General features: G+C 40.7%; 1 protein-coding gene across 2 annotated transcripts; it reads left to right on the plus strand.

Moving 5' to 3' along the window:
• The first annotated feature begins 21,240 nt into the window (after positions 1–21,240).
• Positions 21,241–116,704, plus strand: CDC42SE2 (CDC42 small effector 2). 2 transcript variants are annotated; one of them, XM_074812033.1, is made up of 6 exons: positions 21,241–21,687; positions 36,460–36,532; positions 71,783–72,101; positions 103,455–103,556; positions 114,214–114,331; positions 114,750–116,704. In XM_074812033.1, the coding sequence occupies exons 3-5, from the start codon at positions 72,048–72,050 to the stop codon at positions 114,310–114,312; spliced, it is 255 nt and encodes an 84-aa protein (XP_074668134.1). In that variant the 5' UTR covers positions 21,241–21,687; positions 36,460–36,532; positions 71,783–72,047; the 3' UTR covers positions 114,313–114,331; positions 114,750–116,704. The 2 variants fall into 2 exon arrangements, with proteins under 2 accessions (XP_074668134.1, XP_074668135.1); XM_074812034.1 differs by lacking the exon at positions 36,460–36,532.
• The last annotated feature ends 27,475 nt before the right edge of the window (positions 116,705–144,179 follow it).

Consider the following 144,179-nt stretch of genomic DNA (forward strand, 5'->3'; position numbering starts at 1 on the left):
CACTATCCAGAGTGAAGTTAGGGAGAATTTGCTGGTGCCCACAACAGGACAGCAATGATTATACAAAAAATTTCATACTAGAAGTTTATAAATCACTTTAATAGTTGCCGGGTATGCTGTTTGATGTTGTACACTTCTACAACAGAGACATAAAGAAAAAACCCAGTATGTTTGCATTTATTTATCCTATAAGAAGCTTTGAAAGTTATGGTTATGTTGTTAATAAAAATTACTAGATTATGGTATGTGCTGTGTGTGTGCTTGCATATTCATATACAGGTAAGTCTTGAATGTCTTGAGCCACCAGGTGATACTTAGAGGAGCTGATCACAAATAATAGCTCATGAAGCTCTGACACTGTGTAGCTGCACTTGTGAGCATGGAGCACAACTCAGGGTCTGAACTGTATGTCCATGGGCTTCTTGCTCCACAGCACAAGTTAGCCCTTACCTCAGCTGTGTATGGTTAGTGCACTCAGTGGGACATAAGGACAGACCCAAAGGCTTCCTGCTGCTACATGCAGGTTTCTCATGTAAGTGTAATGGCTGTGTTTGAAGTTGGCTTAACCAGATGCTGACACTATCAGGCTGTGTTTGAGAAAAATATGTTTTGACAAACACTAGTGAAAGTTACACAAAGGAACACTGAAGACATAAACCAACGTGGTTCTGGTGGAGCAAAGCATGTGTTCAAGACACTTTTTCAGCATAGTGTCATTGTTGGGTTAAGGTGCTCCAAGATGAAGTTGCCACTGAAAAGGGTGATTATGCCTTGCTCCCAGGTACATGTCCTTGCTACTTCTTTCCTACTGAAACAAGGAATTGTTTGGCAAGTCAGATCAGCTTGTTGATCTGGTTGAAAACTATGCCTTCAAGAAAGAAATACAAGCCTTCAGTAAGATCAGAGGACTGACATGTCTCATGGTTGAGGGATCACTACAACCAGTGCAAGCATGGCAAGTTTGACCAGCTGGATGTCACGGGAGGAGCAGGACTGCTCCTTTTAACACCAATATGGCCTAAGATCAGCTCAGGGTGACACTGAAACCATACCCTCACTTAGGATCCCCTGTTGGTTCAGCAAAGTGTTGCTCCTGTCTCTTGGGGGGATAACAGAGCTCCTGGCAAAAGCAGCTCCTGACTTCTCTCAGGAGGAATCTCTTTTGGAATGCAAAAGTCTTAAGAAGCCACAGGTACAATTTACGCCTCTGCATTTCCTAAGTGAATTGATGTGACTCTCACTAATTGAATGCTTTTTTTCTTTCAGCTACAGCTGGGAACATTTGCAGGCTGGCTCCAAGTCCTCTGAAGGTGCTAGTAGTCTTTATGGAAATTTTAGCTAAACTGGTATAGCTACAGACAGAGTTAAATCCTTATTATTGAGGGAAAATAAATAAGAGAAAATAAACAAACATTAGATCTACCCCCTCCTAGCAGCCCTCGCAGCCTACACCTCCACTTAAAATTATCTTAGCACCTATTTTTGTGGGGCTGGTGTCTTGCTCTGTGATCTCTGCCTACCTGGTCCCAAAGAGTTATTATGGACATGTCTCACATAAAGATTTCTTTGCTTACCCCCTGGTGAAGTAAACACCATCAGACAAAAATAACTCTATCTCTGCCTTGATTGCAGTATGAAGCAGTTTATCTTTGTTCCCTATAGCCAAGCTTGTAGAAAATATTAAATTTCATATTATTACCTTTTCTTTGGGCCTGAAATACCTTGAGAAAGAAGGGTTTTCATGGCCTTCTAATAGTATGCTAATAATAAACTCAGAATAGTTGTCAGAAGTAAACTGATTCATAATCGATATTGCCAGGAAGGCACGCTTAATGCAAAAGAAGTATGTGGGCAGAGGAGTGAAATAAGCCCATTAAAGGAACTAATGTGACCCTCTATATATAGAAGTTAATGGCAATAAATACCAATAAAATAAAATTTATATAGATGATAAAAATGAAATATATGATTCTGGTGGCTGATACGTGATACGTGATTCTTTTTCTTTTCCTTTCTTACATCTCTTCCCTTACCATAAGGTACCTAAATAAGTCCTAGATTGTATGATGGGAATATTCCAGAGAAAAGTCACATGAGAAAAGACTAGAGGCATCTCCACAGAAGGACAAAGCCATTGCACTGCTGAATGTTGTATCCCCTATAGTTTTTATGTCTAATTTAGTAGTGGAATGGAGTTTGTACCCTCAGCTTTCTCTTCAGCACTTGAGATGAGCTATGTGCTAAGGAGTGGGGCTCATAAAGGCCATCATTAGTAAGTTCTTAGTATGGGACTGTATAAATGAGAAATGGGAAGAAACAAGTACCAAGGTTAGTCTGTTCCTTTCAGGTAGGTAGCTTTCTGTCTTTCACTGGACTTCTAAGGAACTGTCTGCCTTTCCTGACTCCTTTTCATAAAACAGCCCTGATGTAAATAAACGTTTCTTTTATTTAAAGAAAAATGGTGAAATTTAAAATTATCCTTTATTCAACCAGCTGTTACCCCTTAGTGTTACAGTACAGTGGTATGATACAGCACATAAATAAATGAAACCCATTCTCTGCTAGTATCAGGAAGACTGGCAATGCTTTAGCAGAAGCATGGGAACTGAAACATCAGTTGGATGGCTCTTGGGAAAGAGGTTGGGGAAGGAAAGGGAAAGCTAAGAAAAGAGAAGAGTGAGTCAAGTAAGTCAGAGGGACAGGGGAGATTGGCAAAGTGATAAGTATCTCTTCTCATTCTCCACTTTTAATCCTAAACTGTCCACAAACCCTCTGTATGTTTCTCAACTCCAGATAATATTCAAATTGAGAGTCAAATTGCATATATCCTAAAATATCATTTTCAAGATGCACCAAAAAAATGAGCCTAAGACAATTTTAATAGACTAAATCCTGGGGGGGGGGGGAAAAAGAAAAGCTTGTATTTTTACTTCGGGGTTTTCAACTATTCTCTGCCGGGTTAGTATATGATGTCTGCCAACAAAAATATCTTTTAAATAACCTCCAGACCTACAAACCTATGAACCAAGTTCTGCAATAAAGTGACTGTAGGCCTCCACTAGTATCAACATGCAAAGGAGTCATGGCCAGCCAGCTGCATAACTCCCCAGGTCAGACCAGGGCTGTGTCCATCCCTCGTACTGTGCTGAGTTCATCAAGTCCTGGACAGTAATGCCTGGCTCTTGCAAGATGTTCTGTCCTCACAAGTTGCAAAGGTACTTTGTAAAATTTTAATCAGTGAGCTCAGTAAGTATTGCCATTCTCATTTTACAGGTGGATAAACAGATGCACAGATGTTAAGTGGTTTATCGAAGGTCTTAGAGGAAGTAGGTGGCAGAGCTGAGAGTGTTAAGTCAGAAGTCTTCAGGAAGACTAACTCTCATGACCTTGATCTAAGTGACACTTTCATTGGAAGGCATCTCATTATTCACATCTGCTTTTTTGTATAATAGAGATATTTATTTCCCATTACAGGAAAGGGGAACTATAAGAAATGGTCAATTACGAGAACAAGGCTAAAATCACCAATAAGACAAGGGAGGATGTTTACTGCTGAGAGGAGTACAGTGTTGAGTAAGTTGGGAGCATGAACATTGTTAGTTCTGACTTCTGCAAACAGACTTTGTTAAACTGGCAACTGTCAATATCTGCTGCATTTCCAGATATGGGCTTAGTTTCCCCAGGGCTGTCTTCCATGCATTCATGTTTTAAACCATATAAACTATGACTTCCTGAAAATAAAAATAGCCTTGTTAAACTTAGACTTTCAATAAACTATGTCAGATTACATGAGGCAGGAAAAGTATTTCTTTGCCTAATAAAAGTTTGCAGCTAGTAACAAGACATTTTAAGACTTAAAATATATGCAATGTCCTGAGTCTCCTCTCATGTTCACCAGTTTAACTCTGAATGGAATGAATTCTACTACTCACCATACTTAACTTTCTTCTCGCACTGAAGCTTTTAACAACAATAAAAGCCCAAACCCTACATCTGAATTCTTCTATCAGACAGAGAAGTGAACAGCAGGACTTCAATCTACATGCAACTTTGTGAACAGTCTCACTGAAAGCAATAGAACTGTTCCCATACAAGGGGATAAAAAGGAAAGAAGAGTCTGTCTTTTTTACTTGTGAGGCAGATTGCTATTCTAGAGATATCCACAGGTCACATTTTTGGTGAAATTGCAGCTCTGGAGGCTCACTGCCAAGTCATGTAGGCAGGGTTTAACTGCTGGGCTACCTGCACTCCCTTCAGAACAGGCACTCGGTGAGGGCAGGCAGTACAAGGTAGAGCACTGTGACAAGCATCGTCAGATACAAGTAGCTTTGCATTTTCAAACATGCTAAATGAATAAGACAACTTGTATGTGTGATGTTTGACATAGGTGTGTGAAAGACTAAGTCTTATTAATGTATTAGAGTTATTGCAATGATGTTTTCAGAGGAAAATTAAAAAGGAAAGCTAAATCCTTCAGAAATCTCCTGAGATCCAAGCATAAGCAAAGTGCTATACCATCTTCCTGAGTTTATCTGCAGGCCTGAATCACAGGGTTTGGAGTGCCTTTTGTCTGTCCGCCACAACATGTGTGTCAAGCGAGTTAGAGAATGTGGGTTTTATTCCCTTTTTGTGGTTAAAAAGGGACCCTTTGCATTGTCAAAGAACAGACATTCATTCAGTCTAGCCCAGTCAAAAGCACAAGTCAAGGACATTATTTCCTTGCTGGAAGAGGACACTGAAGATGGGTCCCCTTCTTCCATAGGTATTTTCACTCATCCCCGTCAGTAGCTCTTTTCCTTTCACTTCTGTATTGCTGCAGGAGATCTATAACTGTTCGTGATTACAAACCCACTTCACCATTGACAGCAGAGCAAAGAGACAACTAGGAAAGATATGTAGGAGAAGCAGCAGCTAAGAACATAGCTTTCTGCAGCACCTTGCTGCCAGCCAGAGGAGAAATTATAGAGCTATGTACAATATTTTCTGCAACAGTTATTTTATCTGGGTTAATAGAAGCATGAAATGAGAGAAAGCCAGCTTGCAGAATTAGCAGCCTTGCAGTATTAGCATCTTGTGGCCATATAAAGACAGCAATCTCTAAAGTTGATTCAGTTGTTTCTCTCCAGATAGCACTATTGGCAATGACTCAAGGATACAAAACGAATTACAGCAGAACCACTGATACAAATGGGAATAAAGAAAAACAATGGGGATGTTTTTAATGAACCACTTGCCCTGTTATAGACAGTTTTCAAAAGTTATTTTTACGATTAGTTTATATTTATACACTGTTATTTGCAAATCTGCTCTTGCTAGTATGTACCAGTGACTCGGTTTGTAAGTCACTTCTCCATTTTTTATGCCCTCATAGGAGTTTGTGGTTGTTGGAGCATCATGAAACTGGTTCTCTCTCTCTGTCAACCATGCATGCATGCACATGTATTTGACGTAAATACTTATTAATTCTCAGTAGAGGATACAACTACAACAATCAAACAGTCCTTAAATGGCCAGGGGCCAACAGTCTGATTTTTGAACAATATGGAAGTGAAACATTCTATGCCCAGCTGTTCTATTTACATCTTTTGTTGTACATCGGTGACTTCAGAAGGCCTAAGTTAATTTTTACGGCACTTCTACATTTTGCAGTCTTTCTGTCACAATAGGTTTATCTGAAACCATGATGTCCCTTCACAATAGATTCAAGGCCCTGGAACTTTTGAGTGAAAAAGAGAAGGAGGAAGAGAATGAGACAAACAAGGAGGAAGACTAAGGTCCACCAAGGCCAGGTCATTCTGGACCAGGTATTAAAACCAGTTCTAAAAAGAACCCCAGAAGAGTCATTGTAGTGGGTGACTCCATTCTGAGGGCTGTCGAAGGCCTCATATGCAGACCAGATGCACTTCATAGGGAAGTCTGCTGCCTCCCTGGGGCCTGTGTCAAGGACCTCACGGCAAAACTCCCCGCTCTAGTGAGACCCAAGAACTACTACCCTCTCCTGGTTTTTCAGGTAGATAACGACGACATTAGCAGGAGAAGGCCTAAAGCAATGAAGAGAGATTTCAGGTCCTTGGGGAAAATGATTAAGGGGTCGGGGGCAAAAATTGTGTTCTCCTCCATCCCTTCAGTTGGGGGGATGGATGAAGAAGAATACGGGAGATCTCAACAGATGAACTTGTGGCTCCAAGACTGGTGTTACCGTCACGGCTTCTGATTGTTCAATCATGGATTGGTATACAGGACGCCAGAATTTTTGGCATCAGATGGATGCACCTGTCCCAGAGGGGAAAAAGGATCTTGGGGCAGGAGGTAGGTGGGCTCATTGAGAGAGCTGTAAACTAGATTTGAAGGGGGAAGGGGGCAAAACATCAGCCCATCTGCAGTGCATGTATACCAATGCACACAGCATGGGTAACAAACAGGAGGAGCCTGAAGCCATGATGAAACAGGAAAATTATGACGTAGTGGCTCTCACAGAAACATGGTGGCATGTCTCCCATGACTGGAGTGTGCCAGTTGATGGCTACAAGCTCTTTAGGAGGGATAGACAAGGAAGGAGAGGTGGTGGGGTGGTGCTGTATGTTAGGGACTGTTATGATTGCTTTGTGTAAAAGTGTAGTGAAGACAGGGTGGAGTGTCTTGGTGTTAGAATCAGGGGGAAGGCCAACAGGGCAGATGTTGTAGTAGGAGTCCACTATACGCCACCCAGCCAGGACAGAGAGGTGGGTGAAATATTCTATAGGCACTTAGGAGAAATCTCACAATCGCTTGCCCTTCTTCTTGTGGGAGACTTTAACTTCCCAGACATCTGCTGGAAATACAACACAGCAGAGCGGGACCAGTCCCGGACATTCCTGGAAAGTGTGGGAGATAACTTCCTGACGCAGCTGGTGAGTAAACCGACCAGAGAAGGTGCCCTGCTGGACCTCCTCTTTGTGAACAGAGAAGGACTGGTGGAAGATGTGGCAGTTGGAGGATGACTAGGGCACAGCGATCATGAAACAATTGAGTTCTCTGTTCTTAGAGAGGCCAGGAGATGGGGCAGCAGAACTGACATCCTGGACTTCCAAAGGGCTGACTTTGTCTTGTTTAGGCACCTGCTTCACAGGATCCTTTGGGAGATGGTCCTGGAGGGTATAGGGGTTCAGGAAGGCACTTAATGGCTCAGGAGCAGGCAGTCCCCAGGTGCTGTAAGAGAAGCCGGCGACAGAAAAGACCACCCTGGCTAAACAGGGAGCTTTGTCTGCAACTCAGGGAGAAAAGGAGAGTTTTCCGCTTTTGGAAGAAGGGGCTAGTGACTCACAATGATTACAAAGATGCTGTGAGGCTATGCAGGGTGGAAATCAGGAGGTCTAAAGCCCAGCTAGAAATTAATCTGGCTTCAGCAGTCAAGGACAAGAAATGTTTCTATAAGTATGTGAGCAGCAAAAGAAAGACCAGGGAGAGCCTCCATCCCCTGCTAGATGCAGTAGGAAACATGTGCTTAATGCCTTCTTTGCCTCAGTTTTAAGTAGAAAGACTAGTTGTATTGAAGGAATCCAACCTTCTCAGCCAGAAGACAGAGACTGGGAGAACGACCCCCCTGCAATCCAGGAGACAGTCAGTGACCTACTGCATCACACAGACACACACAAGTCTATGGGACCAGATGGGATACACCCGAGGGTGCTGAAGGAGCTGGCTGGGGTGCTCGCCAAGCCGCTTTCCATCATTTACCAGCAGTCCTGGCTGACCGGGGAGGTCCTGACAGATTGGAAATTGGCCAATGTGACGTCCATCTATAAGAAGGGTCAGAAGGATGATCCGGGAAATTACAGACCTGTCAACTTGACTTTGGTGCCCGGGAAGCTGATGGAGCAGCTCATCCTGAGTACCAACCCACAACACATGCGGGACAACCAGATGATCAGGCCCAGTCAGCATGGGTTTATGAAAGGCAGGTCCTGCTTGACAAACCTGATCTCCTTCTACGACAGGGCGACCTGCTTATTGGATGAGGGAAAGGCTGTGGATGTTGTCTACCTTGACTTCAGTAAGGACTTTGACACCGTTTCCCACAGCATTCTCCTGGCAAAACTGGCTGCTCGTGGCTTGGATGGGCACACGCTTCGCTGGGTAAAAGTCTGGCTGGATGGCCGGGCCCAAAGAGTTGTGGTGAATGGAGTTAAATCCAGTTGACGGCCGGTCACAAGTGGTGTCCCCCAGGGCTTGGTTTTGGGGCCACTCCTGTTCAACATCTTTATTGATGATCTAGACGAGGGGATCGAGTGCACCCTCAGTAAGTTTGCAGATGACACCAAGTTGGGTGGGAGTGTTGATCTGCTCGAGGGTAGGCAGGCTCTGCAGAGAGATCTGGACAGGCTGGAGCAATGGGCTAAGGCCAACTGGAGGAGTTTCAATAAGGCCAAATGCCGGGTTCTGCACTTTGGCCACAACAACCCCCAGCAGCGCTACAGGCTTGGGGAGGAGTGGCTGGAGAGCTGCCAGTCAGAGAGGGACCTGGGGGTGTTGATTGACAGCCGGCTGAACATGAGCCAGCAGTGTGCCCAGGTGGCCAAGAAGGCCAATGGCATCCTGGTTTGTATCAGAAATAGCGTGGCCAGCAGGGACAGGGAAGTGATCTTCCCCCTGTACTCGGCACTGGTGAGGCCGCACCTCGATTCCTGGGTTCAGTTTTGGGCCCCTCACTACAAAAAGGACATTGAATTGCTCGAGCGTGTCCAGAGAAGGGCAACGAAGCTGGTGAAGGGTCTGGAGCACAGGTCGTACGAGGAGTGGCTGAGGGAACTGGGGTTGTTTAGTCTGGAGAAAAGGAGGCTGAGGGGAGACCTCATCGCCCTCTACAACTCCCTGACAGGAGGTTGCAGAGAGCGGGGGATGAGTCTTTTTAACCAAGTAATAAGTGACAGGACAAGAGGGAATGGCCTCAAGCTGTGCCAGGGCAGGTTTAGACTGGATATTAGGAAGTATTTCTTTACAGAACGGGTTGTTGGGCATTGGAATGGGCTGCCCAGGGAGGTGGTGGAGTCCCCATCCCTGGAGGTGTTTAAGAGTCAGGTCAACATAGCGCTGAGGGATCTGGTGTAGTTGGGAACTGTCAGTGTGGGGTTGATGGTTGGACTGGATGATCTTCAAGGTCTTTTCCAACCTAGACAATTCTGTGGTTCTGTGAAACATAAACAAGTATATATGAATGCAGTTTTCTTTTCTGTATTGACAAATGAGGATCCAGCAGTTATCTTTTTCAAACGAGTAAAATAGAAAATAAATAAATATCATATGTGCAGGGTGGGACTGTAACATGTTCTGAGTATAGGTTGGGAAGCCAACAGTCCCAAATTCTGAGCCAGATTAGAAGCCACTTTCAAACTTCGATGACAAAGATACATATGTAAATGTACACTTAAGCATTATAATAGGGTACACAGTATGTCAGGGCTACTTAGAACAGACAGAAAGCCTAACACACTCCAACCAAGTTTTTTCCATGGGTTGCTACAATCAGCTGTGTGAAATAGTTCAGAAAGACAGTTTCTACACAAGCAAGTAGCATGGTGCAACAACAGCAGTGCAGTAGAGCAAAGCACTCAGTGCAGAGGTCTACAGTACTCATGTCTACACTACACACGTTCTGGAGGTTTTGGAAGACAAATGCAGGTGTGAACAAATTGAAAATTCCTGAATCCTCAGTACTTTAAAGGAAAAAATATTATAAGCAAAAGAGACAATTGGAAAAAAGAAACTGCTGCAAAATGTGCCTGTGGCCAAATTTTCTTTTTTTTTTTTTTTTTTCCTTTGGATTATAGTTCTGTATGAACTGAGCAGCAGCAAAGACATTTTTTTCAGCATCAATCTGGGTTGAAACAAACCATTTTGATAAAAACCTGGGGAGAAAGTTTTGTATTTCAGTGGGTAGCCTGGAACCATCAGAGTGGTACCAAGACCTCCCAACTTGGTCATTTAACCATCCTCACCTCCTCCTTCATGATAGCTTCTTACTTTTGCTTGTTCCATCATGTTCTTCATCTTGACTGTGGGCTCCTCAAGGCAGGATCTATTTCTACATATGTGAGAACTCTCTTGTTCTGGTTTTAAATATGACATAGTGGGGTTTTGGATGCTGCCCCAAGTTAAACAGTAAACAACAACAAAATTAACAATAATGATATTTAATATCCTGAGCTTCCATTACATTTCTAGACTGCTCCTGCTCCCTGTTTTCAAAGCAGTTGACCACCTTGGGAAGTGAATGAATACATAGCCATTTCCTGCTTCTGTAGGTTCAATTTGTTGTGCTTGTAAAAATTGTATATGCAGTGGTCATATATGGGTGAACTCCCAATGGACAGAAGAGCCAGAGAAACTGGTATCTTATTCATTAGTTATAAATTTGAACTGAAATTTGACAGTTGTGAGATTTTCTAACATTAGTATGGGACAAATAGGCTGTGTCTGCACTATGGGATAGTGTGCTTTGTGGCACATCCCATGTTCTGGTCCACCAACATGCTGAACATAGGACCTGCTGCAGCACACTGCAAGTCCTCAACAGGCTGCTAATCCTGGTTAGCTCTGTATAAGAAGCAAGGTACAGCCAGGAACAAGAGGCAGGTACAGTGTGTTCCCATATCCCTGGCTGTATCCCAGCTCTATCGTGGCATAAGTGTGCACTCCTAGACTGAGTCACTGGAAAGACAATCACAACCCAATTAATAATAAAAAGCAAAATGCATGTAACTGGTGGTGGCAGGTAAACATGAAATTCTCAGAAAAGCTGAGGCACTTTCTGAATCAGAATCTGGCCAGTTCCTGGGTTATAAATTTGTGTGTGTGGAAGAACTGTTTGATACAGAGTGAGTTTTGGGGAGGGAAGGAGGAATTTTATAGGTTCAAGAGGAGGGTTTAGGTTTTGTGTGTGTGTGTGTTTGTGTGTTCAAGTCTCATTTGAGAGACTTAGGAGGAGGAAATTTATAAAGGAAGACCAGAGCATATTTAATTGTTCTGTTCCTACACTAGATTGTCTGGGCATAATAAATGGAACATGAGCCCCATGTCTCTAATTTGATACTTTGAAAGTCCCTCATCTTCTTTCTGCCCAAGGCAGACATCTGTTCTCCTATTAAAGTTCCTCTAAAACTAACTAAGCTTAATCCAGCTTCCATTGAAGTCAGTGGGAATTTTTAAACTGATTTCACTGAGAACAGAAATAGGCCTCTAGGGTACATCCTTGCATTATTATTTATTTCTTTTTTTGTCATATTATGTCACCATAAGTACCCCTGCATTCTTGAAGAAGTGGCATGGGAGATAGGTAAAGAGTTTTATTTTTCAGGAAATAACTTATCTTTTTCCAAATCTAGAATGTTTGGGGGAAAAAACCTGGAAGATCACTCCAAATCTGTCCCATGACCCAAACGAGTTAGTGCATTTTTTTGTTTAACCCCCCATTAATATGCCTACATATTAAACCCAGTTTGCTACTGTGAATATCTTACAGATAAAGTATCTTGCAATACCAAGACGTAAACTTTTGCTAGAGGCTACCAAAATTTTTTTGTCAAAAATTTCCAACCATTCCTGAGTGGTGGAAGTCTGCTGGTGCAACACTACAGGGAAAGCTCTGACAGCTATGTGGAACAGGTTTGAGCAGCATTGACTGCCAGCAACAAGTCTTTGCTGTTTTTTCCACTTGTTCTCAACATTATTGAAGCTGTCCTAGCACTGGCAATGTGCAGGTTAAAAAATACCTTTAAACAAAATCTTAGTGCTTGAGTGGATTTAAGTTGCTTTTAAACATGATCCCACATTGCATGGGTAAATTATTCTAGCTATTTCCAGCAAGATTTTGGTTTAAGCCCAGATCTGGCTATCAGTGCTTGAAGTGCCTTAGGGATAGGGCCTCGAAATAGAACTACTATATATAACCAGACAGTGGCAAAACTGTAAACATCTGGGCGAGTCATGAAGCAGAATGTCGTTCCCAGTCCTCCACACATCAAAACAAGTCACTTGCTTTTGGTGTCCGGCAGACCCTCCTCTATCCAATAAATGTACTGAAATAAAGCCCGTAACAACAGCCTGGGTGATACACTGATGTTACTCCCCTGTTTTGAATTCCTTGCTCCCTGCATAGGGCAATGCAGTGTGTTACAACCAGGATGTCTCAGCTGGTTCTGGTTTTGTCACGCAGGTGGGCCACATATGGTCTAGTGAAACAAATGGTGGTTAACCTGTTTCCAAATGTGTATTTGGACCAACAGGGCTAAAAATACAGGAACCAAAAGGGAGCAATCACGTGGTGAACACTAAGCACCAAAGAACATACCGACTTTTTAAAATTAAACATCCTTATATCCTCCAGAGCACAGTCCTATTTAGGTATCATTGCCATGCACAGCTCAGCTGTGGGTTGTTTGAGGAGAAGACCCTTTACAGCTTCAGTGAGTTATACAGCATATAAATACTTGGAATGTTTTCCTAAGTATATAAATGGGTGGGACATTTTATATAGTTGTTCCCTGCTGCTATTGTTCACGTTTTAATATAACTTTTTAAAAATATTTTTTATTTATTCCCACTGTAATCAGTCTCTTTATCACTGATCTTCAAAGTGGAAAACAATTTATCAACATTTTGCTTGAACTATTCTGGGGATGTTAAAAAAGTAACAGTTATATTATTTAGCAAGGGGTAGTCTGTCAAACTCCTGAACCTGGTCTGGTAGCATACTTGCTTTGTTTATGAATAGTACCTACACTAGTGTGCTTTGTTTACAGAATGAACTGTTCTGGAATGAATAGCTGAAATCTACTCAGGAACAATAAAAGTGCTATTGCTTTTTAATAAGAGATGTTGCTGAAGTTGCTGTAAATTTCAATGGGAGTCCAATGTCTGGAGCACCTCCAAGATCTGGCTTCTAATTTGGAACCTGAATTACGTTTAGTATCCATTTAAAGCCTAGATTGTTTTTAAGCTTGTCCACCCAGTTTTATTGTGCAGTGCCTGCTTTTTCTTTGCAATTACTCAGAATCCACCAAACTACTAAAATTGCAGTACATGGGTATGCTAATTAGCAGCAGCTGAATGCTTCTATTTACAGGGAAAATCAGGTGTGCATTCCTGCAATTTTTCACAAAAACTTACTTGTATGAATTAGTGTGGTTGTTTTATTACTTTCACCTCAAATATTTTCTTTAAACAGTTCCATTACATGGTCTCGGTAAGACCTGGGCACAAGTGGTGAATTCTGAATGGCCCAAGATTTCTCTGAATGATTACAAGGGAAGATGTTTCTATGCACTGCAATCGCCTCCTGCTGTCCTACAAAAAAAGGAGGTTCCAGCAATACATGAAATACAACACAGAGCAATAAACCTTAGATAAAACTACTTTCAGTGCTATTCAAAGTGCTGGTTATCATCATAAAGACTCACTGGACAGAGGCCTGATACAAATGCCACTGCAGTGGGAAAGAAGCTGTGGCCATCTCACCCTTCTTACTCTAGTGTCAACCTAGTGCATTGCTCCTGCTGCTGTCTGCCAGGTAAAACTCTGAAGGCACAGCAGCAAGCTCCTTTCACTGAGGGCTAACACCTCTGAAGCCCACTTCTGACACTGCTCAGAAAGCCATATGTGATAATCTTTTAATTTGCAACTTAACAATGAATTCATACAAATGAACTTTTTTTTTGTTTTGCAACACAACTTCCAAGGCATTAAATTCCCTTATTATAGAAATATAAGTATATTTACTTTTGTCTTTGGATATAGCAGGAATAGCAGGATTGTATTTAATTCAGGTTAGATATCCCAATGATCTGATATGTTAAACAGCAATGTTGCTGCAGAGAGCTCAACTGTTACATCTGAGGAAAGCTGTCCATGTTTCGCATGGTTTAATGAGGAAAGGAAATAAGATTAAATATAGAATAGAAAAGGGAAAGAAAATAGTTGGTTAAATGCTGCTTTCTCAATTTTGTGCTATAGGGGAGAAAAAGCCAGAGAAGACATAGAGTTTCAGAGAATATTTGGATTTACAGTGTGATTAACTGGAAGAACTGATTGCCGCCATATATTGCTAAAGGTATAAAACTGGAAAAAATGTACTCTGGCTGCTTATGGCAACTATGATTTTCATCATGTAAATTAAGTAATTGGATAGTCCCATTTTCAAGGCCAATTCTCGCAAATACATAAATGTGAAAATTTGAGATTTCTCTAAAGCTGTTTTCCTGTTACCCTATTTACTGTCTTTTTCAGTTTTGTGCTAGAGTTTCTCTTTTTACGTGTCTGTGTAAGTAACGTTTTTCTTACCTTAGTTCAAGTTGTGCATGCTGTGTATGTCTGTGTGTTTGTCATAAAAAGGTAAGGTCCCAGCTTTGTAAGTCCCTGTGCGTTTCATCAAAAGAGGTAACCCAAGAGATAAGAGAAACCCTGCCCAGGAGATGGAGAACTACAGAATGTTATGTTCCTTTATTAGACTGTGGAGAAATTGCACAGTAGAGGCTTTGTGAATGTCTCCACTGCAAGAAAAACTTTGGTCATTTAACTTTTCATGAGACACCAGGGAATCCATCACAGGATAGAAACTCTAAAAACCTAGAATTTATGGGTTCCAGCATTCATGGAATGTCATACAATTCTCTTACTGTTGGTGCATCTTATTCATATTTCAACCTATATGCATACCTTTGTCCTTTTCTTTTGTAGTTTTTGCACAGATTGAGATTTCACTTCCCTTTGAAAATCTGAGACTAGCATTCAGAATGGATGTTACCATTCATTTACACTTCAGGAAAATATTCTCCTACTAAGTACTATGGGCAACATCCTCATGATTTGTAGCCCATTGTCAACATTATTTGCTACATCAGTGGGCTTGTTCCATTCAGGAATAAAAAGGCAGGTGTTTGGGCCCAGCTGTGTGCAGACCATGCACCCATGGTCTGACAGTGCAGCTGGGTGTGCAAAACTTCACCCTGCCCAATAATGAATCAGTGAGGCTTCATTGTGTCGCGATTTAAAAACTATGTAACGTCACACACGCACTTTCTGTGGCATGGATGGCATTTGAGTTCAATTTTTGAGTCAGCTTCATATATAACATGCCTCTGGCTTGACCTGGGAGTTTTCTGAAATTCTCCGAACTCTGCTAGCAGTTAGTGTCATTCCTGTCCTAGGAAAAGCTCGGCATATTTTTCCTAGCACATCTCCTAGTTCTGTTGTGAGCCCCACCTCTTTTGATGACTACTATGGACACAAAATAAACACCAGTAATTAATGATAATACTGTCTGAAATCCTAGTTGCAAGTTCAAAGACCATATGCTTCAGGGCATATAGTCACTGTTCAGATGTTGAGGGCGGTTATTTTTTTCTCATGAATATGAATATTCTGCTTAAAACAAATATCATCAATTTTTTTGTGGCCTAGGACTGAAAGCAATTCCAAATTAATCTAGCAGGTTGGCAAGAGATCAAAAATACCAACAATATATGAGTTGATGCAACATACTGCCAGTTACATAAACAAGGAAGGCATTGTAATGGAGTGGCTGATGGCACAGCCAAATACTGCTGCAAGCAGACTTTTAGGACTACCTGTCCATCAGCTAAGTAAGATTCCATTCACTTGCTTAAAATTAAATAATGAAATATTTACTATTTCACAATATAGTACACACTGTACAGTGTAGGGTTAAAAAAAAAAAAAAAAAAAGGCAATGGAAAAGATACACTGAAATTTATAAGGTGTAACTGAATATAAAAGCTTCTGGTATCAAGAAAAAAGACCCAGACACAGAAAGCACTGTGTTAGGAAGCTGAGCATGCAAGCTAAAAAACTGGTCTCACTGAAGACAGTGGCATGTCTTCCACTAAGTCATTCAAGTTCTGAGGTCAGCATGAGATCTGGGTACTTCCCTGTGTTTAGGAACCAAGAGAACATTTCATGGAGAGGACAGAATTCACCTTAGAAGCACAAAATACCCCTGATACTGGACGCAGAATCCTGTTGTATTTTTTTTAAGTCCGAATTATTCTGAAAGTATTAAGAATGGTGGTTTCCTTTTTGTGTTCCTTTATTTGGGGTGGGGGTGTGCAAAATAGGTTTGAACAGCTTAAAGTAAGAAAAACAATGGGGATTTTTATTGTTACCAGATTAAGAGTTCCTCATTGAACTCTAAATTGAACTGGTTCTGCTGCAGGGACAGGCAGGAGCAATGTCAGCTTTCAAAGTGCTGGCTGGATGCTAAGGAGGATGATTGTAAACAGTTCAGAGACCTAAAAAGTCACTTACCCACAGCTCCTGTTGACTTCAGAGGACTTTTCCCCAGATGAATAAAAGCTTCCTAGGAAAATACTTGAACCAGCCAGGACACAAATGAGATAAGTCTGTAAAGCTCTCCATGCCATTAGCAAGGCACCTAGGAATATTAACAGCAATGGTGAGAAAAATTAGATGTCACAGAAGATTCCAGGGGGTTTCCCCCCATTCACGGAACATTCTACCCAGTTTCATAGTAGCATGTTGCAAAGCCTGTAAAATGCAAAGGCTGCTTTTTACAGTGCCTCATGGAATGCCCCTGATCTCTGGTAAAACCAATAGAACTATATTTTCATAAACAGGAAAACAAGTTAATTCCTAGAGCTTCTGAAATAATAATTGATTTTAAAAATGTAGAATTATTTATTATTTGTATCACAATAGCAAGTACAGAAGCCAAACAAATTGCAAGTTGCTTAATACCGGGCAATGTGCAAACCCGGCACAGAAATACACAACCTAAACAGACCAGACAGCCAGAGGGTGAGAGAGGAAACAGAGATGCAGGTTAAATAATTCCGATTTTACAATGCCACATACATGTACAGAATGAAAACTAAGGGAAGTTATAGAAAATATATTAGAAACCTAATTAGCAACACTGGTTCCTGCAAGTGTAAAAAACACTATTGTTTGTGGGGTTGCATTTCTGTCAGAAAAAAAGGATGATGAATGAAGGTATCAGAGATTTCACTGCAGGCTCAAGATGAAGCAACTGTATCACTGCAGCTATTTAGCAAAGTTCCTTTCTGATAGAAACAGTACTGTTATCTGAGAAAATCCCTTTGGATTTTCACTTGGTGAGCTTTTGTTCAAGGATCTTCTTTTTATTGTGCAAAAAATCTCTGAGCTACTCTGCCAAGTTCAGGTCTTTACGTGTTGAATGAGAAGAGACTGAGTCAAGAGGACACACATTCTTTTCCATTCTCACTGCACTTTCTTGGTGAGTGGTAAATCTGCCTCACGATACTTGGTGAAAGACCACCTCAGCTTGTGTTTCAGATCTCTGGATCTAATTCAGAAAAAGACATATGCTACCTATAAAACCATAAGGAAGCAGGCATGGTGCATCAGCTTCCACATGGGCAGTTATCAGGCCATGCTTGTATCCAAAACACATGCAGATTCAGAGGGTTTGCTGGGACTTCCAAGTGAAACTTCTGGAAATAGATTTTCCTGGAAAATTTTTTCTGTAAGAAGTTTTTCCCTTACCCAGACTCATTCACAGGGAAGAACCATTTACAGAAAACACTGGAAGGTGATTATCCCCAGTAGCGTCCTCTTTTAGCAGCAGAGAAGACAGGTAAGAAGCTAGCCTTTCTTCTCCACCCCCAACACCCCCACTCATTTGGCTAAGTTCATCTTAATGTTAGTGGTTATGACTGGACTCACCTTCAGTGTTGGTCATGAACAGAACCTTGCAACCAACCGAACAAGCAGATCATAACACGTTGCCTCTTGCTATCTGAGCCACATTAACAGACCATGTTCCCGGTTCCTTGCCTGTGGCAACTGCAAAACAAAACACATTTGACTAGGCTGCCATCATGAAGGTACACAGCTGCCACAGGTAAGGAATGCAGGTATGGTCAGCCAATGCAGCTCAGTGAATAGCTACTTTAATCACTTGTAATTGCTGGTCCACACCTTCACTGACTTGTTTATAGCTACTAGAAATAGAGCAATTCTGTGGTGTTTACAAGTGTTATACCCACACACTGCTATTTAGTCACAGCTAGCATATTGATTTTATCGTTCATTTAAAAAAGGGAACAACACATTGTTAAATTTGGAATTATAAAGTAATTTTTCCATTTTAAAAAGCAATCTTTTTTTTTTTTTTTTTTTTTTTTTTTCCCACAGACACCATCAAAGCCAGAAATGATGGATTTCTATTTGTTGTGTTTGGTATGCTAACTAGCAAGCACTCTGGCCCACAGGGTCTGAAGAATGTCACTTATCATCAAAGGTTCATATAAATATTGAGTTATTTCTGCCTGACCATTTTTTCGTGCTTTGCCATGAGGGCCTGAGGACAGCAAGAGAGGAAAAAGTTTTTGAAAGATAAAGTTCTTGCTTAGCTTTGGATATGGAAGAAGTAATTAGTAAAAGTAGTCGGTAATATGGGCAAGACTGTCACTGGGGAAAGGAATCAGGAGAATGGTCAGTATTTAGTCAGGACACAAGAGAGATACTTGGAAAGTGGTAAAGGCAGTGTGACTGTGCTTTTCAGGAACTGTAATAAAGCAGAGCACAAACTTTTGGTCAGAGCACATTTGATGAACTCAGTTCAATCTATTGAAGGTTTAATTGCATTTATTTGCAAGCAGGGCTGGCTCTATACACAGTTTGTTCCCACACACAACATGATTAGTACTTTGTTAGCAACTGTGGCAGCTGAATACATACCGTTGCTGCCAGAAGCAGCCTGGCACATGACTATCTCCTGACAAATATTTGGCACATGCTTTCACAATGTAGATGAATCTCCTGACTTTGCTGCCGGACCTGCTTTGGAGAGGTTGGCTTCTTACAGGTTTATGCTACTGGGCTACAGAATGTGCCTTTGGGCACTCTAGTGTCTGTTGAGACACGTGGCAGGGGAGACGCCCAAAACTCTGAAGATGTATTAGAACCGTCTAACAGAGATGACTGTGGAGGTATGCACTTGACACATCTTTGTCCCTTGACAGGAATTGTTGTGGGAACAGTTCAAACTGTGTGTTACCACAGGGTCTGATGACAATGCCACAACTCTTTAGAATACAGTGGTACTCATAATGTGGACAGTCCTTGATGGGAATCATTAATGTGTTAGCAACTTTGGCCTAAGATTACTGCGATGTTCCAGTGATTCACCTGCTCCTGCATGAAATTTGGCCAATAAAAGACTTACATCACATGTCTTAAGTGAACAGTATTGAAGCAACATGTTGCATTGTGTTCCCCTTCTTTGTTTGTATACTTACCAAACCAGGATAATGTTTCTGCAGAAGCTTTCTGTGTAAATATGCCTACTTGCAACATTTCCATTTAAGTACACTTTTTTTGCATGAGCTCAACAGAATTTCTGTTAGTGTGTCTTCTTCGATATTGCTTTGCTCCTTCTCTCAAGAATTTTTCAGGAGTGGACTCCTGAGAAACAGAGTTTGAGAAAGAAAATGAACTTGTCGTTAGACTGACTGGATCTGCACCCAAACTCTGGATTAAGTTTGTGGGTTTACCACATACTATATGTATGACCTGAGGCAATCGATACTGCTGCTTTATGCTGCAACTTCTCATGTTGAAAGTGAAGATCATAATACTTTCTCTACATCACAGGGTTCTTGTGAAGTAAAGTCCATTAACAGTAATGAGAAGCTTAAGCAGAATGGAAGCAACCATTGCAGATGTTCTTTGCAGGCATCACATAAGGGTGTTCATCATCTAAACACATGCAGCTGAAACACCACTGGCAGGGGACTGGGCTGGGACCGGTTTTCAGTGCCCCTGTCTGTGCAAGGGGAGATCAGTGGCTGGGCATGTCTGATGCAGACACTCCTCACGCCATGTCCTTCTGAAGGCAGATTAGAGATAACCACATCTGGTACCTCAGTGGGCACAAATAAAGACCTCTCAGAAAAACATCCAAAACCTTAAAAGAAGAGTCTGGAAAAATAATAAAACCCAACCATGTTGTCAGTTGATGCAGGTCTTATTAACGACAAGTAATCTATATTGTCAGTAACCGTATATGTAAGGGATTCATACAGACTAAAATCAGACATCAAAAGCTCTTGAATTCTTTTTTTATATGCTTGATATCCTTTCAGCCTGTTTTATAACAGTTTGCAGATTTAGGTATAGAACAGGAAATTTTCCACTCTATAATTGGTCTCTTCAGTCTCTTTCCCTGTGATACCGTCTAAACTCAGCTTACTGGCAACTCATTAGCACTGCCACATTTTCCATTTTAACCCATGCCGCTGAACCACGGATGATGTGCAAAACCAGGGCAAGTAGCACACAGGTGAGCTGGAGGAGGATGGCGGCCTGTCTCTATGTGGAGAACTGCAGCTCAACAGCACTGAGGTGTCACAGGGTAGTGCTGCCAGCTGTACTTTGCCACCCATAGAGGAACTCCTGATCTTCCATGTTCTCGTGTTTCATATTTGAGTGAATCATGTGTGCCACCTTTAGCTTTTTTTCCTCCATTTTTCTTTTTTAAAGACAATACATGGTCCTGTGGAATGGAGAGAGCTCTCTTCAAGAGTCGCAGTGATGTCATACCTATTTTGAATCAGTAAGTCAAGTTTCAGGTGTGGAACACCCATGACGAGCCAACACCTCTCTGCAAGGTCAGGTTCCTATTGCTGTCATGGATTTAGGTGACTGTCAGGGTGGGACGTTGGATGGGGAAGTTTACCAACGCACTGAGGGGGTTTGCTGCTGTCAAGAGTGGAGGGTCAGAGCCTGAGCCCCTTCTCTTCCCCTGGAGGTCCAACCCCAACCACACCAGCTTTAGTGATCTGCTTTTCGCACCTCCTGAAGGCCTCTGCAATGCCAGCACAAAATTCTGGACAGCCGGCCAACGAACGGTCAGCCGTTAGCGCTCACCGCCGCGGGGGCGCAGGCAGGTAAAGCCTCTGAGGAGGTGAGGTGACCCCGCCGGCCTCGGAGGGCTCTGGAGCGCTGGCTTGGCCCGGCTCCGGACAGGGAGAGCCCGTCCCGCGGACCAGCCTGGGCCCGATCTCCCGCTGGGGTGCGCAGTGAGGCCGGCGGCCGCTCCAAGACACGGCCCGCCCCGCTCCCCCGCGGCAGCCCCAGGGCCCGCCCCGCTCCCTACGGGCACCGCCACGCCCGGGCGGTCGGAGTGGAGCGGGGCGGGGCGGGGCGGGGCGGGGCGGGCAGGGGGCGCGGCGGCCCCTGACGGCGGTTTGAACGCGCGGCGGCGGCGGAGGAGGAGCAGGAGGGACATCGACAGGGCTGACGGGCAGCGGCAGCCGTTCTTGCCGCCGCCCGGCCTCCTTTGTCCCCTCCCCTCGCCGGCGCGCCCAGCCCAGCCGGCAGCGCGGAGCGGAGCGGGCCGCCCTGGGGATTCCCTCCCCGCGCCGCCGAGGTCGCCACCTTCACCGCCCGACCCCGCCTCGGACCCTGCCGGCTGGGCTCCCGGGAGCCGGCCGGCAGCGCGGGAGGGAGCCTGCGCCGCGCCCGCCCGCTGCATGTGACCGCCGGGCGGCAGCGGCCTCCACCGCGGATCTCGTCTGCGTCCTCCTCCGCCCGCAGCGCGGCGGGGAGGGGGCGCGGGGCGCCCGGCAGCGGGGCACGGAGGTGCCGGGGCGCGGCGGGCAGACAAAGGAGCGGGCGCCGCCGTGGGCAGCGGTGAGTGTCGGGGGCAAGGGGTGCGGGGCTGCCCGCACTCGCCGCCCTTCTTCCCCGGCGCGCCCGCGGGGCAGGTACCTGCCGGCGGGGCTGGGGCTGCGGGCTCAGGCGGGGTTCAGGGGCTGGGGCCGCGGCCGGCGGAGGCGGCGGGGCGGGGGCTGCCCCTCCGCCGCCGCCGCCTGAGACCGCCGGTGTTTTCCGCACCGCCGACCCGGCGGCCGGAGAGTGGCGAGCGGGGTGCCCGGGGGCGGCGGGGACCGGGGCTGGGCCGGAGGGGGTGATGCGGTGGGAGCCCCCGGCCCCGCCGCGGGAGCGGGCAGCGGATCCGGTCGGTGCCGCAGGGGCGGCGAGCGATGCTCAGCGGTAATCCTGCCTGACACCCGGACAAAAGGGAGCAAGCGACAGATTTTCTAGTGGGCGACAGAAAAAAGATGAAGAGGGTTTATTTTATTTTTTTTGCCCCTCTCCTTGGCAGAGCGTGTGGCGGGAGGGCAGGTGCTGCTGTGAGCAGGTGGGTGGGCGGCGGGACCTGGGCTCGGTCTGTGTCGGGCACTGGGCGTGGTGGCGTGCCGAGGATGCATCCCTGAAATATAAAAGCAATGTTGAAAGGTGTAGTAGAACACTGAATTTTTTGTAGGGTGAAAGGGACTATTGCAGACGAAATTGTAGGAAGTGATCAAGCAAATGAACTAAGTAGCGGTTCAGATAAGCAATGAGATGATTTACTGTATAAATTTTGGTATGTATATAAATTTAATTGTGTGTCAATAGTTGCATCGGTGCTCTTTTAAATTTAATTTCTTCCATTCGCTTGGGTGAGAAACTAGAATCTGTATACAGCTGTCCGGATGTAGAAAACTGTTTTGCTAATGGGTGATACTTACTACATGCTTTCTGCTTTGAGGAAAGGCTGGTATCCTTTCCACAGCAGATAATCAGTTATTCCATGTTCAGGGAACTTCTTGGTGAAGTTTCTGCATATCTAGACCAAAGTTGTGTAGATCAGAAATTACAGTGTACAGTCTATAAAACATTATAATGCATTTGTACACCAGAAGAATGATGACCTCTGAAATTGTTGTTAGGTGTAGTTTCTCCAGAAATGTTACAGCTGTGTCATACATCATTTTTTATTTAAAGGCTGTTTTGCTGAAAAATAATTGACAACTTATGCTGTCATATAACCAGACAATATAAATTATTTTGAAGCTTGCTAGTAATTCTGACCTTACGAGGGTGTCAGAAGTTCAGTTGTGGCTTGCACTGTGGTGGTCTGTGGGAGGCCTTGTGGACATGGTGGCTGGTCACGGTAGCGAGAAGACAAGTGTTTTGAACATCCCATTATAGTTTCTGATGTCAAAAAAATGAGTTGTTTTAGAAACAGGAAGAGGATAAGAGAAATTGAGTGTGTGTTCCAAGTGGCTAAATATTTTACTGTGACTTTTTTTACCTAGACATCGGAGCTTTCATTGCAGTGATAAAACATTAAAGCAGTGTCAAGAAATCAGATCATGTCCTATGGAGGCATTACAGTAAACAAGAAGTGTTAAATATCTTATTTCATATTCTTTCCCAACAAGAAGTGTAACTGACACTCTCTTACATTTCTAGAAGGAGTAATGGTTTGTGGTGGTGAAATAACGTTAATCAGTGGTTGCTGCTGTAATTTATTGTCCACTGGGGAGGAGTCTGTGTAACACCTGGTAACTTGAGCAAAACTTGCACAAACTCTTAAGATATTTGTGCCAGACCTTTTGACCCTCAAAGGTGGGGTGTGGAGGGGTTTCTTTTTTTGCCTCTTCCATTAGGATTTCTTGCTAGAATTACAATACACTTATTAGAAAAATACATTTTCTTTATTGACCTATGAATTACAAGGAAAACATATTTCATTCTATGGTATATGACTGAGGTGGCAGTTTCTTGAAGTTAAATAATTTTTTTCAAACCGTTAAGAACAGTGTTAAGATGTTTGCTTTGCTTAATGTGATTTATAGACCAACCTTTAGGCATGAAGCATAATGTAGAATTAAGTTACTCAATAACGTAAAAAAAAAAAAAAAAAAAGGTACTTCCTGGAGGTACCTCTCTTGTAAGTCTGTCTGTTTGTTTGATTTTTTTGGTGACCTTAGCTTGTTGTGGAGTGGCAAATTATATGTAAGCATAGGATACCCTATTGCTAAAGGAAATCTCTTGCCAGGCTGTTTTGCAAACTCTGTCATGATTCATGTTAGCAATTTGTGCAGAAACCCACTGGGTTCTGAGCAGTGTCACTAAGTAATTGTGTAGAACTAAAACATGACTAACTTTCAGGTACTTCTGAGTGATACTTTGACTCTTCAAATTATCTTTCAGCAACTTAGTTGCAACTCTTGATTACACTGGACAACCTGAGTCCAGGAACTGAACTGCAATTTATCATCAAACTCATTACTGCAACACATGTTTTTACTAGATATGGTTCTAGTTAATATTAAAGACTGCCACCTTCTGTAAACGTGTCTGAATGACCCAGTTATCTTTGGTCACCACCTTACTTCTGGGTATCTGTTTCTTGCTGTACACCTCTCTGTGTGCTCAGAGAAAATGGGTGAAGACTGGTGTGGCCCTTCATAGAGCCTTGCTGTGTCGTATTCATTAAAATGTGTTTGCTAGCAACTACTGTATCTGTTTAATATTGGTCTTCTTGTGTCTCCTAATCTTAATATTGGCCTGTAAAGCAAATAACTGAGTTTTAAAAGAACTGAGGGTGTTGTGAAAGTGTTAATCACTGTTCTGATACCTTAAAAGTCAGAGAAATGCTTTCTCATATGTGCTGAAGGATTGTGGGGAATTGGCTGCTGTTTACAGCACAAATGTAGCTGGTACATGTATCCCTGTCTTCTAATGCAACTTTATCAATTCTTATACTTAGCAGGGTTAACATGAAGGAGTCTTTTTAATATTATAGCGATTTGCTGTATTACTGTTTTGTTAAAAGTACCGAAACTAAGTATATATGATGATGACTGTACAACTAAATTATTTTTTTCAAGAACAAATTTTTGAACAGACTAGATGAAGATGCATTAGAAAAGCAAGGACATGGTGTTTCTTCCTGTAGCCAAGCCTGGGGGGAAAATAAAGTGGGGAGGGGGAGGAGGAATGCTTTTCTGAAGGATGCTGATCCTGAGGTGGGTGGGTTGGATTCCTTTTTGTTTAAAAAAAGAAAGTAAATCTGAAGAGAGGCTTTCAAGTATTCACATTCACTTAAAGGTTTCAGGATATTTTGATGAAGCACCTCTGTCTTGGGTGATTAAGTGTCTCTTGTTTTATTGGATGACTAGTGATGATGTCGAGAAATAGTGACCAATTCAAGGAACAAGCAACCTGAAACAAATGAAAGTGGGTAGGAGAGCAGTCAAACAGCTGCATTGAACATGTTGAAGCAGGGGCTTCATGTAAAGAGCAGATTGAAGAGGAAGTTTAGCAGTGAGAAAGCTGGCTGTTAACAAAGAGAATGTAGGAAATTTAGGCTGGTGAGTGTCTTGTTGAGAGGATCTGTTCTCAGTGCCGGTTGCATAGCTGGGTAACTGCATGAGGGCCCCTCTGGTCTCTTTCTAGCTCAGAGTTTTGTGTGTGGTTAGAAGTGGATGTGTGAGATGCAACTACTAGTCCAAGGGTACTTCTCCTCAACTCCAAGAGGAAGAGGAGCTCTCTTGACTGTAATGAAGGCACAGTTAAGGGAGTACAGACCTACTCAGAGCACTCTTCCATCTCCTTTGTCAGTGTCACATTAACAGAAGGGTTTAAGAGGGAGGTGTAAAGAGGAAGACAGGAGGTATCAATGCAATCATCAGCAGGTTTTGCAGACTTCTTCCTGGAAACATGACTATACAGTATTAGCTTCCTCTTGCAATTTAGTTAGCTTTTTGTCCAATCAGATTGGTAATATTTGTCATGAGATGTCAGAGAGAGAACTGATACCTTCTCTCTGCGTGTGCACTAGAGCATCAGAGTGGTACATGGGAGAAAGCAAGCTGCTGACAGTTGCATTGCCTGAAGAGCTAGGAACTGCTGATCAGCTTGCTTCAAAGTTATGGCTAAGGTATATTCAACAAACAACTGAAATGGATCTCTGTGGGTTATGTTCAATGGATGGCTTGCTTATTTGGCTGATGTTGAAAGTATGGTTCACAGTATAAGGCAACATCTTGTAATGTCATAGGTCTATTGGGTTGCAGTTACCTGAGCACTTGATCTGATACTGTGGTTATGAGAAAACTGTCAGCTCAGTCCTTCACGGGACAGAGTTTGAATCCTCTCCCCACCATACATAAATTGTAGCAGAAGTGTCATGGCCCATGATGGGGTTTGTTTGTACTGCATAAACCATTGCCTCCACTGCCTCTACATTAAAGGAGAGATGATGCAGCGGAAATTGCAATTCATCATTAGCATAGTAAAGGAGAAACTTTCATCTAAGTGATAAAAGGCTCCTAATGCTGGGAGAAGGTTACACATGGTGATGACTGCTCCAATCCAATAATTCTTCACAGAAAAACAGTTACAGTACTTGCAGTTGCACCTCAGGCAAGCAGGGATAAAATATTGTAAGTATGTCTAACCATTTAGGCTAAAACAGATAGCTATTTGTTTTATCAGTATATAAATCACAGTACAAGGGCAAAGTAATGCATGAACCAAATAACTGATTACAGGCTGCATCCTTGTTTGCTGGGTATGTTGGGGTCTTGTGCTTTTTTTTACAAATTACTGTACAACTTAACATGCTTTTTTTCTGACTATACATGCCTTGAACTTTATCAGTTTATACACAGAGTTCATAAATGTTTTCTTAGGAAAACTATTTTTCCACAGAATAGGAAGTGTGTTGTCACTAAAGCCTTCCTAGTCAAAATTCCAATTGCCCTCATAGAAAAATTCAGTGTGTCTGTCTTTTGAATGAAGTTGGTGATTTCTATCTTTAAACGTAGTGCCTTTTCTGTCATAAAGTACAGGCTTATCTTTGTATGGGTTTGATATGCTTTTCCCTCACTTCCTTTCTGGAAGGGATCTTTTGTCATCTTTCTTGGACTCACTGAATTCAGAGACTGTTTAAATCTTGTGCAAAAATAGGACTTTCATAAATTGCAGTTGGCTTTTTCATCGAAACAGCTGTACTAGTAATTATTGAAATACTACATGCGGAAAGCTCTTTGTTACATTTATTGGTTGCTTTTATCTTATGGCTTGTGGTCAGTAACTCATGTGCTGACCAACAACATCTCTTTTAATTAGCCCTACATGATGCAGCTAGTCTCATCAAACACCAGTTGCTAAAGGAATTCTACCTACTCCTTTAAAAATTCCTGAGAACAATTTTTCATTTGAGCTCAACTACTTATTTCCCCTCTTAACCCTGTGGTATCTTGGCCTGATTTTTCATACTGAAGTCCCTTTTCTAATAAGCTGTTTTATAAGGTTTGTTCTGCCTTGAGATAATAAAAATAATTTAAAGCTGATATAAGGATGTAGTTTGACTACATCCTAGTCAAGTGATGTGATTTCTCGACATCATCACTTGAACAAGACTCAGTAGTCTTGTTCACCTGAACTGTATAAATAGATTTTGAGATATGATAGAAACTGTCTTCTCCAGCCAAAAGTATGTGTAGGTATTTCAGAAGGAGTTTGCCTGGTTTTTACTTGGTGATGACACATCCAAGAAGTCAATCTACAGTGGACTGAAAGGTTTAGAAATACCTGTTTTAAGTAACCTCTTATTTTTAAGGGGAGGGAGGAGGAAGCAGAGAATGGTCTTCAAATAATTGCTTTAGTTTCAGTATTTCATGCACTGCTTGCTCATCAGATTTATTTTTTTTTAATTGTCCTCAAGCATGTGGGGGAATTAATTTATGGAGCTTATGGAAGGCTAAGTCAGTAGCTCTGGTGCATTCCTTTTCTTTCTTTTTTTTTTTTTTTTGTTGTCCTATCAAAAATTCATCTTACACAAATGTTTAGGTGATCTGCTCCCAGTGGGAGCATGTCACTGATCATGTCACTGGTACAGCCAGGGTTTGCTGTGTAATCAAGTCTTTTTGTTTCAGTGTTGAAATAGGGACTTATTCTGAATTCTTTCTCTAGGTTTGTCCAGCTCTGTTACTTGGTGAAATTGTAACTAGTTTTCTGCTAAGCTGTCTTGTAATGGATAAAGCCTTGTAATGCTCTTGAAAAATGTTAGCTGGACTTAAAGACTATGTTGAGGTGAATTTGAAGGGGTGATATGTCAGTACAGCCACTCTATCGTGAAACACGTGATTGACTCTAATGCAGTTTTTCCAGATGGACCATCCCCCAGGGTTCACCATGCCCAAGTTTCCTGTGAGGGCTCTAAAGAGCCCGTAAATCCCTGCACTGGTGCCTCTTATTCACCCATGCGTGATTGTTAAGTGGCGTTTCCACTTACTGCAGGCCTTTCCTGAGAAGTCGGTAGGAGTGGTGAGGGACACCTTTCAGTTTTAAGTGTTTCAAGTTGAATCCTGGTGTCATAGTTTAACCCCAACTGGGAAGTAAGCACCATGCAGCTGCTCACTCACTCCTCTCCCCCACCATGGTGGGATGGGGAGGAGAATCGGAAAAGAAAAAAGTAAAACTCGTGGGTTGAGATAAGAACAATTTCAATTTTAATAATTGAAATAAAATAAAATTTAACAATAGTAATGAAAAGGAAGATAACAGAGAGAAATAAAACTCAAGACAGACAAGTGATGCACAATGCAATTGCCTACCACCCACTGACCGATGTCCAGCCAGTCCCCGAGCAGTGATCCGCCCCTCCTGGCCAACTCCTCCCAGTTTCTATACTGAGCATGATGTCCTGTGGTATGGAATATTCCTTTGGCTAGTTCGGGTCAGCTGTCCTGGCCATGCTCCCTCCCAGCTTCTTGTGTAACTCCTTGCTGGCAGAGCATGGGAAACTGATAAATCCTTGATTTAGGATAAGCACTACTTAGCAACAACTGAACCATCAACGTGTTGTCAACATTATTCTCATACTAAATCCCAAATAAGGCACTGTACCAGCTACTAGGAAGAAAATTAACTCTGTGCCAGCCAAAACCAGTTCACCTGGCTATGATGAAGTTAGTGGTGAACCTTTTATTGAGATCCTAAATCTATTATAATTGTGTCTGTGAAGGAAGTCAGCTGGTCTCTTCAAGAATGCATTTGCAAGGGTAATATTGGTCATTGCCTGCAGGTAGCAGTTATGATGAAGTTTTGTCCCTTGTATTTCTTCATTAGAAGTATAAATGTGTTAGTTGTATCCCAAGGTGCTTACAAATTAAAGTATGAGACGTTATCACTGTATATACAGGATAATACAGATAGGGGAGGTTGTGGTGGATTTAACTTGTTGTTTGGCTGGGGCACAAAGAACCAAGATTTGTTGCCTTTGCTCCCAGTTCTGTGCCCTCTATGTTGTCAGGATATGTATGTATTCACAGTAAGATGATACTCATTTCTTAACATTTTTTTTTTTAATTTCTGTTGAAAATTATAATAAATGAAAGGAAACTGCATCAAGAATGATCTCACTTGTGGGAAACTTACAGCAGGTGATAGACCTCTTATAGTCCAAACAAGTGTACATTTTAGTGAAATAGCATATCAGTTAAGACTTCCTTTAAAGAAAATACATTGTTCTGGAAGTGACACTTCCAGATAACTACTCAAATGTTGACAGAGATAATGGATGATTCTAGATTATGCTTTTTATACTGTATGTATGCTGTTTCTTTTCTCGAATACTTAAACTTTGTTTCCTTTCTTTCAGGGGCAGAAAGCATAATTTGAAAGCTTTGTTTCTACCGGTTGAGGTCATATTAAGATATTTTTGTCAGTGTTCTTCTGTAAAGACAACTTTATCAAACTATTTGTTGCTTACTGTCTCTTTAAATGTAACTTAATTTGTCTTTGCATCTATTTAAAGATGCTGAGGGCTTTTCAAATACTGTACTGTTCCAAAATCCCAGGCAGCAAATTTTGCAAATCACCATGGTAATGTGTGTGTGTGTGGGGGAGGAAGGCTAAAGTCAGAATCTGCTTTAACAGAATCTGTTAATATCGCATATGATCAGTGCCACTAGCACTGCTTGTTCTTTGATGTAGATATGTTCTTTGCTTAATTAAAAACAAATAATACGATGCGGTTAATACTGCTTATAGTTTGGTTTTTAATCAGTTTTTTTTGTGATTCTGAACTAATGCACTGAAATAATCAAATATATGGGTAATGATTGAGTCGTCTTTCTGTTCAGGAAATGGCATATAAGATTCTTGAAATCTAGCAAAGAAACTTCAGAACTTCTTTGTTGCCTAAGAACTTATGGATAGGCTTAAAAGCCAATGTTTTACAACTAGAGCAACATAACAAGGACACTTACTACTGATAGCTCCTGTCCTGGTGATTTCTGTCATGTCATTGTGAATGTTTAAGGTTCTTGGTTTTGGGTAAGTCTGTCTGGATGCTTTTGTACATGCGGTTGTTGCCTTCAACTACACTTCAGAATTAATTCTGTGTCTATGCTAGTTTAAATAATGAGAAGGAAAAAAAAAGATTTTTAGGAGGAACTGTGTTCTGTTCTAGGGGGCTGAAACAGGTTCTTAATTATCCTTATCCAGTCAGTGCTGACAGCAGATAAACTTATAAATTCCTATGAATTTATAGGAAGACTGGCTATTGCTTTATATGGGGGACAGAAGTTAAACCTGACATTTTTTGGCTCTTTGCTACTGTAGTCTAAATAAACTGAAAAAATGGGAGACTTGGATGAAGGATGGTTTATTTTCCTCATTACTATATTGATTGTCTCAAATTTTAATGAGTTACAATAACTTACTAGTTTAAAAATACTGGCCCACTGCTGTTGAGAATTAGACACATTGATACTGGCTCAAAATGCAGAGCAAGTTGTAGTGACTTTTGTGTTAGATGGCCTGAGAGAATGGGCGGCTTCACTCTTCCATTGCATAGATAAACCCTATAGCAAAATCAAGAGGGGTGTGGAGTTGAACTGCTCTCTCTGTATCAGAGCTCAGATGAGTCGGGAGGCTCATGAGAGCTGCCTGTGCCACCAGCAGAGCGGAGTAATTAGCCTGGTGTGACACAAACACTCAGACTGTCCTGAACTTACACATTCAGCTGTAGGTCTGAGCCATCCATGTGTACATTCACATCACTTAGAGTATTTTATTTTTACAATGCTATTCACTTGTTATATGCAGCTTGTCATAGTAATAATGCTTATTGTGATGGTATTTTTTCTTCAAAATGCCACGCCTCCTTTCAAGAGGGTTAAGTGTGGAAAGTGATGACTTTGAAAGCCTTTGCCTTAGGAAAACAAGTTGTGTTTTTTCAAGGCTGTTTTTGTGAAAGCTGAACTCCATTGTGTAGGCAGTGGAGCTGCTTGTATAGGTAGTGACTTCCTAGTCCTTTCTTTGCTTGTTGAAGGAGGAGATGTTTAATGTCCACTAACAGGATCTCTCTTTGGTTTTTTAAAAGACAAAACTTCAGGGTCAATATGACTTTGAACAATGATCTATTGTAGTTTTGAGTGGGTTTTTTTGTTCTGTTGATTACCTCGACCTGTCTACTTCTGTTATGTACGGGATTTGTAGTAGCACACAGGTTGATTGTCACCTCTGTGATTTAAAGCAGACAGCTAAGGGATTATTCATACTAGATTTTGAAGCATAAATTTAAGTAAATTACATCCTTTATCTTATAAATCAGTTAAGTTATTCACGTCAGGTTCTCAAAGTCTACGTTGGCAGGTATGAAAACACAGTACCTGCTTCTGAAAGACATACTATTAAAGTCACTTTCCTCCCACCAAAACCCCTGACGATATTAGCCTCTTTCAGCCTTTTCCTTATGAAAAAGGAAAGCCTTTACATACAGTGAAAGAGATCACTGTTAAATTTAGGTTGTGTGGTAGTAATATAATCTGAGAAAGAAGTATTAGTACACAGATACTTTCTCCTTCTCTTTATGAAAGGTTTAGCCTCTCCAACACTGTAATACATACTGAATTTCTCCATCCTAAAAATCCAGTGTGTCTAATTAGAGTGAAATATAAGATATCATGGCTTACATAGCTGAATTCCTGCACTTCCAGCCTCTGACCCAGGTATCTTTGCATTTTCTCCTTAGTTCATAGAGTGTCATCCATTCATCATCGATGTACACACACCTGTGTCAGTGATGAGCCAAAGAATTTCCTTAGAACAGAGAACAGGAAATCTTGATGCCAGCACAGATAAAAATGATCTGGAGGTCAGCCTTCTATGTGTCTGACTCCTAGTAGTTTCCAAGAGGATTATTTGCTTTTTTTTGTTGGTCTCCAGAAATCTCCCCCCCCAAAGGTAAATGTAAACATTATAAAATATTGAAATGTCTTAATGTTGCTATCTTCTAAGGACTTCAATTTTGAGACTTACATCCTTCTGATAGGAATGGGAGAAACTAAAATGAGCTTTCATGATTCTCTGTGTCTCAACTTACGTTTAATGTTACATACCTTATCGCTCTTTTGCTTCCAAATACGCACAGATCTGAACTCATTGACATTTATTAACTCCATTCACATTCATATCGCTCTATTAAATAGTTGGTGTACCAGTTATAAGCTTCATAATAAAATGATAGAATACGCTCTACTGGGTATCTGTAATTTTCTGTATGTATGTGACTTTGCTGTTGACTGGAATGGAAGGATGATTGTAAATCTGTGTGTATATACTATATATGTATATAGAGACACAAAAATTACTTAGCAGGTGCAAAACTAATCTTTGGTATTTTTTCCATTTCTGTTTTTAATAGCTTGCAAAAGGATGAAAAAGTCAGATGTTCTAATGAAGATAACAAAACCCATAAATTTTAGATTATAATTTTCTTATGGATAAATTGGTGAAACTGCTGAAGTTCAATGTTCAATGTGATTTTTTTTTTTTTTTAAATGCAAAGGACTGAATGTTTGCAGGCTATTTAACTCTTCATCTATTGTAAACTCATGGCCTCTTTAGCTTAGAAAATACTTTTCCTTAAGACACAAACGCATTTTTAAAGCTTACCCTTTACACATATATAGTGTTTTCAAGTTCTTTATCAATTTTCAGTCTGTTCTGTGTAATTAGAAAACAACTCGGAAAATGTTACAGGGGGACATTAATGATTTTTTTTCTCTGAATTTGATACACTTAGTAATAACAGCATTAATTTTTTCAAGTCTGTTAATGCTTATGACACTTTTGTAGCTGCCCCATCAATAGACTTCTTTGGCATTTAAGTTCTCTAAAAGAATGTGTGTCTCTTCAGTAGAAGTACTGTACTAAGAGATATGTTTCACCTTTCTAAGGTAATCTGTATGTTATTTATATTGATTCATACTTTGTCATCTTTGTTTTCATACACAGGTTTTATACTGACCTTCTCAAAAAGGCTAATATGACTTTTAAGCTGTGATGGACTAAGTAAATTAAGAAGTCATCCAAGCACGTAATGTCCAGATAATGATGAAATTGCATGCTAATGTTGCAACATCTTCTAGCTGGTTAAATCAGTAATTATTTAGAAATACAGGAAGTATACTGGATTGTTAGCTCTGAAAACAAGGTTTCAGACGAGCATAATGCTTCAAATTCACATGAAAATGCTAACACTTAGACAATTGCTATTTATAACTGACATTCTTAATGAATGAGTGATGTGAGCAAGTCTGCAATAAGCTGTCCAGACTTCATAGAAAGTGGTTACAGCTTGATTAGTAGTGTGCCTTAGCAGTACCTGCAAACAACTCTTCTTTCCACACTGCTGGCTGGTGTTCTATGCCAGTGCATTTAATAGCCTTTCAAGCCAGAAGTCTACCATTTGTAGAAGTGTTTTGGTGAATTAAATTGTCTGTTAGAATGTGGGTTTAATCTACAGGCTTCATTCATCTGGGACTCTAAATAGCTGTGACACGATGACTTACAATTACTGGTCCAGATCTCATTTGTGACTGACTTTTTAAAACGTTATTGTACAAGGATGGCTTTCATTGTTCTGTCCTGCCGCTCTTGCATCATGACCCTAGATTTCTAATGCTACAGTTTAGGAAAGTGTAATTAATTTACGTTCTACTTAGTCTATTTTTCTTTGAGGAGAGATGTGGAGGAGACAATTGCCTTAGAAGTTGTAAATATAGATATTCTTCTATCTACCAGTACCTCATTTCTATAAATATTGTTACATATTAAAATGGCTTATAGAGAACTGCAGTCTCTACATGTTTTTAGGATGTTATGTGTGCTATTAATGGTACTCTGTGCTAACATCTCACGGTGCAGAATTGTCTCAGTTTCTTCTCAGTAAAATTTACTAATATCAATCTTTCTCCACTTTGATTTCAGTTGCATTGCATTTGAGTGAGGAGGTCCATGTTTAACTACAGTTAAATTAATGGGTTCTCCTATCTGTGCATCAGATATTGTCCACAGAGTCTTTCACTAGAAGGTAGCCAACTTTCATTGAAAATTCAGTTACAAAATTGACATCTACTCTGAAAATGCACATTTGCCTTGATGGCTTTAAGGATTTTACATGCCTTCTTACTGAACTTGTTGGGCAACCAGTGTAGTGCCATGTGTTATCAGCTGGTTGCTCAGCTGTTTTGTTTGAGGAACAGCTTATTGTGATACGGTTATTTTACCAGGGGAAAGAAAAATTATCAGAACTCTACTTACAGGGATTCTGAAGATAGTTTATGTGGAGCCTGAGCATTATGATATTGAAGTGTTTTCCCTGTGTGCCTCTGCCATTATGTTGATAGCCTCCTGCTTTGCTCTGACTAGATGTCCCATTTTTGGGACCTGTAGTTCTCTAGCCCTTCCTCAAGTAACACTACACCTTTTATACAGTCTGTCAAGTTTATTGTTCTGTCAATTAATCTTTCCTTTTGTCTCCTCTTCGTTATTCTGAGGTAACTAAAGAGTAAAAAGCTGTTGTCAGACTCCTTAGCCAAAGGAAGGAGACTCAAATCTTATTCGTTACTCTCCTTGTGTCACTTTCAGGGCTATGCAATCATCAAACATTATTTTTACAAAGGGAGTTACAGCCAGTTCCTAGTACTGTTCCTCTTAGTAATCCATTGTTGTGAAGCCTTTCTTTTTTGACCACCCAGATTTCTATCCTAACAAAAAAGGTGATCAAAGCTTTCTGTCTCTTGACATGTAATGCTGTCCAGACAAGTTCCTCCCTTCCCTCTTTCCCTCTCCAGCATTCTTACCTTGATTTACCATTTTTCTTCATTTATAGCCTATTTTACTTGCTCTCATCTGCCTCAGCTCTTTGTTTCTAGTCGATAAATTTTCTGACAGTCTTTTCTGAAAACTACAGGGTAAAGATAAAAAAAATTGTAGTTTTTAAATCTGGTTGATGTCATCAGTTTGAGGAAAAAAACAGAAGACTCAGTTCCCTAGTTTGTACGCAAGGAAGGGCTGAAATGTGACAAACAAGTCCCCGGTGAAAGTTGGCAAGCAAATGTCTTGCCATGTATTGTGAAAGATAAAACACCAGGGATCTCAAGTGTAGAAGAGAGTTTGTTTTCCTTTTAAAATAAAATCTACAAAACATTGCCCTACCTAACATAGGAGATGCATACAATTTAATTTACTACTACTTTTACCTTATTTTACATGAACATTTGAAGTGTCAACTGGATTGTTTGGGCTTTGCAGCTTTTCTTACAGCTTCTGTCTCTTTTGAAGCCCATTTTTGATATATGAATGCTGTTGTGACAGTTTGTCATTACAGGTGAATGCTCTCTGAATACAGCGGTATTCTGGTTTGTTGGGGTTTTCTTTTTGAATACAGGTTTAACACCAGTAAGTAATCTGCTGTTACTTCAACAGCAGATTCTAAAGCAGTGATTCTTGTTGCTCAGAGCCAGCTCTTATGAATGTGTTTCCTTTCTGTTACTGCCTGCAGTACTTGTAATCCATCCTTCCTTTTACTGAGAACTGCTGAACTTGGTAGCAGATGTCATGGACAATAATTCAGTAACAGATTTGTTTGCTAAGCTCACACAGGTCATGAGACTTAACTGCCAAGTTACACGTTTTTAATTGGGCACTTAGTACAAACCAGTTGTTTCCTGAACTACCTGGTATTGATCTGAAGGCTGATCAATAAGAAGGACTATCTAACTAATCTTGCACACAAAAATGTTGGAATATACATCTGGTTTAGGGCCTCTCCACCAGCTCCTGATAACATTAAGGTTTGACCCTAGCAAAGGGAGCAGCTAAAATTAAGTAGTTACTGCTTTTGAACCCATGCTGCTTATTTGTTTCCTTGAACTATGACACACACGCACATATATATACACACATAAATTACATATATATTTTAAACAGTGTGTAAACGTATTAGGATAAGAATAAAGAGCACTCGAGAGTGCACAAATTAGTGAAAGTTTCTTCCAGCACGGCAGTGAACAAGGTAGCCTCTAATCCTTGAATTCATTCACAAATAGTAGCTCAAGTGTTCTGACATCTGTGGTGCTCTGCAAAGGAAAAGAGTTGGAGAAACTCCTGACTCTTGGTAGCGGTTTTCTTTTACTCGGTAGCAGTTTTCTTCTCTTCCTGATAACATGAAGTTACATTGTTCTTTGTTATAACTAATTTGCATTAGGAGCTGTAATAGATAGTTACTTATGCAATTTTTTTCCCTCTTTCTCTGCTCTCTAGAGTTGGGGATCTCTTCAGTGAATAACTTGCTACTTAACGAAAGGACTAGAGTAACTGAAGTTGAAAAATTCAGGTAGGCAATACTGTCAGTTTACTTTTCACTTTAAATGTTGAAGTAAACGTAGATGACAGATCTATGAATATTCATTGTGGTACCAAAACCATCAAAGCATGATAAGGATCTTAACCTTAAGTAGATTGGATCTGTTTTCATGGCTCTTCTCACGAATTCTAGGCAGCATTTCAAGTACCTCCCTGGCCATGACCCCCTGATTAGAAGTCCAGCAGAATTATGATATGCGAATGTCCTTTGTGGTCATAATAAAACCAGATTGATTAATATTCATATCTAACTCTGACTAACTTTGACAGGAGGTCCAGGTACTTTGTGACCCTCAATTAATTTAACAAATTATTTCTGATAGCATTAAATTGTATTGTTGCCCCAACAGACTAGACTGATATTCATGGTATGTGCAGTCACATATACTTTATCTAGATTTCCTTCCCTAATTTTCTTAACAAAGTATATTCTTGATGAATTTGCTAATTACTTTGTCAACTTCACATTCCTATTCCTTTGTTCAAAGTAAGGCTTCTAAATAGATCTCAAATACCCATTTCTTCAATAAGATGACAAACCTCCTTTGGTGTTCTTTGTGTGATAAATTATCAGAGCCATGAAAGGTATCTTGCAATTTAATATCATATGCTACTGCTTATGCTGGTTTGCTCAGTTTTGAAGGACCCATACAGCTTGACTTTAAGTACATGTGTTTTGGTGTGTTAAATATCGTAGATGAATGGCCAGTGTTTTTAATCATCTGAATTTGCCTCCAGCATAATTCTTGGATAGATCTATTCCTATTCAAGTGATACGATTGCAGTGCACTGATGTAAGGTTAATTTCTGTGGATTACATGAGTACTGACAGAACAGTGAAACCTTTGAAACTACTGCTGGTTTCTATGAGCTCAGTTCTGTACAGCAACTTTAATTTTGGAAGTTTGTAAATTCTACTTGAATGTTTTCCTTTACTGTTTCATATTTTACTGTCTTAAAAATCCAAATGAACTGTGAAGAGGGATTCTGTTAGCTAACAGTACTTTAGGAAATGTGCGTAAAAATCTCTTACCCGTGCTGCTTCCTTAGAAGGAGGTGTAACTTGTGGAACACAATTGCACAGTTCTCCACACTGAGAGCAAAGCCTGCAAAACACTGTTTCATTTCTCAGGTACTACATAATAAATATCTATTTTACCTTATTCTTTGTGCTTCTGAACACTGTTCCTGAAGTATGTAATTCAAGTAGCAGTCAAATTTGATGCTTTACCCTAAAAATACTCAAAGTATACTGAATCTCATTTAAAACTGGTAAATGGCTAACATAACTTCATTCTCTCTACCTTCCCCCACGTTCCTTTGAGAACTCTGAAGTGTTTTCACTACAACTGACGATACCAGACATGTTTGGGCTTATCCTTCATGTTGTACACTTCCTTTTTTGAACACACCTGTTTTTTTCATCTCTGATTTCACTATCACTTGTAAAAATCTTTCTGCCAGAGAGTGTGGTGAAGGAAGAGTCTGCACATGAATTTACCCTGGAGAAGTGTGTGACAAGGAGGCGGTTTTATTACTAGCATGTGAAACTGAAAGTGTGAGTGGCACCCCAAAGAAGTGGGAGAAGGAGCTGCAGCCTCCCCAGCTGGCCCTGTGGCCTGCTTCTTGCTGTTGTGCCTCAGGAGCATCCCCAGACGTTTATATACCCACCCTCTGGAAAAACATTTAATTGCAGAATGAGAAGGGAGTGTGGGGATTGGAAATTTCTGTCCTTGAGGGTCTGTCAGGAGAGGGGAGAGAGAAGAAGAAGGAAATGGTAATTCTAATTAGGTAATTGCCAATCAGGTAATTTAAAAATAAATTAAAAAACTACCAACCCCATGAAAACCCCACAACTGAAACAACCCACCCTGTGGAGTTAGGTGGAGGGGGAGAAGAAAAGGCAGGCAGTTGGGCAGGAGATGTAGGGGTGATAAGGTCAGGTAAAAGGTGGTGATGTCAGTTTGAAGAAGACTGAGAGGAAAAGAGGAGGAATATTTACTACTGGAGGAGAATAAGGGCTGTACTGCAAGTAGCAGGAGGAGGGCACGGACACTGATGACAGCTAATGCAAGAAGACCAAGTGAGGAAGACAGGACTTTTCCTGCAGCACTGGTGTCAGTCAGTGGTGATACCCCTGGAGCAGGGGGAGGCAGGGAGCAAAGAGAGCTCCACAGTGCAAAAAGATGTGTATTTCTTTCTTGTGCCAGAAACAAGTGAAGTGCAGTGGGTGTTCCCAAGCTGCTGGCTGCCCTTTTTGTACATGCTCCAGGGGTGTCTGCTGGAAGCTTCAATCACAGGTCTGGAAGTACAGCTTTCCTGACTTGCCTTGCTGGCTGCTATGAAATTGGCAATGTAAATGTAAAATGTCCAAACATCTTATGGTATGTCCTATTCTAGCCTTAAAAAACCCCCCATGCTTGAAGTCCTAATGTCCTTCACAGTCCTTCATTTATCTTGTTTTGAAATTCAAACTGACAGTTAGTAAGACAGTGATACAGGACAGTGCACCAGGGCCATTCCCTGCTGCCTCTTTACCTAGAACCCTGCAACTTTTCCCTCCCTTGCCCCCCTGCAATTGTTTGGTTGAACTTTCATCTTCATTCACATAACCACTGTTTCTTGTCACATGACTTTGACCACATGGTGGGTGGATGTACTTCCAGTCATGTGAAGGAGAAGGCATTAAGGCTTGTGGCTGTTCATCATAGTTAGTATATTCCTCATCTGATCTCACGATATCCTGAAACATACACTTTCTAACTGCTTAGAGCAAACCTAGAACAATTTGAAAAAAATAAAAATGTGTTCCTTAACTTCTCCATTCTAGTACTGCTACTTATCAATTCATGAAAGGTCTAGAATACTGGGACGAGGGAGAAGGTGGAAAGAAAAGTCTCCCTTCTGGAGGTAGTGTTGAAATGGTAGTGACTTCTAGATAAATGCTTTTACACCAGTAAACGACTTGTTGGTCAAGGAAACCCTTACTCCATTCGCATCTAGCACTAAAATCTTCCGCAAGACTTCTGCAGTACACCCCTGCAGCCAGAAGTCCTAGCCTAAAAACATTAACAGACTATTCATGTGTTGTGTTCATGTCTGGATACCACCACAGAAAAGCCTGCATGTCTTCAAAATCTGAAATGCCTTGCTTTTGTAGTAGATGTTTTTCAAATTTCGTTAATGGGCTGTCTTTTCTGAGTAAGATTTTCGTGGATTTTAGTTTCCTGTGTAAGGCAGTGTTTAGACTTCATCCACCACACTTTTCATCAATTCTGTATGACTAATTTTCAGTTTAATAATTGATTCATGAAGTTGCAGCAATGGCAAAAAGAGAAATTTCAATTAAGTGAACTAAAACTTATACGTGCTGTTAATTTTAAGGGCAAAGAAAAAAATTCACCTAAGATGTTGGATTTTAACATTTTGTTTAATGAAGGACTTCTGTTTTTCAGTTTAGCTTAACTTCTACCTGCAACTCCAAAGTGCTGATCATTGCATTAATCTTGTAGAATAACTCAAGTAATACAGGTGCAAAACTGTGCTCTTTTCTTACTCCATTTCAGATGCCTGTTTGTACAAATACTCACATTTCATTACTGCTGTCTCTTCCACCATGTTTGTATCTGACTGTCCTCCACTTCCTTCATTGTAAACAGGTCGAAATCACTGGGGTGAGCGTGGATTGTGTGACTGATTCAGCTTCTTACATAGGTATTCCTACACAGGTCTTAAAAAAACTATTGTTTTTTACCCTGAAATATTTTGTTTGCATTTTGAAGTAGAACAGAGCTGATCCCATTGAATAATATTAATGCAGGAGTCCACAGTGCAACTTCTGCTGTTACTTTTTACAGTAAAGTGGAGCATGAGGAACAAAGTCACTGAATCTCTGTGCCAATGGAAACCATAAAACAGAAGAAATCTAGGAATCAAAGACCGTGAATAAGAAAACTGCTATCAGGGAAATCAACTTTCATTACACCTGTATGCATGAAGAGAATAGTAAACACTAAGTAGGATGGGAAAGTGTGTTGGGTATATTGGTGGCTGCCTAAATTAGACACTTACCCACCCACAAAGGAGGACAAACGAGTTTAAGCCATCCTGCAGCGTAACGGGGAAGGGAAGGAAAGCACGAGGCCCACAAAGAAATGATGCTAGGAGGTACACCTGCATGATGATCAGTTACAGTAGTTTGAAATGCTGAATATATATCCTGAGAGATTTTTTTAATTTCTGACATTTTATATTTAGACTTCTAACTAGCTACACAATGTACTTTATAATGATATTTAAAGTATCTCTAACAGATTGGGAACTTTTGTAAGATATTTTTTTTCTTTCTGGAAGTACAGTCATATGCTGCAATCTTTTCCTTAAATTGGCTAAGCTTGTGTACAGTGTGCATCCTGAAAAACTTGTATGTGCTTCCTGCCCTCTTACACACACTGTAATTGGCAATCATATTCTTGTTTTTATATGTGATTTTTATGCAGGAAAAAATCTGTCATTTTGTAATTAAAGCAGAAAGCCTAAGAAGCCTAAGAGTGTAATTCTGGCTTTTACCACCATGAATAATCACGTATCCACAGAAAATGCCCCAAGCCCACATAGTGTGTAATGCTCAGGACAAAGTGCTGTCTGCAGTGAGAACGCCAAGGACAAATGTACTGGGACTGCTTGAATGTTGGTGTCTTATTTTCTGGGAGAGCCCAGACTGGGTGTTAATAGTCCTTGTCACAAATTGTTGTGCTTACTGTCTGTCTTCTGTACACCAGATTTGTAGTTACCCTCCAATGTGCAATGCCTAGCCATTCAGAAAAGCTACCAGATTATGTGCATGCATTATATAGTCAAATTAGATTGCTATAGGTATAAAATAATTAAGGAACCCTAATCTACAGCATGAAATTACTTGAGATATTTAAAATCTAGTGAGCTCAGAGGTGGAGGAGCTCATATGACGTCTAAGAATCTGATTTTTACAGCAGGCTGGATGCAAAAGTAAGCAGAAATGGAGATCTGTTTCCCTTACCATATCTAAATCTTGTTCTTGAATTCCAGCTGGAACTTCTAACCATGGCACCTGTCCATTTTCTTCAAAAGAAGGAACAGGATAATATTCTCTCCTATGTTAACGATCTAGTATCAAGAAGCAAAGAGGAAGTAATGAACAAACTTTTGCTAATGGCCCAATTTAACTTTCAGGTTGATGTTTGGCATGCAAAATACCCTTCTACTCTGATCTCTTCTTTTGGACCAACAGTTGCTACAGCAGACTGAAGGACACAGAATGGATTATTTTCTAGCTTTGTTTTTCAACATTATGTACAGTTTATTGGGTACTCCCTTAATAAGAAAAGCACTTTAAGCTATGTCCCTTGAAAGGGGGATGTGTTCCAGTAAGCACTTATTCAGGACTTTGGCACATAGATTCAAAATATTGTCTTGAAAATCTTACTAACAGTCAGCTTTGGACATGCAGATTTCACAGATGCCTTGCTTCCTTTCTGTAGCTTCACAGACAGCCAGTCTGCAAGTTTACTCATGTCCAGAGTTGTTGCGGTTTGGCTGAGCTCTTTGGATGCTACTCTGTGTCCAGGAGAGACTGATCTAGCTTTTTGGAATATACTTCATTCAAATCATATTAGGCTTACCACAAGACACCACTCTGTGATGCCATTTTCTTTTTGAAATATAGTGAGCAAAGTGATTTCCTGCTGCTCCTGTCTCCTTAAGCATGAGCTAGTAGCTGCAGTATTTTTCTGGAATCTGATTTCTTCTTTTGACTGAGGCAGTTCAGAAGAAGTGCATCTTGTCTTTCTGTCTTTGTATTGAAATGTTTATCAATCTTTAATCCTTCTAGTCTTTCTTGATTCCCAGTTATTAATCCTACCAGGAACGTTATCTGTTCCTGAGTAAACTGGGGTAAGCAGACCAATATTTCCATTATTCATGTTGTGTAATAGATCCATGCCTCTCCCTGGCTGGATTATGCATGACAGACCATTCTTCTGAGGCTGGTTTGTTAGACTTCATTCTAAGTATTTGTCAACAGTTATTCTGTCAGTCAAGTTGGGTCAACCAGCTTTAACTATGAATCATGTTTGGAGGCTGAACTGCACTTGTACATCCTGAGTACATTGACTCATTGGTGCAGGAGTTTGAAGAACTGGAAGAGTGGCCTTAAACCATAATTTCATTAAATCCCATTGACAGGGAGAAGAGAAATGCCGCTTTAGAATTGACTCAGGCAGGAAAATAGTGGTGGGGGAGTTGCAGTGATTTCACTGGGGGTTTTGTTTGCTTTTTAGTTAATATGAGTGAATTAAAAAGTGAGAATGGTAATGCCAGCATAGCCCCCTTCTAAAGAGTATTCTTTTCAAGTTAGTGACAGTATTGTGGGGGAAGATGCTTTTACTGTGGTGAGGTGGAAATGTGAAATACCCTCTCAAAGATGAATGTGTAGGTGATAGTTCTTTGCTATACATGTATATGAAAAAATGTTAATTTCCTTATGCAGAAGAGGGAGTGGAGGCCTGTTTGATTTGTAAAACAGCAAGCCAAATCTGTAGCACCTGCTTCTCAAAAATCTGGCAGGCTTTGAGTGGAAACTGCTGGCTACTTGGCAATTCTGAAAATCTTGCTACCTTACTTTCCAGTTATGTTTTGAGATGCTTCTAACATAAGGCTTCTAACTTGAGATGCCACAAGATCCTGGGTTGCTGCTGTATTGAACATCTGCCTTTTAATGGACGGTGACTTAACAAGTAAATGAAAAGCCATACTGTGACACGAATCTCTGTAGTCTCAGCTGATTTTAAAGTGCAGATTCCCAGACTAGTTTGTACAAAGATGTTATTATTTATCTGTTGTAGGGAAAACAAACTCATGGAAGATCGCTCATTGTTAACAGAGTTGCCATAGAAGAAAAATATGATTTAGTGTCAAAATTTTATTATTTACCTTTAGATAAGCCAGTGTAGAAAATTATTTTGTCAACAAGAGTTCTCCCATAAATAGAATAGTTCTATTGTTTCTGTACCCTGTTTCTTCTGCTCTCCATCTACCTCCTCAATATCTCCTGCACTAATCTCCCACTCAGTTCTTTTATATTGTATATAAAGTTCAGGCCTGTTTCATGAGTATAGTTTCTTTTGCTCTGCTCTCCCTTGCTTTTCTTCTCCCTCTCTCCTTCCCCCAGTATAACACTATGACCTTTCCTGTTAACTTTCTGTCTCTTCCCCTTCCTTTCAGCTACTTGTATCTCGGTATAACTACAGTGGCGGTTATTGCTGTGATGATACTGTTAGATGGATCTAGGATTTGAAGGCTGCTGGATAACGTTACATTATGAAGTCCTTCATGGGGTTGCACAGGAGAACAGTTTTAAAAGCTTTGGGAAAAGTTGCTAGCTCTGCAAAAACTGACTGTAATGCCATTTAAGGATGAGGAGCTTGGCATAAGTCACTAATGCAGTAGTGGAGGCTCTTGCATGCTCTTTGTTAACCTAATATATTGCATTGCTGTGCCTAGTAACCCCTTGCAAATAGTCATCAAATTTCCAGATGTAAACCTTTGTTGCAGAAAAGTCTGACTTTGTTATAGTTTGTTTTGGGACATGTAACAAAAGCATGTGCTTGTTCCAGTCTCTAGAGACTGATGTACTTTCATTTCCATATATGTTTAACATAGTGTTTACTTACTGGAAACTTCTACAGCTGAGTAGCACTGCAGCTATTACTAATTTGGTAGTTCAAGCTGACCTCAAGTGTGGAAGTGGTTTATTGGTTTTTTTCACTGCTTTTTTCAGATAGCTGAGAATCCTCTAGAAGGAAGATGCACTCACATATATCCAGAAATAATAGTTTGTTTTGCAGAAACTGATTATATTCTGAGGACGTGTTCAGTAAGACAGTTATTAATAACAAACAGTTACAAAAAGAAGAAATGCCTATCACTTCACAAAATAAGAAAAGCTTATGAAAGGCTTTTCACTATTTCACTGTCCTGCTATTAGTATTTGTACATTTTAGAAAGTACTTCATTTTTGAGATATTGCATTTTCAATATTGTAGTAAAATAGGATATTAGTCAAGAAGTGGAAGAAAGTATTTTAAACTGTTGTTTTCAGAACTTACACAAAAATCCCAAACATCTTGTCTCTTTCTCCATCAAAGTACCATTACAGAATTAATGAGGGAAAGTTGATGACCAGTATGCACTGACTGTTATTACTGGTGTTACCAGTGTTGTCTAGATTTTGCAACTGTCTGGGATATCAGTATATTGTAAAGCAAGTTAAATCAGCATTTGTTTTGAAGTCTTAGTCTCAAGTTGAGGGTGATAGCTTTGTGCACATCTCACTAAAGCAACTGTAATGCTTGAGATGTCTATCTATATAAAAATGTAATATAAACAGATACTAGTTAATTTCAGATGTTGAGAAATGGATGTACTAGTGATGCAAAAAGCAGATTTGTCTTTTGACAAGTACCAGCATTATTCACTACACTGCATATTCAAGAATTGAAGTTATTTCATCACCACTGTGTTATTCTACCACTCCTCTGACTCTTACCCCTCTTTATTCTTCCAGTTACTTCTGGCTTGTGTGCTGCCTAATGTGAAATACATGTGTTGTTTTATTGTTGCTTTTTTCCCCTGGGCTCTAGCAAATATGTGTCTTTAACACAAAATTAAGTTCTTCCTACCAGTTGTTCTACCATCCCAATTAGAGAGCTACACAACAGGAGATGGAGAGAGAGGTATGAGATTAGGAATGGTAAAAGAGCAGATGGAAACAAGTATTACAATACATAGTATTACAAGTAATCATGGTACATGTACCTTTTTTTGATCTTGTTATATACCTACTTTAAATATTTATGAGAGATTCACATGGAAGAAAGCCCACAGTTGTAGGTTAAGGCATCACAAATTCTGGATTAGAAGAACAATTAACTTCCTGTTGCACTAGATGTATTTGAATCATGGTCCTCGAATAATACCAGTTATATTCTTCGGGATCTCTTTATTTAAACTCCCGACTGCTGCGCCGCCCCCCAGGTTATTAAATGCTTTACACAGAACTGGGACAGTTAACTGTAAATGCCTTGCTTTTTTCAAAATGTGAGCTTTTAAAGAAATTCTCTTGCAGAAATTAGGCTTGTTCATCTCTGCCTTCCTTTGTGCCCATTCAGAAATAATTACATGGGGCTCAAAGACCTCAGCTGATGTACCAAGAGGAAACACATTAGGGAAGATCTAACCTGTTTCTCAAAAGGTTACCATGAAATAAAGTAGACTGTCTGCATATGGCCTTTGTCAACACAGAGTCAAAATATCATACTTCTGTCTATGGTCCTTCTAGTGTTAGATACCAGATGCCAGCTCATGGGACAGGTTGCAGCCTTTTAGTTTCAGACTGTATCTGGAAGTCATCATCCACTGACTCTTTGGGAGTGTGGTAAGTGCATAACCTTGCCAGGATGCTCTGGTAGTCTTATGGACAACAAATGCTGCAATTCCTATCTCTTTCTATAGAGACTTGAGTTCCTCAGAGCTGGCACAAATCCCAAATGTTTTCTCCACTGTTGCTAAAGAGACAGTGCTTCAGGTACAGGACCACTGATCTGATATCATTAAGTGAAAAATTAGTCTGATCGTTAGTTAATGCCTAGAAAAACTGTGATTTCTTTCCATCTCTTGTTGTGTAATAGTCTGACGCTATGTGACAGTGCTTTTGCACCCCATGTACTCTCTGCATATGCTTGTTAATGTAAACTTAATGATCACTTCAGGTTGCTTTCCATGAAACCTTTTCAGTTTCTGTTGTAAACTACTTACTTGCACATAGCCTCAAAAAATGTTTTATGACTTGTTATGTGTTAATACGTAGGCTTCTCATGGAGAGTTAATTTCTGTCTCTTCGCTATTCATTTTCTGCTGTTTAGCAATGAATTTTTGCCCAAGTGAAAACCAATTATTTTTGCCTGTTTTCTTCCTTCTGACACTGGAAGTGCTAAACAACTTCTTTATAGGAAATTATTGACAATATACTGGCATCTACAATTAGCTTTTAATTATTTCGAATTTATTTTATTTATTTAGATAAATTTTCCAAATGAAAACACTGCCCATATCCTTCTCCCCTTCACAAGTGGCACAACTGTGTAAACATGTTCATAGAATGAATCCATTATTAATGCCAATAAAGATCTAAATTAAGCTCTGGGAAGGTGGTTCAGTATGAATGAATAGCACTGTAGACGACAGCATGGTGTGCTGATTTGTTGGTCGTTGTGTCCTTTTTTTTTGTGTCTTCAATATATATGTCCCAGAGAAGGCCAGGACTTTTGAACACAACCCTTTCTGGAAGATTAGAAATATTAGTTCTTACTGGTTTTAAAAAAGAAAATCTCATCTCACTAGTTGATCAGTCGAACTGCAGCGTGAACTTCCCACCAAGTCGTGAGTAAAGATGACTGGATAATAAATGAGCAGTTTCAGAAGACCCTTCCCTAGAGGGGAGCAACATGTGGTGGTGGCAGGCAGCTGGGCAAGGGCACCCCATGCCTTCTGCAGCTCTTCATATGTAAATGGTCACGATGGAGCAGCGGGGGTTGCCTGGCAGCTTTCTGGTGGGGGGAGAAGGGGGAATGCTCCATTCTGGCGGTGATGTGCCTGCTCGAAGGAGGCAGATAATAAAACCCTTTGTGCCCCCCTACAAAGACATGCGCTTCAACGGGAATGGGCCGTGCAGCTGCAACCCTAGCAACAAGGGCCGGGAGAAAAGAATGAGGGCAGCTTCCCAACGGAGCATGGCCACATTTGAAGATGAACAAATTAAACTGGTAGTCTAGTATTGTCTGTTATTCTGCCTATGGATATATTTTTTTTTTAATTTTAACCCTTAGACTGAAGTCTATGTATGTGGTTTTTAATTCATAGATAAATCAATGACATAAGACTTGCCAGTCTCTGTCTTTGTTACTTTTACCAGTATCTTGGTTTGGGCTTTAGGAATTTCTCATATTGAACATAACACAGTAAGTTTGTTCTTGTAACAAGTAGTAAAAATCCTTGATTTTTTTGTTTGTTTGTTTTTGGTTTTGGTGATTTTAGTCTCAATTTGATAGTGTATTTCCTGGGGAATTCACAATGCTGTTCTCTGTTGAACATAACACTAAGTTTGTTCTCACAAGTCATAAAAAGCCTTGATTTTTTTTTTTTTTTTTTTTAATTTGTTGGTGATTACACTAGTAATCAAGTCTTAACTTGGTAGTGTATTTCCTGGAGATTTCATAGTGCTGTTTGATACAGTGCACAATTCATTATCACCAGTTAAAGAACATGAAGGATTTCAGTCTGAGCTGATTTTTGTAGTGTAGATGGATAGAATCCTTAAAGAAGCAGTGGTTTGAGAAACTTAATTTATTGTAAAACGTGTATATATATGTATATATATTCATGGAACTATTTGCAAGATTTGCATTCTAAAGTGGTTATGCTTATTGTGACATATGTTTTCTAGAGAAATGAATGTTAAATGTTTCATTTGTAAAATGCGACAATCCAATCTATTTACATGGGAAGTTCTGTGAATGAATTAGGATAACACTACTGGTATGAATACAATAGACTTTGTTAATTACCCAGCTGTGGATAGCTATTCAGCAGCCCCAGTTATGGCTGCATGTCTGGGGGAGAGAGGGGGCATCTGAGGGAGAGACTGTATAATGAATACCTTAAACTAAATGATCTGTGGCTGAGTGGCAGACAAAGAGGGCTTTGGGGAAGTGACTGATTATGCTGTGTGAAAGGATCGCAGCCATATCTGGCCTTCATGCTGAACCTTGCACATGAGCCATCACCCCTTCTTTTTGTGGAGAAAAAGGGGAAATCAAATCCACTTAGGAAACAAGCGCGCATTGCCAGCAAAGTGCCAGCAAAGTCGTTGTTACCTGCATCATGTTTATCTAGTTACTGTAACAAAGAATAGTGATGCGGAACGTTTGGTTATTCTGTGTTGCAGTATTTTGACAAACGCAGGAGCAAGATGGGTACAGATCTGTTCATTTGTTTTTCTCTTCCACTTTCTAACCTGCTATATGCAATCTCTAACATCTGTGCTACAAGCTGATTGTGAGTCAGAGCCCAGAGCAAATGAAGCAGCAGATGTGATGAGTCCTAGATGTTCTTTGATCAGGTCAACGTACTGACCTGGGGCAACCGCAAGTTAGGAGCATGTTCCCTTCCGCTGACTTTGCTACACTGGCAATAATGTTCTGCACAGGAGCTGAGTGGAAAGCTAGAACAACATCATATTACAAGATTTACTGGAGCTTGATTGTAGATGGGATGAGTTACCCATTTCTTGGTCTTTCCTTTTTTTCTCTTTCCTCTTCCCTCACTTGTTCTGTATTCAGCCTGAACAATGAAAGAGGATTGAAGGTGAAAGCTAGGAAGAACATATTCCCCCATGAGGTATATTTGTTGACTTGCTGTTAAGTGCCAAGGGAAAGGTCTGGCACCTATAAAATATTTGGAGACATTTTAGAGTCTCAAATTATACAATTGTCTGTATTTTTGTGAGAAGTAGAAGAAAATGAGGGAAATGGTTTGGGTTAGGATAGGTTTTGAGGCTGTACTTACAGTTCTTAAATCTAGCATTTATCTTGTGGTCTTTGCAGAAGTTGCTCGTGAAAGCAAAGTTACAGATTTGGAGAGCTTGATGCCTACTTTAACAGCCCTTTCCTTTATTTGAGAAAGAGCAACCATAATGGAAAAACAGAGAGAAACTGTAACTTTTATCTAAATGCATACTTCTTACACCTTAATCTTAACTTTCAGATAAAGTTATTCCAGGCAAAGAAATTAATGTGTAGTTTTGGTTTTTTTGTTTGCAAGTATACATGGGATATCTTTCTCTGCGGAATCAAGGAAAATGTCCCCCACCCACACACAGAAAAGAAAAAACAGTTGTGTGGCATTGGAGGAGATAGGATCTCATTCAAAATAGGGGAACTTTGTATGGCAAACTGAATTGTCACCTTACAACTGTTTTACAATTTAGTCAAAGTAGTTGCTGCTTGCTTTCTGTTTGAGTTGATTTACATAAGTCAGTTCTACATGCAGACTTGATTGTACCCTCCAGCAAAACCCTAGTGACTCATCTTCAGACCTTTTGCTGGAAAGGATTATTTATACAAATAAAATACTGCAGTGTTATTAAATAATTTATAGAAAAAAAAACCAAACAGAACCAAGAGAAATGTGAAGGCAGAAAAGACTTTTGTTTTTTTTCCCCCCTTGAATGGAGAGGATTCCACTGAATTTTACAGCTTAAATTTTCAGTGATAATGGAGTTTGCCAGCAATTCTGTAGTGTGAGAAAGAGTACTCACCACAAAGTTTGTAAAGGTCAGTATGAAGGTATCTACCAATTACGTATAATTCAAAGCTATTACTATTTTCTACAATTACTTCTTCAGAAGTGACAGCAAAACTTCATAGGACTTCAAGGTAACTGGGGAAAGGGGCAAAAGTCTCCATAGGACTGAAGAAAATAATACATCTTCTCTCAAAATCAAAAAATCTGCCATTTTATCTCTTGTAAAAGGCAGTGTGCTAGTTTGGGCTATTTTTATCTTTCCAAAACTTGTCTGTTTAATTCCTGTTTCTTAGTCATTTGCCACAGTAGTTCTTGAGAGAAAATGAAGCTGTGGTGCTTTGTATCTCCAAATTGCTGTGATCCCGGCATGGGACAAAGTTCCACTGTGTTTAAAACACAAGCATGGTGTAATTTAAAGGGAAGCATGTACCGGTATCCATAGGCTTTCCTGAGCCTGGCAGTACCAGAAAAGGTAGGGAATTTGTATGTTAGGAAATTTTAATTGTGTTTCATTGTCCTCCATAACAACACTTAGAGCCAGGGTGATCCTTCTGAACACCTAGTATATATTTACCTTGCAGCCTAGGGAACTAAGTATTTGCCAAGAGAAATAACTGATTTACTAACTTTACCTGTCAAAAGAGTAGAATAAGAACAGAGTAGGTGGTGTTGGCAAAGCATTTTTTTTTTTTGAAGCTTAAACTTGGAAGCATGTGATGTTAAATCCATCATAAGCTAAGCCTTGTAATTCACTTCAGTGTCTGTGGCTTGTTCTGCAGTCTTCATCAGCATAGTGACAAAAGGGGTCTTGGAGGAACCTGACCGACCTTCCTGATAGGAAGAGCTGCAATGTTTGCTGCTGCCATTTACCTTACAGCTTTGTCACTGTGTTACAAAAAGCTTGCTTGTTATGTTGGCTGTCTGAAAAACTTCCACAGTTGATCTTGAGTAAAGGAACTTGTATTTCCCTGTTTCAAGTGGGAAAATGGTTTGATTGATGTGAGAAACACTTGGGTCTTCACGCTTATATTTACAGAGATTCTTACCCTGTGCAGCAGCATCAGCATTTTTTTCATAGTGAGGAAGCACTGGTGTTATACTTGGTATCTGTTTTTCAGGACCTTTCAAGTTTATCAGCAGAAGTAATGCATGTCTAATGATAGTGAGAAATACGGTCAAAACACTTTATTTTTCAGGATTCTATTAGGGGTTTTGTTTAGGTCAGAAGGTTGGAAAGAAGAGGACAGTATGTTGTGTGTGTGTGTTCTGTTTCTCTTCCTTACCTGTTTGCAAGCAGATAAATAACTAAAATAATGTGAGTTTGCTTGGAGACAGTATGCCTCTGATCTATACCACAATTGTACATACTGTTTTCAAATGTGTTTTCTTGCAAATAATCTAATTTCTTCCCTTTCCATTCCCTCCCAAACAAATTCTTCAGAGCTAGGTCTTTGTACTTGAAAGTGTTCAGTGTGGATAAGCAAACACTGTCAGATAACATGACAGTGGAATTGAAGTGCACACAATTGGAAAAAGAATGTAATTTCATTGCTGTGCTATCTTACAGCGATACAATTTTATTTCACGCTCCGATCATCTCCTGTAAGTAGGTACTATTTTGGCCATTACAAAATGCAATATTTAGTGCATCTTTTTTCCTCATCATGTGTGTGCATGGAGGATAGTAGTATAGATATTCCTGAGGAAGACATGAGAAAGCAGGAAGTATGTGGAGGCAATGTCTGAAGACCATGCTGGGCTAGTGTGGAAACCTGGGCAACACAGGGCAGGAGCAAGAAGCACAGCCTCCTCTTTCAACAAAAGTTCTGGCAACATAAGTGTAAAAGGACTCTGTAGCAAGAAGCACCTAGTTCAAATCACTCTGAAGGGATGTTTTTCACTTTTGCTGTATGTGAGAGGTGGACTCAGCAGAAATTTTGTTTTCTAACTTTTGGCTCCTATCCCCACTGCCCCCAGGTTTCAACATGCCACTTCACAGTGCAGTACTGCAGGGACAACAGAGGCAGCACAAAGAGGAAAAATACTAGAGGCTGAGTATCTAGCAGCTTGACGCACCTTGAGGGTGATTGCTTTGATCATTTGAAATACTCGCAGAAAGATGGAAGGTGCACAAGACTGTAGCTATTATCAGTTTCAGACTTAACAGCAGTATAATAGTGCTAGTATCTTGAGGGAAGGGTTAAGGAGGAAGTTTACCAGTTTGGGGTTCACCTTCCTAAATTCCTCATTCCTCTGCCACTCCAATATCATTATTCCTTTAAGATTTGAGCTGTACCCGGTAGATAATCCTACAGAAGCTAGATACATAGACAAGACCAACAGAATTTGTTAAAAAACTTTTTTAGAAAAACAAATAGAATACGTGCATGGCAAAAATGTCAAGGTAGATTGTGAAGTAGGGAAAATTTGTGCAAAGCCTTCATTAATTTATTTAAGAAGAAAACAATATATTGTATGTCTTGGAATGTCATACATAATGAAAATAATAGTAAAAGTCAAGTGATGTGTGATCTCCCCCCAACATGAACACCTTCCAGATGCTTACTTGTACTGCTCCCTGTATCTTACCTTTTTGAAAAGTGAGGAAGTTTAGAAAATGTTGTTTGAGAAAGGGAGGAAAAAGTTAATGGGGAGGGATGATAAAGTGTTTATATAACTCTGAGTTATATGGAAAGGAAGGGGCATACTTTTAGTTTGCTTAATCATCAGAATAACTTTCTAAGGGTACTAATGGATTCCCCACAATTTGTTTTATTCAAGTGACATCTGAATGTCTATTTTAAAAAGAGGTCACAAAACAGGCTAGAGATTAAAGATCTTAGTATTCGTTAAATTATGACATTAATGTCTCTTTGTTAGAGTATTGGATAATAATGTTGCAGAGACCTCTTCAGACTGGAAGAACCACCAGCCCATTTATCACCATTTCTTTGTCTAGAAATTCTAAAGCAGGCTGTCTTTGGTTTAGCTGGCATTTGTCTACACAACAAACTTTAAAACTTCAGGGTTTTCCCCCCCCTTAGTTTACAAAAAAAAAAAAAAACCCAAAACACCAAAAAAAACAACAAAAAAAACCCAAACCACCAAACAAAAGAAGACTGAAAATTTGTCTAAATACAAAGCAGTAGAAGTGTATTAGTGGCCACAAATCAACCAATCACTTATCTATGTATTTATTTGTTGTTTTGACTGATTAAAAGTATGAATCTTCTTCCAACTTAATAGTGCTTGGCAAAGAACAATCTTGTAAAGAACAATCATGCAAAGACATGCAGTTTTTTGACATGGTGATGTACTAGAAAATACATGCATCAGTAAACAGGATGTTGTTTCTCCAGGTAACCTCTGTAGGTCAGCATTAGTAAGTCAGCTTTCTTTCCAAACTATATTTTATTTCTTTAGCTTATTTTTCTTCTATAAATTGTCTTATGTGAAGGGTTTTGCCTCTTATTTGTAGTCTCAAGCCTTAAGTATAAAGTCTGTATCATCAGAAAAAGATTAGGCATTTATTATTATACAAAACTTACTATTATACAAAAATCCATTCAAAATAAAATATAAAATTCTGGTGATTTATGCAAAACTCTGTTAATAAACATTAAAGAGTGCACTGCTATCCGGCACAGTTCTAGTCCCATGTTGTTGCCTAATTGTAGCAAAGAAGGCAAATCTTCTCATTCATATTTTTGGGATTTTTTTTTTTTTTTTTTGCTTGGCATGTACCTGGCAAGTAAACATTGATAAGTATGTGAAATATTAATGTTACCTAAAGAAAAGACTTGCTGTACCCATTAGGGAATTTTAAGAAGGTTCTACAATGATGTTTTATCAAATTGCTGCTGAGTATACTGCAGAGCTTTTATAAATACAGGAGATGAGTTTGACATAAGGGAAATGAAACTACTAAAAGTAAATAAAACTTGATAGGTATCGTACTCTAACTCCCCATGTGGATACTATAATTTCACATGTCTAGTAGAGAAGTAGTACCTGGATACTGCAGCTACTGCAATATATTCATAACATTACTACAGTCAGTCTTTCCCACCTAAGGAGGGTTTAAAACTAGTCTTTTCTTGAAGTGATAATGTCAGGTGAGAACCAACTTGTTGTATTACTGCCAGACCTGCGAAAGACCACTTGTTATGTTTGTTCTGAGTAGCAAAATTGTATAACTGAAAAGATTTCCTTTAAAAACAATTTTGTGATTTCATCATGAAACAGTCTGAATATGTAACTTCATGGTTACATTGTTAGAATGCAATGCAAGCAGATAGCACGACAGATGTGTAGAGGGTTGGAGTTTTTTTTAAATTCATCATGGATTAAAGTTAGCAGCAGTGTATGTTCATTGTTTTTTTCCAAGGCAGGCCATTCATGGCAACTTAAGAGTTCTGTGGGCAGAGTTCAGAAAAAGTTCTGTTGAGAAACAGACCTGTTGCTTTATATGAGAAGATACCATATTTTTATCTTGTTCTTTCCAATGCCTGCTCATAAAAATGTAAAAGATTAACATACAGAATTCTAAAAACTAATAAACATTTGTTGGCCAGTTTTTCAGGACGAAGGGTTGCCCTCTGTCTCTAGCATCACAGAGCAGTTTCAATGTCCTAGCTCTATGAGAAAACATAAATTGAAATCCATAAATTGGTGGAAAAGCATGTGCTTAGAACTAAGTTGAGTAAGAATGTCCTTGGTTATGCTGAGTTATAAAATAATATTGTCATTATGCCTCAGTTTCCCGCACATGTGAGTGGAAAAGGTCAGGAGATTTCCTCATGAGCCTCTTAATCGTGTTGTCTTTTTTTAACAAACTAATTCCTCTTAAATAGTTAGAAATACAATTCATGATAATGGATTATACTCAAAGATATTTATATGTATGCATGGTACTTTTTTACAGTAATTCAGTAATTACCAGCCTTTGCTATGCAATCCTGTCACAAAATTGACTTCACAGATTATATCAATGCAGTCATCGTGGCCCGAGATGAGTTATGCCTCTGTTGGAATGCTAGCAGTATATTAAGTTCAGGGAAAAAAGTTGCAGTTCTTTTACCAGCTTGATCCTGCCCTCAAAATTTTTGCCAAGCCTTTAAATGGTTACAGAATCAATTTTATTTTTTGGTAATGCAGTTTTTTAATGTACGTTAAAGACCTTTTGATTTCTTTCCCACAGAATCATTAAGAAAAATGAAATGGAAAAGATCTGCTCATTCATCTGTTAACTTCTTTGCCAAGATGGGACTGTTCATGTGTGCGGTTTTCTTTTGTTTTTTCAACTAATGCCCTGTACAGTTTAGTACTAAATGAGTCATGTGCTGGAACTTCCACCACTTGCCTACTGAGACTGTTCTATGATTTAGAAAAAAACCTAGGAAGTGTTTTTTTGATAACGGCCTTCCTTTTTTTTCCCCTATAGTTTTTCCCATTAAGCTATAAACTCATTTAACTTGGGTTAAATTGATTAAATCTGTATTAAGAGTAGAAAGGGGATCTGGAGGCTGGATGTCAGAGTACAGAAGTGGTGATTTGCAAACCTGTCTTCAAAAGTGTAGTTACCCAGTTTTATCAACAATGTCATTTGTGCTTTTGGGCATAATAAACTTTTTTCCTAATTAAAGGTGGGTTTATGTTTCAATCTATCCTCTGAAAGTGTGACCATGCAAATAAAAAGCTGCCATGTTTGATAAGTAAGATAGACAGCTGCTCTCATGTTTATGCTTTGTAATTTAACTTTGATTGTTTCATTCATTGGTGAAAACACTCCACTGATGTCTTAATTGCTCTTGGTGATTTAAAATACTGACTTAATAGATAGAGGCCTATCTAGCTGGCATCAACTAAATGAGAAATTCATGTCTATGTTCAGCACAGGCACCTCTCTTTTCCCTCAGAAACAGAATCTGTCTGTGAAATTGAAACAAAAGCATCATACAACAGTGTCTGAGTTGGTTGTGTGCTCTGAGCTTCTCTTGAGGTAGTATGTACTAGTTATTGACAAATAATAAAATATTTTATAAGAGCACTGCACCCATGAATGCATTTCATGCATGAAGTTCCTAGAATAAGAAGGCAAAAAAATGTATCTTTTAGGTCCAGGTGTTTTTTGATGATGTTGTTGCAATAACCTAGATATAGTTATTTTACTTTTGACATGAGCTTTGGTTCCTTCATGCAAGATAGCAATTACACTGCACTGTAGTCTGTATCTTAAAAACAATGTCTGAGCTAGCTCTTGATGCCCAGCTATTAACCGCACACAAATCAATCCCTTTTTCAACATGGATGCCCGTGCAGGGGGTGAGGTACAGAGTATGTGAGAGGTGAGGCGCCGATATTTGGTGAGGGGCCATGCTCTGAGTTTATGTGAGTCTGGATCATGTCTGTATGTGGAAGTTGCAGTAGCTAGTCCAGACTTAGTTTGCGTGAAACCTTGTCTGGCATGGGTACCACTACTCAGCTTGTGAAAGTCTGCTCCCTCGCATACAGCCACGCTTGGCACCTCCTGAGGTGCCTACATGGGTAATGGATTAAGTGCAGTGCAATGCTTGTGCATGAAATCACATCTTGCACAACGGAGCAGCGACCTCTTCCTTCTATAGACACAGTGTATGTGACAAATGGCAAATCTAGTTTCATATTCAACATGTTCTTGGTTGCTGGGGTTTTTTTCTTTCCAGAACAGGTTTTCTGCTTTCTTTGTTGATAAGGTAGATTGTTCTTAATACAATTCACAGATAAGAGACTTTCAAAAGCAGAAGTCACAATGTACAACTGTCACTGAAAGCTAATAAGAAGTAAGCAGCAAATGCTGTCTGGCTTTGAGCTAAAGAAGAAATACCCACATTTTGGGGTGGGGAGGATTGTGGTGTGGCTGTTTTGGGGACTTTTGTGAGGGGTTAGTATGTTTTAGGAAGGTTTTGTGCTGTTGTGGTAGCTACTTGCTAAACCAGCATAGAGTGCTCTCGTCAGTTGTGGGAACCGAGCCTGGTAAGAAGACCTGGACAGTTAAATTTTGTTTAATAAAATCAGAGGGTAGTTAAGACTCCAGATAGCACACGCACTGTGGTTCACTGTGTTTACATCTGTTTCTAAACACCTAGTAGTGTGATAGAAAGTACTGTTTTTCAAACCGCATTAAACTGAGAAGCAGATAGCTTTGTTGCAAGTTGAGTTTTAGTGCACAAAACCCACTTTACCAATAAGAAGGTTAACAATTAAACCAGTGACTGTGAAGATAAACTGAGCAAAAAATGTCATGCTATTTAAATGTTCTTTATTGCCTTGGATAGAAACACAGAGCAGATTTACAACTGTGTATGCTCTTTGCTTTAGAATGGCTTATTTTTCATGCTGCGGCATTCTCATTTGTAAAGCAAAACCATTTGCAGTGTAGCAGAGGTAGCATTGAAAGTTGCAGCACAGATTTTTGGGAGGAAATGTCAGTGGTAGTGTATACTTTCCCATCCCCTGATTGGACTGAAAGTTAGTCTCCTTTCACATGATTCTTAATGTGCTTTTGGTGTATTTCTTTTGCCCCCCAAGCTTGTGCTTTTAGGAGGAAATAATGCTGATTCTGATTAATTTTCAACTAGGTCGTATTGAGTAGCTGGCATGCCTCTACTTTGAAAACGTCATGTAGTAGTTCTGCTATTAGTGCATGTAATTTTTATTGTGATGTGAGCTTAGTCTAGAATATATTGGGAAAAGAATAGGAAGGGAGTTTCTCATGCAAAACATGCTTAAGAACAAATGAAAAGCATTTTTAAGGAAGAGAACAGCAGATGCATGAGTACATCAAAGCCAACTGACTGAAACACTTTTGTAGTCAGAATAAATTGAGTAAGTGTGGTGCAGGTGAATCAGGTATTCTTACTCAGGAGAAAAAGAGTATGTTGGAAAAAGAATATGTTTAGTAATCCAAGTATTCATCAATATTTTGGAAAGAAGTTGTCAGCTATTTGCACTGGAGGGTACTTGAAAATGTGTGTAACATCAGTGATGCCCTATGGGTGGGGGTCTCTGACCCAGGACTTGCCCCCTGGGGAAGGCTGGTCTGCCTGCAGCAGGCTGGATACCCAATGGCTGCTCCCACCATCCCTCCTGTGCCTTCTGCCAAGAAGCTGCTCCAGATCTTGCCAGTTTACTTGCTCATCTGGTTGTTATCCCTGCTGTCACATAGCTCAAGTCTTAAACAAACCAGACACTTCTATTTCACAGAAAACTATCAATCTAATGGTGAAAGAGACACAATTGAGAAGGTGGGTATCTTGAGAGCAGGAAGAGACCACCCGTTGAATCCAGATGTATCCTCAAAAGTTTGTCTGCCTGCATGCTGAGGAACAAAACAGAAGCAGCCAGGTGTACTGTCTCAGTCCTCTCTTGCATCTTAGTGTAATAAATAGAAAGTATTTCCCTTGAATCACAAAGAACAGAAAGGTCTTTAGTTTGAGGAATGTTTGTATTTATCACAATCCATTCCACCGGAGTGGTTTGTTTATGTTTTTGGAAATTGAAGGGGTTTTTTTGAAACTCAGAATTTACAAGAGCCGTTGTTGATGTTGTGAAGCATTTTTAAACACATTCTGCCAGTAGGCCTTTGGATAACATTGGGTAGTTCATGACATAGGATAATCTCTGCAGTTTATTAGTGAAAGCTCTTTAAATTGTTGGCAGACTGAATTTGCATCCAGAAAAATCATATCCTATCTGTGATACGCCTGTTTTTTTTTTTTTATAAGGATGTATGGAAATAACATTTCTAACTTCATTCTGTATGAGTATTTTCTGTCAATTTTATGAAAATGTAATTTTGAATAGCTGTAGTTAACATAACTAGAAGTTCCCTGTGGAGTTCAAATAGTGTCATCCTGTGGTTACTTGGTATCAGAGTACACTTTTCACATTGCCTATTTACTTCCTTATAGTGACCCACTAAGACTCGAGAAACAAAGTTTCTTTCATATTTAGTAGAAAACCAATGCAAGTTGCTTATGGCTTTGTCAGCAGCTTTCAGTTTGGGGAGCTGAAATGAACCTGTTCAGTTTTTACAGGCATGAGTAACTTATTTTAAAACTTGTTGAAAAAATAACGCATAGCCTTGACACACCTTTATTCTAGGTTTTTCCATTCACTGGATACCTATCAATGCAGGTAAACCATATGCTGCTCTATACATGCGTGTTTCATAGGAAATCCGAACCATTTGAGATTTACAGTGGCTTTACATTGGCAGTAAAACTCCAGGTGACTTATCCATCACTGAGGTACGACCTACAGGGCATTTTCCAAATGGGCATTTTTAGTAGTAATGGCCTTGAACTTTTTGTGAGTACACAGGGAACACAATTCAGTGGTTCTTGGCAAGATAGGCATGTCATTTCGAAGGAGACAATTTAGTTTCCTGTGCATTCAGATTTCAGAACACCAGTAACTGTTTTGCTCAGAATACATACCTTGTTGAAATGTTTCTGGAACATTTTGAAAGTCCCATTTTTGTAAAGCACTTTGTTTCTTAACTAGGTCAATAATTCTGGTATCTTCATTGAAATTGCATTTAAATGTTGAAAATTTGTGCACCATGTGTTTTTATTTTAAGCTGACTATGTGTGACTGGCTATTTTTCTACGTGTTACAGCATAGTGTCTTTTGGGTTTAAAATTGCACATCTCTCTACCTGATTTTTTTAAACTTCATTAATTTATAATTAAACTTTATTTAGTAAAGTTGTTCCTGTTGTCTAGTGTATAAAAAGACATTTGTTGCAGGTGAATTAAGAGAAATCATTACAGGATTAACTAAAGGGTTTTATTAATGATTAAATTATGATCAAATGATAATTAATTGATGATTGAATGAAAATTAAATTGCATTCAATTGAGCAATAACTGAATTGTAATTAAGCAGTGATTTAACCCAGTTTTCAAGAAGGGTAAGAAGGAATATGACCCTGGTAACTACAGGCCTGTCAGTCTCACCTCAGTGCCTGGTAAAATCATGAAGAACATTATTCTGGCAGTTACTGAAAAATGAGAGACAATGGTGATAGCCAGCATGGGTTACAAAAGGGAAGTCCCACTTAACGAACTTAATTTCCTTTTATGACAAGGTCACCTATCTAGCTGAACAAGGGATGCCAGTAGATGTGGGTTTTTGGATTTTAGGAAAGCTTTTGATACTGTCTCTCATAGTATCCTTCTGGACAAAATGTCCAGCACACAGCTAGACAAGTCCATAATATGTTGGGTGACCAACTGGCTGATGAGTCCGGCTCAAAGAGTTATAGTAAATGGGGTAACATCAGGCTGGCGGCCAGTCATCAGTGGAGTTCACCAGGGCTCTTTAATAAATTATCTGGATACAGGAGTTGAATATACATTAAGTGAGATTGCCAATGATACTAAATTAGGAGAAGCTGGGGACTCCCTTGAGGGTAGTGAGGCCTCACAGAGAAATCTGGATAGACTGGAGAGCTGGAAAGTCACCAAAACCATAAAATTTAACAAGAGCGAGTACTGGATTCTGCACCTGAGACAAGGTAATCCTGGTTATACATACAATTGGGGGATGAGAGGCTGGAAAGAGATTTGGGGGTTTGTGTTGATGGCAAGTTGAATATGAGTCAACAGTGTATCCTGGCAGCCAAAAAGGCCAACTGTGTCCTAGGATGCAGCAAGCACAGCATAGTCAGACAGTTGAGGGAGGTGATTGTCCCACTCTACACCGCACTGGTGTGGCCCCACCTCGAGTACTGTGTGCAGTTGTGGGCACCTCAACATAAGGACATCAGACTATTAGAGTGTGTCCAGAGGAGGGCGACCAAGATCATGAAAGGTCTCGAGGGCAAGACTTATGAGGAGCAGCTGAGGTCACTTGGTTTGTCGCCCTGGAGAAGAGAAGGTTGAGGGGTGACCTCATGGCAGTCTACAGCTTCCTCAAGGGGGGCAGCAAAGGGGGAGGGGTTGATCTCCTCTCTCTGGTGACCAGCGATAGGACATGAGGAAATGGAATGAAGCTGCATCAGGGGAAGTTCAGATCAGACATTAGGAAGAAGTTTTTCACTGAGAGGGTGGTCGGCCACTGGAACAGGCTCCCCAGGGAGTAGTCATGGCACCAAGCTGGCAGAGTTCAAGGAATGTCGGGATGATGCTCTTAGTTATACAGTTCAGTTTTAGGTAGTCCTGAGAGGAGCAGAGAGTTGGACTTGATGATCCTTATGGGTTCCTTCCAACTCAAGATACTCTATGATTATCTGATACTTTTAGGCCTAATGTAAAATACCATTTACCTCATTATAGATACTAAATGCTGGGTAAGGGGTGTGTCAACCTTGAGGAGTAATCTTGAGAGGTGGCCCTGCTCAAGAGGGAGATCACTGCCATGCAGCCTGCTGCTGTACCGGAGACCTCAGTGGGCTCAGAGGAGCTACAGATGTTTATAGCATAAAGTCATTGACTTGTAGTCAAACCCTACTTTGGTTTGACTGCAGGTGTGCAGCTGTAGTGATTTTAGTTTTGTCTAGTCCAAGCTCAGGCTGATACTGTTAGCTCCTGATAAGACATTACCTAGATTCCTTAGTTCCTGTGAAGATACAGCCTAGCACAGTTCTCATGGTTTGCACAGTGAGGCTGACTTCAGTCAGACCTCCCTGTCAGTGATGCCTGAACCGAAGCACTGTACATTCAGAGTGGGTACATCTGTCACAGACCTGCCAAACAACAAACTTGATCTTCACCTCCAACCAAAAAATTAATAAGCAAATATCTATCACAAAATGAAAATCAATGTGGATTTTCAAGATTTTGTTTGCAGTTACATTTTTCATACCCTTGCCTTTGATTGTGGAGATAAATATTTTATCAGTGTTTTGCAAAACACATACAAGAGCTCTCTGTAGTCAAGTATTTCTTCCAAAGAGTAAATTCTCAAATTCAACTGAATATTAAGGATCATTCACAATGACTGTCAACTTGGAGAAGGAAAGAGCAGTAATTCCTCTTAATTTGAAGGTGGTCCCAAAATAGGGTACTGAATTATAGGATTTCCTCTATGAAAAAACCCTGTATAGGTACTGCTGTTATTGTTATTAATGAGCTATGTCTGTGTGTGCATGTGTAATGGCTTAGTCTGAATAACTGTAGAAATAAAAAAATCTCCTGAAGGGTTTTCCTTCATTTTTCTCCCCTCTCTAAATCTCATTCTGCTTTTAAAAATAAGCGTTCCTTTCAGGAAAAAAAAAAAAAAGGTGCTGTTGACCTGCAAAATGTTATTTCATACTGACTGCACTCTAATGTATGAAATTTTTCTTTACCAGCTGATCCTAGAAACTTTTTTTCAGTTTGTAGTTGTTCTCCTTAATGCAGACTAGCTGTGTGAGGTCTGTAAAGGTTTTTAGATTTCTGGTTATTTTCATACTTGGTGTATGACAGCCTCACTTCCATGATAGCCTTAGCCATAGGAATAAAACACTTTGTGATTGCTGCATTTACTGAATTATAGGTTGTGTGTGTGGCTTCATATGGACACTTCCATGGTATTTGGTAGGCTTCCTATGTGTGGAAGTGGGTAAGAGGGGTTATCTGTGCTGTGGAAGTCTAGAATCTCTCTGTGCATACTTCTTACGTAGTAGTTGTATTTCAATTCATTGTTTTCTTTGCAATTGTTTAAGGATTACAGAATTAGGACACTCTTCTGCATTATGGCATATTTAAATTATGATACATGAACCCAACTTCTTTGTTGCTACAGTTATGTTTAGGTTTTCCTTTCCCTTGTGACTTGAGAAATGTCTGGAGGCAGAGAACATCTCTTGCTCTATGCTGATAGATAAAGATGATACTTGACCCTCCTGTCTGAGAGTCACTTCGTGCTGTGTATTACACAGTACTGTGCTAGCAGATCTCTGGCTATTGATGGGAGAAGAGGAAAATGCCAGGCAATTTATCCGCTTCCTACCCCCCTGCTCTGGTGTAAAAGCTCAAGCAGCTATGGTAAGCATTTTTACATGTATGCATATTTCTGATTAGAGCGTATTTTTTGAGACTTGCTTTGTCAGTCTGCTGGTGCAGCTCCCCATGTTTATCTTTAGAGTGGAATGTTAAGAGGCCCAGTTAGCACTTGCCACCTCTCACCAGTTTTAAAGCTTCTGTGCTTTCCTGCCCTGCTATATGCTCCAGTAACATCCTGCTTTTCCTGACTAAATTGGGTGGTATTGCTTGTATTTCTGCACCTTTTTCTGTCTGAAGATGGATTTCCTGTGAAATAAACCAAATATTTTAATATACTGCTTTGAAGTGTCTAGTCAGAAAAAACTGACACCACTCCAGACCAGTCATAGCCTAATTCAGACTTGCATATGTGTGGTTGTTGTGTAAGGGCTGTTTAAATGAGCAACCACTAAAGGTGGTAGAAGTTGAAGCCAGCAGATGTGAACTGTATTAAGCCACAGAGCGGTCATTCAGGAGAATTAATGGGAGCACTGAAAGTACAGTAGACTGCATAGTACAGTGTACTGCTACCTGCGAACTGGTAGACCTGAGAAGATGGACTGCATGAACTAATAGGTATCTACCTATAACTTCTGTAAGTACATACTTCAAGCATCCTAAATTCCACTTCTATTCTAGAGTGATCCAAGTATCTTTGAAAATGTGATTTGTCTTATTTTTTAAGTTTCTTTAAGCAATCTCCCATGTGCATACATGTAGGTGCACAAGCAGTGTTCAAGTCATTTAAGCAGCTAATAATAGAGAAATGATAAAAGGGCTAGGGAATAAAGAAATGGGTCTTAAATGCTAGCAGGTGAAAAACATGCTGTTCTGTTGCACTTTGAACAGAAAAGTATTGCTGTTTTGTTGCTTGCAAGCTACAGAACTGAAAGCTAAAGCAGAAGCATGGTGCTTGAGCTGATGCACACTTCCTGTTTGAAACATCTCATCACCATGTGCCAAGGAAGGCTTGAACAGAGGTGATTACTCTGGCTTTTCAAACAGGCAAATGTGCACCCCAGCTAGTGCTACTGGTTGACTGAGTAAAAATTCATCCAGCCTCACAAAACATGATGCTGCTTTGCTTACTGTAATTGGTCTCATAATTGTTTTGTACTTGAGTGGGAGGTGACAGTAATAACCTCCTGAGGTGCATTAAAATGTGTTTAAATACAATGGAGACTTCTGTTGCAAGGCTGTCTATCTTACAATAGTAAGTTAAAATCTGTAATAGCAGTATGCCATGTTGATTTTTTTTTTGACATGAAACAATGCACTGGTAAGAGTTTGCCCCTGTGACCTGACGGTTTTAATGACATTTTCTCCCCTTCTCACTTACACCTTTCCTCTATCCTAAATCTTTCTTGGAAATTGCTTTGGTATATTACTTTTCTGTGGAAAAAGGAATATTATAAGTGCTGTGAATAGTGTTTTTTACCTTTTGTCATACTAAAAACCAAATAGGGGTCCATTGAACATCTTGTCACATAGTTTGTCATGGGTATTTTTTTCCCCATAGACTATTCCATTCATTCTAATGCTACACGGTTGTTAAAATGATGGACTCTCTGGATGCCAACGTTGAACAATTCCCGTCATTACTTTAAAAAAAACAGGGAGCTCTTCAGGGACAGGCTTGGGTTTTTTTTCTTTGCTTTCTTTATGGAAATGGTACCCTGTTCAGAGCCTGCCTTAGAGCACTAGTTTGCCTTGTTTGTTTTTTCTTTCTGACTGGTATTACCTGTTAGAATTAACAAGGAGACCAGCTGGAAAAAAGTGTTCATTTTTGTTACCTTCAATAGGGCTTGCCACTTAAGATGATGTTATTGGGCAATTACAACTTTGACTAACATGATTTATTTATTTATTTTAATGTTAATGGGCAGACAATATGAAATCAGATTTCCTAAACCATAGGAGTGCACTCTCAAAGGCTTATCATGTGTTCTTAACTGACTGGTTTTTGTAGGTAGGGCAAAATATATTATGCCTAGAATATGCTTAGGTAGGACAAAACATACTTATTCAGTCTTTGGTTTGTCTTCCTGTTATTTAGTAAATAAATTGGGCCATTAGTTTTCTTAGTCTTTATTTTCATAGTGCAGAACTATTAGATGTTCTGTGCTGTGGTTTTTAGAGAAGTAGGTTCCTGTCTGCATGTATGTGTGGGAAATAGTATGAGCTATGTATCAGCTGTTTAGGAAAACTGCATTGACATGTATTTTGAAAGCAATTATTAACTGAAGACACAGGAAGCTTTGAAAATGCCAGGGCTGGGGAAAAGCTTACCTGCACTGCTCAGTCACTAACACAGTATTGTCTGTTAAACTTGGTTTAGTCCTGTAAAACTGTGATTTTTATGTTTCAAACTGGACATGGGGAGTTTTAAGGGGGGCCCGCGTAATACTGCCTGTTTCCTTTGTTGGTTTTGGGCACAAAGTAATAAGGATCTTTCAAGGGCTGAGCTACTTAGCTGAAATAATTAAATTTAACAGAATAGCTAGAGAGTAAAACTCAGGCAATTGCAGGTGGGGGTGTAAAAAAGAAAAAAAAAAAAAAAAGTCAGGGCACTTGCCAATGATAAATGTTTGAGCTTCACACTATCAAGATGTTTTAAAGATGTTTAAAGGTTCTTCGCTTTAAGGTCCTAGCTGGCACTCGTAAACAACGTGATTACTGTCACACTATGTTACTGAATGGCGAGCTTTCCTGCCTTCACCTGCTCTACAGCTCCCTCTCATGCCGTAGTGATCTGATAGGAAAAGCCTAGTATTTCTCCTTCCGGACTTGCTGTGGTTTCCTTCCTGTATCTTTTGCTGCCTTCCCATGTATTATCTCAGATGGGAAACTTGTGGTGGCATCCTACAAACTGAAAACACAAACTGGAGGTATGTTGGTTCCAGTGAAAGATGAGATTGTTCCTAAAGCTAGATTCCATTCTATTACAAGACAAAGAATTTTTAAAAAAAAAAAAAATCTTTCTCTAAGTAAACTGTAAGAGTATGTTCATCCTATTCCACCATTTTCAGTATTCTTTGAAACTTTAATTCAGAAACAAAGCCCTCTCATAATACATAGTCGTTCATGCTTATTAGTTTGTGTTGAGCTTGATTTTAAATACAACCTATTCCTAAGTTGCTTAAGGAAATACATGAATGAAAACCATTTCAGTATAAATAGAGGCAAAAAGCCTCCTGACTCCAAATGACCAATAATCCCAAAATAAAACCATATAATAAAAATCTTATAAGTAGCTTTAGTCATAATGTTAAAAACTATATCATAAAGTCATGCATAAAATAGATTTTTACAGAGTCAGGACTTAGGCATTCAGGGTTTGAAAACGCACAACAAAGTCTAAGTCAAACTTTGAAGAAGCTTCTTCAATGTCATGAAATTAACCCTAAAGCGCTTGGCAGGGGGTGGGGGCAGAACAGATACGGGAAAGTTATGAGGAAGTGAAAAAGGGATTTCAGCCTTATTCAGCCTATGTCGATGATGAATGTTGTCCTTTGTCTGGCAAGAGTTACTTGCAGCTCAGGTTTCTCAGGATCTGAAAGTGCAAAAGATAATTGGTGCATTAAAAGCAATGCCAAAGTCCACAGAAGTGCCTGCATTGCTAGGGGGGAAGAGAGGAAGAGTGCTTCTGCAAGTGCACTGCACTGGTGAGATTAAGTTTCTGATCCAAAATTCATGCATGAAGGCAGCTTTCCCCATAGGTTTGTTTAAAACCGTTATTGCTTCTTGTACAGATTGTTTTATTTCAAAAAATGAGGCTGGCAAGGGAGTAAACACTTCTTACTTCTGTTGAAAGCTGGAGAGCATCTTCCAGTTGCTACAGCTGTAAGTGTGTATGGAAGTGCGCATCAGTGCAACTGCTCAGGTGGTTTGGACACACCCCCTCTCCCCCTCTCATTTCTTGCTGCCACTTAACTGTATATGCTAAGCAGCAAGAGGAAATAATATGGCTACAATAGATTTAAAGTAAAAAATTTGAAAGAAGTCTTAAAAATGCACCCTAAAGTGACAGTTTTCTACTTACAGCTTGCAGGACTGAAACAAATAGCTGTTCAGAGCCTTTAAGGCAAAAAAAAAAAGTGTCTTTTACGGAATCCATAAAATTCCATATCAAGAATAATTGTAAACTTTTTCTCAAAGTACTCAAGACTAAAAAACTAGTAGTAGTCCTGGTTGTGATTTTGTGCACGTATGTGCATCACACAGCATACTTAGTGATGACTTTGTGCATGCTTCTCTTTTTTTTACACACACACACACACACACACACCCCCGCACACCCACCCTTCTCCTTAAATAGTCTGAGCTTTGAAGCAAATCTAGTTAAATTCAGATGTTAACACCTGCAGTCATTTTCCTTCTCTCCCTGTGGTTTTATTTGCTTCAAGTAATTGTCAAAGAGCGTTGTTACTGCACTTCCTGTTTGAAGCCATAGTGAACAGTATGCGGTCAAAGGATACAGAGAGTTCACCCTTGAAAGGCACTTTAGAGATGTTGTTTTAAAACAGCGGACTGTTCTTAGGCTCTGTAATTAATAACTAGCTTTAATCTCACTGACCCTCTACAGCATGCAGCATATTCCTGTTTGGATGAGCTAAGGTAAATGCTCTTGAATCTACTTTTTGCCAGTAAGAAGAACTTGAAGAACTTGGAGGAGAGATGGATTTAGTTTTTTTTACTCTTCCTCCTTTCCTGCTCTGTTTAGTTTCTCAGAAAAGTTAATACTGCTTTAATAAGAAAAATTGCTGATACACTAAGAGAATGTGCTCCACTCCCACTGTCCATTAATGCTGTGTTTGCATTTACTGCCTTTATGAGTGGTATTTAACAATAAGCAGTAGTTTTGGTTTTTGCATTAGATCAGCTACTGTGGAATAAACTTCAAGAGTCATGAAAATTACCTTACTGGTTTTCACTTTAAAATTTTAAACAATGTATCATTTTTAATATCTTCATTTGTTCATGCTAATTAAAATTTCTATAAATGGGATGAAAATGAAGTTGTGCGTAAGGTATAAAAGCCTTAAAATGTGACGAAGCTGTTCAGCACGGTAGTCCTGTGTGTTCTTATAATATGCATTTAAGTTGCATTCAGAGTTCAGAAAGTTTAAATGGGAAAGAGCAAATAGGTGTTTCACCATTCATCAGTCTGATTAGCCTTCCAGTTCAGAATGAGTAAGTGCTTTGTCTTTTCAACATGAGCTGTATGGTGGTGTGCCACTTTGAGCACCATAAACTGTGTGAAGACCAAAAACAAAGTGATGGACCTGTTGAATTGTGTTCTTCACCCTTCATCTGGCAAGTCTACAGAGACAATGCAGCAACACTTGTGAACAGCGCTGTATTAAAAGCTTGATCCTGTGACAAAGCGAAGAGCTAGCTGTGAAGTATTTGCACACAAGTTTGGGGATCTCATTAATCGCAGCTAGGTTTGGGGTGGCAGTCCAGGCTTTGTCAGGAACACTTTCTCAGGAGATTGCTAGTGGGCTGGTACTACATAATTACCTGACTGGTAGCTGTAGGTCAGTATGGTGCTTTTTTCTTTCTTTCTTTATAACCAATAATTTGGAAAATAACAGGAGAATTTTCCTGTTCCAACTTGTTCTTTAAACAAGCAACTAACTAGCAGTGTAAGAGAAGTCCTAGTGTGTTGACATCACAGTGCTGATATGCCTTTTTGCCTTCCGTTTAATTGCTTTTTCTTTCCATTTTGGTGCAGCAGATTTATAGCTGGTCTTTTATATTAACCTGGCCACTGTGAAAATAATTTGTTAGCAGAGTGGGGGTGTATAAAATTCCAGTGCTCTAACAAGTACTGCTAAGCTTTTGTTTGACCTTTAAGAGGTGCAGTTACTGTCAGTTTTTTCCAGACTTGCACATATGTCCTCCCACTATTGGGTTTTTTTAATTAAAAGACAACAGATTGAAAAACTGCTTGGTACTGATTGCAGAACCATGAAATTAAAGGCAAATGTGCAACTATACAGGCTATGCAAGCGAAAATACATTTTTAAGAATGAACATGTTATCAGAGACAACTATTCACGATTTCTAAGCTTGGGTTTGTCATTCAGCAGTTTTTGATTTAAGGGGAGGAGACAGTTTCAGAGAACTCTGCCCTGGAGGACACAAGTCCTGCATGCTGAGAGTGGCTGAGTAGAAGAAGTCTTCTGAACCCTTGAGTATTCTGTAACCAGGAAGAGCCTTTCAGGCTCACAGGAGCATCCACCAGCCCTTTGGGTTTGTTCCCAGGGCTTCAGCTCAACATGGTGCTTAACGCCACAGTGAGCTGGAGTAGCATGCCAGCTATCAGTCAACAAATGAGGAGATTAATTGATAGAGGAATTTCCCTGCCCTTTCCATGTATGTCTTCTGTACACGAGTGTAACAACAGTATGGAAGTTAACCCTCCTTGAGAACAAGCATTTGATACATTAAATCTGGATTTTTGTCAGAAAGAGATTGTGAGGAAGCTGTAATATGAGTGTCAATTTCAGGAGTGGCAAATCAGAATATTGGGTCACTGGCACAGCAAAAGAAGCCCACTGCAACGCATCCATTTACAGGTCTGGCAGGTTATAATATACTAGACTTCAAAATGCTCTGAGTACTTGCTTTCTCAATTTATCATAACCCTGAGCAGCTAGCATTGGGGGACTATTGGTGCATTTCAGAGCAACTTGGAGCCTACTTCCTCATAAGTAAAAACAAGTTTTAAGGAGAAATAAGCTGTACAAGATAAGATTTACCAGACTAAAAATGTCAATTGTTACATGCTTAACAGGAGTTAACCATGTTTTAGTTACAATTTTGTTACATACTGAATCAAGTTTAGAAAAGAATTGTGTAGCATACCAATTCTGAGACTGCAGAGAACAGTATTTTCTAACCAAGCTTTTCTACGTTAGTCCAGCTCTTGCTATTTAAAGTTGATCAAACTTTCAGTAACCAGAAGAATTGAGAAAATGATGTGAAGCTACCTAATTATGAAGTGAGAACTTCCTTAAAGACTTTTAAAGTTATTTTCATTCTTGGATTTCACACTGTTAGTTGATAATTCCCATGTTTTATTGCAGTTTCTTGACACATACATGGGATTTAGATGATCATCTTTAAGGTAGAAAAAAATCTAAGATGTCGCATTAGCACTGTACTAAGACCTTTTTTTGAAGTGTCTGACAAAAGAAGGGTTGTGTAGAAGGATTTTTTAGGGGTTTTGGCTGGGGTTTTTTGTTGGCTTTTTGTTTGGTTGGTTTGTATTTTGTGCAGGTTTCTTCTTATCCTCAAGATGTTCTGTTTAATAAAATTGCTTTCCTCTATATGGTGCTAATGATAGGAAAAGCTAGCAAAGCATTCCCCCCCCCCTTCTTATCCTGATCTTGAAGATCAGATTTGTGGCAAGAAATGCCACAAACAGGCATATAAACTTAAACATTACCAGTAGGTTTTTCAAAGCTAGGAGAGACAAGTACTTTTGCTGGGGTTTTGCTATTTAAATGGTGTTACTACAGCATGCATTTCTTTCTTGAAGAGCCTCTGTTAGTCTCTAAAAAGTAAGAAGTGGGAAAGCTTCCCAGAGGCTTTGGATTTAGTATGGGAAAGGTGCTACTCTATTTCTGCATGTGTGCATTGTAGCCCACAGCCCTGGAAAGTACCTGGATAGTAGTTGCTGCACAGTACAGTAACTTGGCATGTATGTAGTAAATGAGGGACCTCATTGCTTATGTGCTTGGCATGTAGAGAACTGGTGAAGGCAGTAGCTAAGTGGGTCTGCTCTGCCACAGAATGTGCATGTATGTACATATATGTGAGTGTATATGTATAGTTTATGTATCCTATGGAGTCTCCAAACCACTTCATACGGTGAGGAATGGCATACAAATAACAATGCATAGTTAAGCACACATTTCTATGAATGAAGATGTGGTTGTATATAGAATTATTAAGGAGTATGCATGTAAAAATTTCTAAATACTCATTATCTCCCTTTGTCTGCAAGTAAAGTTCACGATAGATGGCAAGATGAATGGCCAGGGTGAAGTCTCACAGGAATTTTTATTGCAGTCTTACAGAAAGAAACTGCATTGGAGATTGACCAATAAACATTATTTTAGCAAAAGAATGGTTGGAATCTGGACCCTCAGTTGTTCCGCATGAGGAATTCTAGAGGTTTAAGAAAACCATTTCAAACTCTACAAGTAATCTCCTGCTTTGAAGTCAACTGTATATGAAGCAGGAGGGTAGAGTGAGTAGAAGGAAAATACCTTGAGTCGAGCAAGTTCAGCCATGTTGCAAATTTTCCATATTCAGAAACGTATTTGTTTCCTCAACATTTAGAAAAGCATGCCTTTCCTTGACAGCAGTGCAACAGGTTGGGGTTAAATACTGTTTAAACCTCACACTGTGAATGGACCTGAGCAACTTTTCCATTGAGAAATATGAAGTGTCAATAGGCACAACTCCCTAAGAGGTTTTAAGGGGTGTATGGGCAATTGTCACTTTCTAAAATGACATTTGAAAGTTAGAAACAGATCAAACAGTGATAGCTGCCAAAAGATTGGATGCTAGTTCTTGATATTGCTTCTCCTAACTAAAGCTGGAGTGTAAGCATCATGGATTTCTGGTATATGATATTTTTGGTAGTCACTGTAGAAATAAGCATGTGACGTGTTTGCTAGTGTCTCTTCAGTCTGTGGTTCAAGATATTACCAAGAAATCACTGGTGTGGATGGCTGTCTGGGGTCACGAGATTATGTATATTCTTTCTTTTTGATCCAATGTACTTCTGTTTTCAGGTTCTCATAACACTAGGGACCAAAGGAGCATACGTAACATTTCTGTGGTGCTGGGACCAACCTTCTGAAAGAAGACTCTGAAATAACTTTTTGCCTTCAAGTTGTCCTGGGACTGACTTGTCTTTGGAGAAGAGCTCAACGGAGAAAAGATTTTCACATTGGAACCATTATAAATAAACCTATTAAAAGAACTTGTTACCTGGAGACAGATTTACGGAGGTTGAGTCCTGCTTTTCATCGGTGTTCTCACTTCAGACTGTAAACAATGAGTGAGTTTTGGTTGTGTTTCAACTGCTGTATTGCAGAACAGCCTCAGCCTGTAAGTATGAATATTGGCACTGCTTTGGTTTTGTATATTTAAATAGATTATTCACATTTTCTGGTTTTCTTATGGCTTTTTAAATTAGTGCTGTTTGGCCAAGCTCAGTGCAAATTAAGGTTTGGGCATGACAAAAAGTCTGTTGTCGCACAGATATTTTCCTGTCCTTAGATCAAGTCTATCCAAAGTCTCTGGGAAGAGCCTTTATTTGTTTGAATTGAAGAGGAGGGGAAGGAAAGGCTGAGGACCTAAACTGTCATTCTAGAAGTCATTTTTGAGTAGAGATCTGTAAATATCTTGTCTTCTGTATGGGTTAGGGCCTGCCTTTGGATGTGGCTGGACAATGATGAGAGAAGGAAATGATTCTGTTAAAAAATCCAGAGTGAAATCCAATTCTCCTCCACCTTAATTTAATTAAGGATTTCAGCCTTAACTGTTTTGTAAATTTTTAGATTAAACCTTAGAGTGAAGGGATTCACTCATACTGCAAATGCTTTTTTTTAAAACAGAATTTGGAACGGCTGTTGTGTGAAAAAGTACATAGCGAACAGTTGGATAAAAGAACATTTTAAAGCATATGTAAGGAAGAAAGAAAGAACAGAAATATTCTTGGGTTTCATATACTCTAAGTACCTTTAGAATGTGTTCCTGAGTCCAGTGCTGTTGGGATGAAGTCTGCCTGCATGAAGGTGGAATTAACCAGAAATATGGCTAGCACAGTGAGAAAAATCATTGTGTGGTGTCGCATCCAGATCAAGCTAAATGAATGTATAGAGAGGACTGTCATTTTGCAAATACATGGAAAAGAGCCTAGTTACTACTAAAGGATATGCTGGAGTTACAGTGACCAAGAAAATCCCAGAATGAATAGAGCAAACTCATATTAATATGCTCAGATGTTAATATTTAGCTTTAGGGAAGCCAAAGGGTTAAAAAAAAGAATTAATCTAATGTTAGGTTTTGCCATTGCACAAAGCCTGAATGCCAGACTGATCCTTGCATGGCAATGCAAATAGTGTGACCATTAACATTTCTAACAAATGAGTGTAACTTTATCTTACTCTTAGTCATGTAGAGTTATGGGAGATGAACTCTGAGACACCAACATGGGAAGCTGCAATTCTCTCCTGTTACTCGTGCAGTCCTTCAAAATGCTAACTGTGTCCGTATATAGCCAAAGTTAATTGCCTAGTTTTTGGAACATATATTTCAACTAAAAATGAGGTATGACTGTTTCTATCTTTGAGATAGAAAATGGCATGTTCTCTTTCTTTATATGAATCCTGAGGCTCAGTCCTTATAAAATCTTGACTCAGGCTTTATGATGCAGTTAAGTTACTGCCCAAGAAATACATAGTATGTTAATGCAGCATGTAGTGATCTGTGGGTCCTGACTCATGGAAAGGGTGGAGATTGTTCTTAAAAAGTGGAGAAAAGGGCAACAACCCACTTTTGTATATTTGCTGATCTGGTGGTGTGCATTTGCTTAGAAAATTAAAACCATCCTCATGTTTAAGATACAAATAGCACATTGCTGAGCACTGACCCAGTTCCTGAAACCTTCCTTTCAAATGTTGTAAGAGCCTTGCTTGTTATGAAATGCCAAAATTCTTCAGGACACATCTCAGAAAAAAGAGTTGTGGGCCGTCCTTGGCATGCTCGACAGTAAGTGCTTAGCTGTCCTTCCCCTGCAGTTACTCAGCTCATTTTGCTGTGTTGTACAGCCATTGTTTAGCCATGCACTGTTGCAGTAAATGGAGTATTTAATCAGATACATATACATCTGAGTAAGTATGGGAATGTTTTTCCTCTGATATGTAGCAAAGCATGTACTGTCAGTGTGAGCAAATTGATAAACCAGACAAGTGGTAAGGAAGCAGTTTTCCCTGACACTGCAGGTGTTGTGTAGTTGCATGTTTGGGAGACATACATGCTGAAAAACATGCCAGTTTTTAGCCCCAAAATACCAGTACTTATTGCCTTGTTGTATCAAAAGATAGGTGAAACGTGAAAACTTGTGTAAAAGCTATGCAAACTTGTCTGTCTCCTATCATGCATTCTATCTGTCAGTTGAGTCCAGTTTCTCAGGAGAAATGCCTCATCTGCCTGGTTTCATCTCTTCCATGTGCCTTCTTTCATTTTACCTCCTGCATCCTGACTACTTCATGGCCTAACAGTGTCCCAGCCATCACTTTCACCTTCAGTCATTACAAGTTCAGCAGGGTCCTTCTGTGGAAGGACTAATGTGGTCTTGTAGCCACGCTGACAACCACCAGCCTCTCAGAATAAAGACCTTGAAAGCAGGAAGTTACTTAATTTGCTACTTGTTCCTGACCAATGCTTAAAGTGTTCCTTTTGTTTTTAAAGTTACATTCTCTGAAACATGATTTTTTTTCTCATTTTCTTTGTCAGGTCTGATAACTGGGACACCTTTAATGTCATGGATAGTGATGTAAATTTTAAGCCTGTTCACTGGAGAAGAAAAACCTGGAACTTTCAGTAGTCACATTTTTCTGTGATATTTATAGCTTCCATTGAGCTAAGGAGTTTTCCTCCTCTCTTGAAAGCCAGGATGCAGGAACTGTCTCTGTTGCTTTCTTCTGGCAAAATTCTAGCATATTATATTAGGAGTCTTCAGTATGGCACCTCTGTTCTTTGCAGCTGTAGTACTTTTCAAATGGAAAACATGTACATGCACTGAGTCCTTTCAGTCAATTTTATAGAAGACTATTATTCAGACTGTACACAAAGGCATTTTCTAGGTTATTGCCAATACTCTGTATGCCTACCAGACTTGTATACCGGTGCTTTCCAGTGCATTTTCATGGCTTCAAACCATGTCTTTTTAGATAAGATTTGCAAATTTTATGGCAATAGGAACACATTACTTACCTAATTTCACTGCCATCACTTCCCTAATAGCATACCCCAGAGCAGAACAGTAACAATTTTGCAGTAATATTAGCGCACTTTAAGAGGTTCCTTAATTAAAAGACAGTGTTCAAGTACTGCCATCATCTTTAATTGAAATGTATCACAGCATAGCTTTTTGTCTTTTGTCAGTGCTAAATGGATGCACCCTGTAACTGTGAAATAAAACACAGGCATCTTGGAAAGCAGTGTTCTACTCTCTCCTAATGTTACTTTGATTGCTAAATATTTCACTTGGTGTTTCCAAGACTGCAGTACTCAGAAGATCATGGAAGGGGAATGTTTGAACATGGGTCTCTATGCTTCTCTGAAATAGGGTGATAAATGAAGACATTGAGTATGCAAAGAAACAGAACTAAATAGTGATACAATTGAAAGAAGTATGTTCCTGATGGTGTCTTAGATCTTGCTTCTTAGTAGCCTGAGGTCTTTATCACAGCAGAATGCAAACAAAAGCCAAGGGAAGGTATTCTATCAACTTCTAGTTTTCTCATCCAATTTGGATTGATAATATATTTTATCACAATGTAGACTTCAGGCAACTAGTTGCTTTCATACCTGTTTTCATGGTATCAAGGAGGTGATACTGATCGCCTAATATTTATGTTCAGGTCTGAATTCAATCTCTTATGATCTGACCCAAACCTTTTTTTATTTTGAGAAGAGTAGCACTTCCTGTGATTGCACCAGGTTTCTTACACCTCCCACTGATACCTGTTACAGGTTCTCTATGCTGATCTTGTACTTCCCAGTGACAAGGTGAGTCTTTCTTCCCATGTTTCCTATGTGTTATCATCCCATCCACTGCTAGGTTTCAGTAAACTCTGTCAAACCCCCACTACCAGATACTTTTCTTGGTAACAAGAAGTTTAGAGAGACCATTTATCTTGTGTGTTTTCAGAGAACATGTCCATGGTTTCTTAGGCTGAGCTCGTCGCCTACACCAGGAATCTGTTACTTTCCTCCAATTCTTTTTTTGTGTGTTCTGTCTATTTTTAACCTGCAAAGTTAATTTTTGGTCTGAGAAACCTTTGGTCATGATCTGGTGCATTCCCACCTGGTTTGGGCCACCTCCAAGTACAGCTGAGCTCTTCAGTTTCCTTTGACCTTGCAGTAAAATTACTGCATTGCTATAAAAGCATAAACTGTGGTCTCCTTGCTCTGAGCTTCCTTCTCTAGTTATTACTTTCTGTTTTGTTGCTTGTCTTTTGTTTAGATGATTTCCATTTTGTGTTTTGTCAAAAGGCTATTACGGTTTTGCTTCACGCTATGCCATAAATGTTTAAAGTTGTTTAGAAAGTGAATTTTCCTTTGTGTCTTTTTGGATGTATGAAAGAGGATTGACAGATCTGTATTAAGAGTGGGGAGGCTGATCTTAAAATACAGGCAGAAAAACCCCTGCACATACTGCTGTATTTATCAATTGAACTGAATGCTACAGAAGACATAAATGACTCTGGTTACTTAAGGAAATGAACCTATGATGGGTATTGTCAGCTCTAGCTTTTTTTCTAGAAAAGGAGCCACAGATATAGCTAAGGCTACATCTACCACTGCAACTCCTGAAAACTTGACCACAATAAAGATAATGAAGCATTCAGTATGCAGAATAAATCACCCTCAGTAGGCACGTGCTGTAAATCAGGTGTTTGCTACTGAAGAATTACTGGGCCAGGCTCCCTCTTCAGTACAGCAGTGCAGTACAAGCATAGCTTCTGGCTTGAAATGACTGAAACTCTGGCTCTCTTATTCATTAAATTTGATCAGCCTACCACATTCAGTAAGCCTGTGAAAGACTCAAATATAAAAGGTGACAACTCTAGAGAGCCGTCAGATTTCAGAGTTGTCATACTGAGTTACATATTGAGCTGCCAGATCAGATGTTTCAAATTCTTTCTTTTTCCTATTCAGTGCTGTTGTAGAAGTAGCCTGAGGGAACACCTTATCAAAAGGAGCAGAGTTAAATAAGCAGCAAAACGCTTGACTTATTTCTCAAACCTGATCTGTTTGTGCTGCTTTTAGCCTGATAGAGCTGCTTTAGATTTTTCTTTTACCTTTAAATTAGCCCCCATGTCTTAAAATACCTGTTCAAGTATTAAAATGTTTACAAAGAAAACAAAAAAAGCAGTGTTTTGCGTTTATATATAAATACCTGAATGAAAATTAACTGAATATTTTGCAGTCCTTTACTATGGCTGTGAAATTTTTAGGAGCTCTTAGCTGTATCAGTGGTATTTATTTAATACAATACTAGTTGATGGGATGGAAAATAGCTCTTTTGGGAGGTGGAAACAAGAATTATGCCAGCTTTTTATTGATGAGAATGTGTCTTGCCATTATCAACATATTTGAAGAGGGACGTAATATGCTTTTAGTATCTACAGCCTCTATAACAGAGTTCAGGCTTTCTGCTTAAACACGGGAAGGAAGTAGACCGTACTCTTTGTTGATCTGGACACCAGTGTTGGAGACCTTAAATCACTTGTTTCTTTTAAATCTCCAAATTTTTCAGTGGGAAGACATCTTCAAGAGCAAAACCCTATGAGTCACTGACAAAAGGAGCTGCCTCAAGAAATAGTTGATACTGCCTAGCAAAATTTGATAGTTTTGCAAGCACCCTTGGAGACTGCTGAAGCATTTCTGAAATTAAGAAATCCAATGCAATTTTTGTACATTTTTGTTGAGTTTTTTTTTTTTTATGGAAGCTGAAAAGCCCTGATTTTTGGTCTGCCTTAATTTTAATGCATGGCAGTTCAGCTGGTTTTGCCCTGTTCTGCTTTTCATGTCAGAGCAGGGGAGATGGGCAAGCATGTAGGTTTAGGGGCATTTCTACTTGCCAGCAGGTAGAGGCAGAGGTAACTTGGACATAGTCTGAGATGTGCACTTTCACTGACTCCATATGGAAGTATGCTTTGTGTTAGTGAATAGGGAAGTCAGTCATCGCCCTGAAGCTACGTGTTCAGCCTTTTACTTCTGTTTTTGATATGAAAGGGAATATTGAAAGTAGAAGCTTTCTCTGCTGCTACCTTACTGTATTTTTATTGAAACTTTTCTGTAATGGATCTGAGATGTTCTGTTGAAGATAATTCTTAAAACCAATATGCAACTCACAAAACATGTATTTTTAAATGGTTATTCTAAAGGTATCTGCCCGCATTCACATTTTTCATTCCCAGCATTAACATTTCACGACTATGAAAGTTTTCCTTTTTCATACTGTTCCTCAAACCTTTGGTCCTGCAGTTCCTGTCATGACTCTTACTTATGCGTGAGATATGCATTGTATCAAAGTTCCCATTGAATTATAGCTATTCTTCATGTATTCTCAGAGATCCTGAAATTATAAAGTACCCAGTAAACGATAGACGTAATCCGTTGCAATGGTTTTCTCACTTTCATCTTCAGAGTGACTTAGCTGATCACTCTAAAACGCTGACTTCTGTAATTCCAGGTTAATATTGTGCCATGGAGTAAGGAGAATAGAGGAGTGGAGGTTGGTCCAAAAAACTGAACCTATGAACCATGCTCTGATGCAGATTCAGCAAAGTAATGCCTCTCTAAACCCATTGGTTTTGGTTTTGTTTTTCAAATAATTTCCAAGGGGTTTTCAGCCCTCTTGAGGGTACACCCAAGTCGCTATAGTTTACTGTTGCAGAGGAAAGATACCATCTCTTTGTGTTTTCTCCCTTTAAATGTATGGCAGTGATTTGTTGACATGTCATGCTCTGAGAGTGACCTGACATCAAAAGGGAGAGGCTTGCATGGAATTTTTTAAAATAATTTTAAGTTACATTATCTCTCCTTTTGCAACTGTAAATTCAGCTCATTCAGTCTCAGAAAATAGTGTGGATTTATAATATGCTGTTTTCAACAGGCATGGAGTCTTCATAACTGTTTGTTTCTCTTGTTTGTGGTGTGACTGGTTTTCAGTGTGAATGTAACTACCCTTTGTGTTCTGCTGGATGGTTTATCATAAGGACCACCTAGTTCATAGTTTGTATGTTTTGGTACTGGAATGCTCTCAAACCAGAACATTTTAATTTTGCCCTACCTTTGGCAGGTCTGTGTTAACGGTTTAGGTGTTTCTAACCTGCACAAATGGTTTAAAGTTGGTATGTGGCTGCCTTATCTCTGGAGATGGAGAAATAAATTGGGAGTAAGTCATACTTTGTCTTCTAAGTTTGCCCAGACCAGCACTTCTTTGCTGGCATAGCATGGCATTTCATGCTCTACTGCTCTAGCATGGTGGTATTGGCCGGCTGGAGCTCTCCACCTCTGGAGCAGAGGTGCAGAGTTCATCTCACCATGGTGCACAGGAGGAAATACTGTTGCTTACCAGAGGCTGCCTTCCCTCTGTTTTATGTCCATCTCTCTCGGGGGATGTGGTACAGCACAGAGCTTTGTAGTTTCACTTTGTTAAAAGAAGTTGTGACCTTTTAAATTCTTCTACTTACTTAAAACCCAAAACCATTTCTGATGGGTAGTGAGTGTGGTGGCAGCTGAGTGCAGGGAATGCTCTGGAAGTTTGTAGCAGTCTCTTATTCTGACGCCAGACTGTTTTAAGCACAGGTTCAAGTCTTGTCTCCACCGAAACCCCCAAGTTATGCCACTGATGTTGAGTTCAGTTTTCTTGCAGCTCAAGCCTGACTCTTTTGCGAGGTCAGCATTGCTATCCTTGTTCTACAGCTGGAGGACAGTTACTTGGAGAGCTGTATGGTAGACCATTGGAGGCTTCAGAGCCTCTGACCTTAAATGAGGAAAGAGAAAAAAAAATTGTTTGGGGCATATGGGATGATGTGGTGGGTAAAGAAATATGAATCAGATTTGAATGAAATGGAGGAAGAGACTTCAACAGGATCGATAAATAGATGTTAATTGGGGATTATGCCAAAATGATAAAACATTAGAGGTGATGTCACATCAGGGTTTTCAAACTGTTTATGTTACAGTTGCATAAACTGTAGTTATTAATCTTTAACTCATTATGTATATTTGCATAAAATTTGCCTCTTGGGGTTCTTTATCAGTTTTGTGAACTGAAAAACTGATGCTATCAGGAATTATCTAAAGAAAGCACACTTGGCTATGTTCAACTGAGAACTAAAGTTTTGTGTCAAGGGAGTATATTATTTGTGAAAGAATATTACGACTCATCAAGTTCCTCTAAACACAGGGGGCTTCCAAGCCAAATGCACTCCAGGTAGATTTCTTGAAAGACTTCAGTAAAATTAATACAGGACAACATGTTATTTAACTCTGTTTGGAACAAATATTACTTTAAATACAACTTGCTGTACTCCAGTTACTTAAAAAACATTTAATTCCTAGGCTCTAGGATGATGATTAAATAGTAGATTACTGTTAAAATGGGGCAGTAAATCCTGCTAGGTACATACTCCAAACTAATCTGCTAGGATATGCAAATGCATACACGTGTGTGTGTGTGCATTTATGTAACATACTGGATTACTTGTTTGTGGTAGCAGCTTGGCATTGCTGAACTTGTAAAGAGAAGAAGAAATGCCAGCACAAGAATAGGCATGCTGATCTATAGAATAGCAGGCAAGAAAGCCTACAGGACCTTGTGTTCTCCATGGAAAAGTATCAAATGTATATTTTCTTTTTTTAGCATCTGAATTAAGCTTTGAAAATGAAATGTCTCTTCAATTTGTACTGCAAAGAAAGGAAGATTTGGGGGAGGAAAGCAAATAACTACAGTGTGAGTCCTTCAGAGAATAAAGAAACAGGACTCTAGATGTGAGAGAGAAGGATTAGGGCTACTTAATTATTGCTTTTAAAAACTATTTAAAAACCCATCAAAGGTTTCTAAGCCTATTATGCTACGTGGATATTATTTTTTCTGTAAGCTAACTATGATGACAGTGCAAATTTGTAAAACACTACACAACCAATTCTAGGCTGCTACCGGTAGTGAGTATGAGGGAGGTGATTAAAGTGGCCATGGTGAAAGCAGCATGGATTAAACTGACTTCTGGAAGACTAAGATATAGTCAGGATGTAAAGGATGTAATCAAGGACTCTTTGTATGGCCCCACCCCTAAAGAAATAAAGCATAAGCATATATTTCAGGTCACTGAGATTCTGCTGCTTTTTTTGATTCAGGAATAAAATGACAACATTTCCATTATAAAAGAAGAGTAACGTTCCTACACGGAGAAGATAATCAAGAGGAAGTTTACATATTTTAATACATACACAACTAGATTAAAATCTGGGAAGAAACTGACTGATGTGTGAAGATAGATATGTGTTAGCTTATTTGGTGGTTAAAGAACTGAAGGTTAGGGGGTTTTCTGCAAGCTGCAACACTTAGTGTTTTTCTACATAGCAAAGCCATACAAACTGTAGTTCCTGATTTCTCTGATTTGTGAGGTATGTTTTGGATGGTGGGTTGGATTTTGGTGTTTTGGTTTTTGTGGGTTTTTTTGTGTGTAGGGAATAATCTGCTGAATTACAACTGCCAGAATATTTTTGAGTGGTTGCCTGGGATCATGCTAAATGTCCTGAGATCCTCTGAGGAAAGGCACTACCAAATAATAAAAAATAAAATTCTTGGATGTTTACTAGTAGGTTTTTATGGGTCATGTGTATAAGCATCATGATTTTTTTTGAAGGCAGCACAGCTTCAATGTTAAGGCAAAAATTTGTTCTAGCTAGATTTTAAAAGTGATTTTAATTTTAGATTAGATATAGGTTAATTTTTTTAGATTTAACTGCTTACTTGATGTTCATTATAAACAGCTTTTCCATATCTAAAGAGATTATAATACAAAAGGAGTTTTCTGAAGTGCACAATGCTCATGTGAAATAACTGCTTTGTAACATCTGCCATAGTATTTTACAAATGCGAAGGCATCTTGATTGTCCTCTGAAGACAGTAAAATTAATCTCCTTATACGCTGCTGGTAGTATACTTCATGTCACCAGAATGACATTCTGCAGTATCTTTGTCTCTTGCTCACTGTCTCTGAACTTGATACCAGTGTAAATACTGGTTTCTGTTTAGTCAGAGTGAACAGAAGAGCTTACATCAGTCTGATCTATCTCTATATAATAGGAAAAGTGATCAGGTACTCTACAGTACCTTACATTACATAATAACTTATGTAATTCAGTGTTCTGGAATTAGTCAGCTTGCATTATTACCCAGTGAAAAGGAAAGAAAAACGGTAAAGGGAATGAGAGGATATTATTTGGTTTTGATGTCCTTATATTTTTTATCTGAAAAGACAGACAAAACTTTCCCTTTGAGATAGGCTCTGAAAAACAACTCAAAAACCTCTTTTACCATATAGTTGTTTGTTGGTCAATGAAATGTAAATCAAGTGATCAACTCTTACAAGGAACCGCTTTTAAAAATAAGTAAAACTTTCAGTTACCAGGTCTACAAACTCACTCTGGGTTCAGAGAGTCAGGCTGGATCTTTTTCCCACGCTGGTACAGTAAGTTTTCTGCAAGTAATGCCTTTGCTTCATCTCACTGGAATTTAGTAAATAATTTGGTTGTGCCCAAGAAGGAATAGAATTCAATTTATGCTCTTAGGAATGTTAGCTCTGTGCAGGCATTGCAGAGGTGAGCATCACTGACAATTTATTTTTAATGACCAAACATAGCAGATGATTATGTTTGCAATGCTGCAGGAGGCACTAACTGTGTTATGGTTCGTGCTGTTACAGTTCACCAGATAGACAGCCACACCTACGCTTTACATTGTGTTTTATGCAAGTTTACTTGCTTTAGTTTCTTAAAGAAAAACTAACTATACAATCTCAGAACACAGAAGAGTGGTCTGAAGTTGAAGCCTACAGGGAAACAATTGGGAAGAGCAGAAAGGTTTGGGTGTTGGTAAAGAGTACCCAACATTCAGTCTATGAAACGGTGGTGGTGGTGGTGGTAGTGTTTTAGCTTAGGTTTTTTTTTTTCTTTAATTTAGGAACAACCGATATTTTTCTACCAACAATTACTATTCAATTCTGTGTTCATAGCTCTAGTTGTTGGAAACACTGGAGTTGTGTACGTGTCTTTTAAGGTATTATATGGTTCAATTTGCTGAAGAGCAAAAGGAAAAATATTTACTATAAATAACCTACAGTTACTGTTACGCACCCAGTTCAGAAATTCCCAACCTGCAGCTCTTTAGAAAACCCATTTTTGTTCTGTATGTTCATTGATTTTTCTCCTCTTCATTATGACCTTTTTTTTTTTTAAACTGCCAGTGACTGTAAATCTGTAGCAAACAGATGATAGTGGCTGTATCTTATTTGGGATAGAAGCTGACTACACTTGTGGAACTTGGGAAGCAGTTGCCAATAATGCAAGAACCTGGAGGAGTCTGAGAGATCTCCATGGTGCTCAGTGTCGCAATGCCAAAGCTTCCCCTGTTTTGCTGACTGTTGAAGAACCATGCTTTCCTATTCTTCGTATCTTAAAAAGCTCCTATATATGGGCTTATTCTGGCAGGACCAGTAGATCTGACACACTAAGAAAGTCACTATACTTCCTGGATTTCTACAACTTTAGAATTACCAGCACTAGCCTGACTGAAGGAATGGTGTCAAAAAATATGCAAGTAGGAGACACAATAATAGAAATTCTCTCACAGTAATACATTTATCATAGATAACTTTGTGCAGAAGGACCTGCAAGACAAGAAGGGATAGGCTTGCCACAGAAATGGATTAGTAAGTAGAAAGACTTTTCTGAACATTATGAGCCGCCAATGCTGCCTCTAAAAATGATTGTGTGATGTATTGTTGATCCTATTCATAAGTCTGGCAGTAAATTCTGAATAATGAATGTACCTGAGACTTTGTCCTCTACAAAATTTGTGTGTCATCTTAGTGCAGCTAGTGGAAGAGTAAGGAGCTATTGCTACTGCCTCTGAATACTTCTTTTCAACAAGGTTGCATTTAGAAGAGTAGAATTTGACAAATAAATTAGGAATATGGGGTGCTTTCTGTCTTGATGAAATTTAAATAGTTAATGGTTGTTTACACTCAAGACCTGTGGAATTGTGGCATGCCTCAGCTAGGCTATGCAAAAGTGCCTGTAGTGCTTGGAACTGGTGTTTTCCTTTTGATAGGAGATGGACAAGACAGCAAGGATGCCTTTGTTTTGCCAGGGAAACCAGAACACGCCTTGAAACTTCCTTTTTATGTTCCTTGTTGAACTGAAATAGGTAGGAGTACAGTGCTTGACTAGAAGTTTTCGTTCACAAAGGCCTTTTTTTCTTCACTGTCTGTCTTTTGAGCCTACAGATTTGCAGTGGCACACCATGTTGCTCATCCTTTGCCCCCATACTTCTGTTGGGGCTTGTTAATTAGCTCCTGAACAACTTCCCTTCCATCTTTTGTGGGTATTTTGCCGCACTTTGGGCACAGGCTTTTGTGTCGGTGCACTGTGTCAGATACTATTCTGAATACATCGAAAGCTGAGCAGAAAGCTATTTTAAGTCTCAGCGCAGCTGTTGATTTGAACATTTCTTAAGAGTTGCTGGTAGAGTACTCTTCCAGAGGTGTTTCTAGCCATGCGTCCGTGGGCTCGGCATCTAACATTCCTAAAATACCTACTGGGCCGCCTGTTGCTAAATTATCTTGGATGCTTGTTGCATTGCTTTTTTTATTTTGTGTAGAATGCCATAATTTCCCTGTCCACTAGGGGGATCACCTTTCAAATATGGTACTATTTTTCACAGTACGGGAAGAATATGGGAGACTGTTCCTGCTTCCTTCGTGTAGGTTATAACTACTTTTTGCTTTGATATTTCAAGAGCGAGCAAAGACAGACTATATCATAATGTATTTTGCCATGTACTTGTTCCAGTGACTTGCCTAAAATGAACTGGATTAACAGATTTCCAATGCTGACAGTCAAATTCAGGAGTTTTGCAGAAGTCCTCACAGGAGCAAGAAGTGGGATGGCCACCGAAGCAAATTCGTGATTCCATGTTTATGAACACTTCACCCCACTGCAAAATGGGGTACCCAAGGCTGTGAGACAGAGCTGATGAAGTAACTGGTCAGGATGCCTTTGGAGCAGCAAGGAGAGCCCAGAGATAATGAAGAGTTCACACAGGTGACAAATAACTTAGCAAGGAAATGCCAGTGAGAAGATTGCCAGAAAGGTCAGCAGTCAGGAGTGTGTCTCCTGGACCTGACACAAAACTGCAATGGGATTACTTCCCTTAAAAAAGGATTTGGGGGAGGAGAAGGAAAAAAAAAAAAAAAAATCTTCATTCAGATCAAGTTCATTTTGATAAAACCTCACAGTAGTACAGTACACCACTAGGAAACCAGATGAATATTTAGGTATTTAATTGCATATGTATATAAGCAAGAAGCTGCTGCTGTTTGGGCAAACTAATGTCACAGGCTTCTAAGAATGACACTCACAGAAGTATTTAAAAGCTGATGAATTCACTGTGTCTGTGTTTGTTGACTCTTGAGGATATTACTATTAAATATTGTAGCTTTGTTTTTGCCTGTGGCACAAGTACTAGAGCTTCCACCCATGAATCCTACTGCTAAAAAATATCAGTGCCATAACTCCTGAAGACCCATCTTTTCCCAGTAAGGGACTTACTGTGAGTTGCGTGCAGAGGTTTTCTGAAAATACTGTGCATGCCCTGATTTGTTGTCATAGTCAAAGGTGAATCACTACGTGCAGTACAACACTGCTGATTGCAAGCACATATGACAATGTTTTTAGAGCTGTTACCTTCAGAGCAGTACATGTTTTAACTGGCTGGTCTAGAGAAAGTGTTAGACTTAGTAAGTGATTGGTTTCATGTGGTGAGTGTTGACTGAGGATTCTGTATATGGCAGTGGCTATTGCCTGTTTGGAGGTAACTATTTTTTGTTCTGGTATTTTTCTGTAATGAAGTGGTATGTGCATATCACTCTGATTTAGAAGATTATACAGAGTGTACATAGGAGTACAGAAGGCTTGTATGTGATGTATTTTATGCAACATGTACGCCTTCATATAGATGGAAATGTGTGCAGACACCTGCATACACAGGATGTAACAAACCTGTTTATATTAGCCAGCTAGCTTTAGGAAGTCTTACTACAGGATTTGCAATACAATTTCTGAACAAAAAAAATTCAATAAGCAGTGTACTTAAGGACACCCGAAGCTTTTGTTTGTGTTGTAGCTGGGGGGTGGGAAGGGGTTGTGGTGTGACATGCATTCGGCTGAGCAGGAGGGGCTGTGTGTTGTAATCATGACACATCCTCTAGAAAACTACAGCTCTTGTCATGTCAGATGACATTTCAAGTATTTCCTGTGTTCTTGTTGGAAAAGATCAGCAAGTGAAAGGAAAGGGAGCTCAGCATGATGCAGTTCTCAGTGTGTTGTTATCAGGAGTTTTGGATTTGCTTTTTTTTTAAGAAGCTATTAGAAATTTCCGTAAAGTTTGTATTGTGGTGTATCTTTACACCATTTGTTTAATCTGTATCTTTTAACATGATGATTTTGATCATCAGGGAGAATATACTGCGTCTGTGTTACAACGAAGTCAATTCCAGCCCACTCTACATTCTTCCTCTTCAACACCAGCTGAAGTTAGAGACTTGGAAAATAATCTAGGTGACAAGAGACCTCTGGATGGCATCTAGTGCAATATACCTACTCAAAGCAGAACTAGCTAGACTGGTTTTTGCAGACCCATGTCCAGCTGTGTTATGAGGATCTCCAAGGATGGATGTTCAGATTCATTGGGTTCTTGGTCCAGTGTTTGATCCACCTACATAATAATTTTTATTTTTATTTTAAATTTAATCAGTATTTTCTTTGTTGCAACTTCAGGTTTTGGCTTCTCATACTATAACTGTATACCTCCAAGTCTGTCTGTCTTCTGTACGCTCCTGTTAGATAATGGAAGACCACAAGCAGATGCCTCCTCTTTTCTTAAGGATGAACAAACCCACTTTTTCAGTCTCTCCTTCTATACCATGTACAGCAGAGTTTTTGTCCCTTATTTGTGTCACAGCTCTGGATTCAACTCCAAAAGATGCACTGATAAGCTTTATTTCTAGCTGTGCAGCCTGATAATAAGCACTTGTTCCAAGCAACAGCTAACATGTTGGAAGTGGAAGCTGGCAGCTGTAAGAAAAGGGTACATGTTGTCGTGGTTTGAGCCCAGAGGGCAACTGAGCACCATGGAGCCACTCACTCACCCCTTCCCGCTCAGGAATGGGAAGGAGAAAATAAAGCAAAAGGCTCAGGAATTGAGATAAGGACAGAGAGAGATGACTCACCATTATGGTAATAGGCAAAAGACAGACTTCTTAGGGGAAGAAAAGGAACAACCATTTAATTCAAACACTAACAGCAGCAACACTTAGCAGAGTAGGACAGTGAGAAGCATTACCACATCTTAAAAACACCTTCCCCCACCCCTCCCTTTTTCTCCCAGACTCAGCTTTGTTCCCAATTTCTCTACCTCCTCCTCCCCAGGGGTCATGGAATGGAGGGTGCAGTCAGTCCTGCTGCTCCTTCCTCCTCAGAGGGAGGACTCCTTGCACTCTTCACCTGCTCCAGCATGGAGTCCCTCTCATGAGAGACAGTCCTCCATGAACTTTCTCTGGCATGAGCCTTTCCCACAGGTCGCAGCCCTCCCTGAGCTGCTCTGGCATGGGGCCCTCCCCCATGTTGCAGTCCTCCCAGCCCTGAACTACAACATCGGGGGGCTTCCCACAGAGTCTCATCCTTCTTTGGGCGCAGTCACCTGCTCTAGAGTGGGGCCCTTCATGGGCTGCACGTGGGCATCTGCTCCACCAGTGACCTCCATGGGTGGCAGGAGCACAGCCTGCCCTCTCACCGTGGGCTGCAGGGGAGTCTCTGCTCTGGCGCGCCCTCTTCCCTTCCTCCTCTTCTCTTCCACTGACCTCTGTGTTTGCACAGGTGTCCTTGTCACAATTGCCACCCCTCCTCCCAGATTCCCCTTCTTAAATATGTTATCAGAGAGGTGCAGCCACCATTGCTAGGCTCAGCCTTGGCCAGAGGCAGGTCCAACTTGGAGCCTCTCATAGAGGCCCATCACCGTAGCCCCCTCCCCCGCTACCAAAAACTCCTGCCACACACACAAACTCAATATGTGTTAAATGCCAAGTTCTGATTTTTGCTGCAATACCACAAGCCAGTATCACAGACTGGTTCCTTTCATCATGCCCTGCTGTCCTTAATGAATTACCTGTTACTCTACAATCAGACTGCGTAGTCTGTCTAAAGACATTAAAGAAGTATGGTTTCTCTGGTATAAAATCAGTCTTATTTTCTTAGATGATTGTTTTGGGTTTTAAATTATGTTAGAGGCATTAATCACCAAAAGTAATGAAAATAAACTTATTGGAAAGAGAAGTTCATGGTATGATGTGACAGCCAAGTTACAAGTTATAAATATCTTAAAATTTTGCTAATGTGTATTTTGAAAAGGACAGTACTTACTAGCTATACCAAGGAATGGATTCTGATTTACTATGTGACTTAAAGTTGGTTTAAGTATCTGGAATGGAACAAGTTCCATTTAATGTGCAAGCTAAACACATTTCTTAAAAGACTTAGTGTCTTTCAGAGTCATTTGACCTCATCTGGCAAATTTCCCTGTTTATTTAGAAAACATGGGCTACAGTTGCTGGTTTTGTCATGTGATGACTAACACCATCATAATATAATGGAATATTGTGTAAACAGATCAAGAGGCATACACTTCAAATGATTCAAGAAGGTGCTGAATTTGCTAAAAGCAAAGGAGCTGTTGTAGATAACAATATGCAGTCCAGTTTGAGTATTCATTTACAAAATGGATTGATTTAATATGAAGTTGTACTTAAAATCAGGCTGGAAGATTTAATAAAGTCAAGTTATTTGCCATTTTAGATTATTTTATTTTTCTTTTACTTCTTTTTCTAAATATTAATGGAACTGTTAGTTTCTTTGCTTGGGAGTTCAGAAAGCAATCAGATTTGCTTTTTTTTTTTTTTTTTGGCCACTTGAGTCAGTCAATAAATGCCAAGTGATTTTGCCCAAAGGCTAAATCCAGAGTATATTTGATAATCAATTTAATAGATGCTAATTATAACAGCTTACTTTATTTAAAAACTTACCTCTTGTCAATCCTTTGTCTCAATTTCCTAACTCTCCATTAGCTACAGAAGTCAGGTAGCATCCTGGATTTTTGGAAAACTTGATGAAAGCTGGGTGTCCTGGAGGCCTGCTACTTATCTCTGTTACTAATTAAGAGCTGGCATGAAAACCTCTGCTGGTTTCCTTCTGCTTCTGTTCTGGTGAAGCCATAGTTGGAAAGATCCATAAACAACCAAGACTCTTTAAGCAATCTGCTAGAAACTGTCCGTGTAAGGGACTGAGAAAAATATGTTAGTAATGGTAGGAGCTTTGGTATTTTGCAGCTGGTGAAGATCACTAGTGAGAACATCATTACACTGGGCTTAGATACCATGTTACTGCTTTAGAATAAACCTGTCACTGAAATACGGGAGTTTGGAGAGAATGGCTAGTATTTTACTTTATCTTGCATATTATCTTAGTTGTGCTTCTCTGTGTTTCTTCTGTATAGTAGTCCTCTTGACATAAGGCATTTGAAACTTAAAGGTCTAGTTCTTCATTCTTGCTTCTTCAGAGAGTATGTGGTCTCCTGCAGTTCAATATTATAGTCAGTGTCCCTTTTGGCTCAAAAATTAAATTAGATGTTAAAACTTTAAACATATGCTAGTGCCCGACGGGAATTTTGACATTACTGCGGATGGTGTCTCTTTAATGTCATCAACTTTTGTGTAGTACTTGCAGATTGTATAAATGTTGGAATTGTCAGTGTAAGCTTATGGGTTTAAAAAGCTGAGAAAAAAAATTCAGAGTACTGCAATATTCAGGGAAATGTTTAGGCGGTGTACAGCCTTTTTTTCTTCAAAAGTAGTGTACCAGATATATGATGATACTATACATCCAGCCATTGGTTCTGCAGTACTAGTTTGCTACATAATGATCCCTTTGCTAGAGTTGGGAATGTATTGGCATTCCAGCTTTATATGTATATGTGCTCTTTGTTGTTTTTAACATGAATCTCTAGGTTCCTAATTAAGGAGGAAAGTGTGGAGAAATGCATCTTAAACACACAATGCACAAAAACAAATACAAGGGACGCCCTTGCCCCTGCAGCTCCTTTATGTAGGGTTTGATGAAAGACACTTTTTATGACCTTTTTAGGTAATTTTGGTGGGTCAGTAGTGGGAACTCAGACATGTTACTCAGACCACATCTTGTCTTGAGAGACAGGCAGCCATCCTGTGCACATCAGACTATTTTGGGAGCAGAACAGCATGTATGTGGGAGGACAGAAAGCCATCCTACAGGGTGATCTCACACTTCCTATTCTGAGCAAGTACCTAGCTCTTCCTGTGTGTTAGTGGGTGGAGGATCAGTTGGGTGGCACAGCATAGGGGCTCCATTGCTGCTGGTGCTCTTTTCAGAGCAGATATAAAAAGTAGGAGAGATCAAAGAAAATACAATGAAGGATGTTTTCTCTTTCAGTTTCTCCTCTAACCATCCAAATCCCCCATCTTGAAATGGTTGACTTATCTTGTCTTTGATAAAATCCTTTCCTTAGATTTCTATCTTGGTTTTATCTTTGGCCTGCATAGCTTTTGAAGTTTCAGCTGATTTCTTGAATACAAAGCTAGCAAACAGCTCTATTTCAACAGAGAGTTCTATCATTGAAAAGTTTAATAGATCACTTTGTCCTCAGGGAAAAATTATGAAACACCTATTTTGACTGGTGGCAAAGATCCCAGAAAGTAAATTAGCAGATTAAAAGAGCTTACTTTTTGCATTGAGCCTGAAGTTAACACTAGAATGAATGGTAACAGAAGTTTTCCAGAAAAAGGATTGCTGTTTGAGGGTTATTTGTGAAAGAAGGTTAAACACAATAGTTGTGAGCCTCCATATAAGTCTGGTAGTTCCATTTAAAAAAAAATAAAAGGCAAATCACATACTTACCTATCACTGTCTTGATAGTGCATCCATACCATGTTGGATGTATGAGCAGACTAGCTCCTAATCATGAAAACAAGCACACTAGGCAGGTGCAGAGGAGAAGCAGAAGCATATTTCTTGTTGGCATTTGTTCTATCTACCATATCTACCATAAGAACAGCAATTGTGGGGGCTCTACTAGGATTTATCTTGTTTTAGGAGAGTTTGGGATTTTGATTGTTTTAGTATGGAAAGATGTATTAACTCTAGATCTCTTAGTGTGGCAAAGGATTAGATGGTGTGGTTAAAAGTTGTTATACTTCATCATGTTCAGGTTACCCTGCTGTTTACTTAAAAGTCAAGCTTGCAGAGAGCTATTGTAGAGAGTGAATTGCTTCTTACTGTATTTGCCATTTTAATGACTGAGATAGAGGTGACTGAGCAGTCTGAAAAACTGTCATCTTGTGGAGACAAGTTTAATAGCTGTATAACTTTCTAGTGTTTATGAATTCACAGTCATCTTTCTGCTTTGAAAACAGCAAAATTTTTGGAGGTAGTAAATATAAGTGGTCATTCTCTGAGCACAGAAACTCATCCTGCAAAGCAGCTCTTTAAAGCATCCGGATGGATCGTTCACTTCTCTGTACATCAGGTAGTTTCGCATTAGGGAGTTAGCAAGTGTATTTATTAAGTCTTGAACCAGGCTTCAGAGGTGAATTATATGTTCTTTAGTTATCTTCTTGCCAAGAGAGATAAGCCTGTTTGATGACTGTAATCATTTAAGAAAAGGGGAAAAGTATTTTTTGGCCTAGCTAGGTTACTGAGCCTGCAGGCCAGTGGTAAGCATTGCTGACTTGATGAAGGTAATCCTCACAGGTGAATAGGATGCACTGAAGCCTCAAATGCTGCTGCGATAGCCCACTCTAATGTGGAATGTTATGAATACCTTGATTTACACAATCTGCCCTCCTTTTAAAGAATAATTTTTTTAAAAAAATTGTCTGAAATTACAGAAGAGACTGATGCAAGACTGGAAAATGAATCTTGAGAAGTTGATGCTTTTACTCTGAATCAGATGAGGTGCCAAAGCAATGTTTTGGTTTTCCCTGATTATGTATCAAGGTTGCTTTGAAGTTAAAATACAAAAGATATTTCTCATCATTATATTCAGAAAGGGAGACTATAAAGCACAGGGATTATGCTCAATAAATGACACTTCTTATATTTTCTGCATGTGAGTCTTTGTGGCAAGCTTACAAATTTTATATTGAAATAACAGAGAAGCCAGAAAAACGTTATGAAAAATAATACAGTTTTGTGGATTAAGGAGAAATCATGACAAATGTGAACCAAAGTTTCTCTTCTACAGATAGTTAGAATGAAAGACAAAAAGAACTGTGTCAAAAAAAGGAAGGTGCGTCACTTGCCATTTTATATATGGATCACTTTATACTGATTTGGATCTGATTGGAAAGATATTGCACAAGATTAGACTACATAGTTCAGAGCAGTATGCTATTTCCTTTCTAATTTAGTTTACTGTGCCCTACATTTTTTGGAACACAGATAAATATGAAGTGGCAGAAAATGCCTTGAAATGCGATATATTAATATATATGGGTATGTAATACATAAATATATTATGTGCAATATATTTTTACTGCATATAAAATAAGATAAAGCTATATATATGTATGGAAGCACAGTCATGAAAAATTACACTTGTAACAAATGTTACAAAGTTAGCAGCAAGAAAGTGTTATCCTTGCTTCTGATAGCTTGATGATATTAATAAATAATAAAATGTTCTCAATAAAAAACCCAACTGTATCTGTGTTAGTTTTAGAGAAGAACGATCAAAACAAAAGATTTACTACTGTGACTTAAATACCAATACTTGTTACTCTTAATGTGAGGTGCAAAGTTACAGTCTGTCCCTCCATTAATTTGTTGCTAGTGTAGTGTAGATGTGCTCTGTTCCCCACAGTAGGCTCACATTGAGGGCAGCAGGTATTCTGTTGCCTGGTTTCTTACAGTTTACTTGACCGAGATTCTAAGATATGAAGAGCCAGGACAACAGCTGGGTAGAGAGCGTTGCTGTGTGGGAAAAAGAGTTGGCAGTTTTTCTTCTGTGTGGAGGGGAGATAAATTAAATGTTAGGTTGTAAGAGAAAAGTGCCAGATGTGGGAATTTCAATAAAAGAGCATTGTCTTTTAGAAACTCTACATGTTCACAATATGGCAATAACTTATCATCCCGTCTGAATTTCTTCAGTTTCCACTTAGCACATTCCTCATCTGCACCCGTAACACCACTTCCATTTGAGGGCTGACTGGGGCTGAGATGGAGCCTTCTTCAGGTCAAATCCACACAGGCTTTTATATGCAGGGTCCTTTGAAGTGCTGTGTGTCGTTTATATTTCACTCAGACTTGGACTTTGGATACATATTTAGCAGTTACCTCAAAAAATCTGGTGCAGATTTAGCAGAACATGCTTTTCTACCAGCTAAACAGAAGAGATTTCTTTGCTTTTGATCCCCAGCATATGTAGGTTGGTACTTGACTTTGGGATACCTTTGAATGATATTGTTTGACTTCACTTGTGACATTTACTGTTAGCATCTTCCAGAAAAATTATTATCAGCCTGCTAGGATTTGAGTGACATCACTCAAATACTTTCTGATTTATTTGAGACCTTGATGTTACTCTGCATATCTTGTCTTTTTCTTTTTTTGAGAGGGCTTGTCATAAAGGGCAGAGAGGGATGCATAACTGTGCAAGGGAGAAAAACTTCCAGGACTTTTTTATATGTATATATACAGGCAGAAAACATCTAATTCAGGACCGTTGCCATCACTACGAAATGGCTTGAGCTAGAGAAGCACAGCCCAGTGTTACAGATGCTCTCAAATAAACAACCAACCACCAAAAATTAAAAATTTATTGTTAACAGAATTAACTAGCTCTCCATAAATTACAGGTTTGAATGTCTGTGAGAGGAGAACAGAACAACTTCCTAGGGTTTAACAGCAACCCGAAACGCATAGCAAAGCACAACTCCTTAGGGTTTAAGCAACCCAAAACACAGAACAAAGCCCCACTCCCTAGGGTTTAACAGCAACCCAAAACTCTCTATCACTCACCTGACAAGTGAGGGCTCTCAACCTCGAGGACCTGCTCAGGGCAGCGTCCCGACCCAAGGCCCCTCGAGGAGTTTCCTTGAGCTGCATCCCAGCGTGCTGCTCCAGGGGACGAGCTCAAAATAATTCCCCCAGGGGACTGCATTTATACCCAGGCCGAATCTGACCTGTGGTCAATAGCGGCTCCCATTGGCCAAAGGCCCCAATTACCGCAAAGCCCTGAGAACAAAGGCAGTCAGGAGCTGCTACCCTTCAGCAGCCAAGAAGCTCTGCTTTCATTGGGCGGATGCACCTGCCACACCCAGCCTTTGGACAAAGTTTGGAGATAGTCAAAAAAGATCACTTCTTCCCTGCAAGCTCTGCTTTCATTGGGCGGATGCACCTGCCACACCCAGCCTTTGGACAAAGTTTGGAGATAGTCAAAAAAGATCACTTCTTCCCTGCAAGCCGAAAATAGAGGGGAATGAAAAGGAAATTTTGCATGCCTCTGGACCCATCAGTGGCAATTATTTGTTTGAAGAAACAAATTAGAGATTTGAATTTCTTGCAATAAGTAGCTCTCTGAACTATGAAAGTGGCATTTCAGAAAAATGCTCATGGCTTTGCTGAAGGGTAGGTTGAATACATGTAATAATTAGTTTAGTTTCTTCAAAATTACACTGCTTAAACAGTTTAAAAATGTTTATCATAAGTTTCAAGAAACTTGCAGGATTAAAATAATTTCTGTGTAATGCAACTGTTGGTGGCTTTCTGAATTCTGATCTTGTACTGCAAAAGATATGCTACCTGTGTGGGTGCAAAGCATCACTTGCAGATTAAGAATAGAAGAGACATGAATTCTTTACTTCATTACTATGGTAACTGAAATGTGATCCAGTTTCATTGCACTTAGTGTATGTTCAAAGCAAAGCTTCTGAGATGGGTCCTCAGGCTGCTTCCATTCCTCTCAAACATTTAACACACAAATCTGCATCTCTTCTGTTTAAAGATTATTTATTCTTTTCATGGTGTAAAGATTACCTGGTGTGTATTTTGAAATCCTAATCCTGAAGATTTTTGTTAAGTGAAGAAACTGAGTAAAGCCATTAAATGATAACATTTAATATTCCACTCCCAAGATCCCTCTGTAGGTCTCTTCCTCTCATCTCATGTCTGTTGTGCTCCTTGTCACCCCTTCCCCCGTTAGTAAAGTGTGAAGTGCCTTGGGCCAAGGCAAGGGGGCAAAAAAAATAAATACTTCAGATTTAAAATTTTTTTTGCCCATTGATACTAAATGTTTCAGTAACTTGACCTAAACTAGCAAGAAAGATAACAGACAAGTTAGCTAATCATAGTATGAGCTTTCTTCTACTTCCCCCCTTCTAGGAAAACATCCACAAAAAACACAGGCACAGGACATAAGGTCTCATTGCAGTTGGGCTGCAAGAGTTGGGACATATGTGTTCCATCAGAAATACCTTTAAAACAAATTTTCATTTCTTTAGATGCTACAGATATTCAGGTGAGTGTATGTTGAAGTGCTTTGCACTAGCATCATAGACCTGCAGTTGTTTTATAGATCACCTTTATAGTCAGATCTCATTACTACAATATTTAGTGGTGTATATACATTATAAGGCTAATTTTTTATGGTATATTTGTACCGGGTCTGGCTGAGCCAGAATTGGTTTTCCCCTGTAGCAGCCCTCCTGGTGCTGTGTTTTATGTTGGGAGCTGGCAGGGTGTTGATAGCACACTGGTGGTGTGGCTACTGCTGAGTGGTGCTTACACAGCACCAAGGCTCCTTCTGACATTGGCCCCCCCACAGTGGGACGGGGTGGGCAAGATCCTGGGAGGGGACACAACCAGGACAGCTGACCCGAACTGACCAAAGGGATATTCCAGACCATATGACGTCTGCTCAGTATAAAGCTGGGAGAAAGGAGGAAGGGGGTGGGGTCACCCTTGGTCCTCTGAGGCAACCACTACCCGTATTGGAGCCCTGCTTCCTGAGAAGGCCCGACATCGCCTGTTCATGGGAAGTAGAGAATAAATCTGTTTGTTTGGTTTTTTTTTGCTTCTGCGCACAGACCTTTGCTTCGCTTTGCTTATATTAAAACTGCTTTTGTTTTACCCACAAGGGTTGTTTTGTTTTCCTATCTTATTTTCTTTCCCTTCTTTGCCCTATTGAGAAAAAAAGGGGAAAGGGGGGGAAGTGATAGAGCGACTTGGTGGGTACCTGGCATTTAGCCAAGGTCAAACCACCACAGTCTTTTTTTGGTGCCCCGTGCGGGGCGGGACAACGGCAGTTTTATATTAATTGTGCTATAGCTATAGCAGTTAGTAAGCGACAAGCTCTTGTGCTTGTCACGGGTTTGTTTATTGCTCTGCTTATCTTTATTTTGCTAAGCTCGGGAACATGCTGGAAGAAATTGGGAACATCATGAGTGGTTTTATTCTGCAAGCTCCCGAAGTACTTATTAATCCTTATGTTAGCTCTTTGATACTGTTCATTAATGCTATTCGCCTATTGTGGGCTGTGTGGAGCTCGTTAGGTTTTTGGTGTAAGAGAAAGCAAATTTTGGGTGAGAGAATACCAAAATGTGCCCTGAGGCGGCCTGTCCCTGGGTGGCAGGGGGAGTGGAAGGATTTGGGCAGATTCCTAGGACGGTTATCACCTCCTGTAGCCTGGGATCTTACCCCTGAACAGGCAAGCAACCCCGCAAAACTGACACAACACCTGATAGAAGGGTGCCTTGTCTATCCCGATGAAAATCAGCAACTCCTAGCGCTGTACTGGGGCCTGGCCTATGCTTATCGAGCTGCAGTTCAGTGCTCTCAAAGGACTGTGGTGGAAACGGGAACTCAAACAAAAACAATAACAGCAGAGATTGCCCCAGTAGTAAAAAAGAAACAGTGGACAAGGAGAACAACAGGTCCATACCCTCGATTAATAAGGGACGAAAAAGAGGAGGAAGAAGCGGGTCCTTCAGCAAAGGGGTCAGAAGAGGGAATAACAGAACTCAAACAGGAGGCAGAAACTACCCGGTCCCTGACATCATCAGAACTGCGAGATCTGCGGAAAGACTATAGCCGCCAGCCGGGTGAGCGGATTGCTGCCTGGCTGCTTCGATGCTGGGATAATGGGGCTGATGCTCAGCAGCTGGAAGGTAAGGAAGCCCAGCAGCTGGGTTCCCTTGCTAGAGATCGAGGAATTGAAAGGGGAATTGGAAAAGAAACAGGAATTTGCAGTCTGTGGAGACGGCTCCTTTCAAGTGTTAAAGCAAGATATCCTTTCAAGGAAGATCTTACGGACAACTCCCCGGGGAAGTGGGCTACTGCGGATGAAGGTGTCCAGTACCTGAGAGAACTAGCAGTGCTGGAAGTCATCTATAGTGATCCAGATAATGATGAAGCCCCTAAAAATCCAGAGGATGTCCTGTGCACACGGGCCATGTGGAGGAAGGTGATTAAAGGTGCACCATCCTCGTATTCTGCGGGCTGGGCTGCGATATACTATCCAGAAATGGATATGGGAGAAGGACTAAGATGTACGCCAACTGTGGAGGCAGTCTCTTCCTGGCTTCAGAACTTTGAAGAGAGTCTTGGTACCTCCTCATCTCTACGGGCGAGTGCCTTAGATGTCAGGAGCACCCCAAGAAACCGGTTCTCTTCCACCCCAGTCAGAGGGAAAGGGAAACCTAGGCGCATGACACGTGGCGAACTTTGGTTCTTCCTGCGTGACCAGGGGGAGGACATGAGGAAGTGGGACGGTCAACCCACCTTCAAATTGGAAGCTCGTGTACATGAATTGCGAGGAAAGACCCCTGCCAAGAAGACGACATCCAAGAATGTTGTTAATGTAGCTGGTGTGAAACCGCAAGAAAGTAATCAGCGATCTCCCAGATACAGGAAGACTGAGATCACCTCCCTTGGCCCTGATGAAGGAGTTTCTGGCCTGGCACAGCAAGGGTCAGACAGTGAATACTCTGACCAAGAACAGGAATAGAAGGCCCCTGCCTCCAGCCAGGAGGAGGAAAGGGATGATCGGGTGTATTGGACAGTGTGGATTCGATGGCCTGGCACATCAAATCCACAGAAGTACCAGGCTTTAATCGATACCGGGGCACAGTGTACATTAATGCCATCAAGTTATAAAGGGGCAGAACCTATCTGGATCTCAGGAGTGACAGGCGGATGTCAAGAACTGTCAGTACTGGAGGCCGAGGTTAGCTTGACCGGGGATAAGTGGGAAAAACATCCCATTGTAACTGGCCCAGAAGCCCCTTGTATCTTGGGCATTGACTACCTCAAGAGGGGGTGTTTCAAAGACCCAAAAGGATACCGATGGGCTTTTGGCATGGCCAGTGTGAACACAGAGAAGGTCAAACAGTTGTCTAATCTGCCAGGCCTCAGACTGTGGTGGTTTGACCTTGGCTAAATGCCAGGTACCCACCAAGTCGCTCTATCACTTCCCCCCCTTTCCCCTTTTTTTTCTCAATAGGGCAAAGAAGGGAAAGAAAATAAGATAGGAAAACAAAACAACCCTTGTGGGTAAAACAAAAGCAGTTTTAATATAAGCAAAGCGAAGCAAAGGTCCGTGCGCAGAAGCAAAAAAAAAAAAAAACCAGATTTATTCTCTACTTCCCATGAACAGGCGATGTCGGGCCTTCTCAGGAAGCAGGGCTCCAATACGTGTAGTGGTTGCCTTGGAGGACCAAGGGTGACCCCACCCCCTTCCTCCTTTCTCCCAGCTTTATACTGAGCAGATGTCATATGGTCTGGAATATCCCTTTGGTCAGTTCGGGTCAGCTGTCCTGGTTGTGTCCCCTCCCAAGATCTTGCCCACCCCGTCCCACTGTGGGGTGGGGGGGAAATGTCAGAAAGAGCCTTGGTGCTGTGTAAGCACCACTCAGCAGTAGCCACAACACCAGTGTGCTATCAACACCCTGCCAGCTCCCAACATAAAACACAGCACCAGGAGGGCTGCTACAGGGGAAAACCAATTCTGGCTCAGCCAGACCCAGTACAATATTATCAAGTGAAGTTTAGGGCATGGGTGAAGCCTAGTGGGAATTCATTTTTGCTCGGCTCTGTCAGCTCAGGCACATGACTTGCACTAGGAACAAGCATGGAAAGGCATATAAGTGATACACAGAGGGAAAAGAACATAAGTGTACAATTCATTTCTGAAATAAGAGATGAATGTGCTGCTTCTCAGCTTCTTTCAAGTTAAATACACTAAATTTACTGAAGAATCAATCTCTGTGTTAATTCTTATCATTTATAGAATAATAGTATTGCATGTATTTTTACAGGTACGGGGCCTCAGAAAATTCAACTTCACAAAGAAATCGTGGCAAAGCTAATGTTTATGGTGTCCTCTGTAAAAGCTCTGTAACCTTTCCTTGCATGCTCCCCTACTCCTGTCTCCTGTGTTACATTCCTCAAAAAGATGTGACTTTTTACAGAGTTCCCCATGTCTCCTCACCCGTGCTAACTGGTCATTTTATTTCTGGCTGAGTATGTGTCTACGGAAATGGCACATCCTAGCAGGAGTAGCTATGTAGGAGAGCAGAACAGTTGCTGTTGGGGAACCATGATGTGCATTAGTTGTCTTTTGTGGTCTGCTTCACACTGGCTCACCTGGTCCGTTGGCCTCAATGGTCCATTAGCAATGGGAGTGCATCAACTAGTCTTACAGTTCAGCTTCACCCAAAAGAAGTCTAATTTGTACACTCCAAGATTACTCTGAAATTAAAATTGAAGCATGGTAAATGAGGACTGGCAAACTTTCTTCTAAAGTAAGCTCATGATCCTACCTAAAACAGTAATGTAAATAAAAACAGAGTGCTGCTGCAGAAAAGAAACAATGTTTGGTTTGCTTTCAGAGTGAGGTACTTTGTGGTCTTTGTTATTAATTGTAATTTAGTGGGAAATAACCACTTCTCAATTTTTAGTGATCAATAATAAATTTATTAGCAAGCGGCGAGTGAGCAAAACAGCGCTGGGTGTGCCGGGAGTCTCTGCTCTACCAGGACACACACCTGACCCGGCAGAACCGAGTCCCTTTATAGTGTAGGCTTCATCCATATTCATGATGGGCGTACCCTGAGGGGTCTGCAAAGCTGTAAACAAGTTTCGCGGGCTTTTCTCCGGTTTTCGCGGCTTTTCTCAGGTTTCCATCACAGAAGGGGGGATGACTCAGCACAGGTGTTTTTGTAGTGGCTTGAAGATGGGGGCCATTTTAGCTCCCTTCTAACAACTGATTTTAACAATAGAAACTATATACATATATCTTATTTCTTATTTACAAAACTGTTCGGCCACAACATAGTTTAGGTACAACGCAATTTGGTATTAACGTGGTTACAAGTATGAGCGGGTTAGAAGGGGGGGGCTCAGCACAGAGCCCCCTCGAGACAGTTTACTGCCGCCTGTCTCTGAGCAGAAACCTAAACGCTAATTTGGCATTACGGAGCCTCACTAGGGCCGCTCGGTGCCCCCTGCCCCAGCCCCAACCCCCCCGGGGCAGCTGGGTGCTCGGGACGGGCCCTCCCGACTGGGGAGGGGGCAGCTCCGCCCCCCCTGCCCCACGCTGGGCCAGGCTCCGCGACACTGCTCCAGGGCTCGGCTTGGGCACGCTGCTCGGGTCGGGCCGGTGGCGCCCCGGGAACAAGCCCTGTCCCAGCTGGAGCCAGCAGCGGGAGGAGTTCAGCTGCCCCCACCCCCAAGGCAACGGTGCCCCGAGAGGGGGGAGCTCCCCAGCCCCGGGGAGTTGGGGGGGAGGTGGATGTCCTGACTACAACTTCTTTTTCCCCTTGAGATTTGAAGAACAAATACCATGTATGTTTTATTACAGTCTTAATATAGCAGAGCATTTAAATACTGTTCTATTGCTTCAAGAAGATCAAATCAGTGGGTGTATGCCAGTGTGTAACTGGCTGATGGCCTCTGATAAGAAACTCACTTAAGACAAGAAACAGGATTTGATGGCAATTCACTTTAGCTAGTGGTTGATTACTGGTTTACTAGCTGATGAATACTGCAGATTTCGTTTTCAGCTGTTCACAAGATCCAGCACTCTGATTCTGTTACTGGCATGCCAGCGATCTTAGCAAGAAGGGAAGGAGGAAAATAAGTTGAGCTGCCCAAAGAAAGAGTTTGATTGTTTGCAAAACAAATAAACAAAAAAATCCAAAAACTTTGAGATGGTCTAAATTTTCTCTGCATCAAAAGCCTACATTTCAAAACTCAGCTAAAACCAAGAAATCATGGATGTATTGTTTGGACATACAAATGAATCTGACTCTGGCTGTTATTTTTTTAAAAGGAGAGGGACAACTACTGCAGACCTGAAGCAATTTAAAGTGTTTTAATTGGAGCAGTGTGTTTCATACAGCTCTCTAGAGCTTCTTTCTGTATCAGAGTCACAATACATTACAATACTATATTGTGTAAATACAGCAATGTGCATTTAAAATAATCATCATACCTGGTGGAGATGCTCCTTGTCCTGAACATGTCAGATAAGCATTTCTCATCCAGTGTGAGCATAAACCTGGTGTGGCATCTCTCCCCACAAGTTAGTCGCATTACTAGCTGATGTCATGCATAAGTAAGAAGACATTTGCTGTATGTATAAGTGAGCTTGATGTACAGATTGAAATATTAATGCATTGTTGGGATGTGGTAGTAGATAATGTTGTGGCTATTTATGGCTCTATGAACTCTACTAATTTTTTCTGTAATTGAGACATCTCAGTTAATTTCCATAAACATTTCTCTATGAAGGCTCTCAAACTACATGAAGATGTTTTTATGTTTGTTTGATCTTGTCAGATTTAGTGGGAATAGAAAATTCACTAACAGTTTTGGCATAGATGGGTCATTTTGTTTTGCTGTTTCAATGGGTTTTATGCATTTCTCCTCACCCCAGCTATTAATATGATGCTGTAAGGTACTGAAACCTACTGAAATCTGGTTTTAGTAATGGAAAAAAGGTACAGGAAACAATTAAGTGTGTTTCATAGTTGCTGGCTAAACACCATGATGTATTCTCATAGTTGTGGGCTCTGATTCATAAAGATTTAATCTGTAGCTGTGTTTCAATAGCAGCTAGCCCACTCATGAGGCATGTACGTTCGTGTCTCGAGTCTGGGTGGTCTTACGATCTCATCGTAGATTAGAAACGGAGATCCCTTTAAAAATGAGGCTGAGTGCACTTTAAGGTGGTGTGAAGCTTTTAGTTGACCTCAAGTAGTTTCTTATCTGTTACACTGTATTTTGTATGACAGGCCTTAAATTGAGATATTCATACTGTGCTTCATGGCTATTTTATTTTCAGATACAGGATACAGGTATATGGCAACTGCAACACTGCATGGTTCACTCTGTGTAAGCTCCCTGTCTCTGGTCTGAGAAATGAGGATAGGGTTTTCTTGTTTTATTCCTTTAGATGCAATGCTTAGCTGAAGGTAGGCAACCAAAGTGGCTTCAATTAGAGGAAGTCCTTCCTGCCTCCAATTTTTCATTTGCATGTTATTACATTAATAAAAAGTGAAGCTGTGACTCTGAGAAAGGGGAGGCAGAGTTTAAGCAATTCTTGCCTTCTGTCTCATGGCAGAGGAATCAGAGTCCCCAACCTGGCACCCTGCCTTACTATCACACTGCATGCCTTCAGCTCACACTCCACAACCACACACACTGGAAGTTATCTGAGTATACAGGGTTCAGTAAAGATGTGTCTCTGACCAACCCTGATCAAACTCAAGGCATTGTTCTGAACATCACCGTGAAGTATATTACAAATAGTGACATAAGTTTCCATTGCATGCAAATCAGAAATTCTGTAAATTAGCAGTTTCATAGACTATACTAATGCTCTTTGATCCTTAATTCTGGTTTTGAATGACTAAACCTCAAATTTGATCAGTTGCATCATGATTTAAATACAAATATAAGCAGAAGTTACTATATGAAACGTTTCAAATATTGCTTAATAAACCATGGAATGTAGTAAGTTTATTTACAAATGTTCTGTTGGCGTAAATGTTAGAAGTGGTATCAGTGCTGGTCTAACGATGTGCTATAGATCCTCCAAGTAAAAACAAAAGACAGTATTACCAGTGTCTTGGTTAATGTGGGGATTTGGACTTTGCTTTTTGACTCTATGAAAATACCTTACAGTGTATGAAATATCCTGTGGACAGTTAACTTTTACATTTATGACACAGATTGTTTTTGCTTTTTCAGTGACTCAGTTAAATGGTTTCTTTACCTTCCTTTCAGAAAAGACGACGGCGGATTGACCGAAGCATGATTGGGGAGCCAACAAATTTTGTTCACACAGCTCATATAGGATCAGGAGACCTATTCAGTGGAATGAATTCAGTAAGCATGAGCAGATGAAGAATATTTCATCTTAGAAAGAATATTGTGGCTGATGCAATGAGTCTTTCATCTGTAAGAAAGAATCTCTATAAAACTGAAGAACAACCTGCTAGCATCTTAATTCCAAGTCCTAAACACTTGCATTCAAGAGTATAGAATAGCATTTTTAAAACTCTTATATTTATTGACTGTACATCGTAGATGCTGTATAAATTGTTCTACAATTCTATACAGGCTATGTGTAGAGAATACTTTTAAAAAATTCATTCCAATGGCATGTATGAACTAAAATAGAGGTATGTTTGAAAATATACTAGAGTATTTTAGAGAAAACTTTTTGAAGTGTCTTAAAACTGACCAGATTTCTTACCTTAAATGCTTTTAAATATAATTCATTTAAAACTCTTAACTTACCTTGGTTTACGGTGCACACAAATATTTTTGGGTGTCCTTGTTGAGGTTTTTCTATACTCCGTAGCCCTATTTGCAGTGTGAATTATTTCCAGAGTGAGCAACAATGTCACAGGCAAGGTTTTGTGGCTTCCTGTAGATGATAGGAGCAATAAATATTTTTATCTCTCTGAAAGTGAAAAACAGGCTAAGATAGATACTGGCAATCAGCTCGTGGGGATAGATTTCTTTTGTACAGCTTCATATTTATGTGAAATGTCAATCTGGTTTTAAGGTCAATAATATACAATTTATAAAAAGGTTGTATGTCAATAATGATCAAAAATACTTCTTGACCTTAATCCTCTTTAAAGAGAAAATAAATGTTTTGAGATGAAAATGATGACAAATACTTCTTAACAAAGGAGAACAAAGTTCTGTCAGAGGTGTCAGAATAGAGAGCAGAGCTGTAAAGGAAAAACATGATTTTAATGTAGGCAAGTGAGGTCATTTCTAGGTTCAACTAGTTTACAGTTTATTGAGATTAGACAAAAAGTTTTGTGACTAAGTACGTATTGGAGAAGGGCAAAGCTAGAAAATCTGACATGACAAACAATATACTACATTTTCCCAGAAACAACATAATGGATTGGAAGTGATTTGTACTAAAATATCTGAACCAAGTTAAATGGGCAAACACAGCTTCAGCTTGATAGAATTCAGTTAAAGCTAATCACTTATTTAATGCATGTATTGCATTAACATTTAAAGCCATTATAAATTGAAATAATAAAATAAGAAAGTGAGTTTTCTTTATGTTTTTTTTTTAAAAAGCATGTCTTTTTGGTTTTATAATGTTTGTTGTCCTTCCTGTGAGAACCTTCCTCATTCTCACAGATGAGCTGCCTCATGAGGTTTGTGGTGATTGCCTGAAACTATGCTCTTTCACCTCAGATTTCCCCCTGCTTGCCCTCATCTTTGCCTTGCGTAATATGCAGTTCATCTCCAGATAGTAGGTAATGATTATTGTCTCTCTACATAGACTTTTTAATTTTGAATGCTCATAACTGTTTAACTCTTTCCCTCACTTCTGTTCGTTTGGATAATGTGCTGCTGAAATGATCTTTCTGATCCCGGATAGAAGGGATCTGTATGCAAAAAATAATCCCTTTTTTCCTCTCTCTCTTCAGAAGCACAAATCTCTTACTTTTTTACACTACTTGTCTTCCTGCCTCTTCTGTAGTGACTGTCCTGGTTTCAACCAGGATAGAGTTAACTTTCCCTGGACTGAGAGGGAGTGCAGGTAGAAGGCAGGTCCCGATCAGTCACTGGAGTATTTCATCCCATGTGATGCCATGCCCAGGGATACAGGTGGGCGCGGGCTCTCTCTGGCGCCGCTGTTTTCGGGTTCCGGTCCGGTCACGTGTTGCTGTGGGGGCGGTCACCGCGCTCAGTAAGCCACTGCTGCATTTTACCTGTTTCTTTTGGACTCACTATTGTTACTGTTGTTCTCTTGTTATATTTAGTAAATTCTTTCTCATTATTCAACCTATGAATTGTCTTCTTTTTGTCCCTCCCCTATTTCACCGGGCAGGGGGGAGGTGAATGGCCAGCCACGTAGCGTCTGGCTGCTGGCCGAGTTCAAACCTCACGCGTTTTTTTGGTGCCCAACGGTGGGGCACTGAGGGTTTTTTTTTTTTTGAGATAACAACAAAAGAGGTAAAATGTGGATTGCTTGGCTCCTTAAGATCTTACCTCCTCATTTGCAATACATGTTTCCTGTGCTGTTGCTCACCTTCCCTGAGAGTTGGATTAAGGTTTTGTTTCTGTTGTACTATGTGATGCTCATCTAAGATAGCGTGCAGTCATCGGCCCTGGGGCTATTTACAATTGTGCTTGAGAAATTTGGGGAGTTCAAATATCCTTAGAATGTTGACATAAACATGGTTGCTGTGCTGTTAGGAGCTAGTGTGTTCCTGAATGTGGTTCTGGTTTTGTTTATGGTTAAGCAACTATTTAAGAGTACCACTTGAAAATCTACCCCAATGTTGGAGAATTATGAGTGGCTGGGGGTGTGGGATAGCATGGGCAAGTACCTACAACAGTTGGAACTTCACTCCTGCACAGGTGCAAAATCCTGAAGAACTAGTGGAATATTTGGAAAAAGTATGTTGTCACCCGGATAATTCCAGAGAGGCAGAGCTCACTGCAACATGCTGGGGCCTAGCCCACACTTACCGAGTGCTATTAAACACTGTTCAGCACCCTCAAGAGGAAGAGAAGGGCTCTGGAACTGGTAACCAAGTAACAGAAACTGCAGCCACTACAAGCCTGAGGACAGGTGCTGCAGCTGAACAAGAGAACCAACCCATGACGGTGTCAGTTGCTCCCATACATAAGAAGAAATACACAAGAAAATCCACTCACAGTGTACAGGGTGATGATGAACCAGGCCCATCATGAGAACAGAGCCAGTGATAGTCACCTGATCCTTATCCCTGAGTCAGTTGCGAGACATAAGAAAAGATTTCAGCTGCCATCCAGGTGAGCAACTCATTACCTGGCTGCTCCGATGCTGGGATAGCGGGGCCAGTGGCATGGAACTAGAGGGCAGGGAGGCCAGGAAGCTGGGATCCATGTCTAGGGAAGGGGGCAGTGACAAAGCCATTGGAAAGGAGACACAAAATCTCAGTCTCTGGAGGTGACTTCTGTCAAATGTGAGGGAGAGGTATCCCTTCAAGGAAGACTTTGCATGTCGGCCAAGTAAGTGGACCACTATGGAGAGAGCCATTCAATACCTGAGGGGAGCTAGCCATGTGGGAGACGGTTTACTATGACCGAGATAATGCACAGCTACCCACAGATCCAGATGAAGTCTGATGCACCCCACCCATGTGGAAGAATTTTGTATGGAGCACACCATCATCATATGTCAATGCATTAGCATTAATGGACCGGAGAGACGAAGAGGGACCAACAGTGAATGAACTGGCTTGCAGACTACGACAATATGAAGAAAGTGTCTCTTCCCCCATCATCGCGGCTGTGAACAAATTATCTCAAGATTTCCAGCAATTTAAAGAGGACATGTCCTACTCCCCACCTGCACAGACTAGAATCTCGGCTATTAGGAGCAGGTGTTTCTCTATTCGAGAGAACCGGTACACACCACAGGGGAAGCTGTGGCATCGCCTGCATGACTGTGGAGAAGACATGAAGAAATGGGATGGAAAACCTACCTACCTCCTAGAAAAGCGGGTATGTGAGCTGGAAGGAAGAACAAGTACAAAACGCGGTTCTTCTAGGAGAAATGCTGCTCCGGTTTCCAGTAATCAAGTGCCCAAACAGAGCAGAAAGGTCGACTTTGCTCATGATCCTATGAGAAGAACTTCTGATTTGTATTCACAAGAAGTGAGTGATCAAGATGAGACTGAAGCCCGTGCACACCACACTAACCCATTTGTCATTAGCGGGTGTTATGACCAACATTAGAGGGGCTCTGCCTCCAGCCAGGCGGAGGACAGGGACAACCGAGTTTACTGGACTGTGTGGATTCGATGGTGTGGCACATCTGACCCCCAGCAGTATAAGGCTCTAGTGGACACTGGTGCACAATGCACTCTAATGCCATCAAATTTTAAAGGAGCAGAACCCATTTGTATTTCAGGAGTGACAGGGGGGTCTCAACAGTTTACTGTATTGGAGGCCGAGGTGAGCCTAAGTGGAAGAGTGGGAAAAACACCCCATTGTGACTGGCCCAGAAGCTCCATGTATTCTTGGTATAGATTATCTCAGGAGAGGGTATTTTAAGGACCCAAAAGGGTATCAGTGAGTTTTTGGTATAGCTGCCTTGGAAACAGAAGGAATTAAACAGCTGTCTGTGTTATCTGGTCTATCAGAGGATCCTTCTGTTGTGGGATTGCTGAGGGTTGAAGAACAACGGGTGCCAATTGCCACTACAACAGTGCACTGACGTCAATATCGCACCAATCGAGACTCTGTAATCCCTATCCATAAACTGATTCGTCAGCTAGAGAGCCAAGGAGTCATCAGCAAGACGCGCTCCCCTTTTAACAGCCCCATATGGCCAGTGCACAAGTCTAATGGAGAGTGGAGATTGACAGTAGACTGTCATGGCCTGAATGAAGTCACGCCACCGCTGAGTGCTGCCATGCCAGACATGTTAGAACTTCAGTATGACCTAGAGTCGAAGGCAGCCAAGTGGTACGCCACGATTGATATTGCCAACATATTTCTCTCCATCCCTCTGGCAGCAGAATACAGGCCACAGTTTGCTTTTACCTGGAGGGGTGTCCAATACACCTGGAATCGACTGCCCCAGGGGTGGAAACTCAGCCCCAGCATTTGCCATGGACTGATCCAGGCTGCACTGGAACAGGGTGGAGCCCCAGAACACTTACAGTACATTGATGACATCATTATATGGGGTAATACAGCAGAAGAAGTTTTTGAGAAAGGGGAGAAAATAATCCAAATCCTTCTGAGAGCCAGTTTTGCCATAATGCAAGTAAAGTCAAGGGACCTGCACAAGAGATCCAGTTTTTAGGAGTAAAATGGCAAGATGGACATCGTCAGATTCCAAAGGAGGTGATTAATAAAATAACAGCTATGTCCCCACCATCTAACAGAAAGGAAACGCAAGCTTTCTTGGGTGTTGTGGGTTTCTGGAGATTGCACATTCCAAATTACAGTCAGATTGTCAGCCCTCTCTATCAAGTAACTCGGAAAAAGCATGATTTTGTATGGGGCCCAGAGCAGCGACAGGCTTTTGAACAAATTAAACAGGAAATAGTTCATGCAGTAGCCCTTGGGCCAGTTTGGACAGGGCAAGATGTTAAAAATGTGCTCTACACTGCTGCTGGGAAGAATGGTCCTACCTGGAGTCTCTGGCAGACAGCACCAGGGGAGACTCGGGGTCGATCCCCGGGGTTTTGGAGTCGGGGATACAGAGGATCTGAGGACCGCTATACTCCAACTGAAAAGGAGATACTGGCAGCATATGAAGAGGTCTGAGCTGCTTCAGAGGTGATCGGGACTGAAGCACAGCTCCTCCTGGCTCCCCGACTGCCAGTGCTGGGCTGGATGTTCAAAGAGAGTGTCCCCTCTACACACCATGCAACTGATGCCACGTGGAGTAAATGGGTCACATTAATCACACAACAGGCTCGAAGAGGGAGCCCCAGTCATCCGGGAATAGTGGAAGTGATCACAAATTGGCCAGAAGGCAAAGATTTTGGAATGGCACCAGAGGAGGAGGTAGCACATGCTGAAGAGGCCCCACCATATAATAAACTACTGGATAATGAGAAGCGATATGCCCTGTTTGCCAACGGGTCCTGTTGCATTGTGGGGAAACATCGAAGGTGGAAAGCAGCTGTGTGAGCCCCACACGACGGGTCGCTGAAGCTGCTGAAGGAGAAGGTGAATTGAGTCAGTTCGCAGAGGTGAAAGCCATCCAGCTGGCCTTGGATATCGCTGAGCGAGAAAGGTGGCCAGTGCTCTACCTCTGTACTGGCTCATGGATGGTGGCAAATGCGCTGTGGGGGTGGTTACAGCGATGGAAACGGAGCAACTGGCAGCGCAGAGGCAAACCCGTCTGGGCTGCTGAATTATAGCAAGATATTGCTGCTCGGGTAGAGAATCTGGTTGTGAAAGTACGCCATGTAGACGCTCATGTACCCAAGAGCTGGGCCACTGAGGAACATCAGAACAACCAACAGGTGGATCAAGCTGCTAAGATCAAGGTGACTCAAGTAGATCTGGAGTGACAACATAAGGGTGAACAATTTATGGCTCGCTGGGCCCATGACTCCTCAGGCCATCAGGGAAGAGATGCAACATACAGATGGGCTCGTGACTGAGGGGTGGACTTAACCATGGACGTTATTGCACAGGTAATCCATGAATGTGAGACATGTGCTACGATCAAGCAAGCCAAACGGTTAAAGCCCATTTGGTATGGAGGACAATGGTCAAAATATAAATATGGAGAGGCCTGGCAGATCGATTATATCACACTCCCACAAACTCGGCATGGCAAACACTATGTGCTTACAATGGTGGAAGCAGCCACGTGTTGGTTGGAAACTTATGCCGTGCCCCATGTCACTGCCCAGAACACCATTTTAGGCCTTGAGGAGAAAGTCTTATGGCAACATGGCACGCCAGAAAGGATTGAGTCAGATAATGGGACACATTTCCAAAACAACCTCATAGGCACTTGGACCAAAGAACATGGCATTGAGTGGCTATATCACATTCCCTACCATGCACCAGCCTCTGGGAAAATTGAGCGATACAAGGGGTTGCTAAAAACTACACTGAGAGCAATGGGTGGTGGAACTTTCAAACACTGGGACGTGCATTTAGCAAAAGCCACCTGGTTAGTCAATACCAGAGGATCTGCCAAGCAAGCTGGCCCTGCTCAATCAAACCTCCTACATACCATGGATGGGAATAAAGCCCCCATAGTGTGCATTAGGAATATGCTGGGGAGGACGGTCCAGGTTACTCCTGCATTGGGTAAAGGTAAACCCATGTGTGGGATTACTTTTGCCCAAGGACCTGGGTGCACTTGGTGGCTAATACAGAAGGATGGAGAGATCCGATGTGTGCCTCAGAGAGATTTGATTTTAGGTGAGAATAGCCAATGAACTGAACTGTCAAATAACCCTATTATGGCAATTGGTGCCTTGCAACATTCCTGTGCCACATCCAAAGCCTTCTGCTCCACCGACTGAGCCAACTCCACCTCATTCCTCCAGCCTTAAAGACTCTCATGACAGATGAAACCCAAAGTTATGGACTAAATGAACTCAGCAGACATTGTGGAAGGATGGCCCATAGACTGAGGGAATGATATCTGTGAGACCTGGGAATAAGGGGTGGTGATTCCTTAGGATGTATTTGGAACCTGAGCATGACGTCAGTGGTATGGAATAAGGGGTGGAGACTGTCCTGGTTTCAACCAGGATAGAGTTAACTTTCCCTGGGCTGAGAGGGAGTGCAGCTAGAAGGTGGGTCCCGATCAGTCACTGGAGTATTTCATCCCATGTGATGCCATGCCCAGGGATACAGGTGGGCGCGGGCTCTCTCTGGCGCCGCCGTTTTCGGGTTCCGGTCCGGTCATGTGTTGCTGTGGGGGCGGTCACCGCGCTCAGTAAGCCACTGCTGCATTTTACCTGTTTCTTTTGGACTCACTATTGTTACTGTTGTTCTCTTGTTATATTTAGTAAATTCTGTCTTTTTATTCAACCTACGAATTCTCTTCTCTTTGTCCCTCCCCTATATCACCGGGGAGGGGGGAGGTGAACAGCCGGCCACATGGCGTCTGGCTGCTGGACGAGTTCAAACCTCAACAGTGACTTACTGTGCTAATATTGCATCCAGTGTCCTTGTTCATTCTTCACAGTGTAAATGCCAAGATTACAGTGTTAACCTCCACATGTTTTTCTGCTGCTTAATTTCCTTTACAGTATACTCCTTCGTGAACCTCCTTGTGCTTTCTCTCTTCTGAAATACCTTAGCAGGACCTCCTGCAATTACATTAGCTTTTCCCATATAAATTTCGTTCTTCATCCACCTATCTGCTCTCTGTGTTTTTTCATCAGCATTGTTCTTCATTATATATCCTTATGATTCTGAGTACAGCAGTTCTCTGACTACTGAAATATTTTGTTTGCCTTCTCTGTAGAGTGCATTGCTCCTTTGTCAAAGGTATGCTTGAACAGTAGGAGCCCCCTATGCACTGTTCCTTTCTCATTACCATCGCTTTCTTTCTTATTTTACCTTCATATTCCACGGCAAAATCTCTCACTTTCTTCTTCTGCTTCATATTCCTCAGTTTAGTTTTTGATTTCATGTATTCCATCCTTTTCTTAGTTTTCCCTTGTTTTCTTTCTGAACGACCATCTGTGCTATTTCCTAATTCTAAAAGGGAGGGAAAGAAAAGGAAAGAAGGAAATTAATGAGATAGATAAGCAGCACAGCAGATGGTATGATCTTTAATTGGTGCAATCCTCTTCCCTTTCCAAAATCTTTAAATCCTTATACTATAAATTAGACATAAGAGAGAACCAACTTACTGTTACGTATCATCAAAGGAAGGCAATAGCATCTTTGGGAAAGTGCTTGTTCTTGCAGCTCAGACTACCTCAAAAAGAAGATGCTTCAGAAAGACTACCACCTTATAAGCCTAAAATTTAGACCTGCTTTTTCCTCAGTGTTTTTAACATTGTATGTCTCCTATATAAGTTTTCATAAAATAGCCACTGAACTGTTAATGCAATCAAGTTTAATTTGCTGCATTCTCTTTGCTTTAGGTGTATCAGCATCTGCATTTTAGACTGATACTTCCTTACTCGCTAACACAAACACCTATATATGTGTGACACAAGTATTCTAACCTGTAGAAGAATTACTCATAAAAATTTACACTTTAGCCTTGCAATTTGTGTTGATTTGCTGTTCACCAAATTTAGTCATATGGGCAAGTTGTCAGGCTGGAAGGTGACATAGCCTGGAGATGTTTTTCTAGCTCTTTTTCACTAGAGGCAGGGTTCATACAGGTGAAACTAATGGTATCCTCAAGTCATTCTTGTGAATACATTTACATGTAGATCAATTATTTTCTGTGGAAAAAAAGACTAAATTCAGACTCCTTTTGTTCCAATGAGCAACAGAAGATGCCTGGTGAAGAAGATGACCAGCTTGGTGAAATGTGAAAGATCTTAAACACCACCACATGAATGTGATTGCATTTCACACTTCCTTACTGAGTTTGTAGTCTGATGAGACCCACTAGAGTATTGGCTCTGAACACTTTTCCCCAAAGAAAAATGTGAATATAACATTGCTTTGCGGCAGCTGTATCACTTATTTGAGCACAGCACCAAGGTAGAAGATGGTTTTACATCGCACTGCTTAAATACATAAAAATCAGATCTTTTGCACAGCACTGCAGTATGCCATACTGTTGAAGACAGAGATCCTAAAACAGATTCTTTTTTTCATATTGGTTTGAGAAGCGGTGTGTAAGAGTTGTGCTGATTCATTTTGTGTGCGTGCATGTGTTTTGCTTTGCTGCAGAAAAGAATATACTTCTTTTGTGTTTGTAGACAGGGAAAGTATTGTGCAAGCTACTTGGGAATATTTCTCTAGTATTGTTTTAATGGAAATATGTCTCCAGTACTGTTTTAATACAGCTTTCTAGTGATATTTTGAGGTCTCTCCAAAGAAACATACATGCAGTAATTGCAAGTGGTGCCCTGCAGGCATAGGCTTTGCTGCAAGTTCAATTTCAGAAGCTGTTGCCTTGAAGGAATATGTTATTTTGTGTTCATTGTGTACTTGTTATGTATGGTCTGGGGTGCAGAGAGAAAAAGACCAAATCTTTAAGGCTGGAGTTGTCTTCCTGTGGGCACTTGGAGATTATTATTTTGACTCATGCAGCACAAGCAGGAAAGAACTATGGATTCCCTTCCTTTTTGTTGATAAAGGCAATGAAAGCCACAGAGGGATGTGCATGTCTGTGTGTGGGGGGGATGTTCTTTATGTATTAATTTGCATCAGTCTAAAAATACCTTCAAATAAACTCTTTCCAGGGAAGTTGATAGACTGAGTATAATTTAAATAATAAATGCCCTGCCATTGAAAGGAGTAGCAGCAATTAAGGAAAGCAGTGTATGCTGTTACATAAATGGATAAACAAAAAACCTTCCACAAACCAAAAGCTCCTTTTTGGTTTAGAAAATCCTTTTTTTAACTATCTGAAGTTAGCCATATAGTGCAGATACTGTCCAGATATTTTGGAAGTTGTCTATTATATTTTTAATGTAATGGTGTCAACTTCTCTGGTTTATCATACTTGACATTTTCCATATAACAAGATAAATTATAGCTTGTCAGATGGAGTGGAGTTGGATAGCACTAAGAGATTCAGTTTTTTTCTCTGAATAATCAAGTGGGTCAGTGAAAGCCTGAATCAGCCAGTTTTCTTTGGGAGAGAGGAAAAACTTATGACTCAGCACCAGTTCTTCCATCTCTCCTGCTGAGCTGCCTGCAAGAATTGAAAATACCAGCAACCCTACACTGTGCATGTCCTCATGCAAAAGTAATGTAGCTTTAATGGTAAAGGAGCCCTTGAAAACCAAACCTAAACAAGAAATAAAATTGGAAGCAAGAAGACACCATAGCTCACTAACTGCCTTTCTTGTTTCCTCTGCACCCCTTTCCCTTCTGTCTCTAGGTCAGCTCAATTCAGAACCAAATGCAGTCCAAGGGAGGCTATGGAGGTGGCATGTCTGCAAATGTTCAGATGCAGCTTGTAGATACAAAGGCAAGATAACTTTGGGGAAACCTTTCCAGTAAGTATTGCACTCTGCTTTTTAGGTACTGGTAGAGTAGTAGGAAGAATAATCATACTACTTCATAATTAGCTACCTATAAATAGCTGTGGTTTTATGATGCCCAATTTTAAAATGCATTTCTGAGTAAAAAATTCAATATCCTGTAAGCATGTTAATTTTTTTATACAATGAACAAGAGATTGACCTGACTGCATCAGTCAGTCCATAAGCCTGTTTTATATCTAATACACTATTAAGTGAAGTATAGCAAATTTCAGAAGAATTTTGTGACATGATTGGAGTAACATTTTTACAACAGTTCTGTCTGTTTAAGCATAGTATGTACAGTGTTAAATCAATGAATGGCAATATTACAGTAGGAAAATGGTCACTCAGAATGTTCAAAATAGTTTAATGTATGTTTTCTGTCTTCCAGGTTTATGTGGGTTCCTGTATCTTCTTTCCTGTGTCCCTTCTTTTGCCTTGGCGACTGCTTTCTGTGCTCATGACGAGAGAATTGATGGCTCATTGTTCACCCTTTGTGATTACTCCAGTGAAAAGTTGCTGTTCTGCTCTGATGATGCCGTTTATCAGATTGGTCCAAATGTGCCTTTCAGTGGCATGCACACATTGGCCTCTACCAGTATCATGGACATAGAGCTGTTTAGGATTGGTTTTAGCTTTTTGTTTGTTTTAAGCCAAATTAAAGCACCAATCTTAGCTTCCTCATCCCTCACAAATACTAATGTGCAACATTCTGTTGCTTTTTAGTCTTAAAATGTTCTCTCCGCTCAAGTAATTTAGAAATGAGTGAGTTTCCATTAATGTCTTCAGTCATCTATTATTCATACCCATTTTTGAAAGGTCTGGGACCTGCAAGCACAAATGATTATTTCATACAAAATCAGCAGAGTAGATTACTGCATGCTTTGTGAGGTTGCTTTGTATGGTGGCCCGCTTGGTGCTAGAAGGAAAAAAAAAAAAATTTCTTACTGCAGACTGGTGAAAAATTTTGCTGTGGCACCAAGTCATGCCTGTTTCTGAAAAAGGGCTTGTAACTTAGCTGCTTCAGAGTTATGTCTTTTATTTTAGTTTTCATCCAACTGGTCTTGAAATAGTAAAGAGAGAGCTTGCATTCATAAGGCATTTGTTGTAAATGTTTGGTATATTTATTTTGAAAGAGCTGACCTTGAGACTGTAAGCCAGTGTAGTACTGTATCTAAGTGTTGTGGAAGCGCTTTAGTCTATTTAAAAAAAGAAAAGCATCATGTTTGGCTGCTTCTTTTCCTTTCTACAGTTTTTCTTAATTTTAGGCTGTATGGTCATTTCCAGTAGCAGCATGTCAGACTGCCTGCAATATTAGCTGAAAAGTTTAGTAGACCTCTCTAAGTGGTTGGCAGTTTCTGTGTACTAAATATTTAGGGGCCATGAAAGTTGCTAAGAGCAACATACTAATCTGGCAGAACAGATGCCAATGAAAACAACATACAGGGTGACTTTTTACTAAGTCAGTAAAACGCCTTTTGCTCAGGTTCCAAAGCATGTTTCTTTCACATGTTGTGAAACTGTATTTTAATATTGCACTGTTTTCAGATTATCTCTGTAAATGGTCCCTTTTTTTCCTCCTTATTGGTGGTTTGAGAGACGTCAATGATTTGAGTCCTGGTTGAGTTAAATTTTTATGTGAAAAAACCCCATCCGAACAAATAAGGCATGACTGAGCCTAGTCAGATCCGTTTTTATAAGTAAACATGTGTTCATAAATATAGATTGCTGTCATAAATGATTCTTTATTCTTTTTCCAACCTTTCCCTGATTTCACATTGCAACAGCTGCCAAGTTGATTTAAACGTGTGTGAACCTACCTAATCTTCTCTCTCAGTTTGCAAATGCACAAAATACAGGGCCATGGAGGTAGTTTGCCTTTCCTAAGTTGTACTCCAGTGGTAGGTGTCAGTTATCTGGTTGAATAGTCCCAATTAGGTTGGATAGTCTTCACTGAAAAAAGTACTGATTCATGATGACAGAAGATCAAGATGCTAGGTTGTCTGGGTGCATAAACACGTGGCAGTGCAGCGATATATATTTTTTTTTTAGAGGTCAACATTTCCAATGCCACTTTATCAATGAGTCTTAAATATTATACTACGATTACAAAATTATATGAACTTTGTCATTGGTAATAGCGGCTTAAATTTGCTTGCCAAACCTATCTTGCACTTGTCAAAATGTTTTCAGCTCAACAGCCAGGAAAAATGGATTGACATATTTTTATAACCGACATACTTTTTTTGTACATTGTGTTCATTCTTGAATAAAGTCAGTTGAGTGTTGGCTTGTAGATATTAAAAGGAAAGTATTGACTTTGATTCAATAAATGTTTTCTTTCAGTTGGTGGCCTACTTTTTTTCATAAATTACATTTGCATTAGAAAAACACTTGCGGCCTACAGACAAATTTGTGGTGAAAATTCTCTGAAGAGTACCCTATTAGTATAATAAGGTTTTTTCATGCCACTCAACCCTTCTGTTGCCAAGTGGATTAAACCATAACTTTATTGGCAGTTTTGTTGCATTGATTTAGTGTGTATACCAGGGGCTTCTGCAGGGATCTTAAAGGGAAGGTTTCTTAAAAAATACATTGGAAACCTTCATATACAGGATTTCTTTCCTTTTGACTGCAACTGCTATGTGTGTTACTTCCTTGATTGTGATGCAGATTACTGTGGTGATCAGTAGAAGACTTAATTGTGCAACTAGTCATCATAATGCACATCTGCATTAAATATACCTGCAAGGCACAATACTGTCTACTCTGTATTTGGCTCAATTAATTTTTATAGTTAACACTCTCAAAGTTAATTCCTTAAACATGAATTTACTACTTTAAACTTCATGCTACATTGTTTTAAAGACTGATAATGAATTCATTAGCTCAGGGCAAGTTCTTGAATTTGCCAGTTTAGGAAAAAAGACAGTTCTAAAGGGAAAGAAAGATCAAGATAAAACCATGAGATCTCAATCAGCTGAAGGGTTCTTTTCTTTAATTGTTGAAGTTATGGAAGCTTAGTACTGTCTACAAAGGTGTGTCTTGAAGAGCAGATTTTTAATATAACCATCTATAAAAATAAAGGGATTTGACCTCTTAAAGAAGGAGCCAGCCTGTTTACACTTAGTTTTTAGTCTGTTTAGCTGCCTAAAGCAGTTGTATGAGTCAATTCATCCCTTTTGTGCCTTTTTAAAATGAGAAGGTGCTGTAATAGCAACCAAGTCTCTGAACATAGTCCTGGTCCCAAGTAGCACTGTACTTTGCCATGATTTGATAAACCAAAAAACCCCCAGCCTTCAGATCCAGAAAATTAAGTTGTTCAGAAATCTTGCCCTGTCCACATAATGACAGGGTCTTACCATGTACAACACAATTATTCTAATTTCAGTATTCCTTGTCTCTTTTTTTTTTTTTTTTTTTTTTGGGTGGGGGGGAATGAGCGGGGGATGTGTCAATTAAATATTGATTTTCAAAGTCTAATTTTTAAAGCTATTCCCACTTTGTGTGTAGGCATGTGAACAGCACCTCTTCCTAGAGAATGGAAAGTGATTTTTGAGCTTCATAAGGATTCTATAGATCTTCTGCAGTTTATTGTATTTCCTGATATCCATCTTCTATGAAGATCTCTATGCATGCCACTCAAAAGATTTCATGAATTGACTGCACTTTCTCTCTTTATAGGCCTTAAAAAAAAAAAAAAGTACCATGTCCTCTTCTGAAACTAGTAAGACCTACCAAAGAAATTATGTTAGGTTTTTACATTTGTGAAAACAGTTTAATGGAAGAGGCCTGGGTAGTACACATTTCTACAGATCAAAACTGTTTGGTGAGGATTTCACACTGATTTGTGATCCTGGATTTTGCAGTTTGGGAATATTGCATTTATTTGAATTTCAACAGTAAAATTCCCATTCCTTATTCCATATCCCCTTTTCTGTGATCTTAGCTAATCACAGAAGACTATGCATAATTATGCATATTATACACTATTTACTCTTTAACAGTTTCTTATTCCTTAAAAACAGTTGTTAAGATGATAGAATGGTGAAATTTGGATTATATTGCAGATTTAGTGGTATAATGCAATTCCATGAGCATGAATGGTTATGCTAGGACACAAAACACTTCCAGAGTAAAAGATGTTGCAGGCTCAGTATTTGGGATAAGAGTTTGAGGCTTCTTTGGTATTAAGTCTATAAAGACATGCTGGTTGCAGCCACAGGCTACAACTTCCCTATAAAACTAGTCTACTAATGGTAAGAAGATGTAAAAATTATAATCAGCACAGCACAACCTTATTTCTGAAGAAGTTCACCTGCCTGAGACTGATGGCACATGCAACGTGTGCTACTGGGAAGCTAAGAGACACTGAGTGAGCAAATTGCCAAGCAGTGAGCAAGATTCCTCAGAATGAGATGTAATGAAAACTTAACCATTTCCTGCTGGCAAAAATCTGCATCGAAGTAGCAGGTAAATTTTAGGTGGTTCTTTCAATGTTTGCTCTTAAGTGATTAGAACCGATCTCTCTGCATAGATGCCATAAGCCAACATAACTGGAAGTTATCATGAACTTGAGCAAATAACACTCTCTAAGTGCAAGACCTGTCTCTTGAATCATCACTGTGAATGTACAGCTCCAGACAAAATACAGTAAAACATCCTTCTCACTCTTGATAGATGTCCTACCTTATGCAATATTGACAGATATTAAAGTGGCATTGTGGTGAGCATATTTAAACAGTTTATGTAATGGAGGAGAATTGCATGTGCTTTTCAGTATTTTAGAAGAAGAAACCCATTTACTTTCATCGTATTCATGGCATGAAGCAAAGTGCTCATACATGTGCACCTCATCACTTAACATTATTAAACAGCTCTAAATTATTTAAGTATGTTCACTACTCAATAAATAAGTTGACAAATACTTAATTGTATTTAGCATCACAAATATTAATGTTGTAGTCCTGACTGTAGATCCATATACAGTGACTGTGGCATTAAAGCTTATTGAAAATGATACGCTAGCTCTGCCAATAATTAATAGAAGTACTTCAAGGGCATACCAGTAAAAGTGATGGGACTGGTCCCATCTACTTACTCTCACAGTTTGTGCTAGCACTGACTGATTTGGCTGCTCAGCTGACTGTATTGTGTACTGACCAAATGCTGACTATTGGTAAATAGTAAAAGGAGATTTTTTTTTGCCGAATTGGTTAGTTTTAACCTGGATCAGTTTTTTAAGGCTTATCCAGAGCAAGCATAGGAGTGGGTGGCACGGGATCAGAAATAATCTGTGTGGAGAACACTGACAGCTTAACGTGGCTGTGGAAAAGCATCAAGCTTTCTGAATTAAAAAAATCCCACAGAACATTTAGCCCAGTGACACAACTTAGCCACAGCTGAGGCTGTGAGCATGTCTTCTGAAAAGCTACTTTCACTTCTGGGGAGCTCTATTTCTATGATTTGGGCTCACCAGCTTTGCCCAGGTTATTTTGTTTGGTTTGGAGGTGCAGAGCATGCTGAACACATTGTCAAATAGTCAATTACATCATCACTAAGAGTAAAGCCAACCTCAGGCAATATGACTGATTTCTGCGATCAGTGCTAAATCTATCACCACTACAGAAGACATGACTTTCTGCCTTCACACAAGCTAATAGAAATTGAGTTCAGACTTCAAGCTGGTTTCCTATTAACCGCAGAAAACAGAGTGCTGGTGGAGTTGGCAATAATTTGCTGAATACCAAGCTTGCTTGCCTAAATATGATGCAGAATGGTATAACCACATTTATGAATGATTGAGCTGTCATGCAAAAGGCACACTCATTTGCTGTAGCGGCTATTTAAGCATTTGTGGGAGCTTTTCATGGCATGGATTGTCTACAGCCAAATTTATCTTTTTTTTCCAAATATTTTATGTTCTTAGACACGAGATAGTAACAGAGCCTGTTAGCAGAAAGTAAAAGTCGAGTGTTATGTTTTGTTTATCAGTTCTTTCAAGTGAAGTGGATTCTTCTCTTTTGGACTTGGCTTGTAGTAGAAGATATTCCTGGTATGCCATGACGCACGCACAGAGCAGGGCTGGAGATCTGGTAGATGACACTGAAATTACCTTACTCTGATTGTCCAACAGTTCAGGAAAGTGTCAGTATGCAAGTGTGGTAATGAGCTTTATCAGTCCAACAGTGATTTTGAGGGTAGATGTTTCAGCATGAAACAGCGAGCCACCCGCTATGGATACATGTCATTTTTTGTCAAAATGCTAAGCACTAAGAAAGCTTGAGGGAGTGCTGATCTTCTAAAAGTGCTCTAAAGGAGTCATGGGCAGTTGTTTCCCAGGAATGTGCTTTGTTTCGCCCATGCTATACGCCTTCAGTGCCACGAAGGGGCTGTTGGCTTTTAGTTTGTTTCTTAAATTTCTTACCATTATATCAGCTTTTGTAGGTTATAACTGATTTGAAATATCTGCTAGGCAATATAAACATATTTTGCATTTGTACATTTCCTGGTGGGAAGCTCAGATGAATGACTCCTGTTGATACAGCAATGGTGTGAGGAGCCCTCACACACCACACAGGAGCTTTTCCACCTGCTGTCACTCAACATGATCCCTCACCAAATGTGTGAGGTAGGCCAGTTCTTAAAACATCACCTCTAGGGAGAACATGAGTATTACTTGAAATTGATTTTGAAGTCCTCATATTTCAAGAAATGTAGCAACACTAGGGAAATGGCTATTCTGAAACAGTTCTCCTTACAAAATCGTCTTTACAGTAGCAATAAAACATGCAAATATCATAATCCTTGGAGAAGAGTATACTTTCAGATGGTTAATTCTAATGTACATTTTGGCATTCCACAGCTTTTTCCACTTGTCACAATTTCACCTACTGGACCAGTAACAATCATCTCATATATATGGTGTATACATTAAGCAGTAGAGATAATGCATGGATTTGGGGGTGTTGTGCAGTGTTTCCATTCATGTTCATAAAAGAGAAAAACATTTCAGAACATGTAAATAAGGAATCAACAATCACATTTCAGCAAGCAACACTCTGGATTTGGAAGGATGAAGGAGTGTGGGGAGGGCAGATATTAACGGTGGGTAAATGAAAAGAAAGGAGGGTAAGTGGGGGAGAAGGGTAAACTTTGATAGGTGTCCAAGCACTGTACCCAGACCAGTTCCCCACATTGCTCTTTTCAAGAAGGAGCTATTGGTGACAGCCACAAAACCAGAGACCAGTGCAGCAAGGCTTGTCATTTTTCACTGTTTTCTGTAGTAGGTTCCAAGCCAATTACTCTTTTTCTAAGTTGCACCAGACTTTTGGTTTCCAGATGGCATAAGCAGGATCCATCATAATAGGTGGGGTAGGAGCTGCCCAGGGAAACAGGGCTGTATGGTGAGCAGAGCTGGGAAATAAGACTCTTTTTGACAGTTTTCAAAGTCTGTATTAAATGCAAACTGTTTTACTTAATGTGAACATACGTAGGATGGTGTGATAGATGCTCACACAGCTCCACATTTCTTAAAAAAACATGCAGAAGTCTGTTTCCAAAGCCATTTGCTGGAGCTGGACAACATCAGGATGATACTGCTGCTATAGGTCCAAGTCCCAGTATTTCTTTTTATTGACTAGAGCCACCTATTTCTATCTGTTTAGATCCATCTACAATTGCACAGATGCTGCTTTCCTCAGCAAGTGCCAAAATGCAACCAGCCCAGGCCTTGGATGAGAATTAAATTGCCTGTGCCATGCTTTGGTTAAGAGCTTCCTCACATTCTCTGAATCACGACCTGAGCACTGCAAATACATGACAGAAGGAAACACTGTGGCTAATGCAACAGCTTTGTAAAACCTAGAACTTCAAAGTGACATCAAGATGACTGCTTACTAAAACAATCTAAAAATAGGATTTTCAGCCTCTTAAAACACACCTGCATACTCACTTAGAGCAAAATTAAACTGTTCTGACCTACATAGATTCAGTGACCCATACTGTCCCCAACATGCATGCTATAATGAGACATAATCATTTCTTTTCTACAAATGAGTGTCTACTAGTTTCTGGGGCGTGAGTCACTTCTCAGCACTGCGAGACATCCACTTGCCTCCTGCACAGCAGCACTTCAAATATCCATCCGGCAGCAACGCAGAGTCCAGCATGGCACTGATAGGACTGACATTTTGCCCCAACCCAAAGTGCCAAAGCCATCTGGCGCCGGGGACTTGCAGCTATTTTTGTCAGTGCTTGCAGGCGTCGCAGCCACTGGCAGGTAAAGCCTGCCGCAAGCACAGTGTCCCCAGCCCAGCTTCTGTGTGGGCCAGTGGGGTCTGCCATGGCAAGGCTCGATCAAACATGTGCAACTGCAGCCACTGCTCTGCTCCAGGGGCATATGAGACAGCCCCAGCCACACCCCAGGCTAAGCGAGTTGGTTTGCACCACATTCCCGGGTAGCAACTGCTACCTTCCTAAGTGCAAATTTGCATAGTACTGCACTGAGTTAAGAAAACCCTTCTTGAATCAGGTTTTCTAAGGGCACTTAACTAACTCTGCACAAATAAGTCAGGTCCTCCATCTCCTCCCTGCCCCCATTTAGCAGGGTTATGCCAGTCCAGTCAGCTAATGGAGGGGCAACTGGAGCTGCTTAATATCAATACAATAACCAGTGCTGTCACTGCTTGAAAAACTGTGATCAAATATGTGCAGCTGTTCATTTGAAAAATCCTCCATGGGACTCATGCCTGCTAAATTTAAACATCTCTGTAAGTAAGAAATTTCCACAGTCTATGCATAGGGTCCATGACTCTCCTCCCCAATATTATTAGTCTTCATGTTCACATTACAAGACGTTTAAAAAGTTGAAGTAAATATTTGGATAATTGGAAAGTGGGCACTGGCCTCCCTGGACAGGCAATTGCTTTAGATAGCTCACTGTCCCAAAGTAAAGCCAATTTCACAGCACACTGAACTATTTCCCAATTGAGAACCCTACAGTCCAACCTTTTGACTATAAATGAACCTGCAAATGAGAACGGCCTTTTCTAATCAGGCCAAGAGGATCCAGAATCAGAGGGCTGCAGAGAGTTTAAAGGATTTTACAAAACTACGAATACATTTGCACAGTTCAGGATTTCATTGCCGTGCTTTTTCCTCTGCACATCTTTTGCCCAAATTTCTGGTATACCGCATAACCTGCATTTTTATTCCTTCACTGTGTACTACTTACTTAAGGTTTGGGACTTCTGAGAACTATTTGTTAAGACTTGATGTGTTATGGATGTTGCTTGTTTCCCACCTAAGGTCAGTCTTAATCCTCCTATCACAAATGGCTTAATAGCCACATTTACATGGATTATCAATCAGGAATATGCAGCAGGAGCTAATGAATTTAAGTGACACTTGAAATAACAAACATAGGAAAATTGCCTCTAAATATCTCCTAGAATGCTCTTCTAATACACCTTCAGATAAAGCTTTTAGTCACTTTTATCACAAATGTTCATTTGATGGGACATAGGAAGATGATCTGTCTTCTGACAAGCTGCTGCACAGAGACAGTCCTGTTACCAACATCTTGGCACGATGGAAGAAGCACCAAACCACAAGAGGAAACACTAAGAAACTTGCACAGATAGATGGGATAATACTTTTTCCTCTGATTCCTACAAGAAACACCTCCAAAGAAAGTGGGGAGCAGAGTGGAAGGAGAGCTGCTGCAGTAATGCCTGATGTAACTGAGAGCTCTATCCACAACACCGCTCACCTGGCATTTTGCTCACACACGCTGACCTGACGCACCAGCTCTATGTAAGAGGCAGAGGTCTCTGACTCTGAAATCTTGCATGGTTTCAACAAGTATCTCTTTGTCTGTGAGTGTGCCTGCATGTGATCCCCAGAGAGGTTGTTTACAACACTAAGACGTCCCCTTAGTCAGCCTCAATGACACAAGTGTCACTATGATGTAGCACCATCTTAAGACCTCATCTCTGAGGACAGAAGTGTCAAAAATGTACCATCTATTTTCCTTACAGAGTGATTAATGGAGTAATACTATTGTGAACATAGCATCATGTCCTCATTAGAGGTAAATGCTTCAGGTCTTGCCATTTTGTTCCTGTGATTAAATGCAAAGTGAATATTGATTTTGATTGTTTGTGGTTCTTTAATCAGCAAGTGGGTTTGATGATTGCATTCATGGGTTATGGAAAGCAACAGAAAAATCCCAGCCTGCCTGGAGGTGAAAGTACACAAAGTGCACAAAAGGGTGTTTGCTGCAGGATCAGTGGTTCTCTTAAAAGCCAGACCTGCAGCGTGGCTGCCCAGCTGCTCCAAGGCCAAGCACAGGGTTCAGTATAAAAGCCCACAAATACAAGCAGACTTCAGCAGCAGTTCTTGAGAGTGAGAAAAGGAAAATTCAGCAGCTTCTGCATTTCCAGGTCCCACTAGCTTGCTTTGGTCATGTAAACCTGCCTAGATAGAAAAAATCAGGGAGTCTTTGGAGTGGTCCCACAGCTGGTCCCTGAAGGAAGGAACACTTTTGGGGCAGACATCTAGTCTTCTGGGCTGATGAAAACATATCAGTGTGCACAGTCTCAGCTGGCAGGTGACTGTCAGCACCAGGACTTGAGGAAGATGGTAGGCTACGTGCTGTGAGCTTATTGTAGCTCATGGAAAACTAATAGCTCTGCAGTAGCCTCCTTCAGAAAAGGGCAAAGGGATGGTTTTGGTGTCAAAGTGACTAAGTTGAATGACATAGTGATGCCTGCTGATGAACTGAAAGATTTTGTCCATTGCAGGAGCTTTTGTGCAACTCAGATTTCCCCATCAACATGCTCTTGTCTTGTCATGTAGTCTGAGGATTCATTATGCTGAAAACCAGCTTTCTAGTCCTGCACCATCCAGGTGCCCACCAAGATGCCTTATCACTCCCCCCACCCCCCCACCCCCCACCCCCGCCCCAGACAGGGGGAGAAAATACTTTGAAAAGCTCATGGGTTGAAATAAGGACAGGGAGATCATTCAGCAATTAGTGCCATGGGCAAAACAGACTTGGCTTGGGGAAATTAATTTAATTTATTGCCAATTAAACAGCATAGAATAATGAGAAATAAGAACAAATGTAAAAACATCTTCCCCCAACCCCTCCCTTCCTTACAGGCTCAGCTTTACTTCCTATTTCTCTACCTCCTCCCCCCGAGCAGCCCAGGGTGAATGGGGGTTGCGGTCAGTTCATCACATGTTGTCTCTCCTGCTCCTTCCTCATCACTCTCTTGTCCTGCTTCAGCGTGGGGTCCCACACACAGGAGACAGTCCTCCTTGAATTTCTCCAGCATGAGTCCTTCTCACAGGCAGCAGCTTTTCACAAACTGCTCCAGCATGGGTCCCTTCCACGGGGTGCTGTCCTTCAGGAACAGACTGATCCAGTGTGGGTCCCCTGTGGGGCCAGAGGTCATGCCAGGACCCTGCTTGCATGGGCTCTCCACAGGGTCACAGCCTCCTTCAGGGCATGTCCATCTGCTCTGGCGTGGGGTCCTCTATAGGCTGTGGGTGGATATCTGTTCCACCATGGACCTCCACAGGGGGACAACCTGTGGCACCAGCATCTTCACCACAGGCTGCAGGGGAATCTCTGCTCTGGTGTCTGGAGCAGCTTCTCCCCCTCCTTCCTCACTGACCTTCGTGTCTGCATCATTATTTCTCTCACATGTTCTCACTCCTCTCTCCCCGCTGCTGTTGCACAGTGGGGTTTTTTTTACCCTTTCTTAACTATGTTATCACAAAGGCTCTACAACTGTTGCTGATGGGCTAAGCTTTGGCCAAGCAGTGGGTCCATCTCAGAGCCAGCTGGAGCTGGCTGTCTGACACAGGGGCAGTTTCTGGCGTCCTCTCAAAGAAGGCACCCCCTCACAGAAGGCACCCCTGCAGTCCCGCTGCTATCAAAACCTTGCCACATAAGCACAATAGACCAGTACATTCCTGGTATTAATCTCTCCCTTATGCCTGAGAGCTTTTTTGAAAAATGCGGTGGGCAGACATTATCTTCTTTCATACAAGGTGGACTGGTGAGTGCTAAGGCTTATTTTCTTCAAGACACTGCACAGAACGGCACTGTAAGATGTCTGCTACCCCCATTTATACTGGCTAACAGCTGACCTCTCTCTGAGAGTATACTGGTGACTTCACCTAGCAAAAGCAGTGTACAAGGGTTTGGAGGTCTCCTGGCATACTGTGAGTGGTGGTGTGAGTTGCCATGTAAGTCTCTGCAGTGTGCTGCTGCCCTTGGTCCTCTACATGTGTCTCTGGGTGAAGGAAACACGAACTAGTGAGAAGCACGTTGATGTGTGTATAGGCTTCTCATTCCAAGTAAGAGAAAAATTGAAAAACACATGAATCTAGACAAAAATAATAAAACTCTGTATGCTCCCCCCCCCCCTTGACTTTGCTTTCTTGACATTGTAGAACACTCTGCAGCTTCAGTGATGTCAAACTCAGGGCAACCCCATTTCTCACTCAGCATTTGGCTGTCAGTCTTTAGAAGGTCTAAAGTCTTGAAAAATCATGTATGATGTGAAGAAAAAAACCCAGTGTAACATTGCTTATCCCCTAGATTCCGTACACTTGTTAAACTTCGCTACAAATCATCTTAAAAGGGTTTGTCTCCGTTGAGCTGAGTGAACTCAGGCCTCCACCTATGCTCCCATCTGCACTGTAAGTCCCTCTCCCTGTGGGTTGCACCTTTCATCAGAGCAGTCATATTTTAGCAAGCCAGTATGATTAGCTCTGTGGTGATGCTCCTGGAGCCCTCAGCTCACAGGAGAGGCAAAAAAAAGCAGCAGAAAACAACATCCCCTCTAAAAGTTAAAACAGAGTTGCTGTTTGACACAGTGCCATACGTGCCATATTACTGTCTCCTGTACTCTTTTGCTTCAGCTGAAACTGCAGATCCTAACTGGCAGTGCCCATGGTTATCTGCTGACAACCCCACCTCCTGTTCCACTGTGTCTCCTTGCTTCTAGCTGTGAGTGTTGCTCATGGGCCTTTTAGAACGAGTTCCAGCCAGAGCCCTTGACCTCCCCATTTCCCACCAGATACACTGAGAAGAAGCATTTTACTGCCCTAATTACCACCCCAGAAACATGAAAGCTCTTCTGAGTGTCCCTTAAGACTGTTGCAAATCTCTGAAGATGAAATCAAAGAATTAACTAGAGACTGTGCTATTCTTCTCCCTCCCCCAGAGCAAGACAGTAACAAGTTCTAACAAATACATAGTCAAGAAAAAAGCTACATGTTTTTTGCTGCATTTGGCACTCAGAAATAAGCACTAGTTAGCACAAAAATATGGAAGAAGGAGAAGAAAATGCATAACTCAGGCTATGATGTATCCTCTTTCATCAACAAGTCTGGCTAAATTCTGGATCTCCCTCTCTTGCCTCCTCTTAGACCTGGCAAGCGCTGTTGAAAACCATTTTGGTTTTGGACACCCTCCATCTCTGTTACTTCCTTATAAATAAATTCAAAGAGCTGTTGTGTGCAACCACCTTTATTCTGTCTAGGTGGAAGGAAAGCCACTTCTGAACTAGATAGGGAATACACTGTTTTTGAAATATGCTGTTCAAGAAGAATGTACACAGGACAAAACAGTACATGCATAAGCATGCCTGGTTCTCTGGTCATGCTCCAGTCTGGTACTGGTTTTCAAAATGTTCATTGGCTCTAAACTGCTTGTGAGAGAGGTTACGTGAGATGATATTAAGTAGTCAGACAGTACAACTAGCTTGCAGCCTTATCTCAGGTCTTCCTGCAGTGCTTTGTTCGCACATCCCTCTTCAACTTTCTTGCCCCAAAACTGATCCCAGCAGTGTAGGACACAGAGTACCAGAATGGCATGAACAGCCCAAAGGTTGAGGAGTGGGCACCATGCAGGGCACATCACATCCAAAGCAGCTCCAAGGGCCTCACACTGCTCCAGCACTGCCATTTCCTTTGGGAAGGCTCCAGTCCCTCTCCACTTGGGGATGGCAAAGTGAAGGAGCCTTTCCCACTCTGGGCCCCTGTGCTTGCTTTGCCTTGCAGTGCTCCTCCACAAGGACAAGCTGGTTTCTAGCATCACATGTAATAGTTCCCTATCAACACCTGGAAACAAAACTTCCCCACCCCACAGCCCTGACAATGTATACTTCATACAACAGCAAAGCTCACAGACGTGCTTCTCCGAATTGTCACTGAGGATGAGAAAGCAGCTCTGTGGACACACCAATTATTTTGAGAGCAGATGCAAAAGCTGTCTCCCCAATTTACAGGGCAATCGCTGTTGTGATTCTTGATGAAGCCATTTACATTTAGGATACTCTGGTCAGCTACAAAGGAAATAGCTGCCTTGTGCTTCATGCCGCACTGCTGCCTTGGCCATTTCCTGCACACTGAAAACGGTGGCAGTGTCACAGCTGGGTGCAATTGCTCCATCAATCTACACACCACCCAATTTTCCACTCACTGTTAAACATGCATCTGCACACTTAGACTGTTAGAAGGTGCCAGGCACATTTATCACACAAGATGAGGCCTCTGCTCCCTGCAGTAAAGAGAAAATAAAGATAGTGCACTGAAAAATAAGAAGCAGAGCAATGTATGCTGCAGATATAGGGCATGAAAAATGTCAGACATTCATTTAATCTACCTATAAAACTTGTTTTCTTGTGCCAGTCTGTAGCAAGGCAAACTTCAAGGAATCTGTGCATCGACTGGTTTCTCCCACAAACTCCTACTTGCTCCCGCACTCCTCCTACAGTGGTAAAACCAGTCCAATTTTCCTCTCAAGCTGCACTGCACAAAACACAACTGAAGAAACTTGAATGAAGGCACCAGAACAGGAGCATTTTTAAAGCTCTGCTGAGGTCTGAATGGCAGCTCTGAGCTTGGGTCAATGGCGTCAGAAGGAGTCTCTCTCACAGGCCCCCCTCCGTCCCCTTCAAGTCCCTGTGTGATGATGCTGCCCCACATGTCTGACTCCATGGTCAAAGCTCTGGCTAGGCTGCTACTGCTGCCCCCTTACCTTCTTTATGTCTTGCCTCGCTGCTCTGATAGTTCCCTTACTTTTTTTTCTCTATGTGCTGCTCATGATGATTTTCCTTTCCCTCTCTTTGGCACTATTTTAGCTTTGTGTTTTTGCAGCACCCTGTGGTGTATGTCCCTCTTTCCTGTTCCTCTGTGCATGACCACAAAAGAGTAGTGCAAAGCACATACTCTGTTTTCTCAACCTCTGACAGAAAAAAAAAGTGGGAGTAGGAATAATGAATGAGCTTATGGACAACACATCTGGAATTACAATTACTGGTAAGCTGTCCCATAACTGTGATTACCCCTATATATACAGATTCACACCATAGCTACCAGCAACTATATCCTCTGGTGTTCAATAACTAGATTGTCTAAAAGAGATGTCCCATGACTGTTGCTCATATAATGCAGGTTTTTCATTATAGCAATGAAGTACTTGGCAAAAGCTGCTCTGCAGAGGTATGGAAGAAAAATATTTTAGCTACTAGTACACTTTGATCTCTGGTGAAACATGTCCTGACCTCTGATGTTAGAGTTATTTCCACAGCTTATTACTTCATTTGGGTAAGCTTCTCTTGGGTCCTATCTGCTGTTGGGGATCTTCTTTGGGCTGGGAGGTCTCAGGAAGCAGTGCGTATCAAGTGTGGAAATTTACTAAATCTATGAGTTTTTCTTCAGTGCTTGAGAAGTGGTTAGAGACTTGAGGAAAGATGCAAGGAAGATGAAGTTTTTGTGATAAGAGCTCCCAAGTTCATGACAGAGCACAGAGACTGACAAGACAATAACATTGTAGATACTAGTTTTGCACTTGAACTTCAAGCATTTGTGCAGAATATGGTGTTTTTCTCAAACACTTCAGATCTCCTCTGCAGGCAATAGTGATGGGAATGTTCCTGTTGCAAAACAAACGGCTAAGTATACAGTCAATTCTTTTTCTTTATTTCCTTTTTGTCATTTTGATTCTTTAGGCAAGTTTTACTAGGGATGAGGAAACAGCACTCAGCAGCATATCTCACAAGAACAAATAAATGAGGCACAATGCAGTGAGCTCACAGGGCAGCTGTGAATTGGCTGTGAGGTTAAGGGTTGTGTGGGGCCTGATGACAGCTAAGAGAAAATAGGGACTGAATGCAGCCTGCAGCTACTAACACCAAAAACTTCCAAAGCTCACAGTACAATATGTGAACTCAGACAAAAGGTAATAACCAAGGGCAATATTCTAACATTTCTTTGCTCCTCTTGCCATTAGGGATAGTCAGGCTTCTCAGATTTCTTTCTGTAGTTCATATATGGCTGAACTCTTCATATACAAACAGTTTTGCCAATATGAGCCAGAATTGAGCATTTTGGTGAAAAGTGTACAACTCACCAGCCAGTAGCTGATAAGACACTTGAGGTACCACATGCCTGTATCTGGTAATCCTCCATCTGGGCTTTCTGTCTTTCATGAGATATTCACCCACTTTATCAGACTAAAATGAATCTGCCTATATACAATATGCATATACAAGCAAACCAAATAGCTACTACTAACAGGAACTTGGTTGCTGTAGTTTTGGACAACATGCTGGAGCACCCATTCATTTCTTTTTCATGACTCACAGCAGTAAATTCAGTAAGAAAGAGATGAGTGTGATCTGCATACACTCTGAAGTGGTTAGCTGCCAGTGCTACCATATACCAGTGGATCCTAATTATAGATGCTTCTGACGACATTGCACATCTTTTGTGATGTTTTTGGACAGAGTGGCAAGATATGCCAACAGAAAAGTCTTTAATAGTATCAAAAGAGGAGCCAGAGGGTCAGAAAAATATGTGCCTCCCAAGAATGAGAGAAGTGTATTTTTGATTTGGTTTGCTCTTTCCTTTCCTTGGTTATTGCTCTTTTTTACTTACACTTTCAATACCTGTGCTAACAAATATCTAAAGCTCATTATCAGTCTTGCCAAATTAAGAAAATCACTGCCATCTGCAAGAATAGACACTATAATGTTGTCTCTAAAATCAGAGCAGATTGAGAAGGGACAGTTATTTTGAAGTGAAACTTGGAGGCTGTTTCTTGTTGACAGCTTTGGTGACTGTGGTGGAATAAGAGAAGGGCAAAGACTGAGAGAGGAACAGAGGTTTTATCTGGCCAGCTGCACACAACTCCAAGCCAGGTCAGGTCATTTTAACCTTTTCTGTGTTTCTCCACTCTTCCTTTCCATAAAAGCAAGCCCAAAATACAAGAGCTTAGTGTCAGAAGCTAGTAATGGGGTTGGTACGCTTCTGAACCCTCTGCTCACGTATAAATCTTCCGGAACTGTTCAAGCCATCTAAACTTTCAAACACTGCCAGAAGAGTAGGCTACAATCCTGACTTACAAGCATGCATAGTGCATGCATTCCCTCAAGGACAGATGATGCATGGGACAGAGAAGTGTATAATCAGCAATCCTCAGACTACATCTTCAATGTCATGCTTGTTAAATAATTAAGATATTTAAAAATTACTCTCAAGAGAAAGCAAGGGCTTTAGGACATCTACAAAATCATTCATGTAGCCCTGAACTATTTTTTTGTATCACAATTATGTCTAAAGGCTCCAGCTGAGACTGAGGACCCCATTCAGTCAATAGGCTCTGCCTAGTCAGTCACTGCAGGCTCTCCAGGGAAATCTGAACCAACAAAAAAAGAGATAGAACATTATCTTCAGGCTTCAGACCAAAAATACAAAAAACTCACTTTGTTTTCCCCAAAATAGCTTGAGTGCCTTCAGGCTGTGGCAGAATGTCTTGTGAAGGAGACAACTGGCTAAACTGAGTAGTATTTCTGCAGAAATACTTTGTAATTTCCTTTCATCAGTCCTTACAACATGTCACATTGACAGACTTTATCCTCCCTTTCTATTCTGTCACTGAATATAACTGATGCCCACACTGAACAAGAACTGCTGGATAAGGTTTACATCACCATAGGTTTACATCACCATAGGTTTTTCTCTAGGTGAGAAGTGTGCCAGTCTGAGCTTTAAATTGACATTAATCTAGGTTTTTTTTATTTTCCATAAACCAACTCACCAAAATACCAAATAAATACCAGCCAGAGGACTTAGTACATTGTAGGTGGCATCTGATATAATAAAAAAGTTTAAAGGAAAACCACAATGGTTTCTCTGTCATTCCTCCTAGAAATAACTTTGGGGAACTTTTCCAATGAAAAAATATTTCTTAGAAGCAAGCTACTAAAAAAGTAGTAATTAGATGAAAGAATCTCCATTCCAAGGTTCTTTCTCATATTAAAATAGTCTGCCTTCTTCAGAAATCATCTGCTCATATCAGGTAGACCTGGAGTACAAAATATGTTTTCTGCATTCTTTCCACCCAGTGTTTCCTTATGTTTTCTTTCCTTATGTTGCTACGCAATGGTGTTAGGATATCTTCATAGAAAACAAACCAAATCTACTTTATCTTCTTCTTTCCTGTTCCCTTACTCCGTCAAGAGTGCCAGCACATCACCTTCCTCTTGGTCAGAGGCACCAAAAGCAATTATGTCCTTCCAACATCCCTTTGCTAAAAGTGATTTTGCCTAGCTCAGATAGGGCCATCCATGCAGAAATAGTACCAGCAAGGAATTTCTGCTAGAAGGAGACTAGATGAGGGTAACTATGGCACTTCACAAGTCAAGTCCTAAGGCTGAAGAAGGCTCAACAAACAGTAACATGTAGATTTTACTCAAATAATGGAGAATATGTACAGAAAGGCAGAAAAACATTCACTTAATAAAGGTTTTATGCATTTTGCACCTTAACTCAGCTGTCCTGTTTACTGGCAAGTTTGTCACTGGCTGGAGCAAGCTTGTCCAATGTTGAACATCTCAGTCAGCAAAACAATGCTATGGCAAACAATAGATTTAATTACTCCCATGCATGCAAAGAGATAGTTTCCATGCATGTAAAAAATGCTTGATGAAAGTACATGGAGTAGGTTGCTGAAACACAAGCTCCTCCATACGTTCAAATATATGCCTGACTATACACAAATGCACATGGAAATGTACACATTTCAAATTTGTCAGGGAAATTTTTAGCAACTAATAGTGGGGGAGAAGGGCTCATGAGGGCCATCACAGTTTATTCCAAAGCATTGTATTAGGTCATTCACGAAGTGTTGCATATTAAATGTGCCAATTTTCTTTCAAATCTCTAAGATTAAAGAGAAAAAAATAGCTTAAAAATCCCTCTTTCTCTAATTTTATTAGATATAATTCAGAAACTATTGGAAATTTTCATTTTTCCAACATCAAGAATGCTGCTGTTAAATTTTGAGATACATTAAGTTACTAGATTTGTTGCATTATTGGCAAGAAATGACCCTGGGACATTTAGTGAAGACAGAATTCCTAAGGAATCTGCTGTCTGAGTGTCTGGTTCCTATGTGGCAACAGAATAGTGAAAAGGATATGGGTCAGAAAACCCAAGCAATAATGGAGTTATTTATCTTGATGGATGAAGATATCAACATTCTGGGTTAAAATCATGCACAACAGGTGAAGGAACAGTGATGTTTTCCCCCCAAAATGGCTTTTCTTATTCTGAATTCCCAGCAGCACTGTTAAAAATTGAGCATTTGTTTTCAGCATGAAAGATAAAAATGTTTTACCCCAACAGCAATTCACTCTTGTCATCCAGCATATACTGTCTTCCAATAATTGAGAGATTATTTTTGACAGTAAACTTTTTGAGTAGTCCTGAACTGAGATTTCTGACAATGAAGGTGGCAGATGCTTTTTTGCTGTACACAGAACTCAGAGGAAATCTCATTCAACAGAATTAAATCTGGTTTCCCTTTTGATAACCAAATATGACACAACATCTAAAAATTAGCAGAAACTGCTGATTTAATGAAACGTTAAGGACGGTATGGGAAACAGGTTTACTCCAAAACAGCTGAAAGCCAGAGAGCAAGCTCAGCAGTTAGCAAGGTTTACATCTTCTTCCATGTTCAGTTACTGAAAAATAAGGTATGTCACAGCAAGGAACGTGCTCTGGAAACTTTTTCCCATGTGGTTACTGCTCCTGAAGCAAGAAGTGCTAAAGACAGAAAATTGGGTAAGACTTTAAAAAAAGTGTAAATGGAGATTTAAAAAGCATCTGACTTAAAGCATCACTTTGTCTTTGCATGCACCACAGGAGTTTACTCCTTCTTTGCACTTCTTGATTAAAGAATATGGCCTAGCACAAGGCAGGAAGCTTGGTAGCAAAGAGGAGAACTTTGCATGAATGTGTTTAGTCCCCAATTTATGGTATCTGCCTCATGGTGTTAAAGACAACCAAAATAAATAACCTATATGTAATGAGGAAGATAAATTTAAAGAAAAAGGCTTAAAGTATATTTAAGAGTTTTGAAAAAGAACATCCTAGAAGCTTGTAAAAACAGTTAAAATATTTTTCTTTAATGGAAGAGACAAAAATTTGGAAGTAATACTGTGTTTGTGGTATAGCAAGAGCACAAAATGTGGACTGGGTGTTAGTCATACACTGTCATTTTTTGCCTAAAGCTACCACCAAGGGACTGCCTGGACCATCATTACACATGCCTTTCCAAGAGCATTCACATTTCAATCATTCCACTAAAGACTGAACCACCAAGAGCACCAGAAGCAGGCTCTCACCAAGGAACAGCTGGAGAAGATGTGTCAGAAACAATGAATTACATGCTGTGACTGCTACAGGAACAGCAAACCACTGTGCAGAAAGAACCTGTTGGTTTGCAAGTGTCCTGGTTTCGACCAGGATGGAGTTAATTTTCACTGGAGTATGTCATACCATGTGATGTCATGCACTGGGATTTAAGGGGGTGGGCTCTCTCGCTCTCTCTCTAGCTCACCTGGGCGCTGTCTGCTTGTCAGCCCGTGTTGTTGCTGGGGGGGGTGGTGGTTGCTGCGCTCAGTAAGCCATTGATGTATTTTACCCGTTTCTTTTTGGACTCACTATTGTTACTGTTGTTTTCTTGTTATATTTATGTGAAGAATAGGGTGGTGATTCGTGTTAAAATATGATGACTTTGTTAAGAATTTGCCATGTACATAAGTTGAAGGAGATTTGTCATGGTTTTATTGTTGAAAGGAATTTGGAGGTTTTTTTCCTCAGTGACTGATGCTAAGCAGGTGGAAAATTACCGGCGGGACCCCTGTCAGAAGACCCCAGCAACACCGGATTGCGCAGGTGAAATATGATTGGAGGAATCCCTGCCAGGAGCCCCAGCAACACCAGAAAGCCCGGGAAAGTTTGAGGGACCCTGCTGCGCATGTGAAGGAGGGACTATAAAAGAGAGTGACGTAGCACCACCCGGTGCTCGTCGGTGCGGAGTGGGAAGCCCCCCCTGCCCCCCGGCGTGCCTAGTTTTTTTTTTGCTTGTTCTTATTGCAAATAAATTTATTAAAGATATTTTCGCCTCTGCCTCGGCATTTATAACATTTAGTAAATTCTTTCTTTTTATTCGACCCACGAATTCTCTTCTTTTTTTGTCCCTCCCCTATTTCACCAGAGTGGGGAGGGGGAAGGTGAATGGCCGGCCATGTGGCATCTGGCTGCCGGTTGAGTTCAAACCTCCACAGCATGGGATGACAGGACCAGTAGCAGGAGGAAAGCAACATAATGAGATGTCTGTGCAAGCAAACCCCTCTCCTTTTGGTTCTCTCTTTTGATATAGATCACTCTCTTCATGACTTCTGAGCATCTCTAACTCAAATGTCCTGTCCTAAATCATTCTGAGGAAGCAAACTTCCCAGAACTGCAGTTTGCTGGCTTCAGGCAGAAGACTGATAAAAGCTACAAGAAGTATTGTTATGCTGTTTAGAATTATACAATCACAAGCTCCAGGGGTCCATGCTTTAGAAGTTTCCTGTTGACAGTAAATCTCAAAATACTAAATAGGACCAGCCCTCTGCTGACACAGGAATTGAAACAATTTGGGGATGCTTCTCTGAGCCCTTTGACTTACTAACCTCAATGTGTTTCTGTCTTACAAATACAAATCTGTGAGACATCACTCTAGTTTTCCTGGATCGTCAAGCCAGCCGCAAATTTCCAGTTAACCTGCTGATCTAGCACTTGCAGATAGGATTGAATTGCTGATCAGATAAAGGCTTTGTCCAGGACAGCAAAGAGTTATCTTGTGGAACCACATATAAGTGTTAGTGCTGACACTGCACTCATTCCTTGTACAGATAAATCAAAGCTCTGGGTGGCACTGAGTTGGGAAGACTTATCTAGCTTCTGTATCTTAAAGTGCACATTTTGGTTAATTTTTGTGCTGTGCCACACAGCAAGATAGCTTATTTCCTGCCAACAAGTGTGGAGTAAGCACTATTCTACCTAAAAGATTCAGACACCAGCAAAAGGAATTGACACTATACTGACTTATCCTGGCAATGGTTTTCTCAGCAGGTGTAAAATCCTCCTTATCCCCTGACTCAGCTGTAGCACATTTTTTTTATAATTTAACAGTTAAAATCTTTCCAGGTGATGCAGAAGCAGGACATTTTCTCATGAGTAGTTGCATAGAACTTAGCATCTTCATAACCTATACAGTGTAGAATAGCAATTAAAAAGGACAGTATGTTTACTTGACATATATGCAGCGCCTGGAGTTGTGTTTATCACAATGTATTATGCCCTGCTATGAGGGCCACATAGGGCCCAGGAAAAGGGCATCTCCATGTAGGAGCACCTCAGCATTTACAGGACAAACTTTCCAGACACACAGGTTAGAGGAATCTGGGTTGGCAGAGGACTCTGTAACAAAGTTTTGCTGTATTAACCAGGGCTCAAAATCTCAGGAGTAAAGTCAAATTGCTTAAGAAGATTAAGAGTCACCCCAGCATTACAGGATAGAAATTCAGACACCTTTAAAAATGAAGTTGCTTATTTTTTAAAATGAAGCATACAATGATGTGATTTGTATCAGTGGTCTTTTTTCATCTATATTTTTAGCTCAGTGCAGACTTATGTACTGATGACTGGGACTTTAACACAGAAATCCTGAAGATGGTGCTCAAAAACACTGGCTTGTCAGTTCAATATAAGTGGAAGCAGTTTAACACCTAAGAAGGCAGTTGTGAATGGGGCTAGGAAGATTAACAGGGTATTCTGCAGAACAGCTGACTAGAGACACAGATTGCTATGCACTGCTGAGTTAGTTCATTCTTGAGACAAATGATGGAGTTCACATGCTGACAACCAGACATTGTTTAACTATACTTGCAGCAGGCTCAGCTGCAGTCACAGAAGCAGCTCCTGTCACCCACAATCAACACTGTCTCCTGCCCTGCTGCTGGCTATGGCAATGCAGACATTTCCTGGCAAAACCGATGCAAGCAGTTCCTGCCTTCCTGTCCTCTGGCCTCTTCCCCCCTGCCACGTTCTCCCCCAATTTTGGTAGTTGTGAAGTTTGTGAGACTGCTTCTAAAGCCACAAGTTAACCAAACCAAGGAACTGACTAAGGTTAAAAAAAACATTAAATAAGCAAAGAAAAAGCAGCAGCTTTGCTGTGGGGTCAGATATCCATGGACCCACAGCTTCTATAGAGAGGATGACACATTCTTTACAGTCCTATCATTGCTTCTAGCCTCACATGTATAAGTTGCTGATGACCTTAGCTTATATTGTGAACTGAGGAGAATAAGGGGCAGATAGGTACATGTTCCTGTTGGTTGCTCCTGCAGTGCTGGGGACAAGAGCTTCTGGTGAAGACTGGAGGGAGGAAGAGAAATCAACCACTGGAGATGAAGTTCCTTGTGATGGTGAGTCAGTGCTCTTGCACTTTAAGTAGCAGTACACATCTGGATCAATTTCTCACATATTTATTTTTCATTTTCAGAAATAACAGTATTAAGATGAAATTTCAAATTCTGGAGTGCAATTCTGTGGCAAGGGCTTGCACAGAAAGCCAAGGAGACTTGCTCAGTAAGTTGGGTAGAAGTCTGTGGTTGTTTGCTTCTACCCAGAACTTAGAAGTTTGAATAACTTACAAAAACTAACTTAATTTTTATAGAAAAACAAGTGACACCACTAATGTATTTAATGCCCCAGATCTTATTCTTGGGACTACAGCTTAAAAATGAACATCTCCTAATGCATACTGAGCAATAACATCAGTTAATCATTGTCCGCAGTCACATAATTAAAAAGAAAGGCCTTCATTAACTAATTCCAGTGCAAGCTGGTTTTACTTCTGTAAAACTAAAGCTGCTTTGACAATGTCTCCAGATTTCCCTCTGCTGGGATAATGGCAACATTGCTCACCAGAAACAAACTACTGCAATCTGTTTGTGATAGTTTTGTAAGGAACACCAGGCTTAAGTTTATAAATGTAGGAAGACAGTACAACTTTCCTTATGCATGTGCAGAGAACTGCAAATAATCAGACTGATCAGGTATTACAGTCTTGTCTCTCATGGCCGCTTAGATGGTGTTGGTCACTTTAGTGTTCCAGGATGTACCTATTTAGGGTTTGAGAGCAGACGTAGTGCTGAGACATATATCTCAGTGCTGCTATCACTTTGGAAATTTTAGCTTTATGTTTTCATACAGGTGTAGCATTAGCTGCTGTCCAGCACAACACTAAACGCTTGCTGTCATGACCATAGCACCCAGCCTTTCCGATTTCCTCATCTCCCATGGGTAAGCACTTGCTCTGAAGGCCCTTTATTCATTCACATTCATGCCAGCAGAACTGGCATCAACAGCTCTGGATTTCATTCCTGTTAAAGCAATTCGCTACTGGTACCAGAAGGTAACATTACACATCAAAAGGCTGACTGATCTGAAAAAAACCCCAACAAATCAGGCTAGGTCCTGTTCTGCTAATTGGAGCTAAACAGAGCAGGGTAAAAAGGCATGCTGTTAATCTTTGAGATATGCATTTGCTTGCTCTGTTGCACAACAGGGTAGTTAGTGAATTCAGCCCAGTGAGTTTTCCAAACCTTTTTGGTTTTTGAGCGTAGAGGGTCATATGTTAGAGGATATAACTCAGGGTGGGGGGGGGAGGGGGAGGAGTAGCTACAGAGTTTATTAAGATTGGTTTGACAGCTCACAGCACGAAAAACTGTAAAACCCCTTTGTGCCTCTGTGAGAGGCCAAAATAGCTATGCTTGGGACACAGGTTGGGAAGCTGCTATATTAAATATTAAATTAGGTGCTCTACATATGATTTTGATGTTAAATAATATTTTACTTCCTCTTACTTTACAGTGTCTTTCAGATACTCTTTTTTTCCCCCTACACTTGTATTTTCTACAGAAAAACATGCAGATCACTGACATTACTCTTATCCCAAAGAGGTCAGTGGGTTTGGCTTGACCTTGCACTCCCAGCAGCTGGAAGGTTCCTCTACAGCTCTAGATCCCAGTGCACACTGTGGTCCTTCTCTGCTGAATGCAGACTGCATTTGCACTGCTTGGAGAATATTTCAGTATTCATGCATATGAATGTTACAGATGCTCTCAAATAAACAACCAACCACCAAAAATTAAAAATTCATTATTAACACAATTAACTAGCTCTCCATAAATTACTGGTTCAAATGTCTGTGAGAGGAGAACAGAACAACTTTCTAGGGTTTAACAGCAACCCAAAACACATAACAAAGAACTCTCTAGAGTTTAATGTCAACCCAAAACACAGAACAAAGCCCCACTCCCTAGGGTTTAACAGCAACCCAAAATTCTCTATCACTCACCTGACAAGTGAGGGCTCTCAACCTCGAGGACCTGCTCAGGGCAGCGTCCCGACCCAAGGCCCCTCGAGGAGTTTCCTTGAGCTGCATCCCAGCGTGCTGCTCCAGGGGACGAGCTCAAAATAATTCCCCCAGGGGACTGCATTTATACCCAGGCCGAATCTGACCTGTGGTCAATAGCGGCTCCCATTGGCCAAAGGCCCCAATTACCGCAAAGCCCTGAGAACAAAGGCAATCAGGAGCTGCTACCCTTCAGCAGCCAAGAAGCTCTGCTTTCATTGGGTGGATGCACCTGCCACAATGAACAGTAGTATGTTAATACAATTAGATACCAATGTGGTTCGGATATCATCACATTACATAATATGTCTTTAGTTACTTGTATAATTTTCGTATGCTCTTGCAGTTACTCTCAGACAAATAACAGAGCTTGCTCAGTTACAGTGTGGTATGTTTGATTCCAGGATATGGATCTACTCATTCTTCCCTACACTGCAGCCTGTTGCAGAACTATAGTACTCCAAGTAATGCACACACTTAGAAAATATTCCTTTAAGCTAATACTTTCCATTAGCTCCCATACCACTTCCTCTACCCCTCCTTTAAAGGTGTATGAATTTTATAGGCTCAGATTAATTTTTTTATTGTCTAGGAATCTAATTTGTCTCCACTGCCTGGGAGAATTCATCTTTCACAAAACCAGGAAGGTGAAAACTAAAACAAAACTATTTCAAACAAAATTTCCACTGCTGACTCACTACTGTATCATGCACAACTGGTGTACTGAGTCTGGCAGGGATGCAGTTAACTTTCTCCATAGCTTTGTATTTGTAGCTAGAAAGGTGTTGATAACACACCAGTAGTTTGTCTACAGTGCTCATAGAACATCAAGGCTATCCTCCAACACCCCCGCTCCAAAAGTCAGTACGCTGGGAATGGGCAAGATCTTGGAAGGTGATATAACCAAGACAGTGGATGCAAACTGACCAAAGGGATATTCCATACCATATGATGTCTGCTCAACAATAAAAGCTAAGAGAAAGGGGTGGGGGGCATTCGTTATTAAGGCATTTGTCTTCTGGCACAACTGCTATGCATTCTGAGGCCCTACTTCACTGGACATTGCCTGCTGATGGAAAGTAGAGAATAGATCTTTTGTTTTCCTTTGCTTCCACACATGACCTTTGCTTTTTGTTTATTAAACTGCCTCTATCCTGGCCCACGAAGGTTTTTTGATCTTATTTGCTCCCCTGTTGTCTTGCTGAGGAGGGGGAGGGATAGAGCAGCTTGGTGGGCATCTGGGGGCCAGCCAAGGTCAGCCCACCACAGGTGGTCAAAACCAAGTTTATTTCTAGTGTTGAAGTTACATTAACTTTCATGGTTTATTCAAACTTTCATCATTCTGCTCAGATCATTTGGGAGGTAAAGCCACCTGATTGTGGGTTTTGCAGCTCAGACATCTTGTTCAGGAGAACTGAGTTTGCTCAACCTATTCAATTCACATTGGTTACAGGGTGATACCCAACATCAACACCTACCCACTAACCTCACTTCAGAGCAGTTTCTGATAAAGGAGCCAGACACACCCACAAAATCCTCAGAACTGGCACTACATAGTTTGCTCTGGGTATAACCTGGTCATCTTATCTAGGAGCTGCTCCTTAAGTTGAAATATTATTGCTAAATACTTACAAGTACATTTACTTATACGCATCTTACAGGTGTATTTAACTGTCCATTGTCAAAAATCACAGTATACACAATGGCAGCGTAAAAAGAGTAATCTTACTGTTATAGGAACTAAGGAAAGCAGAGACTCGAACGCATGACCAAATGCTACGGCTTTTACTCAGACATTATTTGTTCCGTTTTACAGTTAAAGGCTGAAGGACCACGTGTCTTTGGCTGAATCTTCTGTAGAAATATTTAACTAATATTAACATTTACTAACATTACCTAGCACTAACACTTAATTAAGCTTTTAATTGACACCATGCATAAAAATCCAGATAAATATTTTGTGCCTTGCATGTACCCTTAAAGCCTACATTCTCTCATTTTTCAGGTGTTTGATATAAAACAATTAGGTACCAGAACATTTCCACTAGCACACTGTAATCCACAGAGCTGCTTCCTACCTAGGAATGCAGAAGTACACCATTAGCAGTAAGGGTGAAGGTTGGAAATCTGTAAGAGTGTGCTAAGTGCTTCCATCCCAGAGTCTGCTCTCATATACATCAGAAAAAAAGATTCCATTTGGACACTTACTTAATACTACTGAATATGACATTATTTTATTGTTGCCTAATGTTCTAAAAAGCATTCTGCCATGCGACAAGGAGAAAAAAAGAGCTATTTCCCACCACCCTCTGGGTGCGGCCTGTCAGCCACTTCCCCACGCACCGCCCAGACCACTTGTCCAGACCGTAACGCATGAGTTCCTCTGGGAGGAGGCTGTGGGGACCTGTATCGAAAGCCTTGGAGAAATGCAGGCAGACAACGTCCACCGCTCGCCCCACATCAACCGAGCAGGTTACTTTGTCGTAGAAGGCGATCAGGTTTGTCAAGCACGATTTGCCCTTGGTGAATTCGTGCTGGCTTTTCCCAGTCACGTGCTTCCTTTGACTTGGGATAGCCCCCAGGAGGATTTGTGCCGTAACTTTCCCAGGGATTTAAGTAAGACCGGTGGGCCTCTAATTTCCTGGATCCTCCTGTAGGCCCTTCATGTAGAGGGGGGTGACATTAGCCTTCTTCCAGACTTGTGGGACGTCCCCCGACTTCTCAAAGATGATGGAGAGTGGCCTCACAATGACGTCAGCCAGCTCTCTTAACACCCTCGGGTGGATAACGCCAGGGCACTACTTACTTCCCTTTCTCTGTTTACTTTGTATAACCAAAACGAATTTATTAGGACAGATTCTTTACACAACTCAGGTACTTTCACAGAAGCACAGAAAGTTTGGAAGGCTGCAAGGGAACGACGGATGTCGTCTTGTCAAGGCCGCCTGCTCCAGCAGAGGCAGCAGAGGCTAAGCTAGAGCTGCTTAGCCAGGATCATGTCCAGACTGCTCTTCAGTATCCCTTCTCCTGTCGCTGGGCACCACCAGGAGTCATCTGGCTCTCCCTTCTTTGCAGCCTCCCTTCGGGCCTTTTACTAGATTGGTCAGATCCCCTCCGAGCCTTCTCTTCACCAGGCTAAACAGTCCCACCTCGCTCAGCCTTTCCTCAGAGGAGACATGCTCCCGTGCCTTAATCATCTTCATGGCCCTTTGCTGGACTCTCTCCAGTATGTGCACCTCTCTCTTGTACTGGGAGCCCAGAACCAGACACAGTGCTCCAGGGGTGCCATCACCAGTGCCAAGTAGAGAGGAAGGATCGCCCTTCCTTGACCTGCTGGCAAAGCTCCTAATGCAGCCCAGGACACCGTTAGTGTTCCCTGTGGCCAGGGCACACGGTTGGCCCATGATCAAAGTGGAGCCCACCAGGACCTCCAGGGCTGCTTCTGCAAAGCTGCTTTCCAGGCCGGGCAGCCCGCCGCACGTGCTGGTGCCTGGGGTTGTCCCTCCACAGGTGCAGGACGCTGCGCTTCCCCTGGGTGGGCTTCCTGGCGCTCCTGCTTTGGCAGGGTACGGCCCTGGGTATTAAAATATGACAGGTATTAATTAACATGTGACACAATTTGTATAATTTTAGTTTTATCTTTTTGTGACAGGTCTGAAAAGCAATCAGATTTTCAGAGTCCGTGGCGATTTACAGCTGGAGCTACATTGCATTTAAGTCCGGTGTGAACTTCGCTGTAAGCAAGTTAGCATAAAGACGGTTAAAGCAGGAACACTTTGCTACGATGAGCACCGAAGAGACTAGAAGTGAGTCAGTGATAGCGGCCAGTAGAAAATACCTAGGAAAGGGCATAAGACGAGGGCAAGCCAATGGTGACAGTTTTGCAGCACACTCACCCAGCAGTTTGCAGCTCAGAGACTTCCTGACTGTGTCTTCATGTTTGGTCGCCCTCCAACGTGCTTTTCTTTCCGGGGCAGA

The sequence above is a fragment of the Strix aluco genome, chromosome Z (assembly GCF_031877795.1).
Source record: "Strix aluco isolate bStrAlu1 chromosome Z, bStrAlu1.hap1, whole genome shotgun sequence".
Lineage (NCBI taxonomy): Eukaryota > Metazoa > Chordata > Aves > Strigiformes > Strigidae > Strix > Strix aluco.

Coding starts and splice junctions, on each gene's coding strand:
- CDC42SE2 (XM_074812033.1), top strand. CDS start 72,048: ATGAGTGAGTTTTGGTTGTGTTTCAACTGCTGTATTGCAGAACAGCCT. Junction 72,102..103,454: donor TTGCAGAACAGCCTCAGCCT/GTAAGTATGAAT, acceptor CCTTCCTTTCAG/AAAAGACGACGGCGGATTGA. Junction 103,557..114,213: donor TATTCAGTGGAATGAATTCA/GTAAGCATGAGC, acceptor TTCTGTCTCTAG/GTCAGCTCAATTCAGAACCA.